The 144179-nt window shown below is 38.4% G+C and overlaps 1 protein-coding gene across 5 annotated transcripts; it reads left to right on the plus strand.

Annotated features, from left to right (window-relative positions):
• Positions 1–25509: 25509 nt before the first annotated feature.
• Positions 25510–112865, plus strand: CSNK1G3 (casein kinase 1 gamma 3). Of its 5 annotated transcripts, none has more exons than XM_049794859.1 (14): positions 25510–25596; positions 51884–52301; positions 56129–56169; positions 63740–63809; positions 79098–79246; positions 80545–80779; positions 91391–91476; positions 91604–91688; positions 96604–96752; positions 97790–97885; positions 98573–98668; positions 104789–104899; positions 106972–107078; positions 112736–112865. In XM_049794859.1, the coding sequence occupies exons 2-14, from the start codon at positions 52124–52126 to the stop codon at positions 112788–112790; spliced, it is 1458 nt and encodes a 485-aa protein (XP_049650816.1). In that variant the 5' UTR covers positions 25510–25596; positions 51884–52123; the 3' UTR covers positions 112791–112865. The 5 variants fall into 5 exon arrangements, with proteins under 5 accessions (XP_049650816.1, XP_049650817.1, XP_049650818.1 ...); XM_049794860.1 differs by lacking the exon at positions 104789–104899 and adding an exon at positions 107435–107458; XM_049794861.1 differs by lacking the exon at positions 104789–104899.
• Positions 112866–144179: the final 31314 nt, after the last annotated feature.

Genomic DNA, 144179 nt, shown 5'->3' on the forward strand with positions numbered 1-144179 from the left:
CTAAGCCATTCCCTTACGTTCTATCACCGGACACCACAGAAAAGAGATCAGCACCTCCCTCTCCACTCCCTTACCACCTGTACCAAAAAGTTGTCTTCAACCTGCTTCAGGAATTTCCTGGACCTCTTTGTGTCTGCTGTATGAGTGTCCCAGTTAACATCTGGGAAGTTGACGTCGCCCCTAAGGACAAGGGCAACTGCTTTAGAGGGGGGGTTAATTCCTTATTGACTAATGCATCAGTGCCATCATCCTGGCTGGGTGATCTGTAGCGGACTCCCACAACGATATCTGCTTTATTAGCTTTTCCCCCAATCCCTACCCAGAGGCTCTCAACCGTGTCACCCCCAACCGCAAGTACTGTAACACAGGCCAACCCCACCTTTACCCACAGCACTACCTCTCTGCCCTGCCTGCCTCTCCTGAAGAGCCTAGAACCATCCATCACAGCACGCCAGTCGCAGGACTCTTCCCACCAAGTCTCACTGACGCAAACATTGTCGTAGCTCTGGGACTGAGCCAAAGCTTCCCGGTTTGGAAGATTATTCCTCATACTGCGGGCATTTGCGTGCAAACGTTTGAAATGTGCTCCACTGTCTTTGGTACATTGTGGAGCAGAGCGAAAGCCCTCACCAGCACAACATCACTCAAACCTCACCACGCTGTCCCAGAGCTTATCACTAGTAACCCTGTCCTGCCTCGCACCTCTGCAGAGTCGCCTTCCTGAGCAATGGCCATGGCTTCTGCAGGAGGGGACAGCCAGCGCCTCTGGCACATGGAGGGCTGCTACTCCTCAGTGCAATGCTTCAAGCAACAGACTACAGCACGTGCCACTGCACTGAAGCTTCGTGCTGTGGACCCAACTGAGACCTTGGTCCTTGGAAAGAAAACCAGCCTGAGAAGGCAGGCCAGCCCCTTTGCCAACTGCCACCTTGTGTCGAGCTGTAAAGAGGGCACCAGGCTCACGTTGATGGGGGCTGCCCCTTGTCTCCATTGCACAAACACCAGCTTGAATGCTCCAATATGGAGAAGTTACAGGGAGGCCTCCTTCTTGTTTCCTTCTCTAGAATCATTTATTTAGTTCTTATTTAACTTGTCTTGCATCAGTTTTAACACTTGCAGATTGTTCATGCACAGAGTGTGGTAAATAGCTGTATCCCTTTGTAGCAGGGATTAAAATGGCATGCATGTATAATGTGTGTTCTAAAGGGGTAACTTGAACTACTCTTCTTGTGGTTGGTTGGTTACACTTTGGAAGCTGTCAAGCTGCGATTGGCACAGGAGGGGAGCATCTCAGGGCAGAGCAGGGAGTGTGGAGCAAAAAGGGGGATGAGTGCGTGACGCAGAGCAGGGCTTTGCCCCCGCTCCTGGTGCATTTTGCAAGTGACTAAGCAGACCTGGATGGGAAGCAACGTGGGTGTGTGGAGCACCAGGTGCTGGAGGCTGAGCTTGAGTGGCCAGGAAGCAGTGGCTGAACACGCCTTGCACTCTGGCTAGACTAGGTGTCCTGGTTTCAGCTGGGATAGAGTTAACTGTCTTCCTAGTAGCTGGTACAGTGCTGTGTTTTGAGTTCAGTATGCGAAGAATGTTGATAACGCTGATGTTTTCAGTTGTTGCTAAATAGTGTTCAGTGTAAAGTCAAGGATTTTTCAGCTTCTGATGCCCAGCCAGCGAGAAAGCTGGAGGGGCACAAGAAGTTGGCACAGGACACAGCCAGGGCAGCTGACCCAAACTGGCCAACGGGGTAGTCCATACCATGAGACATCACATCTAGTATAGGAACTGGGGGGTGGGGGCAGGTCATCACTGCTCAGGGACTAGCTGGGTGTCGGTCGGCGGGTGGTGAGCAATTGCCCTGCGCATCATTTGTACATTCCAATCCTTTTATTACTACTGTTGTCATTTTATTAGTGTTATCATTATCATTATTAGTTTCTTCTTTTCTGTTCTATTAAACCGTTGTTATATCAACCCACGAGTTTTACTTCTTTTCCTGATTTTCTCCCCCATCCCACTGGATGAGGGGGAGTGAGTGAGCGGCTGCATGGTGCTTAGTTGCTGGCTGGGGTTAAACCACGACACTTGGGCAACCAACCAACCCTCCCAGCTCTGCCAGGGTGCTGCCAGGCCCATGGTGTGAGCATACACACCATTGCTGATGGCACAGCTGCAGGACAAGGTTCCCTGCTGAGATCATCACACATATGACATGAACGCAGATTAAGGAGAAAACTGCACTTTTATTGCATTCAGGGGCAGCTGAAAAGTGGCAGGCAGCTCCTGAGAGATCCAGGGCATCCATGGTGTCTTCGTGCTGCAAGAACAGTGGGCAGGCACTTGGCCAAAATGGCCCAGAGAAGCCCTGGCAAGGGGCTGTGCTCAACATGGCCGAAAAAGACAAAAAACCCACAGGGAAAACAAGTCCTTCTAGACCCTAGATCCAGGCCACAAGTGGCATCTTCCTGCTGTAAGAGCATCAGGCAGTTAATTTGCCAAAATGGCCCAGAGAAGCCCTGGCAAGGGTCTGGGCTCAATGTGGCTGACTAAGGCAAAATCCCCCCGAAGACCAGGGCCAATCCTGACCCCACACCATGGCACCTTCATGCTGAAAAAGAAGCATCTAAGTGCTCCAAGAGCAGCAGGCAGGACCTTATCCAAAATGGCCCAGAGGAGCCCTGGCAAGGGGCTCTGCTCAATGCTGCAGAGGAAGGAATAAAACCTCTGGGGACCAGTGCCAACCTGACCCAGGGGGTGGAAGATCCCTCCTGACCACAGACCCAGGGCACCAGTGGTGTCTTGGTGCGGCAAGAGCAGCAGGCAGTCACTTACCCAAAACGGCCCAGAGGAGCCCTGGCAAGGGGCCCTGCTCAATGCTGCAGAGGAAGGCGAAACCCCCCTGGGGACCAGTGCCAATCCGCCCCGGGGTGGAAAAATTCCTTCCTGACCCCAGAGCTGGCGCTCGATCGGCTGTTCCCTGGGCGTGTGAGCAAGACCTGCCTCCCGGCCCCGCAGGGTGGTCACACCTACCAGGGACTCCACCACTGCCTGACCCCTTCCGTCCTGCGACCCTGATCCGCCTCAGGGGCTTCCAGGAGTGGCAAAAGCCCCTGGCCAGATCGACCTTGGGGCAGGAATCCTTCCCGTGCCTGGCAGGACACCACTGGGTGCTCCAAAGCACCGGGGAAGGTGCCGGCTCTCCTTGCGACATCTTTGCAGCCCGTTCCTCGGTGCCGCTGCCACTGGCTCCGCAGGGCATGAGGACAGCGAGCTCGGCAGCGCTCCTCAAGCACCGACAGGGCATTCCCATGGTCTTGGCAGGGCCCCCAGCCAACCTGCGCCACTGCTGGCCAGCTGAAAATGCCTGATGGCTGTGGGCACCTCCAGGTCTTTGTGGCACTTCTCGTCTCCCCAGGAGCTTGTCTCCATTCCCTGAAGGAAGGAGGGAGCTGGATTTCCAGCCAGCGGCCGCAGCTTTGAACGTGGCCCTGCCAGGAGCTGGGACTGTGGCAGAGAACCTCCAGCAGTCTCATCCAGCCCTGAGCCTTCCCCCTTCAGCCCCTCCAGTTAACCCCACCGGCCCCTCAGAGACGTCCTCTCCCACGCCGTGGGGCGGCCCCCGGCCAGCCGTCTCCCCACGGTGCAGCCTGGCAGGCTGGCGGTGGGGCGTGGGGGGATGCCCCCCTGGGGGGATGCCCCTTTTATCCTGTCCAGGCACGGTGGTGCTGTGCTGCTGGGTGGTGGCACTGTGAGTGGGGGTGGTGGCACTGTGAGTGGGGGTGGTGGGGCCCCCCATGGCACAGTGGAGGGCCGCACAGGAGGAAGGCCTTTGGGGTGGTGGCCCCGAGGAGGTCCCTGTGCCCAGGGCTGGGGGCTGACCCCGCCCTTGGTGGCCATGCACTGGGCCCAGCTGGGACAGCCTGCTGGGCTCCCTCCCTGTGGCCCTCTGCAGCCGGCTCCTGGTGTGACCACGGCAGGGCCAAGAGGCAGGTCACAGCCTGCCCGGCCGTGGCCAGGGCCTTCTCCTGCTGCACCACAAGCTGCCAGGCAGCTCGTTCGCTGAGGGCAACAGAGCCTGTGCTCTCAGCCTGGAGGAGTCCAGCAGAGCCCTTCCCCCCAGGACCCAGGAGACCCCCTTCAGCACAGGGCTCGGTGTCATGGAGGCTCACACAATCAAATTAAACAGGTGTTAAACTCGACAAAATTTAATCTTCAATCAAAATCATTTAGAACTCTGACAACGTTAGTAAACCCCAGGTTCAATGGTGTAAGGGGAAATTAATACTACACAATTGACTTAAGAGTTCTTAAGCTTTGGAAATGATAACTCAAAATGCGCATATCACTCACGTAAAAGATGAGGGCTCTCAACCTGCAGGAGGTACCTTGCACAGTGTCCCGACCCAAGGGGAGAGTCCCCGACGGCAGACCTGCTGTTCCGAGGAGGACTGACTCAATTTGCCCTCTGGCAGGACTCCGTTTATACCCTAGTCGAATCTGACCTGTGGTCAAATAAGGTCACCTTAATCCTCAGTGGCTGAGGGCCATTACTTCCTTAGGCCTGATCGAAGTGTGTACCTGGCAGTTGTAACCTGACCGCACCGTGCAGGTGAGGTGGCTTGACCCCCAGACAGTGGCTTCTAGGTTTTTTTTCTCTTTTCCATGGCCAAGAAGTTTTGCTGTCTATCATGGTGGGTGTACCTGCCACACTCAGGCACTCCTGCAAGCCATGCTCCCTCCCCAGGGCTTGTGTGAGCAGGGGACATCACCCAAAGTCTTGCTGTAACCATGAGTGCTTGCAGTCATCTCCTGCTCTGCTCATCCTGTTTAAAAAGCATAGTGCTTGGACGAGGGAGCATGGGAAAAACTCTGTCCTGCCTCACCAGTGCCCCTCTGCCCCGGGGGAAAAAATTCCTCCCTGACCCAGACCCAGGGCACCTGTGGGGTGTTGGTGCTGCAAAAGCAGCAAGCAGGCACTTAGCCACAGTGGTCCAGAGGTCTATCCCTGTTTCTATGTTACTCTTATATAGTCTATGGATTCAGTAGCCAGATTAGTGTTCACTATGTTAATTGATTTCTCTCTACCATGTTGGATAGTCTCCAAATTAGAACTGTGAAGAAGCATGCCACATGTATATTATCTAACAAGAAGGAAATATTTGTAGTTTGGTACTCAGGTTTATGGTATACGATGTATGAATCACTCAGGAAAGGATACACTCAAGAAAGATTATTTTCTCAACACTGGTATTTTAAAATGAAATATAAAGGTTATTGTGTAAAAAGTAGACAGCAAAGAGAAAATTGTCAATACAGATATCTTTAATTTACTACTTTAGGTATTAAAGAAATCTAAAAATAGTGTGAAATTTGGACTGGATTTGGCATCCTTAGCCAAAAGCTTTGTTAAGATCATTAAGATTATTAATTAAAAGGATATTTTACAGTCTATAACAGTAATTTCTCAGTCTATGATTTTGAAGAGCAAGATGAAGGTAATTAATGCATAGTTTGCTAATGATTGAGCAAACCATAAAACATGACTGCAGCCCCATGGATTCTGACAAGGTTGTGGTGAATTTGGGATCAGGAGTTTGAGATGAGTTCATGATAAGTCCTAAATGAGTAACAGATACTAAAGCTGAATTATTTTAAAGAGAATTTAAAATAAAAGAAAGTGTTCTCTTCACCTTAACGCACGGGTATGTGTGAGTTCCTAGTTTTGGTTGTATGAAATTATAAAATGCATATTTTGCCCTGAAGTGACCCAACTGGCTTAATAGTACTATTTTTTCATGCTGGAAACATTTTTTTCTGTTACGATCTTATGCAGTTTGTTATTAAACTCTTCCAGAGCCTCCTGGCATCACCAGAGCAGAGTAGAGGGGCAGAGTCACCTCCCTCATCCTGCTGGCCACCTCCTTTTGATGCAGCCCAGGATACGGTTGGCTTTCTGGGCTGTCAGCGCACATTGTTGGCTCATGTCCAGTTTTTCATCCACCAGTATCTCCTTCTCCGCAGGGCTGCTCTCAATCTCTTCATCCCCCAGTCTGTACTGATAGTGGGCCTTGCACTTGGCCTTGTTGAACCTCACGAGGTTCACACGGGGCCATTCCTCAAGCCTGTCAAGGTACCGGTGGATGGCATCTCTTCCCTCAAGTGAATCAACTGCACCACTCAGCTTTATGTCATCCACAATTTGCTGAGGGTGCACTCAATCCCACCGTCTATGTCATTAATAAAGATACCGAACAATGCTCATCCCAATATGGACCCCTGAGGAACACCACTTGTTACTGATCTCCATTTGGAGATGCCACCGTTGACTGCAACTCTTTAGATGTGTCCATCCAGACAAATTAGTGAGAAGGATGTTTTGTGGGACCATGTCAAAGGCCTTACAGAAGTCAAGGCATATGACATCAGTTGCTTTTCCCTTATCCACCAGTGCAGTCACTCCATCATAGAAGACCACTAGATTAGTCAGGCACGATTTGCTCTTGGTGAAGCTATGTTGGCTGTCTCTAGTCACCTCCCTGCCATCCATATGCCTCAATATAGCTTCCAGGAGGATTTGTTCTGTCTTCCCCAAGTCAAGTCTGTTTTGACCACGATGGCAATTGGTAAGTGGTCTCCCTGTCTTTATCTTGACACTTGAGCTTTTCTGCCTTACTTTTTCCCCCTGTCCTGGTGAGGAGGGGGAGTGACAGAGCAGCTGGGCAGGCATCTGGCAGCCAACCGAGTTTAACCCACCACAGAACCATGTTACAGAAGAATAAGGATTTTATTCATCACTTGAGAATTAAGTAATGGAGAAATGGCTGCTTATTTTTTGCAACTTTTTAGTATAATAAAAGCATAGAAAATTAGTGTACAAGAAATGTATATTGTGCCATAGTTTCACTTTGGTAATTCAGCATCTCTGAGATAAAATCACAGGAACCCAGTACTGATTTCAGTTAATGCCATCAGTACAGACTGTGGTGGTTTAAGCTAGAACTGTTTCCGTTTTAGCTCCAGCTTTAAGGCTGAACCTTGTGGAGCATAGCTTGCATCATAAATGGACACATCTTCAGAAATGGCATATTTAGTGCATCTTGCTTTCTGGATATCAAATTTGAAATATATTATTCATGATTTTTCAGTAGTATTGCAAACTCACAACTATCATTGATTTCAGTTGGAATTGTTCAACTATCCCCAAGCCAGAAACTTTTGAAAATGCATGCCTGAATAGCCTCACGTTTAAAAAGGAAACAAAATTAGGTAATTACCCAAATTGTACAGGCTATTGTGCATAAGTTGACTAGAATGTATTATAAATATTATTTTTTCACTGGTTTGGCATTGGAGTTTTTCCTAATGCCCTCTTGGATTTCTCATTTTCATATTTTGTATCAAGGTGTCTTATACTACATCTCTGGTATTGCTGGAAGGATCTATTCTCAGTAATCTTAAAAGAAGTTTTCTAAAATTCTGGTCCAACTTCAGTTAAGTTTGTAGGAATTGTTCCAGGCCAACTGTATTCTACTCAGAATGAGACTGTCCCATAATTATTTTATGCATGTTTAAAAGCCATTCTGCATTTTTAAAATATTCATGAAGTATGAATGCATTAAGTTTTTATAATACCTGTTATTAACTTTTCCTGGATGTTTAATGATAAAAGAACAGTTCAGGTTTAATGGAATCAATTATTTTGGAAAAACAACCATGATTTCAAGGGAAAACTGTTAAACCACTGTCAATCAGTTCTCAGGAAGTTCATTTTCTAAAGCAGTGGAACCATGACTTCTGTTGATATCCTTTTTTTTGTTGCAGATGCCATAAAGCAAGGCACAGGCTGTCTTCAGGTCTGTTTGCGACTGGAAATGAAGCCAGAACTACGCTTAAAAGTACACTATATGGCTTATGTGTATGATAGTCTTTTTCAATGGGCCTTAAATAAATTCTCGCATATATTACAATGCAAGACACAGTTTGCATTCAGGAACCTTCACCAAGTGCTGTCATACTACTAGAAGCATTGTGGAAATGAGAAGCTATTCAACAACATGCATGAACGTTACAAAATAATTTGGGATGTGAAATGAATACCTTCCTGATTAGCACTGCAGAGGGAATTTTAGTTAGCCATAAAGTTTGCAATGCAAATGATATAATAAGCCATGGAAATTATATAATTATAACTATTTTTTAATATTTATTGAATAAAAAATATTTTTCATAGGTGTTTGGAAAATAATTTTTGATTTTCAGCAAAATAGCATTTTGCTAGAAATTTCCTATTAGCTCTACAGATTTTATGAAAGGTTCCCAAATACTATTAGTGACTATTAATGGACTTCATTTAATTTTATATGTTATTCTAACAACATAGTATCCAAAAACTTTTATACTATCACCCACATTAGGTGTTGCATTATAGCACTAGTTATGACTGATTCAGAGGGGAGAGAATACCACATAATGAATAACCATGAATATATCATCTTGTATTTGCATTTTTCTGAGATGTTTAAAAAAATCTGGGAATATGATCCTGCCTGAGGCTGAAGAGAGTTCTATGTGGGCCACTGGTGGCCGTGCGCTACATGGGTACTCAACATTACAACTCAAACTTGAGGAGAAAAAAGTAATTTATCTGGCTTGCCTCACCCTTTCAGCTTTTTTTATATTTCTGCATGGAGTGCTCCAAAGATATAAATCCCTTATGTGCATATTAACTTCACCACGAAACCCAGAAGACTCCTCACTATATTGGTGATTAGAAGAGGAGTGGAAGTGCAACAAAATGAAACAACTGTCTTATTTTTAACAAGCTAAATCACTTTTGAAATTTTGTGCAGTGTATAAAATGAAATGCACAAAAGGCCAAATTATTTGCTCCATTGCACGATCAGCTTTTGTCAAGTATCAGTACAGTGGTCCAAAGCTGGCTGCAAATTGGCTTGTATGCTGGATGCAAGCATATGTTCCTTTTATACCACTGGAAAGTTCACCAGCATGACGGTGCCAGAGGTGCTACCCATATTTAAAGTGGTTATCAAAAAACTGCAGACAAGACACAATGTAGACAGAAATGTTTTTTTTTTTCCCCTAGTCTTGTTGAAAAAAAGATCCCCTTTGATTTTTCATAAGGGTGGAGCATTTTGGAAAAAATAATAGCTGTCCTTCATAAGCTAGCAGCTATAAATTCTGCTTAGGTAAATGTGCCATGTATAGCCTTCTGGCTTTGATTCTTCCTGGAGTTATGCTCAGTAGTGCTCTCTGTGAAAAGCTTTTCAGCTGTCCTGAGGATTTCTGACAATGGATTACAGTAGTGCTCAGAGGGATGCTAAGGAGCTTTGCTTTACTTTTTTACATTGTTTTTAATATTATTTCTGGTATTAGTTATTAGAATTTCATCACCCACTCAGTCTTCAAGGAATCTTACAGGAAACTGAAACAAAAGAATGTAAACACATAGCTCTTTATTTTCAGTGCTCTTCATGCAATTGTAAAATGTGCATCTACAGTACGTCTCTTAATGTATGTTGGATATGTTATTTCCCACATAATTAATATAAAACTGAAACAGATTTTTAGTGAAAGATTAGTTTTTTCAAATATGAATAATACCATCTTTTGGACTTGTCAACTACATCTGTAGTGTGTATATAGACAAGACATGGTCTATGTGGATGTTCAATTGATTTAATCCTATTGATGGTTTAGGACTTCATAAGGGATGTGGATATATCTGTTTTTACATTCAGGCTGGAGGGTGAGAGAGGGAATGTAAAGAAATATTGCAGCATAGTTTTAAAATAGAAATAGTAACAGTTGTGCCTCCTAAGTACCAGAAAAAACCAAGCAACTTTCATAACATACATTGTGGCCTGCACTTAGTTTGCACAATACTGTTAAAATTGTTATGGGGGTCAGTGCTTTCCTCCACTCATCAGAATACTAATTTTCTTCTCTAAATGCATATTTATAGGAAATGCAATACCATCAACAGTTGCTGAATCCAGTGGCCAATCTTCACATGATCTTACATTTCAGTAAACTGGATTTATTGTTCTCTAGACTACTGGTAGCACTCAATAGGGTGAAAAAAGGATATATTTTAGGAATAATTAGGTTTAAATTAACTAATTTAATCTTACTTCATTATACCAGGCCCATTTAAGGCAATATTATTAACTAAAAAAACTGTAATAAACGAATTCACACTACGTGAGCCATTCTGAGATTTTTTTTGGAACATACTCTCTAATGCATAAAGTGATGCTGAACCATACTGCAAATCACTTCTGCTAAACATATTTTTAATGAGAAAAATAAAATCTAGGTGGACTGCTTTGATGAAATGCCTAGTCTAAAAACAAGGAATGTGTCTGTAGGTATAATACAATTTACCCAAAGTTTGCATTCTCTGCCTGTGTACTTCTACAAACTACAGAGATGTTCGTTCAGTTACTTTTTTGTCTGAGACCTCCTTTCACTATTGCTAGAAAGAATTTATCATTATTATTGGAACGAGATGAATGGAAGTGTAAAATGTGGCCATCGTGATTATTATTCATGATAAAATGGCCATGAATATTAACAATTTAAATATTTACAGTGCTGAACAGCATCTAATATGACATAAAAATACAGACTCAGAGATACTGTAGAACTATTGTAAATCAACCATAGTTATTTTTTAATGGTATTAATTCCTAGATGCTCCAAGGAAGGATCAAGGCTCCTTTATACAAAATGTTGATGTATATTAGAGGAAAAAAATGCCTCTTACTCTCTTCTTCACTACCAAGGTAAATCAATTATCAACTGTCTGTCAGGCATAGCACTCTTCTGACAAGAATCCTCACTTAACTGTAAGCCTAGAATAAGTGTTAAACACTACTTAAAGCAAATGATGGTGTTTAATTTTATGTTATTATAGAATATTACACTACATATATCCTGCATGTTCCATATTTTTCCCACTCCAAAGAATTTATACTTGAAAACCTAAGAAATTTGTCTTGCTAGTGCATTCTGATGCTTTTAAAGTGATCTAGCCTGGATTCTTCCCTTCTAGTCTTGATTTCATCGCAGTATCAGAGAAACATTTTGAAGTCTTAAATCCTTTGCTTAAATTGGGCAGTGTCCAAAGACTAAACAAGGTATGATTTATTTTGGAACATTTTACTTTTTTTTTCCATGTCTTTAGTACACTACTGACATAGGGGATTTTAGTTTTGCCACTGCCTTCAATCTAAATGCTATTAGGTTTTAAAAGTTATGTGTAAAAATCAATAATATTTACTTACAGTTCCAGATAAGCAAAATTTAGCAGTGACTGTATTTTTTCTTTTGCATCCTCTAAATAACCATGAAAAAATTAGAATTAATCAATTGGGATTATACTGGAATGCAACCAGAATAACTAGATTTCAAAGGACACTGCTCCCAAGACATACATTTTTATTAATATATATAGTTGTAAGAAGATGACTTCCATATCATTCCACCTCCAGGGTGAATAAATAGTGTCTGAATTCACAAGTTAATACCTTCTGCTGTATGTTAATATTTCCAAGCCCCAAAAATCTCTCTGCAGAAAATCAGTAAGACCTCAGTGTCTGAAAAAACGTATTTATCTAAGAACTTAATATATTTATTTAAAATTTTAGAAGCTTCCAGTAGCTGCTAATTCAGAAAGTATTTCTAGGATGTGCTGATGCTTGTCCTTTTCTTGGATAAGATTTTAATGTTAAATGATACAGTAGTTGTGGTGGTTTAACCTCAGCCAGCAGCTAAGCACCATGCAGCCAGGCATTCACCTCCCTCACAGTGGGATAGGGGAGAGAATCAGAAGGGTAAAAAAAAAGTAAAACTCGTGGGTTGGGATAAAGAGAGTTTAATAGGACAGAAAGGCAGAAAATAATAATGATAATAATAACAATAATAAAATAATAATAATAATAATAATAATGGTAAAAGAATTGGAATATACAAAACAAGTGATGCACAGTGCAATTGCTCACCACTGGCTGACTGATGCCTAGTTAGTTCCCAAGCAGTGATTCCCTGCCCCTGCACCGCCAACTCTCCCCAGTTTATATACTAGAGATGACATCACATGGTATGGAATACCCCTTTGGCCAGTTTGGGTCAGCTGCCCTGGCTGTGTCCCCTCCCAACTTTTTGTGCCCCTCCAGCCTTCTTGCTGGCTGGCCATCAGAAGCTGAAAAATTCTTGACTTAATATAAACACTACTTAGCAACAACTGAAAATATCCATGTATTGTCAAAATTCTTCTCATACTGAACCCAAAACATAACACTATACCAGGTACTAGAAAGAAAATTAACTCTAACCCAGCTGAAACCAGAACAGCAGTGTAAATTAAAATAACATTTAAAAGCATGTTCTAAAGTGATTGAAAATTTCGCTTGCATTGCTAAAATGAGAGTGTTAAAGCATAGAAACAGATCTCTTTCCAGGGGTTCTCTTTTTTTTTTTAACCTGCAGTCTTAGATTTATAGCAATTCACTGAAAATACTGAAATGGTACTAGAAATATTTTTTGAAAAGCAGGAATTTTGCAGATTGATTTGTTTTTTTCCTGTTTTATTCATCCAAAGAATGTAATGAAAATTGTCTTACTGGTCCTGTGTATTATCAAGAAAAGCATGCAGCATTACAAAGTATCAGCACCATGTACTTTTGCTTTACCTGTTTTAAAACATGAATCACCCTCACAATAAGAGTGCATGTCTTGAATAGAATAATTTCCCTTTTACATGCCTGTAACCAGGACTCCAAATGGAAATTTCTCGGATTGAAGTCAAGGGCACAATTCTCATTGGCACTGATGAGTGGTGGACTCCACCCAAGGCATTATGCACGACCAGAGGAATATCTCAGAATCAAAGGCTCAAGGGTATGTTAGTGAGAAGCATGCTTTGACAACAAAAGATACGTTGGAGAATGTTGATTTATGAGATTATACTAAAACTGAAAAAGCAGTACTTTAAAAATGTTTCATTTTACTGGATACCTGCATATTTAAATCTGGTTTATTTGCAGTAGGTTTTCACTGTATTGTATTCTGGCAATAATTTGACATGTTTTTTTGATTTCTTAACTCTAAGAAATTTCTGCCTTGGTTTTATCTTCTTAAGTGATTTTTTTACATGATAAACATGATAATCCTCATCCTGCCAAGCCTGAAAAATGTAAGCAGTCCTAGTGAAGTCAAAAGGATAATTCATGTGGAAGAAAAGCTATTCATATGCTTGGGAGTGTTCAGGTCTTAAATTTTTTGCATGACTTCTTCTCAGTAGTGAGAATGCATATAACTTTACAATTGGCTTGCAGGCATTCTATATGGTAGAGAAATGTATGTCCTCCAGATCTCAAAAACTGATATATTGAGAGGAAATTATACCTGATGACTATTACACATTTTCATTCCATGACAAAACAAAATAATCACATACATTCCTGGAGAAAAATAATTTTACATGAATAAAAATAATTAATTTTCAAGTGAAAGGTGGACTAAATTGGAGAAGTGAGTGAATGTAATTATTTTTTTTGTAATTTCCCTGGAGGTTACCCCTATACACACCTTTTATTTTTTTAATGTAATACTGTGCAGAGGTAAAAAGAAGTTGATTGGCAGCACTTTGTCTTGTCTTTTCCTTTTGTTCCTGGATTGCTGAGTTTACACTTACCTGTGTTCTTCTACTCACTGTTTTGGAACATTTTTGACTATGTGTATTTGTAATTAGGCCTTTACAACCATATCTTTTGCGTACTTACATCTAAATATAAAATAACTCTTAATAAATTAATTAAAGCTCCATACGCCTCAATGTTTGTTAGCATGTCAACTTCCAACAGTTTTTCCACTGACTTTAAAAGGGTTTTAGATTAGGACATTAATTAATTACTTTCAGATCAAGCTACTTCCATATTAACTTACACAGTTCCATCCTCCTGGTTTTTACCATAGAGGTTCAGCTGCAACTATTGATTATATACTTCTTTTAAACTTCACTTAGAGGTCTATCCTTTTCTGATAGAGCTGGGAAGCAACATAATAATGTTAAGTATCATCCCCATAAAGAAAATAAAGCTTTTTCTTCATGGTCCCTAATTTTTCAGTAGTATAGAATTTATAGATTAACATAGTACTAAAGGCAAGAGTGACTTTTGGCCTACATTGCCAATAACCTGGCCATTGGAAATCTTTTAGGAAAAGATCAGACAAGCATCTGCTTGAATTAATGTACTTACAGTCTTGAAGCAGGGAGTTGGAAATTATGATCTCTAAGGGCCTTTTAGAGCATTATTTTTTAATTTAACTGTCTAATTGTCAGAAGTCTACAATACATGTATTGATAATTTAAAATCGATGCTTTCCAGATTTAATTAGTTTATGATTTCAAGAAATTACATGAGTATAGGTCACAAAAAAAGTTGGATAAAATGCTGATATATTTTTCTAAAAGGGCTACAAAGCTGAGGGAGGGAAATGATTCCTTTGAATAGTAGTACTGTTCAAATGGAGAATAAAAGAATGTTCACTTCTTTTATCCTTTGACTGAATGTTAAAAATACACTGGGTAAGCAGCACTATTTAATTTTGGCAATATTGTGTGTGCACACAAAAAATATTTACCCTTGCTATAATTTCTTAGCTGTTTTTCTTTTTTTGTTTGGTGGTGGTTGGGTTTTTTTTTGGGGGGGGGGGGGGATGTGTCACAATGGTCTAAATGACTGAGAAAGTAGTCTACTAAGAGTCGCTATAAAATTTTTTATGGTGGGCTGTCTGAGAATGGATAGCATATTAACTGAATAGGAAGAATAAGAAAAGACTTAATAATTTGCACAAATTCTTATGGTTCCACTTATGTTAGCTTTGCCAGATTAAAAATAAGAGGCACATAACTAGTGAAATAATTGAGAATTCGCTCTATGGAAATAGAATTTGTGTAGAGTATATGGAAGTTTATATAATTTGAATAATAATAGCAGAAGTAAAGCTCTCAGGATAAATGTAAAGTATACATTTATCAATATACAATGTAGCATATACCACAAGCAGTGCTACACCCTGTGGCTTGATAGGAACGTGTAACAAATTTTATATAGATTCCAAGTTATATCTCTACAAGGCTCCAGTCCATGAAATTACTCTAATAGAAATAGCAGTAGAGAAATTACAGTGGAAAGACAACTCAGCACATTTAAATTGGTATTGCTGAAAAATACAGCTTTATTGACAGATAATTATAAATGCTACTAAAACTAAAACTGGAAGGAAAATTGTGAAATTATTTCTGCAGGATTTATGTTAGGAATAAACAGCTGTAAAGTGGATCAGTTCCTAAAACTTGGAGGATGTCACACCGCATAAGAAAAACACACAAATGCGTACTGGAAAGATTATAAAATATCAGAATAGAAGGATGGTATCTCTGACACCTTTTCAAGGCTCGGGGTGCTCCTTTAAAGTCATTCCACTCTTTTTCCTTTGACATCTATTTTCAGCTATAGTTATGTCCTGATAGAATGCAAGCCTTATTCTTCACTACCTTTCTTCTGGAGTCTGGAGGGATTGTTCAGGCGTAAGGGTAGTTCATTATGTTTAATTCAGGAGCATATAGTATTCGGTCTAGCTTGTGTGGTTATTCATATAGTTCCTTGTTTAGATTTTGGGAATTTCAGTGATGCTCTGGTAAGTCAGATCCTTAGACTTACTTTTTTTTCTTTTTTTTCTCCCCTTCTGTCATTTCTGGTTCTGGGGAAAGAAGTTGAATGCATACATTTCATATTGCCAGAGCTTTTATTAACTACACTAAGAACAGATGAGCCATGCTTTTCTCACAACAGAATTATGTTGGCCCATATCCCTTAAAGCATTTTTTTCCTCACCTCTCTCTTCCCTACCAGCAGAAAATATTTCCCATATCTTCTTTGTCCTAACACTTATTTTCATTATTCCTCAAGTTCAACAACTTCAAAAACCTTAGAGAGCCAAGTCCTGCTAGATATCTAGCTTCTATGTTCTACCATCCATGAAGTGGACATTCATACTCTTGTTTGCAACTTAAGGTATGTAGTGGAACTGGGATTAAATGCCTTTACCCGGTGTGGATTCTAACTAAAACTACACTGTGGGGTATTCTTTTGCTACATAGAAAAACAAAGATAGGGACTTATGGTCAATTTGAATGGAAAAAAATAACTGAGATGCAGACTTTTGAAAAGAGTACATTTCTTACTCTTTGAAAAGTGTAAATTTTTTTGAGTCGGATGCACAGAGATAGATCTTCAGTGGTATGCTGGCTTCCTCTACCAAACTTAATATGAAGGAATTTCCAATTTTCTTAAGATAAATGTCTTGTCATTCACTTTTTCATCTTATAATGCCACTTTACTTTTTAAAAACAAAAGATAACTACAAACCCAAGCTTGATCTATGTTTTAAATGTATCCTAGAAATGTGTACCAATGTCATTTTTTAGATGATCTAATGATAAAACTTCCCAGACAACACTCCACCTTATATGACTGAATCACATAGCAGTTGAAATGGCAGATGAACTTCCAAGACAGACAAATGTAAAGTGATGGACATGGGGAAAAACAATCCTAGCTTCACATACAAAATGGTGTGCTGATCATAACAATGCAGGAGCAGGACCTTAGTTTATAAAACATCTGTGCAAAACTTCAGTTTAAGCTCTATAGAGGCCAAAAAAGAAAATCGGATATTAGGAATTATTTGAAAAGCAGCATGAAATAAACTAGGGGGATTGTTCTGATCCCCTTACCTCAGAAAAGATGTATGGGAACTAGAAAAGATTCAGAGAAGAGTAACAAGGATGACCAAAGCATGGAACAGCTTCTTTACAAGGAACAACTTTCCAAACTAGGATTTTTCAGTCTGGGGAAAAAAAAAAAGGCAGTTTATTAAGGGTTATGGCAGAGGTTGCAAAATCACTGGCAGCATAAATTCAGCAGGACTTCTAACAAAAGAGCTGAGGCCAGGAGGAGCCAAGACCAAAACAAGCAAAATTCTTCAGACAGCAGCCAAGTTTTCTGTGAATCTCCTCACTATGGGCTGTTGTCAATGCAAAAACTTGACATTAGTTCAAGTGGAGCCTGGGCTAGTATTGTAAAGGAAATCTGTTGAGGGTTACTAAACAGAAAAAGCAAAGGAATTCCCTGACCTGAAAGTAATCAGCGACTAGGAAAGTATGTGGGGGCAGTCTCATATGTCATTGCTATGTTCTCACTAATCCTTGGGCATTGATGGTTCATGTCCTTTGAACAAATAATGAGGTAGCTGTGGAACGCTGGTTGCGTTTGTTCTCATGTAAAGGCCAAAGGCCTGTTTCCAAAGATGCTGCAGGCTTCCAGGCTTGCTGGTCCCAGTGGAAATCCCTCAGTATGTCTTTAAGTCAGCCTGGCGTTATCTTTTTGTTAGTGTTTCTTCAGATGGGATTGCTATGAACACAAAGCAGTTGCAATGTATCTTATAAAAGTAATTTTCCTAGCAGAATGGGGAAGTTTTGTAAAAGTGACATTTTTTTTTCAGATGAAAATGTGAAGCATGTGATGATACCTCTGGGCAGTGATACATCTTTGTCTTCAGAAAGCAAAGGAGGGAAAATTAAGAACTATATGAGCTAGTCATTTCAGGGATCCACTAGCTGCTTCCAGCCAGTTACATTCCAATGCCTCATTTGCTCATATAGCAATATAAATCATGATATATTTTATGTCTGCAACCTTTAGAGACAGAATATAACTAAGCATAAAATGTGATCCATAGAACAAGAAATTTGCTTATGCAATTTTGGATTGACAAAAAATTCTCTCTTCAATTTAATTGATTACAGTAATACCTAAATGCCTGGGACACTCCTCCTCCCCTCCCCCCACTTTTTTTAACAGAATGCCTAATAATTTATGTATAGCAACCTATTTGTAAAAAAAAGCTCCCATTTTATTTCTCTATCATTCCCACACGATCCAATTTTTTAATACAGCAGCTGCCAGAATTTGCAGATTACAAATGCAAGGATTTTCCCAAAAAAGCAGTTCATAGAAATATCCTTGAACTTGTCATAGAAATTATCACCCCTGAACTTAGCATTTTACTGACTAGACTATTACTTTTCATGAATAAAGAAGACAAGTTCTGTGGAAATAGCCATGTTTTCAGCACATCATTAGTGAGTTTCAGCAGAAAATTATATAATAGCAGTACCACAGAGCACATAAAAAGCCCTTAAAACCAGACTTTTATTGAATTAATGAAAAGGCAATGATGTTAAGGAAGCCCAGCAATTAGTACCTCATGCCTTATGTTCCACCTGACAATATAAATGGTTTCTATTCCTGGATGAAGCAGGAAATCTTCGTTTGCCCTCCAAATCCATGTGAATCCAATTTCCAGAAATTTAATACTCATATTTTAAAAAGATACATAGGGCTTCTTTAGGGTTAATGCTCAAATAAAATAAAAGTTCGAAGCTTTCTAATTCATAACTAGTGGAATAAACTCTTAAGAAATCAATAGTGTAATAGAAACAGAAATAAAGCCAACAGAAACTCCTTTTGAATGTGAGTTAGCAGCAAAGTTGGGGTTTTTTTAGAGCAGGTTCTGCTTTGATTTCCTATCTGTGAAATATAGTTCATTGATCTCAACTTTCAGAGAAAACATAAAATATAGTGATCAATCCAGTGCAATATTTGTATCTGGAAAACTAAAGAAAAGCAATACAAATCTGCATTTTACTGCTGTAAAACTAGCTGTTTCCAACAGGAAGGCAAGATGGTGACGATGGATACGATTTGCTTCTCTTTCACTTATTAATGAGAAATATGTATTCTGATCCATTTTCATAAGAGCCAGTATAATGAGATACAAATCTTCAGTGACTTCTCTAACTTCTACTATACAAAAAACACTTGGTCTAGGTAGCACAGCCATAATTCTACTATGTAGCTCTGCATCCGATCAATTCCTTAATTTCAGGAAAAATTTTTAGTGTCAGTGGGCAGAATGCTATTGATTGGGTGGACAACTAAAAAGCCAAAAAGGGGAAAACAGAAAACCTGTGGAATCTGTTCTGCTTGTTTAGTAGAGTGACAGACTCAGGCACCTTCACTATTTTCCATTAATCAAACAACCAGTTTTATAGAAAGGGCAAAATGGAAATGTACTCACACTCAGTAGAACAGGGCTGGAAAATGACTCCTACAATGCAAATAAGGAACACAAGTGGCATAGCTTTTGATATGTAAGGGTAAAAGACAAAAGGAACCCTTGTGATTTTGGATAGTCAAAATTAAGGTACACACAGAATTAATGGCAGGTACAGACTCCAGAAGATGCCTAAGGAAAGGTGACACGCTGGAGGCTTTTATGTTGAAATGGAGGGAGCCCTTGATGTGTGCAAGAAATCTGTCTTACAGAGATTACAGAACATGTGATCTCCTAACAAGTAACAGGATATTCTTGATAATGTTATATGACATTGAAAGAAAATTAATTGGGAAAGAGCTGCAATGATTCAGCAAGCTAATTAATGGGTCCTCATCTGAGTACAGTTCTGCTTCCCCACATACTTTCCATTTAAATGATCTCCTGCTATATTTGGTGACCTTTGCCCACGCTCAATACAATAGCACACTCAATACAATAGCAGACAAATTAACTTGGTGCTATTATGAAACATTTTGTCTCATCTCTCAGACTGAGAGAGTTTAATGGGAAGCAGAGAGAATACAGACAGTGGTGGGATTTCCTTTGGAAAACACTGAAGGCCATCATCTGACATGTAGGAAACAGCAACAGCTCTAAGAGATGATGAGAGGGAGGCAGAAGCATCTACAGAAAAGAAAAGTTTATTCTGCATTTTTAGCAGCTGCTTCTAATAAGTCTTCCCTTTTTTTTGCTTTGTTGTTCACATAACATATTCTGGAAATGATTAGGGAGCACAGCGGTTAAGTCAGTTACTGAGGAACAGCAGTTAGAACAATGGTTGGAAAATGTAAATTTTGCATTGCAGAAGAGTCGCCTTGTTAGTACTCTTTGTATGCTAAGAATTAGTGCTTTGTGACTAATTCAATACTGATTTTCTAAGGTAGAATTCAAACAATTCATAAACTAGAGAACAGGATTTGAGGGCAGGGTATTGGGGGTAAGAAGGGTAAAAATCTAGGTTCAGGCAAAGGACTATTCATTGCTCCTCTTCAGGGGGGAAAGGATTAGGAAGAACTACAAATACTGGTGAAGCCAGATCATGAATCATTTAGCAGCTGGCATAAAAAACAAGTACAATCTATAGCATAGTTTGTGATATATTAGCAAATGCAGCGTTTTAAAAACCCTGGAACTTGACTAATTGCTGTTATGAAAGGAAGTGAAAATATTGCAGAATAGCTTGAAACACATAAATAGTTTATTTGTACTGCTTAGCTGTTACATTAAGAGAGGAAAATAAACACAAAGATGTAGTGCCTGAAAAATACTGAAAATGTTTACATCATAGCAATATTTCTTTTTTTTTTTTTTTTTTTTTTTTTCTTTAATTCAACTTGCAGAGTTATGGAGACATTTCTAAAACATACTGAAAACAGAAAATGTTTGAAGACAAAATATAAGGAAGTTTATACTACTGAAAAAAAAAGTTACTCTAAAAAACCCCTCTTTATATTAATAAAAGAAAGCTCCATTTTTAAAAGTCTGTATCAGCTTTAAATTAAATTAATTACTCTTGGAATCATAGAATGAAAATAAAGGAGTAACTTTATAATAAAACCAATACATTTATTTCTAAATAGTCTACCACAAGGATTTAGTTTTATTTTCAACACCTACTGGGAAGCTTAGATTTGAAAGTGCTTATGGGGCAGAAAACCTTTTCAAATACTTCTTAAAAATTTTTCAGAAATCTTTCTATCCATTTTTCTTTTCCCTAAAGTTCAAGCTTTGACTATCACTTTCACCTAAATGAAAAAATATGTAACTTCTGTTCAGCCTCTTGGATAAATGAGAAAGTGATTACCATTGGTTGAAGCAGGTCTGTGATTAAATGCTTAAAATAAACAAAATCCTCTCTGTAGATGAACCAACCTTAGATCAACAATCAGATCACTTATTGCTATCTTAAAATTGAGAATTCTAGTGTTTTGCCAAAGTGCCTGTGTTTCTGGACCTCATCACGTGGTTCTCATGCATGGGGCCTTTTCACTCCTTTCACTTGACATGACTCATAATGTTTTCATTATACCACTTAACGGGCTAATTCCCCAGTTGTACTGAAATAGATTTTGATGCAGTTGAGGCATGGCACCAGTGAAGATCTACATGTCTTTCTGCTTTTCTTGTGCAACTCTCACTTCCACCAGCTTTTAAAAGCTCATTGTTGTCGATTAGTATGGAAGGGATCAGCCTGAGTACAGCACTTTTTCACATCTCTCCCTCATGTAAAAGTACTCCCCCCAGGTTATAGGGAGTTCTGAAGAAAAATTGAGAACAGCAAACTGCTGATAAGTCAGCTCAACCAACACCTTCAGGATTACGGAGAGAAAGTAGCATAACATTTGTATGTGGGTCAGATGTCATAAACAGCTGAAGTCTGTTTTTGCTTTTTTAGTTAAAGGAATGACATTCTGTTAACTGCTTAATGTTGTATGATGTATGAGGATGATGTATTACAGGCATTCTCAAACTGGGCATGCTTTTTGCTACCATCATTAGCAATGACAGCACTACACCAGCAATCGCACAAGCTCCTGCTTCTTTGCTGGGCCCCAGTCATGCACAGAAGAAAGCAATCCCCACCTTTCTCTCACATGATGTTAACATGACTACGTTCCTTGCTGTGGTCTCCACATTCAGAAGAGGACTATAACAGGCTCCCTGTGGTCCTGAAATTTTGGAACCCAGAAGTGTACCTTCAACCCCAACCTGCAATGCATACTGCCAAGTCCAGCCAGGTGAGGCTTTCTCCTTCACAAACAGTGCATGCTGCTGAACTGCATGAACTTTAGAACAAATGAAAACTACCCAGTGTTGTTTGTTTTCTCTGTTTGTAGGCACACATTTACAGCAGCCAGGAGCAGATTCCCTCCACTATCTCTCCACATAGGGCTAAAAGTTGGCTACGTGCTGGCCCATGACTGTAGTTCGGTATGTTGCAGTAATTTTTGTCTCACACACTGGGAACTCTTAGTCTAGAACAAAAAAAGCTAAAGGTTAGTCAAACAGAATTTTGATGATCCATAAGAATTAATTTACTGCAGCAGCTTATATTACTGCCTGTTTAGCTCTATTTTTAGGTGTTGAGATCTTAGGTACGTGGATTAAGTTACAGGATCCATAATGGCAGAAATTTGAAAGGACTGTGATCGAGATACCACAGTGAGAGCAATCATGCTAAATAAGCTTGACTGGCTCAAGTCATATGACAGTGGAAAAAAGACCAATATGTAGAACTGAATATGAGTTTAAAACATTGGATGGAAGGAAGAATCATATGATTATTTCTTCCACATGTGTGAAAAGAACAAAGATCTTAACAAATTGGAACAGTTGTTGTTAAGGGAAATCTGAACTGTAATACTGTTTTACTTGTAATAAACTTTTCAAGCCATAAGTTATGCCTGTGGGGTTTTTAAGTTCAAGTGCTTAATTTACTAGTATCTAGTAATTAAATATTTTATCATGGCATGGAGGAATAAGTTCATCAGAAACACTGCATAAATGAAATTGTGTAGTCTTCTGGAAACAGCTGTTGAAATCTCAGTGCAAAATGATGAATATTAAAATGAAATTTTACAGGGAATGAAATATCTTGTCAACTTTATGATAAAGTACTTCTTAAAAATGAAAAGCTTTGGAAAGTTAAGAGGCATGTATCTGGCAAGCTCTGTTATTTTGCTGTGTGTGCAGGAATTTTCACAGGATTCCATGAGGGCAATAATGCTGAGTCTGGGACTAAACACTGGAAGTACTTTTTCCTTCACTTGGAACAGCATTCATGCATGTACATTGCAAGGTGCATCACATTATAAAGTTGAAGCCACAGCATTCCTTTTCTACGTTATGTAACCAACATAGGGCATGGCATGTCTGTGTTGTTCTTAATGATTAAGAGTAGGAACACATTTTACATGTAGCAATTATCCACTTTCTTCACCACTGCTGTCTAACTGACTGTAATTCTTACCACCCCAAACAGATGCACTTTTTAAAAAAAATTCTGAGATGCGGAAGACATCTTTCCCTTTTGCCTTATGTTCTTCACCTAAATCCTAGAATTACAGGTTATTAAGTAATCTGTTGAGTTGAACTGAAGGCAAATTAATTGCCTTTTTTTTTTTTTTTTTAAGTCAGAAATCATAACTTACCTGGAAAAATATCCTACAGCTTTTGCATAAAAAGGAAGTCTCCACTTGTTGTTAGGTTACGACAGTCTGTTTAGAAAAGGTTGGAAAAGGCAATATTAGTCTTAGTGCGAATGCGTCCATTTCTGATTAAAGTTGCTAGAAAATTTGAGGATGGTTCTACAAAACAAATACGGAATCAGAGTAATGCAAGATTTGTTTTTGTCTATGCTTAGTTGCTTTGTAAGAGTGGAACGCTTTAAGTGTCTGACAGGATCCTTGAAGGCTAATTGGAATTAAGTACATGCTCACTCCTCTTCAATGAAACGGTCTTTCGCAGAGGGGAAACTTTTAATGCAAAACAGCACAAACCCCTCTGCATTGTCCCAAGACTGCATACTGTATGCTGCTAGAGAAGACCAGGTGAATTGCTAGAAGAAAGATGTTCTGTAAGTGAATCTGCACTCCACGTGGTAAGCGAGGAGCTATACATTTCTGTGAATGAATGAAAATGACGTTGCTGAGGTGTGCCTTATATACCAGCACACCACCAAATACTTAGCGTGAATACAGGACAATTATCAATGGGCTTAACTTACTAGACCACTGTTAACTGTCAGCAAAATCTTTCTTGGGATCTCTTTCTGGGATCTCTCTTGGGAGCAACAGCACAGATTGCCTGTGGAGGTTTTTTGGCAAAAGTAATTAAATGTCTACTGAGACTAGGAAATGTGCAGTTCGGGAAAAGTCGACGGAGCAAAGGACTTCTTAAAGACTCTTGCAGCTGTATGTTCTTTAGTTCTTTGTTCTGCAAAGGTGGTTCTGGAAAGATGCAAACTTTCCCTAAAAAATTATTTGGGTAAGCGATACTCAAGATCTGTCAGAAGCTCCAACGCTTATCCTTTGCATCCTCTCTCCTCCACATTTATAACGACTGTAAATCAAGCTGTTAATAAACTTCCAAAGCCATTTTTAAGTTCTCAAATGAAAAAAAGAATTCCTTTTACTTAAAATCTTAGACCCTCTGTGGCCTACAGGCTGCTCGCCCCTGATGGGACAACACGAAAAGGGCCTACAGATCTTTTCTTTTGCGCAAGCGTTGTCACAGAGTTGACCGTATCGTACCTGTAAGCCCACCGTTTGGCATTTACAGGGCAGCTCCGGCAGCCGTCGAGGGCGAGCGGGGTCGTGATTTCCCGGCACCCTACGCAGGCTCGCGGGGAGCGCAGAGGCCCGAGCGAAGGCAGCAGCCGCTACCCTCGCCCACCTCTAACGACAGTGCCCAGCGCGCGGCGGCACCCCGTCCAGGTGCGGGGACTAGACGGCGGGCAATAGCATTTTTGAGAAAGTACCGAATGCGAGCAGTCTGACCTCGGAGGGCCTTGGCGGCATTTTGGCGACCGGTGCCCCGCAGGGCATCAACGAGAGCTCTAAATTCCCGGCGGGCCGCGGCTGCGGTCTGCAGCTGACCCAGCCGCGCCCGGGCACGGGGCAACCTCTCGAAGCCAGCCCTTCCCGCTTCGAGGGGGGGCACCTTTGCCCCTACCACGGAGAGCGGTAAAGCGCATCAGCTCACCGAGGCTGAAGGCGAGGGAGGCGAGCCGCTGAGGCGGAGGGGCTCACCGCCGCCGCCTCCTCTGAACCGGATCTCCAAGTTTTCAGGGGAAGCAGCGCGGCCGGGGACCGGCAGTCGGCCAGGCGCCCGCCGGTGCCCAGCGCGCACCCAAGCGCCGTCCCCCCCAGCCGGACCCCTTCAGGGCGCTGCCGCCCGCCCGGCGCGGGGGGACCGTTACCCGCCCCGCCAGCGCCGGGGAGGCAGCGGCCGGCAACAGGACCCGCCGCCCGCGCCGCCGCTCGGCCCCGCCCCCTGGCGCTGCCCCGCCCAGCGCCCCCCTCATTGGCTACCTCCTCTGCCCACCAGCGAGCCCTGCCCCCTCCCGAGGCCTGGCCCTCGCTTCTCGTCTCCCGAGTGGCCGGCGGGCCCTGTCAATCTCTCGCGCGAAGAGTTAGAGGCGCCGGTCGCCCTCGCCTTGGCCCAGCGCTTCCCCCCTTTCCCCTCTCCGGGAGGCCTCGCCCACGCGCGCGCCCCCCCGTCGCATCCGGCCGGAGGCGCGGCCGGGCCGCCGCGGCTGCTGCTGCTGCTGCTGCTGCTGCTGCTGCTGCTGCTGCTGCTCCCCGCAGCGGCTCCCGCCGCCCCGCGAAGCCGGTAGGTAGCTGTCCCCGTCCGCCTTTCGGAGGGGCGCGGGTCGCGGCGGCCGCAGCCCCCCCTTCGGCCGAGGCCTCTAACCGGCTGCCTCCCCCCCTTCCTCCGGTAGCCCCGGGAAGGCAGAGCCTCCCCGCTACGTGCGGGCGCAGGCGGCGGTCGGAGCGGAGCAGAGCGGGTCGCCTGGGGCGGGGCGGGGGGGGTCGGGGAGAGCGTCTGTCGTGGGGCCGTTGCGGGTCCGCGCTGCGCTCCTCTCCTCCGGCTGGGAGGCGGGCGGGAGCGCGGGCCGTGGCGGGGCGAGGGGAGGCGAGGCGGACCCGCGGCTGGCGGTGGAAGGGCCCTCGCTGTCCTGTGGCTTCTCTGCTGGGTGGCGAAGGCGGTCGCGGGGAGGGCACCGGCTGCCCCCTCTGCTGAAGGAGCGTGGCTCGCGGCTCGTTCGGCTGCCTGACCGGTCGCCGGTTACAGACCGAGCAGGAGCTGCTGTTGTAGGAACAAGTGAGGAAGTTCGCTTTCCTGTTCTGTAGAAGCAGCAGGGTGCTGGAGTGCGTTTGTGCTGGCTTGGTTAGCAGATCAGAGGCAAACTGAGCCGCCGGTGCTTTTCAGTTATTTTAAAGTTAGTTAGTTTACTTGGTTATTTTAAAGTTATTTACAAACACACTCTGAATAGAGTGGTTTTAAGTTTGGTTCTTTAAAATGCCCAAGACTGATGTTTCAGGGGATTTGCTCTGAAACGTCTTCCAGCGCTTATTTTCAGGCTTCTCTTGTCGACTATTGCTGGTGAACCCTTAATGGGTGTTAAAGTGATGTCCTGTGTGCAAAAGGAGTTGGAATATAATGGAATATTTTTTTTTCCTTAATGCATTTTGTATGTAAGATCTTTTGCAAGTACATAAGCAGTTCTAAATATATACTGTGTAAAATTATCCTTTATTTTGCGTGTTCCTTAGTGTGTTAAGTGAAGCGCACTTAAGTGTATTAAGTGTTGCTACTTGAGTTATGACTGCTTGTAGGGATAAACAACTTCTCTGCACTATAGACTCACACCTTTTCTGGATGCTGATAAATGCCTAGCAGATGCATGTTATCCTGAGCTGCGCTGGGATGTTAAAATCCACAGTGCAAGTAACGCAATTTTCTCTTTTTAGAGAGTAAAGATGAGGCAGAGGTTTCACTGCTAACTCTGTTTTAGGAGATGTCTTCTACTGACCTCAACAAACTTTTGTCTTCATGTTTCAACAAGTGAAACAGTGTTTGCAATGGAAATAAGTGGTATGTTATTGTGCTGGCCTGAAATAGAGAAATTACCTGGCAAATGGCACACTAGCTCATCAGCTGAGAATGGCTTTCAGCTAATGAAATGCATGTTTTTGTCTTGCTACTGTACTTTTGAATCAAATAGATGCATTTGCTTATAACATGTAAACGAATTTCAGAATCTAGAATACTGGTTCTGGTACCATGATACATTGCGTTTTCTGTAGGCTTTCTTCCTGCATGATCAAGGTAAAGTATTCAAGGTTAGTTAGGAGATTCAACCAGTTTGTTTGGAAGACTTGCAGGCCCTGTCTTAATAACCCTTCTGAAGTTGTTCTTCCCTAACAACAACAACAAAAAAGTCACTGAACCTGCAAAAGAGTTTTTTCTTATCCAGTTTGCTTACGGACAATTAGCAAGACTGAATTTACTTCCTGTGGTAATTTTTCACTTCTTACTAGTCTCATAACTAGGTTAAATACATTTTTAAAGCTGATGCAGTGTATCAAAACTTAGTGTCCCAACTACATCCACAAAGTCTGTCCTATGAAAATAGGATTGCTTATGCTTCAGTAGTGACTATGCTAAGTTGTTCTGTGATTAGAAGAATCAGTTACATGTATTTGTAACATCGTCACTTTTGTCTTAGAATTTTAGTTTAGTATTAGGAAGTCTGCTGGTGTTTAAGATGAGTTAGTTTAGTTATGACTTTCAGACAACAATAAGTCAAATGTGAGGAATAGGAAAGTGGCAGTAGTTACCCAGCATCCTGTAATTACAAAACCAACTTTCTAAAGAACAAAGTACTGATCAGCTGCATTAACTATCTCTATCTAACTTTTCTTAATAAGTCATACCACCTAAACAGTTTTTTTCACTCTGTTGTTGTATTGGGTTTGTGTGGCAAGGTTTTGGTAGCCAGGGGGAGACTACAGTGGTGGCTTCTGTGAGAAGCTGCCAGAAGCTTCCCCTGTGTCCCACAGAGCCAATGCCAGCTGGCTCCAAGTCAGACCTGCCACCAGCCAAGGCCGAGCCCATCAGTGATATTGGTAGCACCTCTGGGATAACATATTTAAGAAGGGGGAAAAGCTGCTGTGCAACAAAAACTGCAGCCCGAGACAGGAGTGAGAACATGTGAGCAAAACAACCCTGCAGACCCCCAGGTCAGTGAAGAAGGAGAGGGAGGAGATGCTCCAGGCACCAGAGCAGAGATTCCCCTGCAGCCCGTGGTGAAGACCCTGGTGAGGCAGGCTGTCCCCCTGCAGCCCAGGGAGGTCCACGGTGGAGCAGATATCCACCTGCAGCCCAGGGAGGACCCCATGCCAGAGCAGGCTCCTGGCAGGACCTGTGGCCCCGTGGAGAGAGGAGCCCATGCAGGAGCAGATTTTCTGGCAGGACTCGTGACCCCGTGGAAGGGACCCACGCTGGAGCAGTTTGTGAAGAACTGCAGCCCATGGGAAGGGCTCATGTTGGAGAAGTTCCTGGACAACTGTCTCCCATGGGAGGCACCCCATGCCAGAGCATGGGAAGAGTGAGGAGTCCTCCCCCTGAGGAGGAAGGAACAGCAGAGACAGTGTGATGAACTGACGCCAACCCCCATTCCCTGTCCCCCTGTGCTGCTGGTGGGGAGGAGGTAGAGAATTCTGGACTACAGTTAAGCCTGGGAAGGAGGGAGGGGTGAGGGGAAGGTGTTTTAAGATTTGGGTTTATTTCTCATTATCCTGCTCTGGTTGGTTGGTAATAAATTGAGTTAATTTTCCCCAAGTTGAGTCTGTTTTGCCTGTGATGGTAATTGGTTGAGTGATCTCTCCTGTCCTTATCTTGACCCACAAGCCCTTTGTTATATTTTCTCTCCCCTGTCCAGCTGACGGGGGGGATTGATAGAAGGGCTTTGGTGGGCACCTGGTGGGTCAACGGGTCACAGTTGTAAACAAAAGATACAGCTACTTCTTGTTCCTTAGGTTTTCTTTTTATTGTTAACTGATTGTTTTGGAATGACATACACAAAAGTAATAATGTGATTAAAGGCACACACAAACCACAGGAAGAACAAAGTTGTAAAGGATTTTGGGGTGCTGCTTCTTCACAGTTTAAGCTCAGTGATTCAACTGAAAACTAATTGCAAGAGTTTTCAGTCAATCCTATGTACCCCACCCACAGTTGTATGAGCAAAAGAGTTGATATAGTGCTTACGGGAAGAGTGGGACAATGCTTTTCAGCAGCAGAGTATGGTTAGATGATCTTAAACTGATCATGATACCTGGGGCTTATTTAGCAATGAAAACTGCATGGTATGTTACCAATGAGCAACTGATGTAACCTGACAGAGTAGGCAAAAGCCCAAGAATTGTAACATGTTGTTTACTTTGCTTCTGGGGCTTGAACATTCTTTCAAAAGTGTTTTGAGACTTCTATACAATTATTTTCCCTGATCTATTACAAGAGAAAAAAGTAACTTTTATCTAATTGTTATATACTTTCAGGCAATCCTTAATTTGAGGTTTGGTGGGTTTTTTTGCTATGCAGGCATTTTAATGCTTCCTCAATGCTGCTGCAGAACCAGTGCAGTGAAATCAAGCCTGCTGCTGAGCTTGTTTTTCTGAGCGTAGTTCTGAGTAGCCTCCTAGACATTGTCACTGGGGTTCTAGGGATTTGTAGGCCACAGCTGAAATAGTTCAGTGAAGAAAAATGTGTGGTTTTAAGCAAAATAATTGCATAAATAAAAGCAGTCTAGTAAGAAAGTAGTTAAAAGCTAGGCTGATGGTCACAGATAAAGACAGTGACTGGAACGTCTGTCCCTCACGGCTTACCCCTTAGGTAAGCCACTTACAATTTAATGGCTCCCTTCAGCATAGGGAGAATGTAGAAGAGGAGACATTAGACACAAGTCTATGCTGTAGAATTGGTTTGAATTTTGGTTACTTAGAGAGCTTTTTGAAAGCAGTACTTTCAAAGGAAGTTCTGAAACTCTTGGTAAGTAGTACAGTACTCAGCTATGTTCAAAAAACACAGATGAATTTATCTTGATCAGATTTGGCTCACCTGTTACATTTAGTTCTAGTGTTTGATAGATATGTTCATTACCTTAAACGAGAGAGTAGGAGGATGCTTTCTAAGAAAAGGTGCAGAGAATATTTGTAAATATTAAATATGCAGCACTTTTCAGAATGTTACAAATGTGTTTACCAGCGTGTTCTCTTAGGATCTTTATTGAACTGCATTGTCCTTCATCTGTTGCATAGAGCATTTTTGTTTGAACGTGCTTTACTGTTGTTACCCCTATCTACTTTTCTCTCTCTTGTTTATTCCTTTATCTGGTGTTTTTTAGTATAGCTACATGTAAAAGGTCAGCATACGTTTTAGGAAAGTTTTTTAATACAAGATAGGTAATATCCACTTCTGGCTGTTCATAGAGGTGACTTATACAAAATAAGTCTACCCTGTAGGTAAGGAAAGATGACAATTTTTTTGCTATTTTTGTCTAGTATCCTATTGTTGCCTTGTGCAGTGGTGTTAGGAATGGGAGGAGACATTGATCAATCAGAACTGTCTTTGTGGAAATGTTTACTCAGATAACTGTAGGTCACAGAAGTTCATGACAGACACAGGTAAGACTTGCATACTTCAAGTAGGTTTACTACTTAATCTGACTTTGTGTAGAACATTAGTAATGTAATTACAACAGTGTTTTCCTATGTTTTATTATCTTCCCTGTAAGCTTACTAGCCTGTGTAACTTTTAACATACCAAGACTTTTTTAATAACTGTTTTACTTAACTAAAATCTGTTAGTAATTTAATGTCATTTTCCTAGAAAGGATTTTTTTCCATATTACATGGATGTAATTGCATTTGTGGGAATTTATACTCTTCATCAACCACATGTTTAAATTATGTTATTTTCGATTAAGACAGGATGTGGACTATAACAATGGAGGATAACGTCCTCTTCAGTAGTACAAAAATACAGAGCTGTTTTATGACAAGCGGGGCCTAGATTCCAGTTTAAAGTATGTGCGTTGTCACAATTTCTTGTAGTCTCTGTGTTTATTCACCGAGTACCTCTTGAGGTGCCGTGCTCTTCATTCAGTAAGCCATGTACAATAACAGAAAGTAGGTGGAACAGTTTCAAACAGAAGCATAGTTAATGGTGATGTTTGGTGGCAGTTAGCCTGTGGAGGTCATTAAAGAGCAAGGGGGTTTAAGAGGTGCACTAAACCTACTGTGAAACAGCAGTCACTGAAATTATATCACGGGCTGTTGGGAAGGTCGTCCTCTCTACTGTCAGGTATTTCTTTCTCTTCCCTGTTCCTGGCTATGCACTTTGGTACCTCCACTCTTGCTCTGTGTCTGTCTCTTGTATCCTCCACTGAGTTGATTCAGCTTCTGTTCAGTAGCAAATTATTGCTGAGTATGTGAACTTTCTACTAGGTTAGTGAATCTAATGGCATTATAGAGGTGTTTGAGTGCTGAGGCTGGTCTAAAGTAAGCAACAGGAGCAGCAGGTACCTGTGGCCAGATGCAGTAGGAGAAAACAGTAATCATGCTGACCCATTATATTATCTAATTGCATTTTTCAAAACAAAATTTCAGACTTAGGTTGTATTGTAGCCTTAAAACTTATTTTTAGTTCAGTTTGTTGTTGGGCTTCAAGTGTTAATTACCTAGTAAATGTTTATCTGTTACGTTCAGAAGGCTGCATGGGCTGTATTTTTGTAGAAAAATAGTGTTGTGCTTCAGAAGTATGGGTTTCTTGGCAATAACCTTTGTGATGCTAGGACTTGTGGTTTAGTCCAGGGTAGAACATACCTTTGCACCCTAGAAGAAAGTACTACTAAAAAATTGCGTTGTTACATATAGAAAAATCTCTTGGGTACCTTTCTGTATTTAAGGCACTACACATTTTCCATTTTGGGAAGAAGCAGCTTGCATTTCTATATGTAAAGACATGAAAGACTTTTCATGTTTCAACAGCTTTTTAATGTAATGATATAAAGCAATCTTACAAAGGTTCAGTGTGCTTTAGAGGAGTTCCACTAGCTTAAAATGAAGTACATAATTAATTTCAGATATTATTGATACTGTTGATGTCAGTGTAAATGTAGATAATGTCCATATAAATACAGGTATCTTAAATTCTGTAGTAATCTTGGGAAGATGAAGTAATATTGTAGAGATTGCAGTCAGGGACATGATTGCTCTAAGGGTCGTGGGAGACATGTTTCACTCTAACCTCGACGTTGTGCCTTGCAAACAGTGGCTTCTAAGAAGGTCAGTATAAAACATTCTTCCTTTCTCTTTCTGTGAAGATTGTCTCAAACAGCTACTTGCTCATTTCTTACAGTATTCCAGGAGCAGGTTGCTCAATATATCAGGTTATGAAAGTTTTTACTTCTAACATTTGCTGACAGTAGGCTGAGACATCTCTAAATCTGGAGAGATAATAAATGATGAAACTTGCATTTACAGGTAACAGGAAACAGGCAGAGAAGAATTTTACCAACAGATAACAGGAAGACAGAATGGCTAAATTTACTCTTAAGCTTTTGCCAGACTGAGAGATGAATGTCTTTGCCTTCCAGAAATGCTCTTTTAAGGTTTGCTTTTAATTTTTTGACTTTGAGCTCTAAGTAAAAACAGTTGATTATACTTGCAGTTTTCTTCTGGGGGAAAAAAAAAGTCTATTTTTTAAGCAAATAAGGTATTTTTGATCTGCAGTTCTCTCATCTGCCAATACAATTGTGGAACTTATTGGCCAGTTTTAACCAAGCTTAGATTTTTATGCCCCTGAAGATATGTTCCTATAAGCTTCATAAAAACCAATTTAGAGTAGATATTTGTTAACTATTCACAGTGAAGGAAGGACGTTATCTGTGCTGTCGTAGTAGCTTGAGAGCTGTTCAGCTTGCAACTTATAGTACTGGGCAAGCAACAGTACATCTCTCTTCTTCACTGAGTGAGAAGTGAAGTTAAAGAGTTTTACTGTGGGAAGAAACTAGGGGTTTTGCAAAAAAGAGAGCTCAGGTGTAATAGGGGGAGGCCTGGGAACACATGGATGATACCCAACAAGCTGCAGTTACTGCAGTGAGGCTCTGTGGGTGTTGAACACTAATCTGTAGAGAGCTAAGCTTAGCTAACGTTGCTTTTGAGGAATACTTTGCTTAGTCTGAATCTGGCTTAATCTCCCTAAGTAGTAAATTAAGCATTTACCACACAGTGCCCACATCAAGATACTGATGTTTTCTTATTTTAGCACATGATAATTTTGTTTTAAATTAAAATTAGTGTAGTTAGTTACCATCGGACCTTGGCAAAACTGATGTCAGTAGCATACAGGTTATTTTGTTCTGAGAACTTTTCATTTACACCAGATGATTTCATATTCAGTACTGTTTGGTTTTGTATAAAACTATACAGTTTTGTATAAACAAGGAGACTTGTTTTTTCCACTGAGTTTCATAGGAAGTCATTGGTTTAAGTATGTTTTATATTAGATGACTAATAATGAATTTAAGATCTTAACTGTGGCTTTTTTCTATAAATGTGTCACTACATATCTTATGTGTTCAGTACGAAGGTGGTAAGTGTGATTCTAATTGGTGTGGTGTCTGAGGCTTTTTTATCTATAACATTTTATTCCACATTAAACTTATAAAGCAAGAAGAATACTTCACGGAAGCCTTTTTGAGAATATAATTCTGTAGTTTCATTTTAGTAAAGACACTGTAGGTAGACATTGCAGTGAAAGCCATATGTGTGAGGGGAGAGTTGCAAGTATATCTGATAGTGAAGTACTTGGAATTCATTGCTGTAGAAGGTACCTATCTAACTTATGGAGACTATTAAAACAGCAGAATCATTTGATTGCCATGTAGTTTGTTATTGTCAGAAAACCCTGATGGATTCATGGCTGCAAAACTTAGTTTGGAGACATTTTCCTGTAGTGTGGGTTATCCCTTTCCTTATGTACAGAATTGGCAGAAACATCTATGATTAACATCTGTTGTAAGATTGTGTAATTTCAGTGGCAAAAACATTGTCAAATTAAGCCTGAAGTCTTACTACTAGTTTCTGACTCAAACAGAAATAGGAATAGTTTGGATTAAACCTCTTGGCTGATTTGGAAAATAAGCATAGGGAAAGACCTACCAATATGGGGGGTGTTAAAAAAACCAAACACAAAACCAAAACTAACAAAACAAAACAATGCTGATAATTTCTGGTACTGTTAAGTTAAAGCTTGTACCAGAGTTTTGGTAGGGTGGTTTATCAATCTCTTAATTGTTACTTAGTCAAGTTTTGCTGAGGTCTAAGGCTTTTGGAACCACCATTTATAACAGTGCAACAGAGATGACAGTTTGGAAGGAATTCTACAAAATTAAGTCCTGACCGTCTTTAAGTCTGGGCTGCATGAATGGAACAAAACTCTTCTAGAACCTGCTCTGTTATGTTGATGGTAGATTGCTGTACTGCCAGGCAGTGAAACTTAACACAAAGTGACTTTCCAGCTTGTGATTTCTGCCTTTTCTTTGCTTCTGCCTGGGAAAAGGAGGAAACATGTGACTTCAGCAGTGAGTGGGTGACTAGGTCTGTGATTTGGGCTTTGAACTGAGGGACAAAGGAGTATTTCCCACCTCTCAGATCCCAGTGCATGTATCCATACTGGCCATGTATGGAAGAGCACACTTTGAGCTGCAGTTCAGTACGGTTGTAGTTGGACTAAAGTAGAAAGAGAACTCTAGGAGGAAAAACCCCCAAGTAATTCAGAACAGTTGAGAGGGCAAGTGAATTTTGGTAAGGTCAGATTGAGGAAAGGCAGTGGTACTAAAATGTATTCTCAGTAGTTCTGTGTTGTCAAAGACTGTGAAACTTAAGTATGTGCCTCTGGAGGTCTGCCCTCATTAAAAAGTAATAATGTTCAATACTACTGGTAATAGATGACTGTCTTATGGGATCAAATCATGATCTGTCAGGCATGAGCATGTGATGTTGTATTTTCTAGGCTTGTTTTTCAGGAGTGTAGCACAGTAGTTAATGTCTGATGTGGTGCAGTTGCAAGTTGAAAAATTGCAGAGTTAAAATAATTTAACTTGAATTTGCCTCCCCTCTAAGTTCTTACAGTAGAATATGACCATGTAATTAAAGATAAGGGTGAAGAGGAATTGGTCTCTTGAGTTAAATAGACTTTTCATTTTGAAAACTGCTCTTCACACTCACTGTGGAATACTAAGAACTTACTGTGTACTTTATCCTATCCAAATTCTAACCTGAAAACAGAATTGGTGACTTTCAGACTCTTAGAAAATGTTTTTTCCACATAGCTGTGGAGTGTTTCACTATCATGCTTAATTTTGTCTTCAGACATAGTTATGGTGTTAGCTGAAATGTAATGCTATCCTTGCTTTGTTTTCTAGCTTTTAGATGTGTTCAACTTTACAGTTTCTTTAGCTTTAAGGTAATCGATACCTTTCAGTTGTTCTGCTGTAACAATTGAGTGCTGATGGTGCGATGCTTGATGTAGAAAATTGAAGCATCCATTATATAGCATTAGCTAGCTCAGCAATAGCTTTCCATCAGCTGTGGACAATATAGCCCATTTAAGTGTGTGTGTGTGGGGTGGTGTTGGACAAGTGAAAAAACAAATTACTAGAATGCTGCTTAACCATCAGTTACCTTCTTTCTCTGTTCTTTAGTAAGTAAAGTTTAGTATTGTCATTATTAGATTTTTTAAATTATTCCTTGCATTATACCACTGCTTTCTGAAAAATGACTTTCAACTGTTGCTCTAAAATGATGATTATATGGTCCTGCAAGAAGGATGAATGCACAAAAATTTTAACCAAGTAAATGCATTCACTTGAATGCAATCCTAAAGTGAAGCTGGTGGGATTTTGTGATGAAAGCCTATAATGAAGTGTGGTTTGTGGCTTAGGGCCAAACTTTTCTTCTAGGTCAGTGAGGAAAATATAAATGTTTATGCACTGAACAGAAAATAGCAGTCTTAAGTTGATGTTCATTTTAAGTTTACAGAGGTGAAGAGATTGCTTGGGGATCTTAATTGTTATGTAGTTAGTCTAGTCTGTCATTTGGGGAAAAACTGTATTGAGTTAGGGTGACCTAACTGTACTGTACATGTCTTTCTGATTTGACAGTATTTTCACAACTTGGTAGTAGAGGAAGCTGCATTATTGTTGGCTATATAGTCTTTCGAGCGACAGAATTAAATGTACAGGTCAGATACTGAATTTTGGATATTGATAGCCCTCAGATTTCATGTGACTGCAAACCTTGGTACAAGAAACATTATGGTAGCTTAACTAGAATGGACCTTTTAAACAAGCTTCAATAAATATGAGGAGTATTTTTGGTTAGTTTTTGTACGGAGAAAGATTTAATTTAATGTGTTAATAAATCTGTTTTTCTGTTAGATATTGCATATTAAAGAGGGATTATACGTGGCCATATGTGGTTTGCTGATGAACTTTCCCTAGGGAAATAGCTATATACGTGCAAATTGAAAAGCTTATTCTAGAATCTTGAACTAATTATGTTCACTGAAAATAATGTGTGGTAGCTGATACTGTAAGAGGGAAATGGAATTTTGGATTTTTGTATGTGTGTGTATGTATATATACATACACGTATGTACAAACACACACCCCTTGACAGGAAAATCTGACTTTTTAGAAGGCTTGGCTTTGTAAATTTTTATTCATGAGAAAGCTACTTGGGCTTACCTTGATATTTTCAATTATGTTATGCTTATTTGAGTGAATCTTGTTCATATGTGTTTGTGGACTGAGACTGTGTATGTAGACTTGGGTTCAATTGCATAAAATTTGATGTATGGGGAGAATCTTACAAATCTATAGAAGTAAACAAATAGGTTTTTTAAAAATTCATTTTCAGGAATGCTGATAACCTAATTTGCATGCCAAAATTCATAATTTCTGTTCTTGTTTTGCTTTGTAAAACTGTTCTGTTAATCTAGAATGGCTTGTTATTACAGAACGAAGAAGCAGAAAAAGACTGGTTGCTGCCTGAACAGTACAGTTGTCTGAGGTAGTCATAGAAAATGAACAGAAGAACCTGTGGAAGACTAAGTAAAAAAAAGACAGAAGTGGTAATGTAGAAGGTTCTTGAGATACAAACATGGCATTGTTGGAAGTCCTGGGTAATGCAAACAGAATTTTAAGTGCACTTGTGATCTGTTAGTTGCCTTGGAGTGCTGAAGAGCACAAATCAAACTAGAAATGTTTTGAGGCTGTGTATACTGAGAAACAAACTGCACAGCTGAGCTCCTGCATCATCTAAGGAGATTTCATTTGCCTTTGAAATTAGGGTATTATGTTTGCTTTCTTAAGTAAACACGTGTATCTTCTGAAGTGTGAACAGTTTGATCTGCATGTGATCAAGAAGTAGCAGTTGCTTTGCTCATTTTCCTTCTTTGCTGTTGAAACTCTAGGAAGGATTTCTAACTCATTAATATATTGCATGCTTGGTAGAATAAATGTAGTAAATATAGGATCTGGCCTTCAGTATTCCGAAAGGCAAGCTGGCTGGGAAAGAGTGTGAACAGTGTTTTTTGATGGCTCGAACGTGAATGCTGCTGAAGATGTGATTTAGGTGCATCATCACCTCTTGTGTGTTCCATATGTTTCTCATCTCGTTGATATAGAGACACCAGTCCTCTTATGTGAAATGGAAAAAGTTCATCCTTGCTTCTTGGATTAGTTCACATCTGCTGCAAAATATTATTGGTTTTGGCGGGGGGGAGAAGGGTGTTGCTCCATAGGATTTATATGTTTCTTTTATGGTGCTTCCAAGGTAGTTTACCTGACTGAAGTCAGGAAGATAAATACATAAGAAATGGGAGAATAAAAGAGTCTTAGATGAATCAACTAACATATGGCAGTACGATGTACCTTGAGGTGTGCTAGAAGTGGTAGAAAGGAAAGAGCAGATAATGCCAAGCTGTATTTTGGATTTTTTATGTTAAAAGATCTAAAAAACTAGAAAATTAGGCTGTGTTAGACTTGCAAAGCTTAGACTGAAATTGCCTATGTATATCAAGTGGATTATATTGTGAACAAAATGAGTTACTGATGAATAAGTTTTCATTATGTTGAGGTTACATTTATTGAGAACACCCAAGAAATGTAAAAAGATACAGTAATGAGCAATTTCAATACAGCTTATTGATAGCTGGAGACAGAAACTTGTGAGGAGGAATTTGTTTGGAAATGGTTTTTTTTTGGTTTTCAAAGCTTGTGTCATGAGTATGTAGCATCTGTGGTAGTTCAATGTTCAGCACTCATTTTGTTTCTAGTTTTGACAGATGCTAATGACTTTGCTTTTTTTCTGCTTCTGAAATCTGGAAAATGATGAAATAATATTCTTAAGTCAAAATCAGGTAGGTTGTGTTTGAGGTATGCAATGAACCTTTTAACATCTGTTATTTTGGAGTTTATAGATGAAAATATTTTTCTTTTCAGGCTCAAATTAGCAATAAAAGGAAACAGCCATCAAAGTGGTGTGATACTAATATTATAAGCATCTATTTGTACAAAAAATAACGCTATAGGCAAATTAATTTATACTATGAATTGTTGGAATAGCAGCTCTACTTTTTGGGGTCACATGAAGGTCATGTGAAGGTTTGAATTTCTCTAATTGGACTACAATGAAAATAATTACATATTTAATTATTAAAGAGTGGTTTTATTTTTAAGTAAACAATGAATCTTACAAAATCATATATAAGTTTAGAGACATTTTCCAATTCAAATTCTATCCCAAGAGGTTTTTGAGGTTAGAAACTGCTGTCCTAAACTTTCAAGGGCTCTTCAGTTGTGAACCTTTTTGCTGTGGATTTGAAGTATCACAGGTGTCCTCTGTTGCTTGGGGACATGTAGATAAAAGTGAATGAAAATGATGCAGTCTAGAGCTAGGCTAGAAAGAGCAGCTTTATCTTTCCATAAGGCACACAAACAATACCAGAAATAGTTGATTAGGTATTTGAATTGTGTATTTACTACCTCACAATGAAGGTCTCATTCTGAGCTTGATTTCAGATTTGTAGTATGAATTGCAGTTTTTCTACTGTTACTTATAAAGTTTTGCTGAATAAAATTCTATGTTACTCTATCTGTGGTTGAAATGTATTTGTACCATTCAGATGAATATTAGAAATCGGATGTGACTGTTCTCTCTCTGAAATAAGGGCTACTTAGTAGGTGAATTATTTCATAAAAACTATGTGTAATGTTAGAGGAAGGCTCTTGGAAATCTGTGGCAGAGGCACTAGAAACTTTCTCTGCACTCTTCTAGAAGGTGTGAGGAAAAGCTTTGCTGCTAGATTAATGTCAGTGCCAAAAACATGAGACCTTGGGAGTAGAAGTATGTGAACAAAGAAACTTGAGGGGTGAGAAAATCCGAAGGTGTATGAAAATTGTAGGAGCCTGGGTGAATTTTTAAATGCTTTGTGCCTAAACCAGAGGTGTTTCTTCACCATCCTTCCTTCTATTTCATGGAATCTTTTCTTTTCCTCCCAGCACTTGTGCTACTGTATGCTTTTCCTAAAACCAGAGAAAAATGTTAGTATACTGATACTAGTAGCGATACAAATCTTGTAATTAAACTCTGAGAGGAAATGTGTATGATATGTAAGGCAACAGTTATGGTTGCATGTTTCATTTAACTTTGTCACTTCCGGACAATGGAATGTTTTATTTAGCAGCTTTCTTGTTCTTTTAATAGGTTTATTTAAGAGTAAATCTGGAACATGAAAAAGGAATGAAGTAGCTAGTAAGTTTTTATTTTAAAGTTAAAATGACTTGTGCATTTGAATGTGAACATTGTTATGACATGCACCTTGGAATATGTAAACTTGCATGTAATTACAGTGGTGCTGCTGCTGCAGGCTTAGCCATTTGAGAGTTGTATGAATAAAGAAGGTGCTTAAATGAGTTAGTCTTTTACCCTGCCTTATAGAAGGTCCTAGAAAGTCTTTATTGCTGCAGAGCAGGGTTCTTATTATGTGGCATATAGTCTTTGGTAGTGTTAATTGGGACCTTTTCAAATGACATTTAGAGAGGTGCGTAGATATGCATCCCTGTAATCTAAGGATGTCTAAAATGTTTTCTAGGTGTCACTTCTTACTGTGTGCTGATCCCTGTATTAGAAATTGAATTTTAGCAGCCTGCCGCTTTCAGGCAATAACTTGACCCTAAAGCAAACTTTGGATGGGATGTTCTTATGTAAGTGTGGCTGTGCAAGAAATTGAGTACTTGCGTGATAATAAAACTCAACAGTGCTTTAAAATGGCCAGCCCAACTGGGGCTTTGAGATTTTTTCCAGTAGATGTAAAAGAAATTGTGTTTGAGTGGGTATGTATGATCTTTGGTAGTGGTGCAACATAAAGAACTGGCAGTTGTTTCTAGGGCAATAAAGGAGAACTTTAATACAAATATGATTAGAATATTTGATCAAATTTTTGTGGCCTTGTGTAATTACACTTTTTTCTTATAGCTGGTGTTGCACTGCTCTATTAGGTTTTGAATACTGAATCAAGGAGGAAAAAATTAAAAGGATTTAAAGGAAAACTTCTCCAATGTAGGTTTAGGTAAAGATTGTTTTGCTTCACAGATTTTCTGTAGCAGCATATGTTTGCTTAATATATAATGTGTTCTTTTGGGTGATGTGTGAACTTGGAACTCCAATAGCAGCAAAGCTGTTGAATATACTGAGTGTATAATGGAGCAGAAGACAAAATAGTGCCTGACTATGTGTTGTGGTTTCAAGCCCAGCCAGCAGCTAAGCATGACACAGCCACTCACTCACTTCCCCACCCAGTGGGATGGGGGAGAGAATTGGGAGGGGAGAGAAGCAAAACTCATGGGTTGAGATAAGAACAGTTTAATAGAAAGGAAGAAAATTATAGTAACAACAATAATAAAATGACAATAATAATGATAAAAGAATTGGAATATACAAAACAAGTGATTCACAATGCAGTTGCTCACCACTCACTGACCCATACCCATTTAGCTCCTGAGCAGTGATTCTTCCCCACCCCCAGCTAACTCCCCCCAGTTGATATACTGGGCATGATGTCACATGGTATGGAATATACCTTTTGGCCAGTTTGGGTCAGCGGTCCTGGCTGTGTCCCCTCCCAGCTTATTGTGCCCCTCCAACCTTTGTGCTGGCTGGGCATGAGGAGCTGAAACATCTTTGACTTAGTCTAAACACTACTTAGCAACAACTGAAGACATCAGTGTGTTATCAACATTCTTCTCATACTAAATCCAGAACATAACACTATACCAGCTACTAGAAAGACCATTAACTCTATCCCAGGTGAAACCAGGACAATATGTTTTCCTAACTCGCCCATTTATTCACTGTGTATATACTACAGTGTTTTTCTTCAGTGCCTTTAAACGGTTTTTTTTAAGATGTTTAGGCAAATATTCTTTTAAGTATAAATTGTTCAGAGATCATAATCTATTTGTTAGAGGAAAAAAATACTGAAGTTTTCCCACAGTGAATTCATTTGGAAGTGAGATATTTGCTTAAGTTTAATTTCTGTATATCTAGTTCTGTATGTGTTCTTAGGGACTTTTCAGTGTTCTGAGTTCTTCAGGATTATACAACTGCACAATATGAATTTAAGTAAAAAATTTCAAGCATAGTGGTGAATTGAAGGATCATTTTTGTTTACACACCTGCATAGTTTCATTAAAACTCATTCAATGGCTCTCTGTGTAGAATTCTGTGCAACCGAGAGTGACAAACAAACTTTGCAAACAGGCTGGATTTTACTAGTTGGAATCTCCTTGTCTATTAAGTAAGCAAGCTTTGTGTGCAAATCACGAATGTGTAAAACATTCTGTAGACTAAAGATGTCCCTTCAAGGAAATAGTTGTCTGTCTGTCCTCTTCAAATATCACAAAATTGCTCATCTAACGTTTTAGACAGTAGAGGTCTTTAGGGAGTGGTCCCTTTAGTCCTTGCCTTGGCTTTGCTGAAGAAGTATTTAATCACCTATTTGGTTAATTTGACTCTTTACATTTTGTATTAAATCATGTGTTGACACAGACCAGTAGCCTGGCTGTCTTTTGCCATTGATTTTAATTTATGTTTCTAAAACTGAGCCCAAGATTCCTTTTACTTTTTTGCAGGTGTTAGGCGTATGACTGCTGTCAGTTAACTGACACATGTATCTGACTATTGTCTTCACTTTTCTTGCTTGTCTTCACTCCTCTCCTTGCTTTTCAGGCAGTCCTTCTACAGTGTTTGGGAATGTCTGTTAAATTCCATCAAATAGATAAAACCTCTTAGCTGATGTTAGTTTTGCATCTCAGTTACTCTGACTGCTTCCTTACAGGTTTTCCAGTCTTGCTTTACCTTTTATCCTCAATCTATATGGATTGTAGATGTAATTTCTAATTAAGATCTTGCTTTGTTAACTTGGCTTCGGTGGTATGTTTGCTATTATACTGATATTTAATCATGTATTTTTTGAGCAAGCAGCTTATTTAAATTCTAACAATATTCCCTGATGTCTGTCTGAAGCTTATGGGTCAAGTGTGCTCATTTATGTAGACAGAGATGAAAATCATCACTGACTATTAACCAAATAAACATAGCCACAAGACTATAGTAATACCATCTCAAAACAAAATCCCAGTTTGCAATGAAGAAATATCTGAGGACAACTGCATTTGTTGGGTCTATAAAGAATTAACTATTTCTGCTAGTACTGGCTTTAACACATTTGATTTCATTGATTTAAGAATTCAAAGGCAAAATTTCTTAGCTTGAATTCACCAACACATTGGTGTGGCTAAACTGCTAACTCTGGAACTACAGTAGCTATTCGCAGCTCAGGAGGATTTGGTCAGTTGTCTGCTCCATTAAATGAACATGCTATAATTCATCTACATGCATTATTACTTCCAAATTTCTGTGCACTTGAACTCATAACTTCAGTAATGTTCTTTCTGCATTACAATAGTGTATTGGGTCTGGCTGAGACTGTGAGTGGTATAGCCATTGTAAACACAGAGAAGGTCAAACAGCCATCTCCCCTGCCTGTCCTCTCGGAAGATCCCTTCATTGTGGGCTTGCTGCGAGTTGAAGAGCAGCAGGTGCCAATGGCTACCAGGATGGTGCACCAGTGGCAATATTGCACAAACCGAGACTCCCTGGCTCATGAGCTGGTTCATGAACTGGAGAGCCAAGGAGTCATCAGCAAGACTCATTCACCTTTTAATAGTCCTATATGGCCAGTGCAGAAGTCTGATGGAGGCTGGAGGTTAACAGTAGATTATCGCTGCCTGAATGAAGTGACACCACCACTGAATGCTGCTGTACCAGACATGTTAGAGCTCCAGTATGAACTGGCGTCAAAGGCAGCCACATGGTATGCAACAATTGATATTACCAATGAGTTTTTCTCCATTCCTTTGGCAGCAGAGTGCAGGCCATGGTTTGCTTTCATGTGGAAAAATTGTCCAATTTCAGAGATGAAAATTAAACAAAATCAAGCTGTGAAATGAGGATGAGGACAACACATTTGTCAGGCAGACTGCATGTGAGGAGAATATAGCCCATATAACTAGCGCGTAGCAAGAAAAGGATTGTGCAAATAATTTAGAATGCTTACACTGTATGTGTTGTTTTTTCACTTTAGATGGTGCACACTTTTGAATGGTGTCTGGCTTCTGAGCCCTATGAATTATGTCCAGTCTTTGAAAAAAATCTGCTGGATCTTCCTTAACAATCTAGGAAAACTAATGCAATTCACATAACTTGTAATTTACTTGCATTCTGTATCAGAAGTCTTTGCATGCCCGAGTAACTGCAAATACTGCATATATACATCTTTGCCATTTAGTTCTTTTCCTCTAGAATGTGAGGATTACAGTGAAGAAAAGATATTGCCATCAACAGTATAACTCTGTCATAGGTAAGTACAGTGTAAATAAAACCATGAATGCCTTTTGTATTTCTAAGGTAAATACTTCATAAAATGTTGTATAGGAACATCAATATGAAGAAAGTCTCAAGTGATCTCCTTATTTCAAATCGGCTGCAGATTATTTTATTAGGAAATGTTGTAAGAGAACACTTGCGTCCTGGAGAAACTGTGACAGGAATGCTTGTGTCTTCCTTCTGACATGCAGTGTGTGAAAAATGTATGGGGCTTCCAATGTTTGTTTAGCCAGAAACTGATAAAAGGTGCTAATTTCAGTTTATATAAAAATTATACCTGTAATGTAACTGGAATATCTTTTGGTTCAACAGCAGAAGAGGGAAGGGCCTAAGTTACCATATAATAGATTTGTCCATGCAATAGATGCATTTCTGGAAACTGAAATTTGTGTTGTTAATAATGTATTTGGCTGCATGCATTGTTGCCTTAAATTTCAGTAAAACACTCAGTAAAGCATTACTTAAACTTTATGAGAAAATATTTTTTAGGAAGGAGTTCAGTAATCAGTTTATTTACTATTTATTTTATTGGGTTTTATTAGTTTTTTTCATGCATTGTGATTTGCTCTCAAAATGCTAGTACCGTTTGCGAAACTAATCTACTTGATAAGCTTCAGTATTTATCTTTATCCCTTGAATCTGTTGTAACTTACCTTTTCTATTGCTGCATTCCCAGTTTTTAAAATGACATTTGGCAAACAGGTTGTGGTGGGTCTGTGTGCAGACACAAAAGTTTCAGAAGCAGTGGTTTCTTAAATTGAAAAGTGCGTGGTACGCTATTTCTCCTGGAAGCACTTGCTGCTTTAAAAAAGCAGTTACTCACATGTAGTGGTTGGAATTTCACAAATTTGTAAGACATGAGTGTTGCTCTTGTAAATGTACTACATGTCTGTGCCTGGGTGCTGCAGGGGCGTCTGTGAGGCTTGGCTTGGGCTGCCGTGTGCCAGACACCGTGGGGGACAGCTAAGCCGGGCAGTGAAGGTGGTGGTGCCTGTGGGAAAACATATTGAGAAAAGGTAAGAAAAGCTGTGCAACAGCTGTGAGAGAAACAGCCCTGCAGACACCAAGGTTGGTGAAGGAGAGGGAAGAGGTGCTTCAGGCACCAAAGCAGAGATTACCCTGAAGCCAATGGCGAAGACTCTGGTGGTGCAATTTGTCCCCCTGCAGCCAGTGAAGAACCACAGTGGAGCAGATATGTACTTGCAGCCCATGGAGGACCCCACACCGGAACAGGTGGACATGTCCTGAAGGAAGTTGCAGCTTGTGGAGAGCCCATGCCAGAGCCAGCTGCTGGCAGGAGCTGTGGCCCATGGAGAAGAGCCCACACTGGAGCAGGTTTGCTGGCAGAACTTGTGCCCCATGGGGGACCCATGCTGGAACAGTCTGTTCCTGAAGGACTGCACCCTGTGGTGAAGACCCACGCTGGAGCAGTTCTTGAAGGACTGTCTCCTGTGGATGGGACCCCACGCTGGAGCAGGGAAACAGTATGAGAAGGCAGGAGCAGCAGAGAGTAGCTGTAATGGACTGACCACAACCTCCATTCCTCATCCCCCTGTGCCACTCCGCAGAGGGGAGGAGGTAGAGGATTGGGAAGTGAAGGATTGAAGTTGAGCCTGGGAAGAAGGGAGGTGGGGGAAAGATGTTTTTTGCTTCGTCTTTGTTTCTCACCATCTTACTCTTAGTGGTGACAAATTAAATCAATCTTGCGCAAGTCAAGTCTCTTTTCCCATGACTCTAACTGGTAAGTGATCTCCCTGTCTTGGTGTTGACCCATGAGCTTTTTCATCCTATTTTCTTCCCACTGCCCTTTTGAGGAGGGGGAGTGAGAGAGTAGCTGGGTGGGCACCTCAGAGAAGATTAAAAAAAAAAGGCAAAGAGAGATTTCCCATATATGAGCTCAGTTTTTGAAGCTAATGAAAACTTCTGTAATTTGAGTTTGAGTGAAGGCTGGAATTAAAAAACATTGGCAATAGTTTCTTTGACAGGATTCTGTTTCAAATAGGCTGTTTCAGTTAATACATTAACTTATAAATGGTTTAAAAGAGCATCTGATTTGATATTTTTATAAATGTGCAGTATATAGTAAGACATTTTCAGTGTCTGAGGCTGTGTATTGAGTAATCAGGAAAATGTTCTCTTGATGAGCACTTGTTAAGGGAGAAGCTGCTGCCTGAGCATTCACACACCAATCAAGGAGTCGCGCACACACACCACCTGAGACTTTAACTGCTAGGACAGGGCTCCCTTCTCAGTGGGCAACTCCAGTGAGCTGACGGATGCTTCTCCTGACCCCGCCCCCCCCGCTTCTTCCCTCATGCTCAACCTTAGGTTCTCTGAATAAGAATCTCTGATCAAGACCTCCAAAATAGAATAAATTTTGCTTTTTATCTATGTTGCACAAATTTAGACAGTTCAAGCTGGGTGCTTCCAAAGAGGGACCCCAAACACTAAAATGCCTGGGCAATTACAGTCTTACATTCTAAATTCCTGCCCCTCACACCATAGTCTGGTCCAATAGTAATATTTGGGTGTGGGATTGTCTATTCTCTCACTGGGTCCTTTTTCTCACCTCTAGGTGTGTTCTTTCTCTTTCCTGGTTTTTAGGGTAGTGGTTGCTATGTCTCCTTTTCCTGGCTCAAACTGGCTGTGGAGTTTTCTGAATCTTCTTATTCCTCCAATAGGACAATAGGTCAATATTAAGCAAAAACATTAACTAAGTTATGAGTTCTGCTTTATCATGAATGACTACTTTTAAGTGGCTAAACAAAGTCCTTAAAGGCCTCCAAAATATATTAATAACCTCTGTAATTTATATACATTCCTGTGCTATTATAGCCTCACAATCTTATCCCATTATTGCCATGTGCTGTTTACATTTCATTAGAGTGTGGTCTGCATGCTCAGGTAGCTCAGCTTTGCCACCTTCCACAACAAGCTGTAGTATTAGTATAAACTGACTTGAGGAAGTCCAATGCCATTAGTGCCTAATAAACTGGTATCTAAAATTAATTAGAATTAAATTTTGGAAAAAGGTATTTGGGTGTGGAGATAGGATATTTTTAAAATCAAGATTCCAAGCATAGTGGAAGTCTTCATCTCTGGTAACTTAATACTTTTAAGGGGTGGGCTTAGTTATGATTTGGAAAATCCAAATTAAAGATACTCCTGTGATTAAAGATGAGTGTCATGGTTTAAGCCCAGCCAGCAACAAAGTACCACAAAGCTACTTACTCAGTCCTCCCCCCGGTGGGATGGGGAGGAGAAAAATGTAACAAAAGTGGGTCTAGACAATGACAGAGAGGGATCATGCACCAGTTATGGTCGTGGGCAAAAACCAGACTTGTCTTGGGGAGAAAACCATCATTTTAATTTGTTGTCAATCACATGAAAACAGGATAATGACAAGTAAAACCAAACCTTGGATCACCTTACCCCCACCTCTCCCTCCTTCCCAGCTTAGCTCCATTCCTGATTTCTCCACCTTCTACCCCCCAGCAGCACAGGGGAATGGGGGTTGGGGTCAGTTCATCACATGTCTCTGCTGTTCCTTCTTCCCCAGGGGGAGGACTCCTCACTCGGCCCCTGCTGCAGCGTGGGGTCCCTCCCATGGACTGCAGTACTTTATGAGCTGTTCCAGCATGGGTCCTGTGCACAGGCTGCAGTCCTTCAGGCACAGGCTGCTCCAGCATGGGCTTTCCCATGGAGTCATGGCCATCTTCGGGGGCATCCACCTTGCCCCAGTGTGGGCTCCTCCCCGGGCTGCAGGCAGGCATCTGCTCCCCCGCTCCCCTCCGTGGGCTGGGGGGGACAGCCTGCTGGCTCACCACAGGCTGCAGGGGCATCCCCTCCTCTGGTGCACCTCCTCCCCTCTTTCACTGACCTCCGTATCTGCACAGGGGTTTCTCTCACATTCCAATCTCCTCCCCCGCTGCAGGTTTTTTCCCCCCTTCTTAAACCTGTTCTCCCAGAGGCGCTACCACAATTGCTGATGGGCTCAGCCTTGGCCAGAGGTAGGTCTGACTTGGAGCCGGGGAAGCTTTGAGCAGCCTCTCACAGGAGCCATCCCTGCAACCCCTCCCCCAATACCAAAACCCCACCACACAAACCCAAAACAATAGGTTAAAAAAATGTATTGTGCAAAATAACTTTTTTAGTGGTAAAGCTTCAGTGTCTTGTTAACTACTAGGCTTCAACTGGACAAGCATGCATGCAGAGCAGCTACTGTGCTTTGCATAAATACTAATTAATCTGTCTTTGAGCTCCCAGCTTGGTTCCTCTGGTACGGTTTTATTGCTACATGAGCTGAAACAGTGTGATATTGGAAGCTTTTCTGGTGATGATGGACTTTGGCTCACAGCTGCTTTCTTAGAGATCACTGTTGCCTTACAGCTGCTACTAAATTTATGGTGCCCTTTGTTCTGATGTTGCCTGTTTGCTATTCCATGTTCCTGATGCATCACGACTTAATTCTCAGCATCCTCAGAACCCAGCCTGTTATAGCTAAGTTTTCTGCTCAGTTAGCAAGGCTTCATGGTGTGCTCAGGTCATAGTTAAATACAAAGACAAAATGGGGAAAACTGAAATAGATGACAAAACTAGAACTGTTTTATTCTTCTGAAATTATAGAATCATAGAATCATTAAGGTTGGAAAAAACCCTTAAGATTGAGTCCAACCATCAAATGTGCCCACTAAACCATATTCTGGAGTGCCTTGTCTATGCGCTTTTTGAATACCTCCAGGGATGGTGACTCAACCACTTCCCTGGGCGGGCTTTTCCAGTATCTGACAACCCTTCCAGTAAAGAAATTTTTCCTAATACCCAATCTAAACCTCCCCTGGTGCAACTTGAGGCCATTTCCTCTCATCCTATCTGCAGCCACCTGACAGAAGAGACCAGCACCCACCTCACTACAACCCCCTTTCAGGTAGTTGTAGAGAGCGATAAGGTCTCCCCTCAGCCTCCTCTTTTCTCCAGGCTAAACAATCCAAGTTCCCTCAGCTGCTCCTCACAGGACTTGTGCTCCAGGCCCTTCACCAGCTTCGTTGTCCTTCTCTGGACACGCTCCAGCACCTCAGTGTCTTTCCTGGAGTGAGGGGCCCAAAACTGAACACAGCACTCGAGATGCGGCCTCACCAGTGTCTAGTACAGGGGGGGCAATCACTGCCCTGCTCCTGCTGGCCACACTATTTCTGATGCAGGCCAGGATGCCATTGGCCTTCTTGGCCACCTGGGCACACTGCTGGCTCATATTCAGCCGGCTGTCAACCAGCACCCCAGGTCTTTCTCTGCCGGGCAGCTTTCCAGCCACTCTTCCCCAAGCCTGTAGCGCTGCATGGGGTTGTCGTGACCAAAGTGTAGGATCCAGCACTTGGCCTTGTTGAACCTCATATAGTTGGCCTTTGCCCATGGATCCAGCCTGTCCAGATGCCTCTGTAGAGCCTGCCTTCCCTCAAGCAGATCAACCCTCCCTCCAAACTTGGTGGTGGTGTCAAACTTGCTGAGGGTGCACTTGATCCCTCTGTCCACATCATTCATGAAGGTATTAAAGAAAACTGGCCACAGTACTGAGCCCTGGGGAACACCACTTGTGACTGGCCACCAGCTGGATGTAATTCCATTTTCTGCAACCCTCTGGGCTTGTCCATCCAGCCAGTTTTTTACCCAGTGAAGAGTACACTTGTCTAAGCCATGAGCCACCAGCTGCTCAAGGACTGTGCTGTGAGAGACAGTGTCAAAGGCCTTACTAAAGTCCAGATGGACATCATCCACAGCCTTTCCAGAGCCTTATGTTGTGATGCATTAGAAAAATACAATTTTAAACTTATTTGACATGTGATTAGATACTGTATATATATCAAGAGGTAAGCTATGGAAAACTTGTAAGCTAAGAACCCTGTTAACTCTGAAATCAGATTTTAATTTCTTCAGGTTTGTCTGCATACCCAGTCCATTTCATAGTTCTAGTGCTCTGTTGTGGAGCCCATTGGTATCATTGGTATGAACTGTTAGTGCCTTTCTGGCCTTTCACTGTTCCAAGGTAATGTCTTTCAGTGCTTGGTAGTATGAAGATTTTGGTATGTGCAAAATAGTGCCAGGAAGTTTGACTTCCGCTCTGCTGAGATTACCAAACCATTGACTTAATAACTGTCTATGCTTTTTTACTCTCTGGTGATGGCAGTAATATGCTCTTCTTAGGTGCATTGCTTCTATTTGCCATGAAGTCTCTGTATTAGCAGTAAAAATTCTAGGACTGTTTACCTTGTTATTTCTCACTGGAGAACCACTAAGACATGGAACATAAGTCTTTTTTCTTTGGTACTTAAAACATTTATGTATTGTGCTGCATCAAACGTACTGTCTTTCTAAGTACTAAATGGTACCCTTGAATTCCCACCTCAATGTTCTCCATTTCTAGTTTTCTTATTTCTTCTCTCACTTTTGTAGCAAAGTGGGTGAGGAAAAATTACCTATTCCTCTCAGACGTGTGGTTTGGAAAGTGACTTTAGGGTATCTAGTGGTGGCGCTTGAACCTGCAAGATTATGTTGTAGCGAGAGGCGCTTGTATTTTTCTCTGAAATGCTTCCCTCTATACCATACCACACCACTGCGTTCATTACTCACTGCTGAAGTTCTTTTCCCTTGCATTAAGCAAGTCTACTTGGACTGGAACCTGCATTTGTGTGTTTTGATCGTTCTCAGAAAAAGTCTTTCATTCCCCCCTTTCATAGTTAAGGTGATTGTGTTTCTTCGCCAGAAAGATTTCCACGTGCTTCATCGTTCAGGTGATAGGTTAGTCAGTTGTTGATCAGTGATTTTTAAATATCTAGTTATGACCATGCTATGAATATCTGTGATTCAGCAGATGCAGTTATTTGGGTGGTTATTCATATTCTTTGGTATCTTTTCTCTACTGGCTTTCTGATTTTTTAAATGTTGTAATAAGCAATTATGTGAGTAATAATTTTACTTTGTGAAATGAGTTTAAGAAATGAAAGTGTCTTCAGTTCAAAGTGTTTAATACAAGCTCCTGATAACTATCTTTAATATAGGCTGTACCACACAAAATATGTTGTTTTTTCAGAGGATGTTTTATTTCACTACAGTGTATTCCCAGCATTGAAGCAAATATAACAAAATAATTTTGAACAGGTATTTAACTCACCCTGAAATTTTGCCTAAGTAGTAGCCAACTGTCTTCTGAATTTTGCATTTTTAAACCACTGTTGTTAAATAGAGAAAAATATACACTATTCTTATGGGCAGGGTAAAAATGAAAGCTTTCTCGGGATTCTTTATTGCAGTAGTAAGCTAGCTTGCAAGTTTTGCTGAAATCCAGGTAGGAGTTGGTGTCTGGGCAATGATGCTAAATGGTGGATAAGGGGAGTGGGAAAGCACATTTATGACATAATTGAATGGAGCAGGAGAGAATAAGTAAATATATTTTATTTTCAGACTCTAGGAGTTACTGAAAGGACTGAAGTGTCCCTGCCATGAGTTTATAAACTGCATCTCGGAAATTATAATTCAGAAAAGATAATGGAATTGTTTTAAGTTTGAATATCTTTCTGTAACTTCAATAACTGTTTGGCTTGAGCATTTCCATAGATCAACAGATACTACTTGGGGGGGGGGGGGAAAACCAGAAATAAAATGCTTTTTTTTGCAGAGCTGGCATAAGTTGCAATGAGTTTCTAAATGTTGATTTTAAGTGTGTTTATCTACTCAGGAAGTAGTTTGATAGGGTTTGGTGGGTTTGGGGTGGTTTTTTTTGTTTGTTTGGGTGGTGGTTTTTTTTTTTTTGACAATACCTGTTGCATTAAGCCTTGAGATTTACAAGCTCACTTCAGTCACACCAGTAACTGTTGCTATTATGTGCTGGAATCAGAGACTTTAACCTTACAGTAGTGCTTTTCATAGAGGTTCTGTAAAGCAAATATAATTAGTTACAGCTTAATTGCTATGACTAGTTGAAGGGAGAGTTAATTTTGTAGAAGAATTTTACTGTATTGAATAATTTTTTTTTTCTTTAACAGAATTCCTGCAAATACTAGTAAATATTGGTGGTGTTGTGCATTCTGGAGATATAGTTTTACTACAGAATACTACCATGGCTTTGCGAATGGAATGAACAGGCTGCTGTTGACTGCTTACTGACAGTAACCAGCTGGGCACTTCACTGGTGATGTTTTCATTCTCACCTTGTGCAATTGGACTTTGCTTATACTGATTTTTAAAAAGAGGAAGAAATCAAAGTGGAGTACCAAAAACTTGACATGGATAACAGAAAGAAAGACAAGGACAAGCCGGATGAAAGAATTGCACGGCCTAGTGGGAGGTCAGGCCATAATCCACATGGAACTGGTTCTTCAAATTCTGGAGTGTTAATGGTTGGCCCTAACTTCAGAGTTGGCAAAAAAATTGGATGTGGTAATTTTGGAGAACTACGGTTAGGTAAGATCCTTCTGTCTTTATTTCAATTTACATTATTCAAGGCCATTGTATGCAGTCTAGGCATGAAAATGTCTACATAAACACACCACACAGCTCTTCAAACTAGTTTAAGCTTCAGGTAGGTTAAATTTGCCTTGTGCATCTTTTGTGGCTTGACCCTGGCCAATGCAAGCTCTATCACATATTAAGAATCTCCATAGCAGGAGACTTTCTGGGACTAAAAGTGTTTTGTAGCTGTATGCAGTGCTATCCTAAATTCAGTCAGTTGTGTCTTCCAAGACATGGGGAATTACTTCATGGTTATTGTGTTTTGCTACCTTTCCTGGCTTCCTGAAGCAGTTTATTTAGATGTATTTGGGGCTAAGTGTATGTGAAACACGTCCTCGTCCTGTAGGTCCAGCTTACAGTACTGTGGTCTTGGAGATCTCTTGGAGACACTACAGTGTTTTTTTAATAGCAGCAAGCTCTTGGGATTCCTTGGTTTCCTTTCCATGAGCAGCAGTGTAGTGAGGCTAAACAGTGAGCTGCTGTTACATGGGGGCAGTGAGAATCTATCTATGGAGAGAATCTGGGAGGTGGGTAATTCAGACACTTAGTTCCCTGCTGAACAGATGGATGAAAATCAAATTATGAAGAAGGGACAGACTGAGAAGGACCTGTGGAGTTTTGCAGAATTTGGGCATAAAAGCTGGAAATTTTACCAGTTAGTAAAATAGACACTAAATGATGGGTGTATGGTTTTGGAAGGGTACATATTTAGTTTTGGTGACTTAAATTTCCATGACAACAGCATGATTAGCCAGAGTTTTCGAGATTTAGGAATTCTGTATGTGTTGACAAATATAACTTGACACTTAATGACAAGAATTTATTCCAGTATTCCTGGAAGCCTTGAGTTAATGCACTGTTTCAAGGTTTAAAGAGAGATGGGTTTGAAAGTAGGGTATTTGAGAATAGGGCGGGCTATGTAGGTGTTGTGTTTCTGTTGATCTTCTGCCTCTGGTAGAAATACTACTTACTGTCCTTCAGACAATGTTTTCAATATAGTGCTTGCATAAAATATATAAACATGTTATAAGTATGTTTATAACATGCATAAAATATAACATGTTTTTAATATAGTGCTTTCTGGGGGCCTTATATCTAGTCTGAGTCAGAATGTAAACAAACTTAGCTTGTTAATACTGTAGAATGATGAAAGAGAATATCGCTGGAGCTCTGACAGAGGATACTGAATTTAACACAGACTGAACAAGAGGTGCTCTTGTTATTCCTACTGAAAGTTAAACAAGATTGATTATTTTGACCTTTACAGTGTTACATATGTGCTTCTACAGATCACAAGTCAAGCTGAAACTGTCTTTAACTTCTCCTAACCTATTCTAAACTGGCTTTGAATGATAATTTTTCTTTTAAACCTCTCCATGAACTAAATCAAGCCAGTATAATTAATGTCACATTTACTACTGAAGGCAACTGTAAACTAATACAGTTAATTTTTTTCCTGTCTGTTATCTTGGAGTGATCACAACGTACAGAATTGATTATCTGTTTCAGATCAGTATCAGTTTAGCTCATTTGCTTGCAGCAGATACAGAGTGAAATAATCTTTTCTGTTCTAAATACAGTTTTAGAGTAGTTAAGACTTAAAGTCTGATAGTACTGAAATAAAATAGGACAAATGAGTAAAAGAAGTAGGAAGAAGATAATAGTGTAGTGTACTGTCCTGCAACAGCAGCCAGGACAGGTGAAGGCTTACTCTTTTTAATGTCTGCTTTTTTTGCATATATAGTAGATAATTCAGAACCTTATTCATTGTTATTTGTGGGATAAGATGTTTTAAGTGTAATTTACTGAAAGCAGGATTTAATATTAGTATTACAGATTTCATGTAGATTTATTATTTTTGCATTTACATTACTACAGTAGCAAGTAATTTAAAGTGGGCATCTTTCCTATGAAGACGTATACAAGGTCTTAAATTGTTTTATGTACTTCTGCAAACTGGAATATATTTTGATCATGTGTCTTAGGGTCAAATCTTAAAGACTTGAAGGAGGAATAAAGTTGTTAAGGAGTGCTGAAGTTGTACTTCAGGAGATAAAAATTCAGTTACGAATTAGTAGCCATTGTAGTTCTTCCTAAGAAGAACAGAATGGCCAGACTTCTGTAGTGGCTTGTGGATCAAATGGTAAATAGGCCATCTGTAGCAAATGAGTGTCTGTGATGTGCAACCATTAACTTCCCAAGGACTAAATTGTTTTGAATATTGAGCTGTTAAGATTAAGGCTCTTCTGAGTTACAGTTAAGACAAACTGATGGGGTAGTGAAAGAAAGGTTCTTGCTGCTGCATGTGATGCATTATGCATTACCTGTTCTGTGTTTAGAGACAGATCAACAGTGGTGTCAAATCGTCTGTCTTCCATATTTTAAAGACAATTGTCTTGATTCACCACATGGAAAATTATAATGTCCCTTCTGATACTTCTTCAGAATAAGCCTGTCATTACTGCATTTGGCTACTGAACCCCCATATCCAGTTGCTTAACTGTAATTGGATTTGTTAGCTACTCCAGTAGCGGATTTATGTATCTAATAGACTGAATGAGCTCTGCAAGAGTTTCTTTTAATGTCTTCTAGATTGTAACAGTATGCAAAGACACAAAAGCAACTTCAGAGAAAGTACACTTTCTGTCAAAAACGTAGCTCAAATGATCATAAGATAAGAAATAACTATTTAAGATGCCTGGATTTCCACTGTAGTCCCTGGATAGGTCTTGGAATTATCCATTCTTTTCGCTGTCCAATCAGGGCATGCTGCCCATACTGTTTCTGTGTTTATTATTGTACAGCCTTCAGGTACCTTGCTTGTTGTAGATTGATCCTTTAACAGACACATGATTTTAATCCATCTTCTTTCAGCTTTGCAAGAGTACTCTATTTTTAAAAAGGATTAGAGCTGAGATCATAGTCTTTGACTATAAATGTAAGTGTCTTCGCAGGGAACCATTTTGTCTTGGTCCATGTCTTTTCCCTCTTTGATTTCATTAACAAAACTGACCTAAACATGGGAAATTCAGACCTGAGTAATACTGCAGAGAAAAAAGTAGGACTGTCATTAAAAATAATACACACTAAGCTCATTTGACTCTAGAGAAACTAAAAGTATCAGAAGTGACAACTAGTTTTTTCCTTTATCTGCTACTTTTTATTTTTACAACTGTAAAGCTTGTTTAATGTTGTACTCATTGTATACAGTGAGGTAATGCTTGTTGAAATACTCTTAACCAGTTACAGAATCACTTTTAAAGCAGCATATGCATTTTCCAAATGGTGTAAGCATTTAACTCAGTAATATTCTTGCCCTGTTTGTCCTGACTTTAAGCTTAGTAAATTATGGAATTGAGGAAAAAATAGCCCTAGTTAATTCTAACTGTAATTAGGGTCTGGTGTTCCAAAACCATTTGATAATTTAAAAATAAATTTTAAATAGTTATCAGCAATAAATATGAAAGTGTAGGATATCACATTCCACTTAGAGTAGTTTACCAATTTTCAAGCTTTTCTAGTGTATAAAAATTTTGCAAACTCAATGAAATAGCTGAAACTCTCTCTCAGAGAAACTGCCACTTCTTACACTATTCAAGAATGAAGTTCTCTTTGAAGTATGGTACCAGAATAATGAAGCCACGTTTTTTTAAGTCACTACCAGAATACCTACCATCTTAGATCAGAATTGTTTCAAAGACTTTCTTGAGGTTTAAATAGCATTATAATTGAACGGGAAAGCGAATGTCTCACACTCTTGTTTTTGTTCTTTTTTCAAGGAAAAAATTTATACACAAATGAGTATGTGGCAATTAAGCTGGTAAGTTAATTTTTTTTAAGGATTTTGGATAAACTAATCAGAATTTTCCTTTCATATATAATAGTTTGATTTTCTTAGTTGAAATCCTTAGTAGTCTTGTATGTGTTCAACTGACTAGATGAAAGCAGTTAGTCATAGATGTAATGATATACTTTGGCTATATTGAATGAAAGCAGTGTTAATTGTTGTCACTGTTTTGAAAGCTAAATCTATGTTTGTAAAGTTGATGATTGACTGCTTCTTCAAGGATACACTTAGCAGTCTTCTAGTAGATTCCTTTTTTGTGCAATAAGTAGAGGAACCAAATTTAATGTGAGTTTGCAGACTGCCTGTATTTTAACACCCTTATTCTTGACCCAAACTGTTTTTAATCTGTAATCACTGGTATTTGCACATCTGTTTTGGTAGACATGTTTTATTTGTAATGATGTGTAAAATGTTTCCTTCACTTATAAACACGGTAAATCTGGGTATTTTTTAATATGTCATTGTTCTGCTTTTTCTGAATCTTTTATCAGAACTACTCAGTTTACTTCATGTTTTGCTTCTGAATACTTTTAACTTCTTGGTAAATGACTGTTTATGTAACCACAGTATTTCAAGATGAAATTCATTTTTTTACTTGTCATTGAAGGAATTTTAGGATTCACATTAATTTCTTATTGTTGCAGTAGGAGAGAACATTTTTCATAGCATAGTATGGTGAATTTCTGGTTCCATAAAGTGAAAGGTAAACTGTGGAAACAGAAATACGTGGCCTTAGATGGGCAATCTAAAAAGCATTACAAATGTATATACTAAACTTCTGAAAAATATTTGTAACATTTACCTTGCTTAGAAAAGTATTTACTTCATGAGTAGTTACATATTTAAAAACATCCAGGTTATGGTTTGAAAGAGTAATATTGGATGCAGTTTTGAGGGTTATTGTGTGTGCGTTTTACCATATTTAAATTAATTTTCATTTAAAGTATCTTGAACTTTGTATGTCTGGTAAAACTTAAATGGTCTGACAATTCCTCTAGGTAAAGACTGTTTACTATAAAGTACATTCAGAAATAGTTTGCAAGACAGTGATTTTTTTTGTAAACACTGATTACTTGATGTGGAGCAAGAGAACTTTTTAATCTGATCAGTGGGTTTTGGTAAAACCATTTTTATTATATATGTAACTACTAAAACTCAGCTACTATTTCAACCTATTTCAACTTTCAAAGATACTATTCAGTGGCAACTTTTATTTTGTTTCCAAATTACTCAATCTTACAGCTGTTCATTTACAGCTGTGCAAAAAGATTGAAGTATCATTATTGAATAACTTACTTTGAAGTCACTAAAGAACCAATGTAGTAAAGTATGTCTGTAATTTACTACTAGTGCTTAAAGAATTCTGAATATGTAGTTAACTTTTCCAGTTGTCCTCTTACATTAGTGGTCTGAAAAGCTATAGTGTCTTTGCAATAAACAACAGATAGAAGGAATAATAGTGAAAACCAACACAAGAGCTTGCATCATCATTGTAAGGTAAAAATACATTTATTAGCCAGTATAACTATTGGGTTCTTTTAATGTCGTTCTCATTTTTTTATATCTTTCAGTTCTTCTGAATTTGTTTCCAAATTTGAAGGGATTTGGGTCACAAGGTTGAATTTGTTAAAAGCAGCTACATCAAGTTGTAGGATTTAGTTGAATTTTGTTTTTTTGCTGGTTTTCTTCTGCTATTTGAGACAGTGCCAGGACTTTATTCTAACAGTTAGGTAGGTTGTACTTGCTTGTGGGGTATACCATCCTTCCCCTTTTAAATGTAAGCATAACAGTTTTTCCCTGTCTCTAGCAATTACTCCCTTTGTGCTTTGAGAGCAGTCATTAGGCCTATGGTCAGTCTTTGTTTTGTTATCCTAAATGAGGCACTCTTAATTTCCTGTCTGTTTTGAGCCTGCTGTAGTTCAAGTTTAGCCCTCTTGAATAGCTGAATAGAGTTACTTGAATTATGTATGTATTCTAGTTTGAGCAGTTACCCTTGCCAGTTACGGTTGTGGTAATATATTTCCTGCAATATCTTAAAATTGTATTTGTATTCCTCATGCTGGCATTCCATTGTTGATGTACTGTTTTCTTGTGAGCAGCCAGACATCTATGCCAGATGTTTTGTGTATAACTGGTAACCACATACTCCAGTGCAGGAGAATTGTGTGGGTTTCTCTCAAGAGCATGAGTTATAATGGCTGCATTTATACAGCAGCTTGCAGGAGTGCTGATGTTTAAAGTAAATTGATTTTATAACTACTGTTTTGCCTTAAAATTTTCATTGTGTTTGAATTAATATTTCCCTCATGGACAATGTTATACAAGTATGTTTATGGTGCTTATGGCAACTTCAGGACTTGTGTAAGGAAACAACTTAAACAGTTTTTATATGTTAGGCCTGAGGGTCATACAAAATATGTGTTTTCATGTGTAAAGTTTATATGTAAATGCATATTTATTCTGGTAAAATGGCTACACTTCCAGGATTTTACTCTTAATCTGGCTTCTTTCATTATAGCCTGTTCTGGTTGGGCAGATACTCAAGTTTGAAAGGTTAGAACAGACTTTTTTAAGAACTGAAATGAGACTTTTAATAGGCTTTATCAGTTGTGCACTGTTTAGTGGTGTTTGTATGTTTCTGCTGGTCTATTAGTATACAAATTGGTATCTTGTGATCAGGTAGTTCAGCAATAGCCATTTGGTATACATGAACTGTACCTTTCCTGCTCACCTCTTAATTTAGTGTTAGATTTACTTCTTTTATTACATGACCCTCTACTTCACTTAAACCTCATATTCCCCATTCAGCTCTTCTCTCTCCTTTAGTGTTCCTCCCTTTCCCTTTGACAAATTTCTCCATTGCCCAAACTTATCTCCTCTGCAGGATGCCTAACCACCAACCAAATACCAACTAAAGGAATTTCTGCTTGAGCAGCTTCTGGAAATAAATCAGTTTTTCCTTCTGTCTTTGTGTGAAAGCAAGTTATGAGGTAGTCACTGCTGCTTTTAATCTGTAATCTTTTAATTTATTGTTCATTCAACTGTTAAGATTTTAATCCTTAAAACGGTAAGTGGGCTGTGTGTGGAAAGAAGATTGCAGTTGGTTCCAAGGCTGGAATATTTTTTCTTCCGTTTTTGTTTTTAAAGAATTATTGCAGTTGTGGTTTAAGCCCAGTCAGCAACAAAGCACCATGAAGCTGCTCACTCATGCTTCACCCCTGGTGGGGTAGGGAGGAGAAAATATAAATAAAAGCTTGTGGGTCAAGACAAGGACAGGGAGGGATCACACATGGATTATGGTCACAGGCAAAAATCCAGACTTGAACTGGGGGAAAAAATATCATTTTAAGTTGTTGCCAGTCACATCAAAACAGGATAATGGGAAATAAAACCAAATCTTAAAACACCTTCCCCCCACCCCTCTGTCCTTCCTGGCTCAACTCCACTCATGATTTTTCTCTACCTCCTCCCCCCTGCAACGGTGCAGGGGGATGGAAAATGGGGGTTGGGGTCAGTTCATCACACCTTGTCTCTGCAGCTCCTTCCTCCTCAGGGGGAGGACTCTTCACTTGTTCTCTGCTCCAGTGTGGGGTCCCTCCCAGAGGAGACAGTCTTCCATGAACTTTCCCAATCTGAGTCCTTCCCATGGGCTGCAGTACTTCATGAGCTGCTCCAACATGGGTCCCTTCCATGGGCTGCAGTCCTTCAGGCACAGGCTCCTTCCAGCATGGGATTTCCCATGGAGTCATGATCCGACATGGGGCCCTCCCCAGGCTGCAGGCAGGCATCTGCTCCCCTGCTCCCCTCCATGGGCTGGGGGGGGGGGGGGGGGGGGAGGAACGGACAGCCTGCCAGCTCACTGCGGGCTGCAGGGGCATCAACCTCCTCTGGCGCACCTCCTCCCCCGCCTTCTGCACTGACCTCGGTATCTGCACAGGGGTTTCTCACACATTTCAATCTCCCCCTACTCACTGCAGGTTCCCCTTCTTAAACCTGTTCTCCCAGAGGCGCTACCACGGTCGCTGATAGGCTCAGCCTGGGCCAGAGGCAGGTCCGACTTGGAGCTGGGGAAGCTTCTAGCAGCTTCTCACAGGAGCCACCCCTGCAGGCCCATACCAAACCCCCACCATACAAACCCAAACCAGCAGTCTAGAATACCATTTCAGAACCTCCCTAGCACGCTGTAGTAAATTCAAAGCAAGTGCTGTTCTGTTTAATAGACTGATCTTTTCCTCTGACAAGAGCCCTACCTCTTAAGAATCTTTTTCTGAAAATAGCTTTTGTTTGCTCTTGCTTAAGAAAATGAAGCAGAGACAGAAGATATACTGAGTAAGAGTTCTCACTGGGTTACGGAAAACATGAAAAGCAGGTAATAGCTGAATGTGTACGTTGTGCTTTGGGTTAACATCAGAGTTCTTGAAAATTTCTACCCTTATGATTAGATTAAGTAAACTGTCTGTTTTTTCAAAGCTCTTTAGAAGGCAAGTGTCATATCTTCAAAATTGTAGAGTAGTTTATTCCATGTTTTTGGCACAAAAACAATAGCAAAAATCCCCCCATTAGGAATTTGAAACAGTTTCACATTTCAGTTGTCTTTATTCTTTTGTTTGAATGTATAAGCATCCCACAAAATAAAAAAGGAGGGAAAAAACTTGGTTCAAAAGAACCTCTCTGATGAACTAAGGAACTGTTTCTGCTGCTTAGGGAACTGGTGCTTAGTAAACTTCACATTAGTTCTTTGGCAGCAAGACATAGAGATACCCATTAAGAAAGCAAAATGCTCTTTTGCAGGGAAAAGAAGCTATCTAGGTTTTAATATGGAAGTTCTGAAATAATTAGACTTGAATGGAAAAGCAAAGTAGTGAAGGTTGTTTAGAGAACATTGCAGAATTCCTGGAAGTGTTTTTTTCAGGACGGTTTAGTGAGGACCTGAGCTTATTCAAGTAAACAAAATACAGAGATGGCTTCAAAGTCCTCTGGAATTAACATGATGTTTGAACAGTTATGTGTTTCCAAGCTTATTTTTATATTCTGAAATGTACTGAAATGCTAATGAAAATAGGAAGAACAATGGTTTGCCATTTCTTTTTTTTTATTCTTGAATATGCTTTTTAGACTTATTCTTAAAAATGTAGTTACAGTGGTAAATTCTTCACTCGTATATTGCGGTGGAAGATTACATTTAACATACCTTTGTCTTGATTTATCCTTATCTATGTATCTCTTCTCATTTATCAGTAGTTTACTGCATACTGCTAAATGGGATGTGTAGGATCAAAACAGCTTTTATGTGAAGAGCTTATTGTGATTGCCCTCTCACAAGCTTTGTTGAAAATAAAGATTGTATTTCCTTTGTATGTTTGGAGTTACTGAACAGTTAGGAAGATATCTAAGCCTACTTACAAAAATAAGGCAATCCAGAAGACTGTCAGCCAATAAATGGACTACAAGTACATGCTACCACATTTTTTTCACCATCACTGGAGTAAAAGTATTTAATTGTCTCTCTGCTAGACAGGGTTTCACTTAAGTCGTTGCCTGATGTGCAGTTGTCAAGTAGACTTGTTTGACTGTTTGAGAACATTTGCCTTCTGGAGGTTTATCAGAACCGTTTCCTGCTGATGACCAGAACAAGAAGCATTCATTTGAGAAAGTGTAGATGTGTATGTCAAAAATTGAAAGCTGTATCTTTTCCTTAGGACAATTTTTTTGTGTCTATTTATGTAAATTTAATACATACAAGCTATTCTTCATCCTTATTATGAGAGCTTCTTATAACTTTGAGTGGTGATTAAATTGCTAATGTACTATCGGTTAAGGCAAAACTGTATAATTGAATAAAATCAAACTGCCTGTAAGCTTGTGTCTTTTCTTAGTATATTCAGTGGATATGCAAAATTTATGGAGTAAAGTATTTTTCTCTTAGCAGGCAGAATTACAAGCCTTAATTAGAGACTATGTATGGTGTGGTATATTTTGTTACCTACAGACTTGTGTAACAATACTGCAGCAGACTCATAGATAAATCTGTGTGCTTTTGCCCATGCTTACAGCAAAGTGTTTTGCTATGCGATATCTGTCTTCAATACTTGACAATAAATTTCATGTGTTCTCCTCATAAACTGTAAGTAGGGCCTTTTGGTGGCCCTCTTAGTCTTGCTTAGTAATTCAGTTTGTGAAGGATCAACACCTTTTTGTTTTAGAAAGCTCTTGTGTACTTTTTGGCAAAGAATTTCAGTGTTCAGCTAGAGTGAATACTCTGGAGCATAAAAAGCACGTATTAAATTCTATTTGTTTTTTTGTAGAAACTGTTAGATTGGCCCCTCTTTACTTTTGGGCCTCAGCCTTTGGCATCCTGGCAAAATCAAATGCATAAATGTACTCTGACAGAGACTTTGGCTGTACCAGTAGCAGCAGTTTGAAACATCCAGGTGTTGGAGGGAGATGGGTTGAGGAAGAGGACTAAGTTTCTCATGATTGCACATTACCTTATGGTTTCTGTGGCCTGCATGTGCCACTGGGAAACAACACAGGTCAATAAACAGCTTCTGGAGAAGATGGTGTGAGGAAAGAGATGAGCACCTTGCCCAAACTTTTCCTGGAAATTGACATCCAGCAGTATCAGTTATTGCTGATAAGTATATTAACAATCTTACTAATTCCGTGCTGCAATTCTAGTAGGAGCAGTCTGTGTGGGAATAATGGACAGTTAATGTCCATATTATCACTGATGCATTGGAAGATGTTACATATTGCAAGAAACAAGGCATATCTTCTAAAAGACGCTCTAGGAAATTATTTTAAGAATCTTAGGATGAAGTATGTTTACTTTGCAAAGGGATGCTCAGTAAGTTAGGGCTTTCATTTAGGCTGCTTGTGTGTTCCTGTGGTTGATCTCATGTCACTTTATTCTAGGAGATCTTGCCACATTAGTATGTAGAACACAGAACTAAGATTTCATTAACTTATGTAAATTATGTTGGGAAAAGAAAGATTTTAAACTACAAGCTTATTCTGGTGCCTTTTTATTTATTTTTTTGAATGGTGCTACTTAATTTTTTGCTAAGCTGTTACTATTTGGTGGAAGGATTTGGTATTTTTTTTGTCAAGATCCTAAGAGAAAACTTTTTTTTATAAAGATACTTCTATCATGTATAGTAGGTGTGTGGAGGGTCTTCTTGTTCTGTTAAGCTGCATATCAGTGCCACCTTTTGAGACCTGCAAGACACATCACCCACATATTTTGGAGAAACAGATTATTTTTTAGCTATTCCATTGTGGGTCTGTGATTGGGTTTGCATGTTGGACCCCAGTCCTGTGCAGCAATACAAGATGTAAATGTCCCTATGTGCTCTAAGTCTCATCTGACTGAGGTTTATGTTTCTTAGTTTCTTAATTACCAGTCATTTTGGAAGAAACACTCAAACTTTCCATGTGGCTTGGCAGCAGTAGGGTTAGTTTGGCTGGTAGTAGGTTAATGTATTAGTTTTTAGGCTTTGGCAGAGAGGCTTTGTTTTAAATGTTGTTTTTGTTTTTAAATCAGGAACCACTGAAGTCGAGAGCACCACAGCTACATTTGGAATACAGATTCTACAAGCAGCTAGGATCTGGAGGTAAAAAGCAGTGTCATGCATTTTACTGTGATGTAATCCAGAATCAATTTTTGATGCAAGTTTTCTGATTTAGGGGCATATATCTATTTAATAAAGTGTCCCTCGTTACTTAAAGCAGAAAAAAGCTCCATGAATCAGTGAATTAATGTATATGTTTTTCTAGTATTGTAAGACTTTTTTGATCTACTCTTTAAAGTGTGTCTATGAAATCCTAAGACTATTTAATGTCTTAAATATAATAGAATTTGTGAGCCTATGGGTATACCTTTAAGGAGTTTTAAACTATTCCCAGTGTTTTCTCTTTGAATAAACACTATAAATGACCAAACTGCTAATCTACTAATCACATATTTTCATTTAAAATTGCTATGATATTTAAATAGCTTCAGTCTTAGTTTTACTTCACTTCCACTGATACAGTATATATTGCTGCTTACTAGTTTTAAGCCTTTTAAATAATTTTATAAAAAGTTTAGCTTTAAATGCAGTTTAAGATTTGAATTTCTCATTTCGCACCCCTTGGAGCTTTTACACCTACAGCTACTCATATGATGATCCCTTCAATGATCCAGTTATCACCTTTTGGTTTTATAGGTATGCAATACCTAAAACTTCTCACATATTTTTGTGCTTTTGACAAAATTGCATATAGTCAATTAGAAAGACGTGAAGCTTCTTAAAGTAGGAAAGTGAGTACAAATCTTCCCTAAATCAGTTATACCCTAGAAAAAAAATCTTACAATACATTTTTCTTGAAAATGTTCCTTTAATCCATAGAATAGTTTTTTCATAGGTCATGTAGTTAGTTTTTCCATTTTCTACTAATCTAGAAGTTTATTGTATAAAATGGATTATTAATAGTGGTTTTCTACATGCACACTCGTGTTTGGTTTTTTTCTATCAAAGTCAACTTGAATTTTGTAACCGTGATTTTAAAGTTAGGCTTAAACTACAATAAAATGCTATTTAAGCTGAAAAGTCATCTCTGAAAGTCAGGGAATACAAAATGAACATGCCCATACTGCTTCATTTTGCTGCCTTGAATGTGAGTGTTATGATGAATTTCAACACTTTTAGAATACTACTTTCACTTCCAAAAATTCAGGATCATATGTTCATTGATGCACAGACTGGATAGTGTTTCTCTAGTTAGGTAGCTTTCAAAATTGTGTGCTCTTCTTTAAAGACCCTCTCTAGGGAAACATACTTTCTAATACTTTAAGTTAATACAGAACTTTTTTTGATGCTGTAGTATGAATGCTCTGCAAGCAGGAATCTTCAGAGATAACTCTTCAAGACATGACATTGTCTGTTCTTGTTCATAGGTGGAAAATTAAGTTGCAGAATGTCTAGGCAAAATGTTGAGTCGTATATGCTTGCTAAGTGGAGAAAGTCATCAGGATATAATGTCTGGTTTTTGTAAGTAGTTGAAAATTGTCAGCATACACTAGACTAGCATTATGAAATAGCTGATAAGTGCAAAGCAGAGATCTTAATTGCTTAACTAATGAGAGGCAACCCCCAAGTTAGGGACAGCACCCAGCTGTGAAAAACAAGGTGTAACAATCTAAAATTGCAAAGGAGCTGTGTAGTGGAAGTAAGAATAAAACTGTAATTACTAGATCAGACTGCAGAAAAAAGACAATGCTTCTCAGAGGTAGGAACCCTTGTAGGAATGTTTCTTGGGAAAAATGTCTTGGCAAATGGAATTTTGTTTACCTTTTTGTTTACTGAATAAGATTGGGGGACCATGTTTAATGTAAGAATGTAGGCAAGTCAAAGTTAATTTACTTCAGATATCATTCAGCCTTTGTAACCCAATTTGTTGGTTGCAACTTTATTGCTTTCTCTGTTGCCTTACTGAAGTACTGTAAAGGAGAATGATATCTCTGACTCTTTGCATGAAGGTGAGGAGACCTTTGGGATGAAAACAAGAAGATAAACCTGATGAGGTACTATCCACCTGCAGTATTTTTGAAGAAGCTTGTTATAGACCTCCTCTGTTCCTGAAGTAACCTACTTCTATTTGAGTGAAAGCCTTCCCTAGCAGGTGTAGAACCCTGCAAGTTCTTTTCTGAGTCTTGTCTGACTTTGTTAGGTACCCCACTTGAGATTCATTTTAATGGGTTTTGTGGTAAAGACTCATTATGAAGAAAGTAATATGCTGCCATTATCTTAGGAGTTAAAAAAAAAATGCTGGGTCCTCGAGCCCAGGAAGTTATGCAGCCTAAGATTCTTTTAGGAAGGAAGTTGAAGAATTATATAATTTCTGTCCTCATGTAATTGGAGGCAGTTTGTTTTACTTCACTAATATTTTTTCTGACATAGGTGTTTACTGTCAAGTGTAGATTTAAGAAATTTTGTCACATGAACAGTTGGAAAACACAGAGGTAGGAAGTTGATGGACCAAGTGATAAATTCAGAAGGTGGCTGATCCTTCCTACATAGAACAGGAAATACTAAAAATCTTAGGCCAGATCTATCCATATATAGTGTTGCTTTATGGGCAGTGGTTTTACTTCTGTCAGAGAGAAATTGAAGGAAATGTATCTTCATTGTGCAAGTGGCAAGAAGAGTCCATTGCAGGAGGTCTAAAAATAGCTGGTTTTGCTGGAAAAAAATTGAAGTCTAGTAATTGTGAGCAGATAGGAGGTTTCTCTGATAAGTAGTTGCTGTAGTAGTGTTGTGATTTAACCCCAGCCAGCAACTAAGCATGATGCAGCTGCTCACTCACTTCCCCCCCCACCCAGTGGGATGGGGGAGAGAATTGGGGGTGGGGAGTAAAATCCATGGGTTGAGATAAGAACAGGTTAGTAGAACAGAAAGAGAGAAAATGATAACAATAACAATAATAAAATAATAATAAAAGGATTAGAATATACTCAACAAGAGATGCACAATGCAATTGCTTACCACTTGCCAACTGATGCCCAGTTAGTTCCTGATCCCCCTAGGCCAGCTCCTTCCAGTTTATATACAAGGCATGAGGTCACATGGTATGGAATACCCCTTTGGCCAGTTTGGGTCAGTGGTCCTGGCTGTGTCCCCTCCCAACTTCTTGTGCCCCTCCAGCTTTCTTGCTGCCTGGCCATGAGAAGCTGAAAAATCTTTGATTTCGCAACAGCTGAAAACATTCTTCTGTTATCAACATTCTTTTCACTAAATCCAAAACATAACACTATACCAGGTACTAGAAAGAAAATTAACTCTATCCCAGGTGAAACTAGGACAACTAGCAGTTCCTATTGTCTAGAGCCTGCTGGTTTCTAAACTTCTAAAAATCCACATTTGCAGGCTTTCTTAATCATGATGAAGTAGTCTTTTCCATAGCTGTTTTTGTTTATTCATGCAAAACTTATTGTAATTTGGCTGATAGCTTTATATGTGAGTGTGGACTGCTTATTTTGCATTTAATTTTATTAAATAGTTTTTTCACTTGTTCTCATGCATACATCTGTATTAATAGCAAGTGATGACTAAAAAATGGTTTCAGAATCAACTGGTGAAAAAAGAATAGTAATCCCTTTCTTTCCCAATTTTGTAAGCAGAGCCATTATTTCCTATAAACAAAACTTCATTTTCCACAAGTAAGAACCATTAATTCCACAGGTTATGCTACAGACTCATGCTTAGTGTGAAATAACCTGAAGGTTAAGGGATAAAGTACCTGTAGTACTTGTGAAATCCCATTTTATTGGGGGGTGGCATGGGGAGGAGGGGGAGGCATTAACATATGCATGACTTGTTTTGGAAAAAAATGAGGTTGTTTTCCTGAAATAGCTTCCTGAAAGCAAGTAAAGAAAATGTTACTGTGTGACGGATTATCTTACCTTCTGACCCTTTTTAACAGAGCATCTTAGTGCTTCCTCTGATCTTGTAAGTGCCCTTGGTGGAAGGAGTAGCATTTTGAAATTGTATGTTTTCTTGGTATTACCTTATGTCCAGCCAGTATTTGTCTACTACAAGTCTACTTACAATATCCCTTTTCTTTCTTTTCTAATGACCTTGTGACTCAATATTTTTTATTATTATTATTAATTTCTCTGATAAGAGTCTTGCTATTCTGTGTCTTGAATGCCATGAAGATGGAAGACATGCTTGAGTGAAAAAAAAATGGGGGAGTCTTTTATTGCACTGCTCTGTGAAAGAACAAGGGAAAAATAGACATGAAATATGATAGATGTGCAGTTTTTATACACAGGACTTTTGAACTGAGAGTATTCATTCTTTGTATTTAATAAAAAGTGCTTTTGACTTGCATGAAAAAACTTTAACATTTCACAACTGTATTCCTTTGGAGAGAATCTGCTCATAAAAAAGGGTTATAATCTGTAACTTCATAATATGCTTTTTCTGAACATGCCTGTGAATGTGCAATAGCATGTAGATGTTTGCCAGGAAAAAATGTCAGGAATCTTTCTTAAACAGGAAACATTTTATGTACTTCTGGGCTTTTTTTAAACATTTTTAATTATTCAGGGGCATGGATCTAAAACTTATTAAAAATAGTTCTTAAATTAGTTTAAGTGGCTTACTATAGTCACATCATTGTTTAGCTTTCATTTAAGTTTTGTATACCAATAGAGGTTTTCATGAAAATTGCTTTCTCTTTTCTGCATAATCTTCATGTCATTCAGTAACTGTGAGCATCCTCTCCTCAAGAAGTTTGAGATCATTTAGTCAGTATGCAGAAATTTCTGGTCAACTGAGTGAGTAATCTGCAGATGGAATTTAAAATATCTTTAATCTTAATAAAATTTTAGTAAAAGTGTATTTTCTTAATATCCAAGTATGAATGATAAGAAAACCTGATACATCATCATAAGTTCAGTACTACAAATAAAACTGTAGCTGAATTCTTACCTGAAATTACACTAAGACTTGGAATGAATAGAAAAAGTTTTGGGTTTTTTAATTGATTTTTGTATTCATCTTTTGCACTATCAGTCTTTCTCCTCATGATAAGAAGACAAGCTGTAGATTCATTTCATGTGCTATGCCCATAATATAACTGCACCTGAATTCAGTGTTCTTTCCTACTAGGAGGGACTGGGGGGGGGGGGGGAATCAGTAACTGCTGGCTCAATTTGAGTATTGAGCAGTAAAGGTGAGAAGTTTTTTAATGTAGGATTTTTTTCTATTTAAAAGCCTTATTGGTGAAAACTTTTAAAATGCTTTATTTCTTTGACAGGTATTTACAGTATGGGTCAGTTCCCTTTTGCAATAAGGAATCTGTGTACATGTGAAAGAGGTTAAGTATTGTTATGTGTTGAAGAGCATGAAAACTTATATTGTCTGAGAGTCTTTACAAGTGAATGAGGACTTTTATATTTACCCATCTGACAGGTGGAACAAAGAATAGTGTGGGTCATGCTGCTCAACCTGCCTTAGCAGAGCTTGTGTCTGCAATGCTGCTGTTTTACCAAGAACAGATTGTTACTATAGTACCTGTCTACAGCTACAAGGGGTATCCATTGTTAAATTTTAGTTTTTCATTTGAGGTCATTTTTGAAAGAGACAAACATCTGTTCAGCTGTGGATTATCCTACTTCTGAAACTGCTGTATTAATGTTCCAGAGAAGGCAGATGCTTAGTATTGTTAATGGTGTTTTATTTTTCTTAACTTTTGTACTTCTATTCTTTGACCTGAAGGCTAGTTAACACTTCCACTCTTAAAACTGGCAGTTAAATATTTTCTTACAGGGTGGCCAGTGCATGTATAAGATACCTATTTGTATACTGTGGAAAAAGGCGTTTTATTTTAAAAGGTTATGGCCAGTGTGAAATGAATGCGAAGTATTGCATTCTGTACATGAGAATATTTTTCATGGTTTGGTACTAACAGTCATGTGGTAAATGCACTTTGCATTTCTACCTAAAAATATATTTTTCAATTTTGAGGTCATGAGAGCCTGCCTTAGACATAAGAGAATCATACTACTTGGGCAGTGGTAATGAAAAAGTTACCACTGGGTTAATGGTTGAAGAAGATTGCAGTGCTGGCACAATGTGATTTTGGAAGATACAGAAGTGTTACCAGATCACTTGTGTATGTATTGGATAGTAAACACTGTTAGTGTAAGAACAAGTCTGTATGTAATCTTGAGAAGTTGCAGCCAGGGAAGTACTAAGTATTTGTGCATGGTGGTCAGTTGCTGTTGTAGAGGAGTGGCATCTCCTCACCATTTTGGTAGTCAAGCTCAGCAGAATATTTAGTTTAGCGTTTTGAGCATATAGGGATTCTCCAGATTGATGACTGTGTGTTGGTTTGGGAATGTAGCAAAATCAGTTTGAAATACTCTGAATTTCTGATATTTTTGGTGCAGATTGCCTTAAGGCTTGAGATTGATCGCTTTATTACAAGGTACTTTATACACAGTTTAAGGTTGACTGGTAGGGTAGACATTGCTGTTAATAGTTTTTTCTTTGTTTTCTGTCTTGAAAAGGTGTTTGGTGGGCTGGAGGCCAAGAATGAAGTTCAGTACTTCAGTGTTCAGTGATTTTTTTTTTTTTTCCCTGTAGATAAAACCAAAAATATTTATGGTAATGAAAATGTGATTCTTCATCTAATTTCAGTTCAGACCAGCTTCAGTGTGTGTATCAGATTTGAATGTTGAATGACATCTTTTCTATTTTTTTATACAACTGTATTCAGGATATAGAATGCATGAGGCAGATATTGGCACTGAAAGGGAGGCTATCTTTTGTATTTAAGATAGTGATAGGCATTTTTTTTAATCTTTCACTGTGATCCACTAAAAATACTACTTTTACATTGGAGAAGACAATGGGATTTCTGATTGCTATTGAGATCATTTCTCTAGCTCATACCTTGGGCGATAGACACCCTGCCTTCCACCAGCCTGTGGAAGAAAATGCAGCACAGCATGGTTTCATGACAGTGTATCAGCATCTGTGCTCTCCTCTAACTCTTCCCAAGACAAAATTACCACTGCTTCGTTATGATCTCTTAATTCCTTTCTCAATTGGTAGATTGTAGCTTATTTACTAGGTTGATATTCTACCATATCATGAGGAAGTATCTAAGCAGTTCTTAGTTTTACATATGTAAACAATGTTTTATGAGTTGTGTGTGTGTCTTTTGAGTTGTCTCACTTCATAACCTGTCCATATATCTTGCTAACAGTCATTCAGTATAAATGCAAAGTGAATTGTTTTAGTAACTTCAGGTGAAAGTTTCTTTGAGCTACACTCTTAGGTAGGTAGCTGAGAATTTGGTCTTAAACTGAAAACTGATTTTTTTTTTAATTATTTTTTTAGTAATGCTGTACTACCTTATTACTTTTGTACTACTTTGACAGGGGTTATGTAGGAGAATAAACAATAAGCAGTTAGTTGAAGTGTTTTTCAATCTCTATTAAATAATAAAAATACAGGGCAGGTGAGCTTAGAAAATCATGCTCTGTGCTTAATGTAAAAATTTTTTTTAAAAGCACTTAAACCAAATCAAATAATGAATCTGTTGACTGAAAAGGTATCTGTTCATATGCACTGTTAATCTGTGTACTGATTACTGCTATGGTGTTGTGAGTTGTTTGGTGAGAAAGCTGACTCCGTTTTGAGTTCTGTTGCTGCCGATATACTTTAACAGAAAGGTTGAGCTGCTCAATTATTAATGTGAATATGCTAATATTTACATTTAAGTGAATGAATGATGATGATAATTACAAACTTATTATTTTAAGTATAGTCCAACAAAAACTGTAAGAAATGTTGCTGGCAGTTTTTCTTGTTTTATGCCAGTCTGTTCTAGCATTTGGCTTAAGTAAATGTACAGAATTCTCTCAATTTATATTTAAAGTGATTTTTTTCCCCCTAGAATAACTGCAAGAGATCAGGTAAGAATGGCAGCTGCATAAATTTAAATGTAACTTATAGGTCCACATGTTAATGTTTCTGAGAAACAATGATTACTGACTACAGGAAGCCTGGTGGTATACAAAAACTTGTACTGATTTTGGAATGTGACATCACACAGATTTCGGAGATTAATCAGTGGTTTTTGTGTAAAATGTAATAGATAGCTGTAATTGTGAAGGAGGCTTGATGGTATGGCTTGCAGAACATTGTGAATGTTAGATAAATGGTTATTTGATTTAATAATGCTTACAATAAAAATGCATGTCTGGTTCTGTTTTAGTAATGTAAATAACTAGTTATATTAGATCTATTTTAATGGAAAAATCTTACTATTTCTTATATTTTTAAACATATTATTGTATTTATAAATAAGAAATGTAGTCCAAGTGTTGTAGTGTGTGCCTCCAATGTGGCATTTTAGCAGTGCTGAAGTCATATTGCTTATATAGTATCTCATTCCATGTTTAGAGTTTTACAGTGCTTAGATGATCATGGTTTCAGTAGCCATAAAGAGCTACATTTCTGGAGATTGTATGGCTTTTTGTGTATGCATGGTTTTGTGTATGCATGGTTTGGTTTGAGTCAAAAACCATACATGGCGCTATTCTGGATTCTGTAATTGCTTACTGTCAGAGGATTCAGGCCACTTTCTGTAGTCTTAGTAGGGAATACTTGTGTTTGTGGCAGGCTGTTGAATTGCATCCTTGACAGAATACCGGTATGAAGCTGCCATGGAAGATGGCTGTTACTGCAAATCTTCCGTCTACTCAGTTTAGGGTATTTTGTTTGTGTCCAATGAAATGCCACATATGAAAATTAAAACTACAGATATAAGGCAGTAGGGTATAGCAAACTGAATACAGAAAATCTTGTATATTTTACTGGTGTTTATGGATCCACTTTAACAGATATTTTAAGCAATAAGATATAATGCAGATCACATCAGTAGGTGGGTTTCCTCACTGGCTTAGAGGAGACTCTTAAAGGAAACTAATATTACAAGAAACTGAAAAGCACTGAAAAGCATCTTGCTTGCTTAATAGCGTTACAAATTTAGGTTGTATTTCATAGAGATATTTTGCCAAGATACTACTCCAAATTAAGTCAGTGGTAGATTGGAAACACAAGGTTAAGTACAAATGGTATTGCAGTAGATGTTTGTGTTACATATTTCTTTGACAGTCAGTCTCTGCTGCTTGTTTATCAAGTTAATTTTTTTTTCTGAATGAGGACACACATGCAATAATTGAGGCTACTATGTAGTATCTGTGTTAAGTAGCTGGAATTTTTGCTTTAAGATATGGATCTGTGTTCATGCTAATCATTATGTATATTGCATTAGATAATTTCAGTGAACAGCATGTAGCTTCAGGCTTAAATCAGGTTTTATGCTGAAGTTCTTGAAAAAAGATAGCAGCCAAGGTCATAATGGTCATGAACTGGAAATAACTTCTGCATGATTTTTATTTATTTTAAAGATGTTTGACAGATACAGTTGTAATCTACTAATACTGTTTTCTTTATTCAAATGGTTTTATCTTGTCGTCACTACAGAGGAAGTCAGACCTGTCAGCTTTAAAAACTTTCTGGACACCATGTACCTAAACATGGTGAACCAAAGCATTTGAGTGATAAACCAGTCATGATGGCAGAGGTGGTTCTATTCAATAACTCATTACTCAGTGCCAAGAAACGGGGAATGGGAGAAAAGAAAACAACACTTGTTTTCCTTTTCTACTCTGAGTATAAAATGAAGTATAAGTCTGACTTAGTAACACGTTGGAGGGATTGCAATCTATACAGTTATGGAAAAAATGACTAACTGGAGGATATGTGGCCCTTATTTGATGTTTTGATGAGATTTTTGATTTTGGTATTTTGCACGATTTTTATCACAATATGATAACTTATACAAAATACTTAATGCAGTTTTCTTCATCTGATAATAATAAGGTGGTAGTCTTCTGTAGTTAGCTTTTCAAGAAATTCTTCTTGAAAAAAAGGTTGTAAAGGGAGTAGAAGTGTCAGCTCTGCTGTTTTCTTGTTTGCCTGTACTAGCATTAGTAGCATTATCTTCAGTGTGTGGTTTCTTTGTAGGAATTGCTTTAAGTGGCTTGTCCATTTTGTTGAGGGGTAGTTTAGTGAAAACTAAACAATATAATCCATAAACCCACTTGTCTAGGCACACTTAAACTGCAATAAGCCAAAAGTGAGCGAGCTCTGCTGTCATCTCTGTGTTCCCACTCTTCTGCCAGGATCTCTCCTGTGTGTACCGTATGTGACACAACCATCTGACCAAGTGAGGGCTCCAGTGTCAAGCTGTATGTTTAATATTAGCAAAGCTTCCTTTCTTATTTTTAGAAAAATAAATATAAGTTTGCATGTTTTTTTTAGCACTCCAGTGGATAGTCTTGCATACTTTTTGGGTGTCTGTACTCTATTTTGTAGACCACTGGTGTACAGCAGCAATGTTTTGGGTGGCTAATGAAAATTAACTTTTATAGAAAAAGAAACTGGAATCTAAGCAGTAGTCAAGTAGTGAATTTCCAAATCAAGACTTTCTTGTTCTTTGTCTTGAGTAAAATGGGATTGAAAGTCATATTGGTTTAAAATGGATTTGCAAGTTTATGACAGGGCAGTCACATCAAGCATTGTAGATGGCTTTAGTAAATTGATTCCATTCAAGTGAAAGTTTTTTACTTGTTAGCAAGTATAAACATCTAGTGATAAGCAAATGTGACTCATATCAGAAAATAAGGATACTGTATTCAAAGTTGTAAACATAGCAAGGAATTAGATGGTTTACTGTTAATTTAGTGGGAGTATGTGTTACTGTTTTGTTGGCCACAGGTAAGTTTCTTCATTGGCAGAAGAACAAGAAGTTACTTGTAGCTTTATAGTGATATTAGTGTGACAATCATTTAATTCTGAACATAATTTGGAAGGGGTGTGTGCTTCTTTTTTAAAAAGGATTTTTGAGAATGGGGCAGAAGATCTATAAAGCTCCAATAGAAAAGGTTGAATAGTAATCAAAGTAATTGTTGAGCAAGATATGAAGAACACTGACTTTAATTTCACAGAAAGAAGACTGGGATGTGTCTTAAGTTCCTAGTATTTCCTTCTTAAATTCTTACACCAAAGGGCTTCAGTGGTTGAAGCCAGACTAATTAAAAATGTAAACAAAATACACAGTCTTAATTGGTAGTAAGTATTGGAATATCCTGTCAACAAAAGGGTGAATTCTTCATTTTCTAGAAATGAAAGTGGTTTTTTTCTAACTTAACCATTTTTTCTTACAGATATTTATAAAAGAGCTTACATTATATGTCTATTGTGGGGGGAAAAAACCTCAGATACTCTCTTATTAGTAACATGTTACTTTCTGACTTTTCTTCTGGACATCCAGAGACATGAAGAAATAGTGCAAATAGCAGAATGATGTTAGGTTATTGTTTTTAAGCAAAACCAGCAAGACTATTTTGTTTAAAAAAAACCAAAACAACCCCCCCAAACTTCTAGTACTTTGAGCTGTTAATATGAAATGTTTCCATAAACAGGGGGAACTTTAGACGTAATACTCCATATCTGCCTTGCAGAATTTAATAACAGCATGTTAAACAGTTTTAGGGTATTCCAAAGTTTCATCCTGTCAGAAGATGAAGTGTTGTGGGTAGAATAAGTACTGGTCTTGCCATGTTAAATAAAATGAAATTGATCTCTGGTGAAACACTAACATCCTGCCCTGGATGTATACTTAACAGGAGTTGCTGTGGTGCTTTCATGGTATGATCTGGTAGATTAAAATGTTAAAGGGTGTTTTTGACATCTCCTATAAACACACTTCTGAAATCGGCAACTCTGCCTACAAATCTGACAATGTCACAAATTCGTTTCTACAGATGTTTCCTCTTTTACTAGCATGTAGTCATGCAAACAAGTCCTATAAATCTTGACGAAGCCCAAAAGTCTTCTGGCTTCTGTATTTTTGAAGTGCATTTAATGTTTTAAAATGTTACAAAGAAACACAGAGCAGATGCAGTGGTAATAGAGGAGACTGACTTCTCTTGAGAATATTTTGGAGTTAATGTTTTTAAACGTGCAATTAAAAGAACAGAGATTCTCAGAACGTGTCTTAGGCCATTACAAGTGGTGCTCTTTCTTCCAAATTGCCCGTGCTTTTCTTTCTCTTTGTGTGCTCAAGTGGTTTGGTTTTGGTTTTGGTTTTTTTGGGGGGGACTTATGCTTCTGTACATCTGTTGGATAACTTAATTTGCTGCTGCAGGTACATCCACATTTCCATGTATAATTCCACCATACCAGAAAGTGGAGTCAGAAAACTTGAATTGTAGAGTTATGATATCCGCTTAGGTATACAAGTACCTTTTCTGATCCATTTTCTGATAATTAGGGATGATCTTTTTGAAACTAAAACCACTATCTTGTACCATGTTCTCATGTATTGTGCAATGTGGTCTATGCTCCTTCATTAGTAGCAATAAGGTACTCTTGTGAAGTCTTTCTGAAATGGGTCTGATCATGCATGTTAAGTATATTAGTATAGATATGGGTATGATTATACATATTTAAAAATCAATGGAAACTCTAGTCTTCAGAAAATTGAACGGTTAAACTGGATTTTTAGGGGTTATATTGTCATTATTCTTGCTTGTAGGAAAAGAGATTAGTGAAAATGCTCTTTAAAATGCTGCATTCATTTGCTTTTAGTTTTGCTAAAACAGTAAGTTTTACCCAAAGCTGTAGCGGACAAAATGACAAATCTCTTGCCCTGAGTGTAAGTAGCACTGTAGTAAGGTATGAAAAACTTGAGACTTGATGTACCTCAAAAAAACACCCAGAGTTAGGGTTGTTTTCATTTTTAAACTTACATTTGATCTGCAGAGATGGCAGGCAAAATCCAGTGTTTCATTAGGGTATTCTGAAAATAGGTTTTCTAGTCCTGTATAGTACAGTATTGTAACAATGGACACCATAGAAAAAGCTCACATGAAAGCAGAAATGCTTTTTCAGAGTATTGAATATTTAGAGTAAATGAGGCACAGAGGACACATACTGAAGAGCAAAAAAAATCCAGAATAACTAGCTTCCTCAAGTGAACAAAATTCATTCTGCTGAATGAGGAAGAGGTTCTGTGCATATGAGGAAGTGCAAGATGAATAGAGGCAATGATAACAAGTTATTTTTAATTATGTAGTCACACAATGCCTATGTACAAAAAGGCGAAAGTAAAATTGGATCATAAGGCTTTAAATACTGCTATTTTCAAACTTCCGGGTTGCTTGGCTTCTTAAGGCAGGTGTTTATATGAAGCCATAAAGTCCAGAAGTGCAGGATATTTTCATATTGGTTTTTGGAATATATGTGGTGTTCATTGTGTTGGTAAAGAATATGAGTGTATATGAACATGAATATAGAACATGGCGTTGTTGCTAGCATAGTTGTAAATGCAGTGCTTGAGAACGTTAAAGAACATTTCCAATCTTTTGATGTCTGCATTTATTTTGTCAAATATTCTTTCAGGAAGCACTTTGTAACGAAGCAGATGATCTTATGTGCACTGCTAACTTAAACTGAAAGTTGGATATGTCTGTGCTAAAGGTTTAGATACCTTTAACTGATTTGTTAAACACATTTCACTGGTTTTCGTGCTGTGCCAGAAGAAGCCTTGTTATATGGACATGCTTATTGTGCTTCTGTTCAGGGAAAAGAATAGAAGTAATTTTTTCGGGTAACAGGTAGTTCCTCTGGTCTAAGGAGCTGCACATCAGGAGACCTTTGTTCAGTGATTCCAGTAACAGACTAGATAGTAAGGGAATCTTCTCAGTGCATCGCATGTGACTGTTAGCCCTAGTTTTCAAGACTTTAATGGCCTCACTATGACCAGCTGTCTGAGGAAACGTGTACTGTAAGTATGTGTTTCTGCCATGGTTTCTGGAATGCTGCCATAGAGAACTCACAAAAATCAATGTTTCAACACAGTAGTACAGTCTTTGTTTTTTATAGTTTTTATGAACCTCAAGTTAACATATTCTTCAAGTGTTTTGTATTGGAGAATATAACACTGATGTTTTGCATCAGGAAAAATCTTAGACTTAGAAATAATTTTAGCCTCCATGCAAGATTTGAAAACAAATGTAGCTTTAACACTAAATTTGTCTTTTGTCCTCCAAGGTAGATGTATTTTACACCTGTTTACAAAGTATTTAAGAGATACAGTGGGATATTTTTGTACCCATATATTGTGTTTGGAAATGATGTGTGTTTTGTTCTGAACTTTTATTTTAATAATTTTCTAAGTAAAAAAAATTATACAACTAAAACGTAAAAATTTTTGTGCGTTAGTATAAAAATTTAAATGTGAAATTGTGTTTTATTCAAAGATATTCTTTTAAATAATTGTAATGATTTGACAGTAAGAATAGCATTTAGTGCATTCTTTCTTGACATCAATTTTTGAAAGAATTTAAGTAGTTGAGTGGTGTCTGGTGTGATACGTTAGAAGTGAAATCAGGGTGAATCTTTGTCATAGGTTGCCCTTGAGACTTCTGAAAGTTCCCTTTGTCATCTGTTCTTATGATTACATTTAAAAAAACCCTAAACCCTCTCCTACACATAGTTTGAATTAATAAATCTCAGTCTACCACACATTCTACTAGAAATCTAGTTTAACCCCCCCCCCAAATTTCCACTGTGTGGTGTTTGGATTTTTAATGAGCTAACACACATTTAAGAAAAATATTTTCTTTTATGTACTATCTAAACAGAAACCAAAAATAATGGAGGAAGAGAAGACAGGAGAAGCCTTCCAGTGCAAATATAAGTAGAAAATGCTTGTATTTGGAAAAAAAGTAATACTAACAAGTGATGATGATAACAATTTGTCATGTATTTATTTTGATGATGCATCTAAAACTTAATGTCTCATTAAACTTGAGGATTTGTTAACCTCTTTTGGATTTTTAAATGATTTCTAGAGATAGTAAGGTGGTTTTATTCCTGAATATAGGTTTGTCGTAGCCTTAATTTACAAATTTTAATTTGTGTTTTTTTTAAAAGGACCTTATTAACACTGTTTTCATACCTTCTTAAAATCCTGTTTCAATTTACAGTTAAAACTGAACAGATAGGTTCTGATTTTTATTTTTTATAAAAAACTTCAGATCTTTCACAAGTCAAATGTAATATCTGTAAAATATTTAATGAAACTGGTACTACCTTCATTACTCCCATTGTATCTTTTACCTGTAGTTTTTACAAGGTTTTATTGTTGCTGTTGTGTGAGAAATGTATTTTTAACTTCAGATCAATTTGAAATCAGGTAGGAATTTTACTGGAATGTTCATTATTCTTATTAACCTCTTATAATTACTTTGTGTCTTCATTTTACAGATGGAATACCTCAGGTTTACTATTTTGGCCCATGTGGCAAATATAATGCCATGGTGCTAGAGCTACTTGGACCTAGTCTGGAAGATTTATTTGACTTGTGTGGTAGGACATTTTCTCTTAAAACCGTTCTTATGATAGCCATACAGTTGGTAAGTAGAATAGATGTTAATTTGAGTGTTCATTTGAATAACTAAGTCAGTCTTCAATGGATTAAATATTTATTTCACTTAAGAGATTAGTACTTCGCATGTTTTAAATTGGTGTTGGTGGTTTCTAAAGAGCCTGTGATACAGTTTTAGCAGAAGGACTGTTATATGTCACTTTAATTTACTTTGTTCTAGTTTTTCAAGAATCATTACATGAATGTAGCTTCGTTGTGTCTTCTGAGTTCTCATAATCACAACCTGAAATCATGAATTTTTAGTTTGACATACTGAATTAAAAAGAAAACCTTCATGAAACAAAAATAATTTCAATCCATGAAAGCAGCTGGATGATGGGACTACTATATAGCATAAATATTTTTCCTGGGCATTCTTCGAAAGAAAGCAAACAAACAAATAAACAAAGTCCCCCAAACGCTTTCAGAAATACTAAAATAGTACAAAATTGTTCAATGAAGAATTTTTCGCTTTTTTTGAAGATTTCCTGATTTGGTTCCCACCTGAGGGTGAGTAGAATTGGGAGGAGAAAGAGAAATAAGGCTTTGCATGTTTACCTTGATACAATGTGTTTTAAATAAGTCCATATGAAATATTAATAATACTGAATTTCCACTTCCCTAAATAGGTAGTGATATTTTTACCCAAGAAGGGTAAAAATAGCTGTTTAAAACATGACTGTAATTGTATAACAGGCCTGCAACTATAGACATAATAGACATAATCAGCTTATTTGCAGCCAAAATGACAAATTTATTTTTTTAAAAGGCTCAAGTCATCAGTGATCCAAAGGTCATATTTCTTTAATACTTGCTGTTCCTTTGTGAATATATAAATTTTGGTAGAAAGTGATCCAGCTAGGATGGAGGTTATATGCATAGTGGTGAACTTTCAGTGCTTCTCTCATTTACCTTTAATAAATCTGCATGGAACTTGCTGCTTGATGACATAATTTCTGATTATAGTTTTAATGTGCACAAAACATACTTGGTGCCAGCTGTTCTTGAAGAAGCTAACTTCTGTTATATACTGATTCACGTCTAATGTCCAGTGTGAAAGTTTCCAATATACCATTTGGTGTATCTGCTTAGGGGATGTGCTCAGATTTCATTAGGTTTAACTAGGAGGTACCTTGTTAAGAGCAATAGCCCTTTGGTTTTAAGGTGATAGGAGGGGTGATTCCCTCTAAATATGAAGTCAATGTAAGATATTTAGCTTCTACCACATTTAATGTAGCGACCTGAAGCTTAAACTAAACTTTCTGTTGTTTTTTTCTTTTACTGAAGATTTCTCGTATGGAATATGTGCATTCAAAGAACTTGATATACAGAGATGTAAAACCGGAGAACTTCTTGGTTGGACGACCTGGAAACAAAACCCAGCAAATTATTCATATTATAGATTTTGGTTTGTCAAAGGAGTATATAGATCCAGAAACCAAGAAGCACATACCATATCGAGAACGCAAGAGCCTTACAGGAACAGCTAGATACATGAGTATAAATACACATTTAGGAAAAGGTACGTGTGCTTTTTAAGTGGAGAAACAAGACTTCAACAGCTGTCATTTGTCTGAAATAATCTTGGTTTTAAGTTGTAATTTTTCTCAGTCTGTAGTCATTAAGAACTGCAAGTTTCGTGTACTGTGCTAAATTATAGTTTGCTCTTGTGGAAATACTCTTTATGGGAATAATCATCGTGGTCATGGCTCAGCAGATAATTATGTTATTTTTGTTAGATATCCATGAAAGAAAGATGAGGTGTATCTTTTTTGTATTATAACATCTTCACATTAGAAGTATACTATGGTGCAGTGGGGTGGGTGGGAAGTCGGCATGCTTATTAGAGATACTAAAGTGAATAGGTTGCAGCAACATAGGTTTTCAATGCTACCGTGCCAGTTTTTTGATCCATGCACTGGAATAAAAGCAGCTTATATTTAATGCTTATTTCCTGCTGTTTATTTATTTTTTAATGCTTATACTGTTAACGAGGCTTTGTCAGAGTAGTTAAAGGTTATGCTAGTGTAAATATGATGAGTTAAAGAAATGACCGGATATAGAGAGAGAAGTTACTGAATGAGTAAATATACCTGGAAAAAGGTGCGTGAACACTCAAAGTGGTCTTTGTTTATTCCAGTTATATAGAGGTTTTCTAGGGAAAACGGGTTTGATACCTTTGAATTTGTATAAACCACTTGCTCATCATTGCATGGTAGTCACTAATTCGGTTGCTCTTTGAATTGGTCATAAAAAATGTTGCACAATACTTACAGTTCAAAGGTACTTCATGTTACTATGGCAAATGAGAAACCATTCACATCTTCGAGATAGTACTAAGTTGCTTTATCAATAAAACCAGACCATAGTAGCTTGTGGTTAGCAGCCATACCTGATGAAATGATGTTAACACGTAGAATTATAGAATCATTTAGTTTGGAAAGGAACTTTAAGACCATTGAGTCCAACTGTTATACCTAACACTGCCAAGTCTACCACTAAACTATGTCCCTAAGCACCACATCTACACATCTTTCAAATACTTCCAGGGGTGGTCACTCAGCCACTTCTCTGGGCAGGCTGGTCCAGTGCTTGACAACCCTTTCGGTGAAAAATTTTTTCCTCGTATCCAATCTAAGCCTTCTCTGGCGCAACTTTGAGCCCATTTCCTTGTATCCTATTGCTTGTTACCTTGGAAAAGAGACCAACACCCACTTCTCTACAGGTGTAGAGAGCGATAAGATCTCCCCTCAGCCTCCTTTTCTCCAGGCTAAATAACCCCAGTTCCCTCAGCCACTCCTTGTAAGACTTGTGCTCTAGACCCCTCAGCAGCTTCATTGCTCTTCTTTGAACATACTGCAGCATCTCAAATGTAGTTCAATTTAATGTATTTTTTATAATAAAGTCATGATAGATTTCCTTTAAAGGATCATGATTAGGCATGTGCGTTCAGCCTTTATGCTTTTTTAAAGAAAGTATTGAACTACCTCTTCTGTAGGCAAAAATTTGTTTACTTAATTATTATGAGGTGTTTCTGCCTATTTCTGCTTTTGTCTTGGTGCCTGCCTTAGTTTCAAAATAAATTGGGATGCAGGACCTGTCTTAACTTTCTTGACTACTAAACTGACTTCAGATATGCCTTTTCTATGACAATGTAGAGAAAAAATACATATAGTTACTGTTTAGTGCATTCCATGGCAAATGTAGGTCTGTGTTTACAAAACATCATTCAACACCACTTCAGGACAGCAAACTTGGGAAATTTGCAGCATCTCCAGGCAAGTTAAAGAATGTGGAGCTTTTTCAAATTAAACAAAACCTGTAAATCTTCAAAACAGATAGGAGGAAAACTTAAGCAGGTACATTTAACTGATGATAAAAAGAAGATGTTTTTCTATGTTGATGTTTTAAAAGGGTATTGATTTCACACGGCCAAACATTACTTTATAATTTAAAATTAGTTTTGAATTGTATTTCACCTGACTACCATCTCTGCATCCTGCTACTTTGTTTCTTCACAAGCAAAGCTGAAGGATTTAATTTCATGATGCGCAAACCAGTTCTGCCATTCATTCTAGATTTTGGCATGAGTTGATCTCACTTTCTCCACACAGATTTCTGAAACAACCTTAGACTTCTCTGTTAAGTAGGGGAGAAAAGCAGTTGTAACTATGTCTATGTTATGCATCCATATGTAAGAGGAACAGTGCATATAAGGTCCCCAGATTATTAGAAGCATATGGTCCAGTATGAATTGGACAATTCCTGAAAGGTGATCCCAATCACTTGATAAGAGCTGTATTTGGGTACTGTAAGACAAAACTTAAAAAACTTTTGCATATTTTAAGGGAAATGGAAAAAATTCTGTTTAATGGGTAGCTGTCTTGCCTTTGTATCTGATACTTGATTTTGGAGGCAGCCTTCTGACTTGCTTTTAAGATCTCAATAGCAGTCCCACATCCTGGAAACATCTTCACACAGTGGCTACCTTTCTTAAATGCATGCTTTTAAGGGGAAGTTCTGAAAATAAGACAAAATAGTAGTTGCTTCCCTTTTTAGAGGTAGGAGGTTGGGCTCTTGTGCCCATCTTTTCAGTTTTTTGGAATGGCTTCTATAGAAAGTATAGAATTAATTAAAGTAAGTAACAGGTATTTGAGATACTCTCTGCCAAGTATATGAAGCGCTGGTGTAATTCTTTGTACTTATACATCATGAATGCACAAATTTCAACAATATTGGTTGTCAAAGAATTGCATTTAATACCTAGAATATAACTAAGTCTTGTGAAAAGTAAATGACACTCTGGGCTCTGTAAACATCCTGAAATACAGCTTGCTTGGCTAAGCTTATTCAGTGGATTTTTATGTAACAGAGCAGCTGTGAAACAGTTAACCAGTTTGCTTTTCTCTTTTTAACACTAAAACTTTCATGCATAAAGAAGCTAATTAACATAAAAAAGTTTAACTGTCATGTTGTAGTTGAACAGATGAAATGAAACAGGTGAGAAATGTCTTCCTCTTGCTGGCAAGGTGAGTCTTGGTAATTTGAAGGAATTTTTTTTTATTATTTTTCTTGCAGACTTCTATTTCTGATAATATAAACAAATTCTGGAAACATCCTTCCTTTAAATAAGCAATTTGTGAACAAGGTTGACATGGACAAAAGAGCTGAGGGGTAGAAGGGCCTAAGTTTTGAACTGCAACTTAAGTACTTAAATAGGCCTGGTTTCCATATTTAGATTCCAACACATTTTGTCCTTGTCCAGAACTTTTTCAATACATGAAGCATGTCAGTGTTTTCATGTCACTTTCTACTCAGTCTTTCACTGATGAGCAAGATTTTTTTAAAAAAACAAAAATAATATTTATAAAATAGTATGAGTAGTGATTCTTTTGTAAGATACACTAATGTGCACTTTTGCGTAGTTTGTGTCTGCAAAGCAACCTACAGAGTTAAAAATGCAAATTACTGTATTTGCAGTCTGTATCTTTAAAGATTGTTTATTAGTATTCATTCTAAATAGTTTATTCTAAGTAGAATACAGTGATAAAAATTTAAGAATTTCAAGGTGTTCAATAAATTGATGACAGTAAATTTTACAAGGAATTGTATAGCAGTTTACTGCAGGTTCCAGATTAAAACATACAGCTTGCAGTGTGGTAACAGATTAAAAGGTGGGCCACTGAACGTGGTGCTTACCTGTAGAAGGAAAGAGTGATGATTCATAGTAGTTGTCATGGAAAGGAAGACCAAACAGATAATGAAGAAAATGACAAACAACTACAGGTTTCAGCATTACGTATTAAAGCTAACAAACCTTTCAGTTTATTGAAATCTAAAAACTAATGCACTAAAAACCTGGCATGTTTCAGGAGTTGATTCACAAAGTGTTGAGTTATGCCTACCACAGGGCTGTAATTTCAGGGTGTAAGTGGAAGGGCAAAGTCAGTGTCAGCCATCTGATGTTCATCTTCTGCAGTCAGTGACTAATAGCCTCCAAAGGTTGATATTGACTACTTCAGAGTTGACAGTTGTCCTTGCTTTCAACTGTCTACCCACATGTTTTCATGTGGATGGGGGAATTGAGGGGAAGCAAGCTCTCCTTATTTCAACTGATACTTTAGACCATGAGGATATTACCCTTATTCTACTTTGTGCATCTTCAACTGCTGGTTTGAATCTCGGAAAACATCTCAAAATTAGAAGATACTGGTTATGTATTTCAGCAGTGGACAGTTTAAGTATCAGCATCCCCATTTGCCATAGCATCGTGGCCACTGTGCTTCCTTTCCTCATTACAGAAGTGGTTGGTGACCCTTGGCAAGTAAAGAAAGATTACAGTAGTGGACTGCTAATTGTAGAATGGTTGAGGTTGGCGGGGACCTCTGGAGGTTGTGTTGTTCAACCTCCTTGCTCAAGCAGGGCCACCTAAAGCTGTTGTCCAGGACTGTGTCCAGACAGCTTTCGAATATCTCCAAGGAGGGAGACTCCACAACTCCTGTGGGCAACCTGTGCCCATAATACATGTTCCTTTAGTACACACAGAGCAGAAAACTTTCACTACTTTCTTACCACATTAAGTTGTTACTGGTTTAGTAGTTACACTTGGAAGTTTGTCAGATGGATAAACGGTTTATTTATTAACTTTTAAAATATTTATTAGAGGTAATGGTTATGAGCTTAAACTGATATGTTATTGTTTTACAGTTGTATCAAAATAGGAATCCTTTTTCAGTTAAATTTATTTCCACAATGGTATTGAAATCATATCTTAGAACGTGCCTACTAGAACACATTTTGGCCTTTCCCCCACGTTTTAGAAATAAACACAGTTTCCAGCTGTATTTGAGCAGTTCCTTTAGTGTTTGAAAATGGAAGGACAATCCAGCAGTATCTACTAGTGCTATGATATTTTCTAGTTATGACCACAATAATGACAAATTTGTCATGACTCCAAGTCTTGTCATCATTGATGTCAGTGGGTTTTGAAATTCTTGATAAGAAGCAGTCTCTTAATTAAAACAGTATAATAGCATATTCCAGGTGATTTAAATACAATGAAAGACCTCCCACCCCACTTACCCGTACAAAAATGCATTGTATATGAAGTTGGCCTTAATTCTGTATGTATTCACATGGTAAAAGGATGTGTAAAAAGTAACTGAACTATTGTAATCTTGTCAAGTTTGCTAGGTTTATTATTCTTCACGAAGTAAAGACTGAATCTGCATTGTTGTTAAGCTATACTAGAGCTAAAGAGCTTTAAGATTAGATTAAATGATTTTTCATTTAAAGAATAATGGTATAAATACTACTATTTCCTGATGGTATCATGAATATTTAACACCGAGGACAATTTAAAAACTTGATAGCAGGGTTTGAACTTATATCTTTTAGAACACAAATTCCTTAAGCAAGGGAAGCATTTGCTTTATTTTTCAGGCATGGTATACCAAGTTGGTGTCAGCTTAAGGTGATACAACCAAATTTAAATCAAATAAGCTTTTTTAGTCCTTTTAAATAAGAGACAACCCCCAACCCCCAATATAATTTAAGAAAACAAACCAAAAGGTAAAACTGGTAATTACTTGAAACTTGAAGAACATAACTGAATTTTGAGGAGATTACATGTCTGATATTAACACAGGAACATAGTAAATGACACTTCCTTCTTCAAGGGAGACTTTTCCATTCCTTAGGTAGAATTTTGATCTCTGGTTGGACAGGTTATTTTTGTCTAATGGTAGCCTGTTTAATGTGTATGAAAGTTCTGCCAAATTCAGCTTGTGTATTGTGGGTAGTTCTGTACCCCTCAGCCTGATGCAAAGATATGAGGAAGAGTGGATAGGTATATACTGGCTCCTCTGGCCAAGGTAGCTGTGGCAAAGCTAATACTCTTTTCGGTAGCTTGTCTGACTTCACTGTAGTAGGTCTCCTCACAGGAGATTCTCAAATATATAGATAATTCTTAAATGTAGATGGAAAAGACTTAGAATGAATTTCTGAAATCTTACAGTGATGCTGCTAAACCATGCGAAGGAGCACAAACTCATGTAATAACTCCTGCTTCAGTTCAAACTCAGAGTAGTGGTTTTTCTTGACTTGATTATTTTGCAGGCATTTCTTGGGTGACAGAGAACTATTTGTCATGATCTCTTAGGTCTGACAAACACTGAACAGTATGAATGGGGCTCTTACTTTCATAGCCTCTTCTTTATGCAGCATTTGGTTTTTTTCAGTGTGTTCTGTGATTCCCCTTTAAAAATATAGTGTTTTATTTCATTTGTGCGGTGGGATATACAGAACACTAAAGCTCTTCAAGCTCTGTTGTCCCTTTGGTTGCAAAGACAGTGGCATATAAGATATATTCAGCACTGAAAATACTGGTAGTAAGAAAAGTTTAGGGCAATATTTTTAGTCTGTGGGTAATTTTACCAGCAACTTGAATGGTCTAATAGCAAAACTAATGCATGTATTACTGCTTCTTGACTATCCAAAGTTTCAGCTGACTCAACTGAAAACATATTTTTTAGAGAAGAGAGAGTCTGTCAGGTTTAATTCTCTTACAGGTTGATTTCAAGTATGCATTTGTTGAACTGTAACTGATTCTACGTTAGTATGTAAGAATAAGAAAGTATGTTGTCCTTTGATCAAAAGTATATTTTAGGATCCATAGTGTTTAAAACTGTCAAAACAAGTGCATAGTCAATAGAAAGACTTTAAATGTTTGCATATGTTTACTTGAAACTTGCACAAGATTTTCAAGGTCCGCTCTTTTGAGGTATGTATAGAAGGTGATGTATAGCTACTGAACATCATGTAGCCAGTTATTTCAAGAACTTTTTGTTCTAGAAACAGACATTTGGTCAAGGGTTTCTGGTAGTTTTGTGCCAAGCTGGGAGTTTGTATATGGAATAGAAGGTATTTTGTCTATGTGAAAAACAATGTGGCATTATTCAAATAGCTGTTTGAAGGAAATAGAAATATTCTGCAGCCCTTATCAGCATGTAGCTGGTGCCCTTGCTTCTATAAGGAAATTTCTTTGGGGGATAAAATTACTCCATGCTTCTTTTCCAGTCCCCTTCATTTTCAGGAAGGGAGAGAGAGGAATGTCAGAGAATGTAGATTCTGACTGGGAAATTCTGAGATTCTGTATTCAGGTGCTGTGCTTTGTGCTGATGGCTCTCCAGAAGTCCTAGCAACTTTTACTTGTCACTGAGGCAGCAGTGCAGGATGAAGTCCTTTTCCAGACCTAGGACTCCCATGGGAAGCTTACTAGTCTCCTTCTCATACCTACTAGATTATTACTGTACCTCAGGGGCAGGATTGTAGCTGCCTTAGATAAACACTTTTCTCTGTGTAAACTAACCTTACAAATCCATCATTACATGAAAAAAAGCTTCTAATACAAACTGAGCTAAATAAATCTTCGCTTCCTTAATTAAAGGTATAACTGAAAATAGTATTTTTTTCCATAAAGTCTACATTATTCTTAACACAATGTTATGGTATACAACGTGTGCTTATGCTAAAATTGGCATACAACTTCACTTTTCTGAACCAGAATCATTAATTTCAGGATTCGTGATTTTGTTCAGGAAGGGATGCTATTTTTTTGCCTCAAATTATATTATTGTACAGAATCATATTATTTTTAGTAAGACTACAAACTCTGGGTGATAACTTTCAAATTTTTTTGTTGCTAAACCTTATGGACTGACAGTTCAGGATATGTAGATTGTCACTTTGCATCTACTTTGTGATTACAGTAATGAATCTCTGTATCAAACTGTGAAATTGTCCTGGTAGCTAATACTGTGTTTTCTGATCTAAATGGGTAGTATGTTTGTACTGTTGCAGCATTCCTATAGCAAGCAGTAAAACTTTGGAGGGGAATGCAGTGTTTATAACGGATGCTTACTAAAGACTGAATGTCTGTTTTTCGACCTGTGTTATGGTTACTTTACCATATATGCTAAAAAAAGATAATTTCTGGAGATAGCCTTCTGAATGAGATTCTAGTTCTTATCAAAATCAATCTATTTGAATTGAGATGACTAATTTGTGTATATCTTGTGAACTAAATATCAAGTATTAGTTTCTTACTAATTTAGGTAGCTTCAGGTAACCTCCTTGAGAGAGAGGAAACTGTGTGCCCTAAAGCTTTGTTGTGTGTTTGTCATCTTAGGATCATATGACCTTTTAGGCAACGCATCCTCTCAATCTCATTAAATTGTGATGCATTAGGATCAGCATACATCAGCAGCCCTTCCTCCAGATGATGCTTGAAATCCTTTTGTGTTTCAGCTGGTCCGCTGCTATTTTTTTCCAGTTTTCAGAGGTCCTTCTTCCAACAATAGCAATATAATATTTGGGTTTCCTGTTTCTCAGGCTTATCTTGAAGAATTCCATCCATAGGAAAGGATATTTGACTACTATTTTTTAATTACTCCAAAGTGATCAGTGAAGACCTCAGATGGATTCTAAATAAAAATCTTCTCCCCCCAAAATGAAAATAAACAAAAAAAATCCTTTCCCATAGCAGATTCTATCCTACAGAAATATCTCCAAATGGTCCAAAGCTATTAAAAAAAATAATAAAAATCCTCTTAATTAGAAAGAATTTCAGGGTAAAGATTGAAAGTTTCTCCTTTCGTACCAAAGGACTCTCCGTGAAGGAGCAATTGCCTCAGTAAGGTTTTTTTAATTTTTTAAAAGGAGAAGAGGTTAATTGTTCATCAGCGTAAGCTATAGAAGTTAACGCGAAAGAGGAATTATTATCCCTTTAGCAAAGATCAAATAGAACTTTCCAGTACATTTTTGTGGGCTGTACCTTAGTGTTGCCCATAGATGGGCCATCTGTTGTGCACTTGTGACATGTGTATGTTTTGGCACTATCTTACCACTGATCTTTCTTACATAAACCACACACTGCAATGCACAAAATGTTTGTCATGAGCAGTGCTTCTGAAGTACTCACGATTTCTGTGTCAACCCTATCTCATAAGAGCACAGGATTTCTGCAGGCAACTGGAGTCAACATTTCTTTCATGTACTGAAACCTGTCAGGTACAGAACTCTACTGCTTATTCCTGCTTTCTTCTTAACCTGTGTGGTTGGCATCAGGATAGCATATGGTCAGTCAGTGAATGGGATGTTGCGGAGTTGGCAGAGTAATTCAGATAAGACCAGATTGTCTGGAGGGCACTCACTGAGAAAAGTGGCAGCAGTGGTCAATAAGAGTGGAGGAGTGGACACAAACAAGAAGAGCGTTGGCAAGGCAACTGGAAACATGGAAACCTGTGAAGGAGAAAGAACTGTGAAAGAGCCTCATATGGCTGGCAGATGTGTGGTCTGATGAAGTAAGGGGCTAGATGTAGCCCATGCTCTGAATTACCATACTTTTTTTTGTTTTTTTCTTGTTCATTTGCTAGTATGTGTTTACTCAGTGTTCAGATGAGAAGATAGGGGCAGAAAACAGAGTAATAAGTAAATTGCTCTTTTTATATGAAGATTAAGAATTGTTTTTCAGATGCAGTGTATTTGTGGCAATATTTTGTGTTGATCCGATCAAAGCCATGTTGGCTTTGTTAACTTTCTTGTGTTCAAAATCTAACAAAACATTTTTTCATTTACTTTTCTGCTCCATTTCTCTTGCTGTCAAGGCATAGTGATTTTGTCTTTGTGAAAATACTGAGTATTTTACAACCTTAGTATTTTGGTTTTCTGCCTTCTGTCAGGGAGGAAGTCAGAGGTAGATACTACCTGTTACTACAAGTCATAATACACTCTGTAACAGTTGTTTCAACAGCAGTACAGAATGAAGACAGGTGAAAATGTAAAAATCTGTTTTCTACTAGTCATTTAAAGACTTCTGTTCTCTCTTAAATTCAGCTTTCCTAAGAATAATAGATTTTATTTGAAAATAATATCAAATGTACTTTGAAAACTTTGAACTGTGAATGCACTGCATTTTCCTTGTTACTTTCCTTTTTCTTTAACCTTCTGTAAGCTTTTTTGAAGGACTGCCACTGCTCTACTACAGATGAAAGTTGTGGCAATGCCGGACATTGTCTCTCTAACTTAGCTTTTAAGTCAGCTGGACTTGAGAGCAGGCTGTATGTACATGCCTCTCCATGATGCTTTCTGATCAAATAATAAGACTTTTGAGCCTCTTTCAGTCTATCTTTGGCTTACTCAGAAATTCCATAAGGGGTTCCTGAGAAACATACCAACTTTTCCATGATTTATAGAGGAAAAATGAGTTAAATTAAAGCTTTCTTAAATTTTTTCAAGTTCACAACTAATGGATCAAAAAATATCAGAATTAAAATGCAGTTATATATGTAAAGGGTCAAAATACATTTTCAAATAAGAACAATTTCTTAGAGCAAGATAATTTGTTTAAAGTACTGTTGAGATGAATATACCTACAGTCTGCATCTGCTGTTTTTTGTTTTAGCTGTGTTCTTAATAAAGTCCATAGTACATAAGAAGCCCCTCACATGCTCACTTTGATTTCAAGTACTTTATACCTCAGAATCATTTTTCCATAATTTGGAAGCTAATCTTTTAAATATAATGTAAAACTATGCAGATTAAATGTTCTAATAATATTTGAATTTTGTTTCAGAGCAAAGTAGAAGAGATGATTTGGAAGCTTTAGGTCACATGTTTATGTATTTTCTAAGAGGAAGCCTTCCGTGGCAAGGTTTAAAGGTAGTGATTTTTTGTATCTTTATCCTATTTTCAGATCATCAGCTTTTCTTGCCATGATCTTTTTCTTTTTCAAAGTTTGTCTACAAACTGTGTAACTTAAGAAGCTTGTTTTGTTTTTGTGTCATAGGCTGATACATTAAAAGAACGTTACCAGAAAATTGGAGACACAAAACGAGCAACCCCCATAGAAGTGCTGTGTGAAAACTTCCCAGGTGATGTCTACTGTATGTTATGTATTGAGTTAGAAAATGAAACTGTCATAGATAGTTGTTTAATATCTGGTTTAAACAATAATAAAATAATGCTTCCAAATACATGTATTATGTACTATGGTAATAGATGCAAGAATTATCCTTTGAAAGAGCAGTGAGCTAATGCTGGTGTTCCTCAAAGATAGATTTTTCTAAAGGAAACATTAAAATATTGATGCGTATTCTTAGTTATCAACTAGTCTACACCTGTATCTTCACACAAAGTTTTGCGAGCCTTTTCAGCTCAAATCTGATATCCTATCACTTTTTAAAACAAGGTGCATTAGGAACAGCTTGAAATAATATTTAACATAACTTGCAATTAGTTTCAGGTGTGACGACTTCTCCTTAAGTGCACAGAGAATCAATGAGGTATTGGAAAATTGGAGAGAAGCAAATATGACACTTTTAAAAGTTGGACTAATCAGCTTGGGACAGGGGATGCACCACCATGATATGGACATGATTTTGCCAAAATAAAAATTAACACCTTGCAAAGTAATCACAGTACCAATAGATTCGCTGAGAATAGCTCATGACAAACTGATGTGATTTCCTCTTATGAAAGGAAGTCCTGTCCACAGCAGGCCTTGTGGACAGGAGGCAGATGTTTTATGTCATGAAATCTTACTTAGCTTTCGGCGTTCTTTTTAAATATCTTCACAAGTCATCTTGAAAGTATAATTAAGAGGAATCTTCTATGAGAAGAAGAGCGTAAAACAATTTGAAGTAGTTAAGTACATTGTTGCCACATTTGAAACATTTCAGGTATTCCACAGAGATCTCTGCTGGATCTGTTCAGTATTTTTGAGTGCCTTGTATAATTGAGAATGTATATTAAACTTGCAAATGATAAGATTGAAGTTAGTAAGCTGGACAGTGGGTTTAGAATGAAAGCATCCTGACACAAATACAGTCTTAAAAATATAAGGTACAGTTCAATAAAACATATTTAAGGCAGTCTATGAAGATAGGATCAAATCCAATTTAAGAATTATTGGGTATGGAAAAGTTCCTTAGGTAATGACTCAAAGTCAGTCAGTCACAAAGTAGATGCAAGTGAACAGTGTCATGGTGCTACATCTTTAAAAACAAACACACACACACACCCCCCCCATTTACTAAATTGGATTATATAAACAGGATAGCCTGAAAGACACATGATTTGCCATTTCCACTCTACTTGATTCTGTAAAGCCTCAGCTGAAGCAATATGATCAATTTTGAGGACTGTACTTCAAGAAAATGTATCCCATTATAAGGGTATCTTACAAAGAAGTGCGAGTGCTTGTGTACCGTATTTGCTAGACCGATCACCAAAGACTGAAGGAATGAAGGTTGGTTTAGTCAAGATTGTGAGGGAAGGAGGTTCTCATGTACCTTTTGGCTGCTACAAACATGAAAGGAATCAGTTTGCTATACCCACAGCAGCTAGGACAAAGTAATGGATGTACTCAAAAATGGTTAAGTTTAGACTTGAACTCCCGTGTTTCAAATATAGTGACGAGCATGAAGGGATCACCATTGCCAAGGAGACTATGGAGCTTCTTTCACTGGAGTTCTGTGACAACAAACCAGACAGGCTGCAAGTGATTTGGTGTGGGACAGGGTGGTATACTAGATGGCCTTTTGAAGTTCTTTCCAACCCTGTGGTAAAAATTACTCTAATTATCAATTTTTCATAAGTTTTTCATTTCACTTTTTTCTGTGTATTAAAAACATAGTAAAATCAAGTGAAATTCCCTTTTGTTACAGAACTTGGAGCAAGTGGCTGAACATATGTTCAGTAAATTGACAAAATTTTATATGCGGGGGAAAAAAATACTGTTCTGGAATATAAATCATCCTCATCCAGTAATGCATGCATGTCTTGCATGTTGATTTTTATGTGTAGTTCTAAAATCCTTTTAATATCTAATTTAAGATGTATATGGTGCAGTTCCTGGAAATAATTATGCATGAGTAGCTCCATATTTCTAGTGGACTGTTTGCACCAAATTTAATCAAGTACATGCTTGCTGACAGGATTGGATCTGAAAAATGGAATAGGGAAGAGATACTTGACCTTGGAGGGCACAAAAGATAAACTTCTTTGATAGTACATATGTACATTTTCATAGTAAATAGTCTTGTATGTCGAAGTTTTTGCATGTCAGATATCCAGGAATTTATACCTTTTCCTGTCCTTGTCACTTGAGAATGGAATGAGAAGTACATCCACCATCATTTTAATTCTTTTTAGTCAGCGTGCAGACTGAGCTAGCTGACTGATGTTCCATGAGGCAAGAACACTGTAGTATCAGTGAAAGATACTTCGGTCTTTGTCACACTTAACTTTTTCATCCCCTGTTCTGTGGAATTGTACTGTCTCTGAGTGTGCAACACTACTGCTGTTTCAAGCCTTTTATAAAATATGCACAAGGATTTAAACTCTGGAGTTTGTGCTTCAAATGCATGTTAAGGGTGGTATTTGATTTTTGGAGTCAGCCAGTTGTAACAGATTCAGCTGCATTAAATGGCTGAGTTCCAGCCTTCGTACCTCTCAAGACATGTCTTGCATGCTTTGGTTTCTGGTTTACATTGGGAAAATACTGTTAAAGAGGTCCCTTGCAATGTGTCGACACTTCTCTTCACCTTCTTCAAACACTGCTCTCCTCAGCTGGTATTGCTGATGACTTGCTCATCTGCTGAGCTGGACCTTAGGTGCCAAGGAATTCTTCCTATCCACTGTTCCATCTACTTGTGCCTAAAACATAGTGCTTGATACTCTATTTTTGCCTGAACTGAGTAATTTTGGATGTTTCAGCACCATTGTCCTGTTATGCATTTGTGACAGCACCACTATGATGCTACTTAATGACTTTTTATTATCAAGCTGGTCTCAAACCTTCACTTCTCACTCTTTCTACCCCAATACCTTTGAAAGAGTTTAACTTAGCATAGCTCAGTCTTAGCACTGCTTCTGCAGTTCTCAGCCATTCTCTGTCAGAAGATGGTCTTCTTGCAGGACCTTGTTTGTACCATAATACGTCAGCTTCTCCAGACTTAGTGGAATGAGATGTGTGGGTCAGGGTGAGTGTGCAGTGATACTGTTGTCCTGCTTATGACGTACATACCTCTTCAGAGGATCAGTGAGTGCTGGTGGCATCTACTTTCAACATTATTTGTCCCCTGACTTTCTGGTCATAGAGAGGTGCCTTCTCTTGTACTTTGGGACCATGTGAACAGCCTTTTTGGCTTGAGAGTGAGGAGTCATTGCTTTTCTCAGAATGGCTTTCCAGTGGGTGGTTTCCCACTCTTTCCTGAGCTACAAAGTTTCCTAAACAAGTTAGATTTCAAGAGCTCTGTTCACCTGGAAATAATGTCCCAGGACTCAGGTCAAGTGCTTCACCTGGTCCACATCAGATTGTAATAAGTTGTTGCAGTATTCTATTCCAAGCTACTGCAGTGTGATTTTTTTTTTTTTCTTCCTTTCTTTCTGTAACAGGAAGATTGTGGATGGATGCAGTCTGAAAGAACCAAAATTTCAGTATGGTTAGGTTGTTGCTCTCTTCAGTCTTCCAGTACTTCAGGTCTTTCTTATAATACCTGTTAGAATGGAAGGACTTGTAGGACTTTGTCTGTTGTGAAAGCTTGTTAACATTTATCTCATCTCACCATCAGCTGTTTTCTCAGACTGTTGTATTTCCACATGTACCTAATTTGACTTGATTCCTGATGGAGTTACTTCAAATGTAGTCACATGTCTGAGGAGTTTCTCAGTGGGATTTGGAGCTTGTGCTTCAGATGTTCATGGGTCCTCCCTTTCAGCCCTTGGGTTCTTGTAGTCTTCTGTCCATAAGGGTGCTTGTTCCTTACAGTTATTGTCTCAGAAGCTTTTCATGGCTTAAACTCGTTATCGGGAATGGGACTTTTGTATGCTCTACTCACTTGCCAAGAGATTTGTGCTGGAACTCTTGTGTTAACTAGAAGCTTCTGGCCGCTAGTGCTCAGTCTCTACTTCATACCCTTTAATGACTAGGAAAGCTCTTTCCTTTTATCTTTACAGGTCCAGGCCCTTTCAGAAATCTCCCTGGTTGTCTCCACTACTGGGAGAATCTTAATTTTCATGTAATGTCTTCCCAAATGAATCTCCATTGTTTGTTGACAGTGATCAGGTATTTAAACAGTGATATTAAACTGACACTGGTCAGAAGTTATTCTACAAGAGCCCAGGTAACCTTAGTACTTCTGTGCAGTGTTTCTGTTCAGGGTATGTACCAGTTCTGCTCCATATCTTTATGTAACTTGATGCCTGAAACGTTCAGTGCTGTTGCACTTCCATACTCCTACTACAGTTACAGCTCAACAGACCCTATACCAAGTATTTTTTGTCAGGAGAATTGGAGTTGCCTGCTTTAGAACATACATGTGGATCTTCTCTTAAAGGAAGGAAGGTTATGTTCCAGTAACAGGTGTTCTTTGAGACATATTCTGCCTTGTACATTCATAATACCCCCTATTTTACCTTTCCTTAGGCTTGTCTTTGTACAGTTAATTGAAAAAAACAAAAATAAAAATTGAGAAGTAGAGGCATTTATCTCCCCACTTTTTTGGCACACTGCATCAGGATTGGAAGGTTGGATGGAAGATGTTGATAGGTAATGTAAAGGGAAAATTAATGGAGGGTGACGTGGTAGGATATCTTTAGAATATAGCAGTATATCTTGAAGGATATTATTACTATTAAGTAACTTCCTGGTAATTTACAGATTCATTGTGAACAACTGCTCAGGTTTTATGGTGAAGAGGTAGAATGCTTTAATATGTAATAAGTACTGTTTTTTGAGTGCCAATAAAACAAGAAGGCAATTATGTATATTTCTTATTTATATAGAGGAAATGGCTACATACCTACATTATGTAAGAAGCCTAGATTTTTTTGAAAAGCCGGACTATGACTACTTAAGAAAGCTTTTCACAGGCTTACTTGATCGGACAGGCTGTATGTTTGATTATGAATATGACTGGATTGGCAAACAGTTGGTGAGTACAATTAAGTTATTAGTAATATCCTGGATTTTTTTGTGTGATCAGTTTTGAGCCACTGTTAGTTTCAGAATACATGTGCATCTTATGGCTGCTATTTGTTGTGAACAGCTGCTATTACAAACCAATTTTCAGATGCATTTTCAAACATTACCTTTTGGCTTGAGATATTTCATACTGAGTCTCTTTCCAAACATGTACTTTTAATATTAAAGTAAATCTCTGTTCAATCCAAAACGAGGTTGTAAGAATACAAACTGGGTTTTGAGTTCAAGAAGGCGTTTAAAACTTTGCAGGTGATTGTCATTATTGCATGTATTTTCTTGCTTTGGGGACTTTCTTACTCCCAGTATTTTTAAAATGTAGAGCAATCACTTCCCTGCATCTGAGTTATACTCCAGATATTTAAGTTTGTTATGAAGAAACTGTCTATATGCTTTATTCTAATGAAATATGATGCAGAATATCAATTTCCATCACAGTGCATCTAAAGTTACAGAAAATACTGTATTTATGTTCTTTAAAGAAAGGGTAGAAGGTGAATTTTTCAGCACCTCAAATGTTTCATTGCTTCTTTTTAATAAGTAGGGAAGGGATAGTGTGTGTTGGACAATTTCAGATTATACATTTTACCCTCAAGTTCTATATGTCACTCTCTGAAAGAATCATAGTATTTTATTGCTAAATCTTTTTTCAGTGTTTAGCATTAAAAATTATTTTAAGCCTTTCTTCAGGCTTTCATCAGAATGTCCTAACTGCTAACTGCAGAAAGTATCAGCCTGAAGTCTTTCAGAAAATTAGTGTCTCATAATACTTAGAATTGCTACTTCATTAAATTGTGTAAGTCTTGGTTTGCCTTTTTTACTCTTTGATATGAATAAATATCTAGTGAAGCTTTTGCTTTAATTTGGTGGTTTTGGGTTATGGGAAACTGTCAGATTTAAAGATTAATTTCTACTACAGACCAATAACTCCTGGCAAGACTTAGAAATTTATTTTTTTTACTAGTTGCTACATATTATTTGTATTTGTAGCCTACTCCAGTGGGTTCAATACATTCAGATCCTGCACTGTCTTCAAACAGAGAAGCATATCAGCACAGAGATAAAATGCAACAATCAAAAAATGAGGTAAACTGCTCATATGAGATTATCAGCATTACTTTGTCTTTTGTCTAATGATCTGTGCTATGTTGTTGCTTTTATTAGAACTCCAAAATAAAATACACTCCAGGTTTTCTTTGGTTTTTTTTGGTTTAAGTATATCCTTGTTAATGCATTCCTACATCTGTAGACCTTAAAATGTCCTAAAAGGTTGCTTGTTTTACGCTATGATATAACATAGCTTACATCAGTAGTGAATTTTCTCTCTGCTGATACTTATTCAAATTTTTTTTAGTTCTCTTTTTTAACCACTGTCTCTTCCCCATATGCTATATCATCTATTTGGGTTCTAACATCTATGTATAGCATTTTCACTTTTGTTTTTTTAAACCAGGATAATTACCAAGGTGGTAAAAACTTCAGGAATTTAGACCTGTGTCCATTTACCTAAGCTAAGTTACAGGGTTGTGTTGGTGGACTTTGTTTCTTACTAGGAATTTTGAGTTTTGGCTACTTTAGTTCTCTATGAAAATGTACGTGTAGGCAAATGTAAGTATGCAGATAATGTTGATATACAACCTATAGAGGAAGTGAGTATATAGTGCTTCTGTGCTTGTTAAAAAATAATATGTAGTAATTAAAGAATGAATTGTTCATTTTTGGAATTTTTATTTCTTTTTTTGCATATATTCCTAATGCATTCACAAATGATAGTCAACAGACCATAGGGCAGCTTGGGACTCACAGCAAGCCAATCCACATCATTTGAGGGCTCACCTAGCAGCTGACAGACATGGTGGCTCAGTACAGGTATATTCTGCTTTGCGTGATCAGTCACTTTGCATTACATAATACTAGTTTCGTGTAGTGCCTCACATGATTCCTGTTTTCACATTAAGTTCACTTTCCAGTAATGTTCAGAATGTTCCTATTAATCCCTACTTCACAGTTGCCAAACTGAAATTAAAACAGTTTCAGAAAACTATGGATCTTCTTGTATGTGGAATTTCTGCTACATGTTTCTTAGTGAAAGCCTAAAACAATGAAACTCTCTCTCTTTTTGAGGGAATATACACTTAACATCAGTGCAAACAACTGAAGTTTAGACTTTCGATGTGTTATTTAGTTGTATTAGCAACTAAAGCAATATTGACTGAACTCAGTGTTGTTCAAGTCATGGTTTATGTTCCTTAAGCAAACTTCAAATGAAAGTTTTAAGTAGTGATTTTTGTTTAACTTTACTACTTTTTTTCAAACAATAGTTGACTAAAGGAATGTTTCCCAGGGCAGTACTTCACACTTACCAGTAGAAAAATGAGTAGAACCCAACAATCTTTCCTTTCTTATTAGTTTATTTCATCTTCAAGGAGCTTTTTTCCTGGTTTGCTCTTAATTTTACTTTTCAGTGTTCACTTTTCGGTGAATATATTTAGTGGCAAGTTCATTGGGAAAAAAAACATAAAAAAATCTAAATTTAATACAGAAGGATTCAAAATGCCAGCTGCAAAGTCTATATGAGGTTTCAAGTTTTCAGTCTAACATGAAAATAATTTAGCTTTGTAAAGTGTTATCTGGGGGGAAAAAAATATTTTTTTGTCTGCTGCATTTTTGATTCTGACAATCTAAGTTACATATATATCTTCTGAAGTTTTGTTTTGGAAAAAAATTGTCAATGCCTGAAGAAAGAATGAGAAGTCCAGGGTAGAGAAAACAGTGCTGTAGTATCACCAGTGTGATAATTCTGTATCTTCTTTAAATGCTTTGCAACTCAATTCAAATTTAACATTCTCTAAGTTTTGCTGCTTTAGAAACTACTGTCGTTTCATGTAAGAAAAACTAGTAGATGATAATTATCACTGTGTTTCAGGAGAAGTTTAAAAATTGTTCTATGCTTCTCAATAACAAATATTTTTAAAACTGTACCTGTATACTTAACTTGAATTGCAAAAATTCTCTCAATAACATTAGTTTTAAAAGTAGTCATTTACCTTTTAAGAACAGTATGGTAATGTGGAATCAAAATTGGATTTGAAATTGTATCTCCTCAAATCATTATATTTCTTATTTTTTGAATTTTATTTTTTAGGTTAGAAAAATACATATTTAACTTGTTAAATTCCAGTTAGTAGAACTTTCAACTTGTATATAGTATCACTCTCTTAGCTATCGCAGCACTTAAGAAACTTTTTATTCTTTCTCAGGTAAAAATGTAACAACTGGAAGAGGTTTCATTCCATTGTAATATGCATTACATACCCTTTGGTGGCAGGGAGAACATGTTCTAGGAGATACCAGTAGAACTCCTTTCTGTTAATATAATGTTCTTCCCTTTTTTTTTTTTTCCAAAGGATATAGGCATTCTGAGTTCAGATCACTTAGATCAGTTGGAACTAAACAGTTGCCTTGTAAAAAGGGCTGTGTGGAAAACTGCAGCCATTTGGTCTGTCTTTGAAGATCAAGTGTTGTACAGAAGGGTATTTTCAAGCCAGCTTAATTGGGTTGCTTTTTAATGTGGAGTGGTCATGCTTTCTCATTAAAAGCACTTGTAAAACTACATAACATCTTCAGTTTTGTTTTGAAGTTTGAGCCCTTGACTGTTGTCAAATACCCCTTTGTTGTAGTGATACTAACTGAATCATGCTATTAAGTTGGATGATTAGCTAGATAGGTTAGCTGGATTCCTAATTGCTCCCAAGGAGACAAGTTCTAAAAGTGCTACAGGTAATTGCTCAAGGGAGAGTCGAGTCTGAGGTATGAAACATAACATTTATTTTTTCTGTGACATTAGCAAGTCATTGCTCATCTTTGAGATGTTTTATGCTGAATTATCTGTTTTTCCGCAAGATATGAAAATCTGGCAGATAATTTTATTTTAAAGTGACAGTGGAATGTTTTTTACGTCACTGCTATTGGTCATCTGTAATACTACTGCTGATGTCATCTCTCAGATCCTTTTGTAGAAGACTTAAAATGTGTTAGTGATTCTTCACTGTGACATATTAAATTCAAGTGAGCTGAATGTTGGTATGTGTGTATTTTTATGTTAGTATGTATTTTTATGCTCTTAATAATGATGTTCAAGTGGGAAACATTCAGGTCCTACATGGTCTTTTCACTAATAGTAATCATTCTGGGTTTTGTATTAAGTTATCCCAGACTCTCTATGCCCATGTTAGAGATATACCAAAGTGCTTAATCATGTCTAATTTTACTTTGTAGCATCAGTTCATGTTTAAAGTTCTAATACTATTAGTAAATTGAGTTGTAAAGGGAAGATGTCTAGAAACAGTTCACATCCCTTCTGCCACTTATCTCCATTTTTAATAAGATAAAAAGCTGTAGTGTGGCAGTCCACCTTTCTAGTTTTTGTAGCCTTATTAATGAGTGTAACTTGTACTTCCAGCAATTCATTCAGCAACTTCCTGTGTCTTTATTTTTATGTTTGCCTCAGTTCCAGAAATGTCAGTTGTACAACACTGAATTGTTTCCTTCTCTGCATGAACTGCAAACTGGTTATGAACTCATAAAGACTGTACTAATCTGTTCATTAGGTTTTTATCACTTGCTAGCTGGTCTTCTTCCTCTTATCCATTCTTTTTCTGTTTTCCCATTTGGAAATTCTTTAAAAGCAGGTTACATTAAAAGATCAGGTTTAAAGAGTTCCCAGTGAAGTGCCATAGGTCTTGAAAGGTGCTTAGGAACTGCTTGAAAGGTTAGATATTTGATGTAAGTAGTTTTGAGTTGCAAGACAACTCTCCATCAAGAAGTCAAGATAGCAATGTGTTAGATGAAACAAATCAATATCCCTAAGCTTTTGTGAATTAAAAAAAATAGTGTGAATTTTTTCTATTCTTTTAAGTGGAAGCTTTTTGAAAGTAAAATACAGCATTCTGTAATATCACTAAAAAATTTCTTAGGCACGAAGGCTGGCTTTATATTTTGAAGATTGGAGAAGTCAGTTACTTGAGATTGGTTATGAAATGAAGGATTATTTTCTATGTCTCTTTCAAATTTCTGCAATTCCTTGTTGTGATTATAAGCAGGAAAATGAGAAAAATTTGTTTTATGAGAGACTTTCTGACTGATTTTTGAACATGGCAAGTAAAGGATTAGGTTACATACCAATCCAAAGCAAAGCATGGGGATAGCCTTAAGATTTATTGTTACCATTTGGAATATTGGTATTCAGGCTTAACTTTGTCTTATTATAACTGGCCTTTATCAAGCTTCTAGAGGACCATATATCTAAAACTAATCTGATCCACAATTAATATATCTCATTATTAGGTAGTGGGTCTAGTACTTTAAGTTTGTTTGCCTTATGGCTTTGAGGGAGCAAGAAATAGCCAATGTGATACATATGCTTCTTTATATATATGCTCTTCAAATTAAACTTTTAAAGAACTGATTAAATTTGAAGGAACTAAATTTAAAACAAGGTGAGATCTGTTATCAAAATGCTTGAAGTTGTTTTAGATTTTCAGTTTAGTGGTTAATCCCCAATGTGTATATAGGTAAGTAGCTTAGGTTAATCTTCAACATTGAAACACTTCTAATTTGAAATTTATTTTAAAATATTAGTTTTCAGAAACCTAATTCTGTGACTATTCATGGAAAAATGTTCATGTACTTCTTGTTAACAGAATTTTTAGGTGCAAAAATGTAACTTGAATATCCACATTTTTTCACTACATTTGTATACAAATCTAAGAAATGAATTGTGCCTCCCATCTTTCATCAGGCTACTGAGGAAATCCAGTTCAACTGCAGTCATAAGTAGAGAAATGAAATTAAAAGTTTCTCTTTAAGCACTATTAGTTTTGTGTATTGGTTCTTCTCTCTCCTTTCATAAAATTTTAGCTTTTTATGTGGATCCACTATGATGAATCTTCTTTGTGCCGTATTTGTGGTACATCCTCGCTACAGCATTTGGTGTACCCCAACTTCAGTGCATATGCTGTCTTCCAGGTGACTGATTCTTGTTCAATTTTGTTATATTCCCATATCTTTCTGTGTAAGTTGTGCTGATTTTTTGAGACGATTGGCATGTAGTCTGAGACAGAGAAGTCTAATGGTTGGTCTACCTTAAGCCCATATGCTTCAGGATCAGGATTGTACAAGTGTTAACACTGCTTCATTTACTCTGCATTTTCGGTCTTCTATGAAATGCAGTTTTGATCAGATTGCAGAATACTTTATTGATGTCACAGGGAATTAACTTCTGGTGCTGTAGGTTATTTCATCAAGGTATGGAACTTATGATTGTAAGATCATACAGTTATAGCCTTGCTGATACTGGAACTGAAGCACTCCTGCTTATCTTTTGTGCTCCTTTAAATGATTCTTTGTTATTTATTTTGGTTTTTTTAAGGTATATATTTTGCTCTGTTGCAGGTGTATTAATTGTTGGTTCTTCATCTTAGACCATTCCTAGAGCTGTTTTCAGCAGTAGTAGACTAGAGTGAAACTCAGGGCATTTGTGATTCTGGAGAAGCATGACTGATGCTGTTTTTCAGAGTACCAATACCCTTTGGTTCACTTATGCTTTCAGAGGTCACAACTCTTCCCAGAAAGGTGAAGTTCATTCTCCTACCATCTAAACTAAGCCATGCAACAGGCAGTTATACTCGGTTGTATTTGGTTGTGTATTTGGTGGATGTGTCTGCTGTATGTATATGGGAAGGACTGAGGTCTCTTTCTCCTTGATCTCTATCTCTTTGGTAGAGATCAACCACAGTGAGGCAGGACAGTCTTCTGCTATCTGCTGTGAAGGTTTCTACAAAGTTTGTGTCTAAGTTTCTTACAGAAACTTTCTTAAATTAATAAAAAAGCACCCTAGAACAAATGCTGTCTTCAAAATAAAGACTTCTCCTACTGAAGGAAACCACTGTCAAAAAATATTATTCAGTTTTGAAGTCAGTTTGAAGAATTTCAACAGAAGAATCCCTGAACAGGTTGTTACAGCTTCTCTGCTTCCTTTTTAATAGGCATATAAATGTATTAGGAAACTGTGAAATAAGCTTTGTTCTTTGTTACCATATGGCAGTGCATTGACCCAAGCAGAAGATTGTTATTGCTACTTTAAAAGTAAAGTCAGCTTAGATTAGTATGACTGAACTGTGATTTAAAACAAAACAAAACAAACCTGTCATAAACTAGGAGGTTTTTTGTTTTAATGAGTTGCTCAAATCTTGCAGGTGTTCTTTTAACTAATGCCAGAAGAGGCTCCAAAGAAACCAGAAGAGAGTTGTTGACAAAGGCTGACAGGAACCCTGAGTCTCGAACCAGAGTAGCAAACCTTTTTTTGCTGATCTGCCTGCCTCTCCAAAATACACTTCCTCTAGCGGTGTTAAAAATGTGCTTAGATACAGTTTTGTTCCTATCAAAATGTTTTCACTTTCTCCTGACTTTGTTATACATCAGAAGGGAAAGATGGATTTTTTCAACCTATTGTTGAAAAATTATATTCATAACTAGATTATTAATATAAGAAGGATTTTCAGGTATCTACTTCCATGAGGGTGGTGAGGCACTGGAACAGGTTGCGAGGGAAGTTGTGGATGCCCCATCCCTGGAAGTGTTCAAGGCCAGGTTGGATGGAGCTTTGAGCAACCTGGTCTAGTAGAAGGTGTCCCTGTCCATAGTCAGGGGGATTGGAACTAGCTGGTCTTTAAGGTCTCTTCCAACCCAAACCATTTTATGATTCTATGTTTTCCAGTTCAAATGAAGCATGTGTACATGCTTGAGTTTGATCCCCCCCTTTTTTTTTTGAACCTGCGGTCCAAGAAGATAGAGGTGAATCATTGAACAGGCACTTCTGGGAAAGAAGCATGAAGGAGAATGCCATGTGAAAGCTCCATAGATGCTAGAACTGGACAATGTGTTGATATTTGAGTAAAAGTCATAAATATTTTCATTTGCTTTTTGTAGGAAAAGAGAAGAAAACAGGAGTTCTTGCAAATACCTGTGCAAAGTGTCACCTGTTCTTTACAACAGTCAGGAATGCTAAGGTGTATGAGCTTGCTTCCAATCCAGAAAGGGGTATATACCTGTCTTGTTTCTTGATGTACCCTACCCTGAAGGCAAAGGCTTCTGTTTTTGATCAACCTATGTCACTAAACCTTGAGTACAGGTTTGAGGATGTCTTCAGTGAAGTTCATTTTAAGTTTAGAACGTGGAGCAGAAATCCTGAATGATTAAGACTGCAGGCGAGCTTGACTATGATCTTAATTGGGTGGCTTTGCTTTATATGGGTTAGTGCAGGCTGTAGCTGTGATTAGTTATGTAGTTATGGTTTGGATCCTTTGGATCCAAAGCTCATTTGGTGGACAAGTTGAGCAAATTTTTTTACCCTTGCATTTTCATGAATGATCCTGTCTTATTTAGCAAGTACTTCCCATGCAAACACAACCTGTTTCTGCTCTGTTTATCACTGTTACAACTGAATATTTCACAGGAAGCAATGAAATTATCTGCACAGTAAGATACCTGGTGAGATGGTTGGGATCATACCATTTCCCCTTACCAGTAAATATGGACAGTGATGACCACAAATATTAAGATACTTGTAAAAAAAAAAAAATTTAATCCAGGATGTTCAGTTTAAGAAGCCTGACTCACTGACGTATGATTTGTTAAAAAGTATGGTTCCTACCTATTTCTGTCATTGAATGTTTTGTGCTTCTGCTATCCCCAATGATATGAAACAAAGCTTAAGCCACCTGGTTGAAATGCCACTGACTTACCTGTCATCACAGAAATAAATTCCTTCAGTTATATTGACCAAAATTTAACTAATTAGATTCTTGCAATTTCAGACATCTTTCCTTTTGTTTTATTATTCGGCTGCTGGGTGTTTTTGGCAGTGGTTCCTATTTTAGTAAAACTCTTAAAAGAAGAAAACTCAGCCTGATGTAGGCACATGGCATGGAAAATGGCTTAAGTTCAGCAAACTTCTGAAGCTCTGTACTTAGTTACAATAGGAACCACAAAGCAAACCTCAATAGGCAAGGCTATTAGCTTTGGTTATAAACAGATGAGATGCAAGTGCTACATTAAGAGGAGAGCTTGGGAGGGTGAGGGGAATAGTACCATTATGATGATGACTTTCCTTCCCTCTGCTTTTTTCTACCTTAATCTCTGACCTTCAGGCAACAGCTGGTAAGAATCTTGAACTATGAACTACTATTGATCCAATTCCCTGTAGCTGATTATGTTTTACAGATGTTTTCTGCAGACTCTTAGATATTTTTGTGCAATGTTGCTTGGCCAAGCATTTGCTGCTACTTTGGAGCTAGCAGACCTCTTGATACCTTAATGGGTCAGTTAGCACTGTCAGCTGCACTGACCAGATACACCCTTGTCTGTAGCCAGTTAACCATCTTCAGGGCATCTGGAATAGCGCCATTTGTCATGCAGGGAAGCTGACAGGAACCAAGAGAGAATATTGGGTTCCCTTTGGATTAAAGTCAGAACAAACATTCCCAGAGAACCAGAACTGTCCTGGTGGCTCAAGAATTTACAAAGGGAGTTTGAGAGTAAATTAATGGGAGGGAAGATTACTGATTTTTTTGTTTGTTTGTTTTTTGTTTAATGGCAGTAAGTGCTCTCGTGCTCTAAGAGTGAAAACCAAACACCACCTACACTTTTAGGTCTAAAAAATGTCTTAGTTTTCCCCTCTTCTGGTGAATACTTCTTGAGATACAACTAGATCAGGCCACATGAAGAAGGAAGCCAAGGAGCTTAAATACGCTAAAGAAGCAGAGAATAGGGTAAGACTGACTGAATTGGTATCAGTAAATGGGTTAGTGCTTTCCCTTAAGGCTCTGAAGAAACACGAGGGAGATAAGCAAACCTGATCAGCAGAATTGCTTTGCTTACAGTCTGCTCACTTTGAGTCTGTCATGTAGATGTCAGTTCCACTAGTAGATAAGAAAAGAAAAAGGCAGGAGCGCAGGGATGCAGGGATAAAACCTGGAAGATACTATTGTTAGAATAAAAAGAATTATGGAATTAACAAAAATTACTGATTTTTGAAGATGTATTGTAACTTTAGGAATTGACGAATGTATGTCTGACACTAGCATAATTTCAGGTATTTCTGGTGATTTCAGGTAGTAAGTTCAACAAATGGAGAACTGAACGCAGATGACGCAACTGCAGGCTGTTCGAATGCACCCATCACAGCTCCTGCAGAAGCAGAAGTAACAGATGAATCTAAGTATGTCTGTCTTTTTATATTCTTTGGATCTTGTGTGCTCAGCTACTTCAAAATTTTTCTTGTGTAGTTACTCAAAAAATATTGTCTAAACTGAATAGCCACTGGTGATGGGCAAAACTATAGTGCTATACTTAATTTTGGCTTTAAGACTTTCTATAGCTTGTGCTTTTTAGGCTAAGCCCTCAATAACACATCTCTATACTAGGGAAGTGCATGCATTTTTTATATTTCAACTAATTCCGTAATATTTATTTTAAGATAGTGTTCTGACTACCAAAAGTTATGTATGAAAGATGTAAAATGCTTTCTCTGTGTGGTATTCTGATTCTCTTTTTTTCCCCTTACTCTCTGTATAGCTGCCAGAAAGTGTTGAACATGTGGTGAGTTCTACAGCACAGGCAGGCAAATAGCCCTAGGGGCTTCGTTCTTGGTTTTTGGTTTAAAACTAATTTCAGAGAACTTTAAAACAACAAGTCCATTTGGAAATCACAAAACATGTTTTAATATTGTGAAACAAGTAACTGTTTTTACAAACAGCCACCATCAGGAGCTATTTTGCCTGCTTCAAATCTTGCTTGCTTCTAAGTTGTGTAGTCTGTGGTGTACTTTATATAATCCTTTTCAGTGGGTAGTAGAATTTTTTTTTCTTACTTGCTATCCTGTTTTAGAGAGGAAAACATTCTTTTCGGATTATGTAGCATTCAGCTAGTATTTTAACATCTAGAAAATAACTTACTTACATGAACAAGTAATAAATGCTAGCAAATACTTGAACTTTGCCCGTTATGACTGTAAACATAGTATTTACCAGAGTCTTAGTCTTTGACAACCTGCTAACTAATTACTAAAACATAACTTCAGAGTTCCGTAAAGTTACAGTGTAATGAAAGGGGAAAATATTATGTTCTGTTTATGTGGGATCGACAACTAATGTATCTATATTTGAGTAGTAAAGGCAGATTTGCAAAATAGTACAGAAAAATATTCTTGATAGCCGAAGGCGTTAACTTCCAACATGTTTTCTTTTATAATCATGGTTGGAATAGGATTTTATAAGGGTATGGATCCAGTTTATCATAAAATAGAGGCAGTGAAGTATGAAGGATACATTAGTAGCAGAAAAATCCAGTAAAAATTCTTTAATACTAGTAATTCTTGTAGGACCCACTTTTTAAGTTTTAGATAAGGGGAAATTTCTCAAAGTACAATTTTTTTTCTTGAAGTGATTATTCTACAGGTTCTGGTTTTGGTATGAGATTTATGTGCCTGTGTAGTTAAAAATTGTGAATGGAAGTGTCTATTGTGCCACACTTGTGCACTAGCACTGAGATGGTTCTTTATCTGCCATCTGTGCAGAGTACTGTATTATTATTATTCTGGCAAGAGTTCAGTGATACAGACATTTTTGTTTTTAAGGAGACATTGTTTTATCAAAGACTGTCACTTTGTGCCTCTTTCATAATCTTTTCTCCATCTGAAAATATCAACAGAGTTAACCTCACTTGCTGATATCTTCTGTTTTAATATTTCCTCGTACTCTGAGACAAGCTTGAATAATTTTTAGAAACACTTCACTCTGTTCTAGATGTTTTCAAGTTTTGGACGCTTAGCATGACCATATCTTTTTTTTAAAGATTGAAGAAAGGGTGCCTTATGTCTGATTTTAACTATGAACAAAAATATTGTTTAGCTGAATATTAGATCTCCTGTTAAAATTTCAGTGGGATTCTGTAAATCAGACAGGATAAGGATTTTTTTCAGTAAGCATTTTATTGTTTTGGGACATTCATCCAACATGTCCATAGTGAGTACATAAATATATATCAAACATGCAGTATATATTCTAAATCTTATGCCTTGTCATCTTCAGGCTCCTCAGGTATTGCTGTGCAGCAAGCATGTGCAGCAAGCATGACTTAGCAGTGGGTGTTAGGTTTTGGGTTTTTTGGTGTTTTGGTTTTGGTTTGGTTTGGTTGGGGGGTGGTGTTTTGTGGTTTTTTGTTTGTTTAGAAAAGTAGCTTTCAGCCCTATTTCAGTTGTTACTTATTGGAATTGTAAAGCAGGGAGAAAACTAATCTGATCACTGTTCTGTCCTGGCACTTGTAGATCTTATCTGCTACAGGTGGGTCTTTCAGGTATTACTGAGCAATTAGCCATTCTTTCCTTAACTCTTTGCTAGCCATCAGAACAATTACTTCTATGAAGCATGTGTAATTTAGATAACCAAGGGGTTCTGCCATGGGAGGATAGAGAAGGGCAAACAGAAGATGATGTGATCTATCCTTTTTGCATCTTGCATATTTTTTTTTGCCACTTTAAACATCTCAAAAATCCTGCTGTTTATGCAATGAGTGCTGCCACATGCTTGATGACAAATACAAACCATAGCTATCTAAACACAAATGACAACTAAAGTTGCTTTAGCATGTTGTGCCGAGGGACTGCTCAAGTGGTAGAGGGTGTTTAACAAAAAAAAGTATGATAATGTTTTAAGTAGGACAAAAATGTTTGTTACCAACTGAGATTGCTACCTTAAATAATATCTGAAAGGTCACTTAGATTGTACAGGAAAAGTAAGTTGTTTCTTGAGTTTCATAAATCGGTATTATACTGCTATGGAAAAGTTTTATACTCTACAGAGAAAGGTTAGCAGTCATTAAATGCTTTCTTTAAAAAGAAAGTTAGTTCCTTTCCTAAAATCAGAAATTTTCAAAGCGTATCTATTCTTATGCATTTTGCATGCATATTGGATAATATGGTAAATTTGTGGTTTAATACTCATTAATATTGCCCATATCTGCAGCTTTAAATATGGCTTCAAGCAGTATAATATATATATATAAGTGATAATGACACCCTCTAGTGACAGTGTTCTTAGGAACATGTCTGCGTATCTGTTATAAATTATACTCTTCAAGACATTATGCACTATGGATCTCTAATCTCAGGGTTATGTTTCTTTCATAAAATTTATTATCAGACAGTGTTGTCTGACCTGTCTCACTCCCATGTAAATGTGCATATATTTCAAAATGACATCTGTTTGGCCTTGGAAGATTTGACATGTCTAGCACTTCGAGGCTGATGGAAACTTACTGAAATGTATATTTAAGTCAGTCCTGTGGTTTACAATCCTCTATGGAATTTGCATTCCTTTAACACTTTTTAGATATGTATTAATAAGGGATTTATTTTCCCACAAATAACAGTCTTCAGCATTTTGTGAAATTCCCTGAACTAGAATACAGTTGAGTAGTTCCTATAATTTAAACAAACAAACAACAAACCTGTTAATAGAAACTGTACTCTTTGTAATAGTATTATGCAAACTCCAGAAGACCAGGAGATTAAAAAAGCAATGCTTTATGTTGGCTGAAGATAGAACTCTTGAACTCCCAATTGCATGATGCCCTTCTCTGGTTGACAGAGAAGTAGCAAACTAAATAGGCTATGAAGAAGGAATAAAGAACAGTATGAGATTTGTAGCAAGTATGGGTTAAAATTTTCTGGAAAAGAAAGCAAGAAAACCTAAAGTGTCCTTGAATTACACAGATGCTCCAAGCAGTTCTAAACATTTAAGAAGTGTGATCTGCTGTTACTTGAGACATGCTCCATATAAGCAAAATATAGTTAAACAGTGAAGAGTTAAAGTTCTAGATTGTTTTTCTAGAATATAAATTAACCGTCTGCCACAATTCCATCTTCCTACAGTTACTTATGTAACCTGTGTTCTGTATATACTAAAACTACGAGTCGAGACAAAATTTTTCTGTAAGCTAACTCTGATGCCTCCTAATCTGAAACAGGTACAAAAGTGATTTACCATCACAGTCTAGGTTAGGATTTCCTGATTTATAGGATCATAGGATAATTCACACTGAAAGGAAAGGAACACTCCAAAATGCTTTGTTTTGATATGATGTTTGTTGTGTATACATATATAAAATACTTGCAGAAAGGTTGGGGGGAAAGAAGGATTAAACTAAGTTGGACTCCATGCATCTGCATATAAATTCAAAGCTTAAGTGCTAATGGATGTTAGTGGTTGATGCTAAGAAAAAGGGTTACTAGTTATGGGGGAAATTTCAGTTGCAGTTGGTGGCTACTAGCCTTCAAAAACAATTATGTCTCTTTTAGAAGTACTTTAAAGTTAATAAATACAGTACGATATTTCTGTTAGCTGTAAAAATATTTATATATGTACTTTTCCCTGTTGAATTTTAATTTTGGGCTTCCTCTCCGTCAATAACCAATATTTTTTTCCTACTGAAACTTATGTAACTCTCAGAGCAGCTCTGGTCTGTCTCTGCCCACTGCTACTTTTTCAATGACTGAGCGACAGGGTGCCCTTGGATATTTTGAGAAGGTAACTTCTGTCTCCCCTTACTTTGGATGTTGTTCTCACACCCTGTAGAACCTTACTTTTAAACCCTTATTCTCCCTGGTTTTCAAATGCTTTCCTCAATTCCTATAGTCCAAACTATATCAGCAGGATTCCTTTTGAATTTTAGTGACATAAAATGCTTAGTGAGCTTAAAGACTTACTGATAGGCTATTGATGCAGTACGTTTATATTTTCACTTCTGCTGTACTTCACAGTTTAAGAAAAACTCTTTAGTATATAGCACTGCAAGAGATAATTCAATAACCAAACTGCAGAACTCCATGAGGCACGTTCTGTTAATGTAGACAGGTTGCATGTTCACTTCTGGTTGCAAATTATGAATACTTTACTAAGTGGATGCTTTTTTACTTTTTTAAAGGTGGTGATAGGATCTGGGAGTTGCTTAAAATAGGCTAACTTTACATGCAAATGAAAAAGGTTTCTGTGTGTATTTGTTGCTTTCCTCTTTAATTTATTTTCAAAAATACTTCCTGTACTTCTGGAGTCCTCCTCTGTATTACCTATCTCTAACTTCCTCCAATTCTTTTTCCTTTTGTAGTGTTTTTTTCAGTTACTTTCAGATTGTCTTTATTTGCTAAGTGAAATTCGCAGTATTTGTCAATTTTAGTTTACTTCATGCACTAAAGTAGAAGGAAGAATGTCAGTATACTTCAATATGCTTAAAGCTATGATCTTTCACTAGTAGTATCATCACAGCACTGAATCAAAACATTATTTATATTGTTTGTGAATATTTTCTTCTAAAATATTTTGGGGAATAGCCTTGGGGAATTTTCCAAGTTCTGGGTGACAAAGGAAGCTCAAACTGTTTTCTTGTATTAGCAACAGTAGTATCTTGAGTGCACAGTTCAAGTGATGTGATCTTAAGCTCAAACTTCTATTTGACATATTGCCAGTTAATGTGAAAGAGTACTCGGGTAATGGAACATTCCTTATTCTTACAAATACATTTTTGAGCCAGCCTATAATGCCCATGTTTTTGATACCCTTACACAATACTCTAAACTTAATAGTTATTTTTATTATAGCTTTTTTCATTTGATACTTTTTCCCAGAAGAAGGTGAAATGTGTCAAAAATATCTCTATTTCAGTTTCTTTCACTAATAAATCAATCCCCTGCAGTAGAGCTTAATGTGTTCCTTGAGGTACTGGCTATACCTGAACTACATACTTCAAGTGAAACAAATATGGTAAACAGTTTAGGTTTGTGATTTCTTTTTATATCATATGTAATTCATGTCACACCTGCAGGTGCTGCTGTTTTTTCAAGCGGAAGAAAAGGAAAACCATTCAATGCCACAAATGACTGGAACCAAGCAGAACATGGGAAATGCTCATTTGTTCAACTACTGTCTTGTGATCTTAAAAAAAAAAACCAACCCCAAATCCAAAACAAAAATAGAACCAAACAACCTCCCCACCCCTCTGTAATGACCACATGTTTTCCAAGGACTTCATTAGAAACAATGTCATGCCTGTGTGCTTTGATTTGGTTCTCCTGCAGCCATCTTTTCATTCATCTATTCTGAAAGCTTCAAGGTTCTGTCAAACATGAGTGCTGCTTTGACCATCCACAAATGGACCAGTGAAATGGTACAAATGAACAGTATCTTCAGCAAAACTAAATTTGAAAAGTATTTCTCCTGTCCTAGGAAGTACTAGCTAGTGTTTTAGCTGAAGACAGGTGTCATAAATCTGTTGTTTGAGTTCATAGCAGCATATCAAAAGCAGTTTCCTTCAAAATGCAGAAGAGATGCGCAACAGATTTCTTTTGTGACACCTACATTGATTTTTTTTTTCCTTTTGTCCCAGTATTACTGGTGATACTGTAGTCAAACTTTATCAGCATTAAACCCTGCCTATAGTATCATGGTACAGTCGCTGTCTAGAGATACTGAGGAGGAGTATTTAACTGTTGACAGTTGTTTAAATGCTGGTGATACTAATGAACAGAAGGTATTTCCAGTAGCCTCAGGGTTTGAAAACCTGCTTTTGTTATGCCTACAATGGCATTGCAGTACAGTAGAAATTACAAGAGTGTTTGTACAAAGAATACAGAAGTTTGTATGATTTAAGTTGTGCTTCCAGTAATGTTAGTAAGATTGAAATATCTTCAAAAGAGATCTACAGAGGAATTACAAAAGAAGAAATAAATGTGAATCTGGTTAAAGTGGAATCAGTGTTAAAGGCTGTATGTTCACTAAGGTAATTGATGATTGACAACATCTTTAACTTGAAAATATGGATGTGCCATGTAATGTTAGAGAACTGTTTCTAAATTATTTTACTCTTTAATTTAGAGAACATGCAATGTTTTGCAGTGCAACGGAAGTGAATGAGACTTCTCCCTTCTTTCCGTACTAGCCCATAGCACCCAAAATTTCCTGAGATTTTTTTTCCTTGAAATTTCTTGTCTTTCAGTGTAATGTCACTACTATAGTAGGATGGCAAGGATGTGTCAGGTACTTCCCCACAGTCCAATGAAGTGCCTGCAATATAAACAAACCAGCAGATCTGTAGGCAAGGCAGCCCATTTTATATTTTCTTCTTCAGAAAATATATGCTTCTTTTAAAGCCATAATGACAGAGGTGTGCTTTTGTTATGTTTAGCTGTCAGTTACTGAAGAAGGGGTGTGAAAGATGGAAGTGGCTGGACATATTTGTTGACCAAAATTCAGATTATGTCCTTTATTTTTAATTCTTCTAGAGCTATTTAGCATTTTTTTTCTAGCCATACATCCCTTTTCGTATACTTATTTATTTTTAATCTGTTTTGTGGTGGCATTTAAAATATATATTAAAAAAAATGCACACCTTTGAATTCATTATTGCATTGCAAGGGCTTTAATTGTATTTTGTAATTTATTTTTCCTTAACAGCCAAAAGTGTGTTTTGTTGTTTGGATTATGTGCTCATATGTATACTTTGATCTTTGTTATTATTACTGTTCATGATCTTAAGTTTTTGTTTTAAAAAAGTGAACTTGGCCTACAAATACATACTGTATAATAGGTCATAAGTTTCTACTCCACCAGTTTGTTATTGATTATATCAGACTCATGGAAGTTATTTCTTTGTTTTTATTTGAGCTGGAAGGTAGGTTACTTGACAATTCTCGTATGAAAACGCATCCTTCTTTGTGGAACTTGACCAACTTTGTTGCTTTGTAAGATTTGTAAGTACATGTGGTTAAGTATATTTCTCACATACCTGATTAGTTTTGTTCTCAGAGGTTTTTGACCTGTACATTGTTTGTATGGCCTGAAGTGAAGTCCATACACATAACAAGAAAGTATGTATATTATGGACTTAAAATATTTGAATATATGAAAGCTGTTTATTTGCTGAAATGACCAGCACTTGCTTTTCAGCAATTTTTTTTAAGTGCTTGATTTAAATGCTGAAGAAGGTTTTCTTCTAGCAAAGCAAAGTGGTCAGTACTGATGCGGGTATGTTCAGGTTATGCCAATATGATCTGCATTTATATTCTTTTTTTTTCTTGTCTAAACTAATGAAGTAAACATTGGCTGGATGTCTAAAAATTAAATACATACCTGTTTAAATGTAAGGCAAAAAAATAAAGATAGTTTTTTAAAACTTGCCTTTTTCCCCCCTTTCCTACAGTCTTGAATGAAATAGTGGAAGCTGTTTAAGAATTGCTGAAGTTTTAACCTGTTTGGACAGCAAGGAATATGAAAGTATATTACTTGAAATGCTACCTCAACATTACAGTTATAGTCATGTTTGCTTAGTTAACAGGTATTATTGTTATATGCTTTAATACACCTAGTTTTAACAATAGAGGGAAAAGATTTCAATGCATGTGTTTGTAACTAGGAAATCTACTCAGGGTCTCCATGGATTAAAGTCTATGCAGTCTGTGCCACCTAGAATAAAAGCCATTACAGATACTGTGACATATGCAATAAATGTGTCTTGAATTTTGCTAGGTAGGTATCTAGAAAAGGAAGACTTATAGTTAGTTCTTCAGTCACAACCTTGAGATGATTATTCTTATCTGTAAAGCATTTGATATGATATAAAAAGAGCGTATTTTCTTGAGAACAATGTTAGTAGGCAAAATCAGTTGCTAGACTTCTAGTTAAAATCCCTTGGATTTTGCTTCATAAACAGATGTTTTCAGTTGCTTGTGTTCTTACGGAGCTACAGAACTATTGCAAGTGAAAATTTTTTTCAATTTCATGTTTCTTTTTATTCAAACTAAAGTTTTCCTCAGACTTTCTTTTTGAGACTAGGAATTTTAACACTGGAGTGCTTAAGAAATTTTGTTTTTCATGTATTTTTCAGTAGCTTTTTAGGAGCCTTTAGTAGCTTTTTTAAAGGATATTTCAAACATGAAGATTGCAGAATTGGTTGTGTCAGGATTAAGCCACTGTACAGCTTCACTGATTGTCTTGTCAAACTAAACAGTATATTTTCCAAGGATACCTTCCTCTCTAAGTTTTCAGGATGAGTGATTGTAACTAAGCTAGTATAGTTTTAAGGATGTATTCAGTTCTCAGATGCTCAATTTTTATTTTTCTTGTAAGATAGGCTGTTCCATATCTTATTACCACATCTGTTTGAACCTTAGTCAAAATACAGCTTTACTGAATATTTGTGGGACTTCCTGTGGTGACACATACTAAGATATGGGGTATTTAAGATATTTTTGTCTTCACATAACTTACCTCTGAAATATTATCCTGTTGTCATTAAAGGCTACTGAGTCAAACAGTACTGCTTAAAAAAAACCAACAACCCAAAACCAACCCACCAACTCTTCATTAACTAGTTTGAGTTGCATTTTATTTTTTAGACTACACTTGTGTTTTCTTGTGTACTGAAGAGCACTTCAGTGTTTAGCTAGCCCTGAGCATTTAGCTAATGCTTAGGTTTTGAAATGGACAACCAAAAATACGGAACACCAAGAAACTGTTTTGTAAATGTTAGAGTGGTTAGGCTACTTTCATGTTTGTGGCAGAGATTGTATTTAATTTTTCGATAGGTGTTTTGTAAACTACAGACCTCTGCCTCAGTGTCCTGAGCTTTTCTATTGCCTGGAACAAGTAAGTCATTGATACACGGCCTTGGTGATAATCAAGTACTCACAATTTCATGAAAACTTAAAGCAGTTGATGGACAGAGCAAATGATAAGGAAGCAAGGATCCAGTGAGTTGTGATCATTGTACCTGACCATTTTTTATGTTGATCCCTAAACTGCCTTTTGCTTCCTTCTGAAAAAGCTTGAGAACTTAAATGTTTATTGAAGATTTGTAAATCCTAGACTGTGCTCTAACTACTTTATATTCCAGGCTTTGGAAAATGACCATGACATTGAATTGAAAATGCAGTGCTGAAAATACAGATTTATGCCTTTTCATTAGTGAATAGAGGGACGAGCCTCTAGATCATTCAAGATTGTTTGAGAACATTGAATATTAGTGCTGCAATGGATGGCTATAAACTCTTCAGGAGTGATAAGCAAGGAGGGAGAGGTGGTGGATTAGCTCTTTTTGTTAGGAAGAGTTTTGATTGTCTAGAGGTTGACGATGGTGATGAAGGGGACTAGTGTTTATGGGCAAGAGTCAGAGGAAAGGCCAACAAGGCAGATACCATGGTGGGAGTCTGTTATAGACCACCCAACCAGATGAAGAGGCACATAAAATATGCTATAAGCAGCTGGGAGAAGTCTCACAATCGCTAGCCCTTGTTCACATGGGGGACGTCAACTTGCGAGTTGTCCGCTAGAAATACAATACAGCAGGGAGGAAACAGGCTAGGAGGTTCCTGGAGTGTGTGGAAGATAACTTCCTGACACAGCTGGTGAGTGAGCCAACTAGGGAAGGCACCCTGCTGGACGTGTTGTTTCTGTACAGAGAAGGGCTTGTGAGTGATGTGGTGGTTAGAGGCTGTCTCAAGCTGGTGTTTGTGCAATGGAGACAAGGGGCAGCCCCCATCAACGTGAGCCTGGTGCCCTCTTTACAGCTCGACACAAGGTGGCAGTTGGCAAAGGGGCTGGCCTGCCTTCTCAGGCTGGTTTTCTTTCCAAGGACCAAGGTCTCAGTTGGGTCCACAGCACGAAGCTTCAGTGCAGTGGCACGTGCTGTAGTCTGTTGCTTGAAGCATTGCACTGAGGAGTAGCAGCCCTCCATGTGCCAGAGGCGCTGGCTGTCCCCTCCTGCAGAAGCCATGGCCATTGCTCAGGAAGGCGACTCTGCAGAGGTGCAAGGCAGGACAGGGTTACTAGTGATAAGCTCTGGGACAGCGTGGTGAGGTTTGAGTGATGTTGTGCTGGTGAGGGCTTTCGCTCTGCTCCACAATGTACCAAAGACAGTGGAGCACATTTCAAACGTTTGCACGCAAATGCCCGCAGTATGAGGAATAATCTTCCAAACCGGGAAGCTTTGGCTCAGTCCCAGAGCTACGACAATGTTTGCGTCAGTGAGACTTGGTGGGAAGAGTCCTGCGACTGGCGTGCTGTGATGGATGGTTCTAGGCTCTTCAGGAGAGGCAGGCAGGGCAGAGAGGTAGTGCTGTGGGTAAAGGTGGGGTTGGCCTGTGTTACAGTACTTGCGGTTGGGGGTGACACGGTTGAGAGCCTCTGGGTAGGGATTGGGGGAAAAGCTAATAAAGCAGATATCGTTGTGGGAGTCCGCTACAGATCACCCAGCCAGGATGATGGCACTGATGCATTAGTCAATAAGGAATTAACCCCCCCTCTAAAGCAGTTGCCCTTGTCCTTAGGGGCGACGTCAACTTCCCAGATGTTAACTGGGACACTCATACAGCAGACACAAAGAGGTCCAGGGAGTTCATATTATCACAGAATGTTTTGGCTTGGAAGGGACCTTTAAAGACCATCGAGTCCACCCCTCCCTGACATGGGCGTTGAATTCTTTGACTAGATCAGGTTGCTCAAATCCCCCTGCAACCTGACTTTGAGCAATTCCAGGGATGGGACATCCACAGCTTCTCTGGGCAACCTGTTCCAGGGTCTTACCACCCCCAAGTAAAAAAAAAGTCTTCCTTACTTCCAATCTAAATCTACCCTCTTTCAGTTTAAAACTGTTGTCCCTTGTTCTGTCGCTGCAGGCCTTGGTAAAATGTCTCTCTCCATCTTTCTTACAAGCCCCCTTTAAGAACTGACAAGCTGCAATAAGGCCTTCCCAGAGCCTTTTCTTCTCCAGGCTGAACAACCCCACCTGCCTCAGCCTTTCTTCATAGCAGAGGTGTTCCAGCCCTCTGATCATTTTTGTGGACCTCCTCTGGACCCGCTCCAGCAGGCCCAAATGTTTCTTGTACTGGGGGCCCTGAGCATGGTGCAGTACTCCAGGAGGGGTCTCACCAGAGCAGAGTAGAGGCAGAGAATCACCTCCCTTGACCTGCTGGCCACGCTTGTTTTTATGCAGCCCAGGATACCATCAGCTTTCTGGGCTGCAAGCATACGTTGCTGGCTTATGTCCAATTTTTCATCCACCAGCACCCCCAAGTCTTTCTCTCCTCTCAATCCCTTCATCCCCCAGTCTGTACTGATACTGGGGATTGCTGTGATGCAGGTGCAGGCTGTTGAATTTGTCCTTGTTGAACTTCTTGAGGTTTGCATGGGCCCACTCCAAAAGCCTGTGAAGGTCTTGGAGCATGTTGAAGATTACTTTTTGATACAGGTGCTAAGGGAGCTGGGTAGGAGGGTGCCCTCCTAGGTCAGTTGTTTGTAAATAGAGATGGTCTTGTGGGTGAAGTGGTGATTGGTGGCTTGTCTTGGCAACAGGGATCATGAAACTGTTGAGTTTAAAATCTTTGGCAATATAAGAAAAACTGTGAGCAGAGATGCTACCCTGGGTTTTGGAAGAGCAGGCTTTAAGCTGCTCAAGGAACTGGTTAGTAATGTCCCCTGAGAATCTGTGTTTGGGTCAGGCGCCCTAGTGGACCTGTTGTTTGTTTACAGAGAGGGACTTGTGGGTGATGTGATTGCTGGAGGCCATCTTGGGCATAGGAATCATGAAATGATAGAATTTTCAGTTCTTGGAGGGCTAGGGAGAATCTCCATCTGGTTTTGGATGTAGGGGGAAACACAGTGATAAAGGATGAGGAAAAGGTTGAGGTACTTAATGCCTTCTTTGCCTCATTCTTTAATAGTAAGACCAATTGTTCTCAGGGTACCCAGCCACCTGAGCTGGAAGACGGCAGGGAAACAAATGAAGCTCCCATAATCCAAGGGGAAATGGATAGTGACCTGCTACACCACTTAGACACACAAGTCTATGGCCATATGGGATCCAGCCAAGGGTACTGAGGGACCTGGTGGAAGTGCTCACAGAGCCCCTTTCAATCATTTGTCAGCAGTCCTGGCTAACGGGGGAGGTCCCAGTTGAGTGGCAGTTAGCGAATGTGATGCCCATCTACAAGAAGGGCAGGAAGGAGGATCTGGGGAAGGACAAGCCTGTCAGTCCAACCTTGGTGCCAGGGAAGGTTGTGGAGCAGATCAACTTCAGTGCCATCACATGGCACATACAGGACAACCAGGTGATCAGGCCTGGTCAGCGTGGGTTTATGAAAGGCAGGTCCTGCTTGACTAACCTCCTTCCCTTCTACGACAAGGTGACCAGCTTAGCGGATGATGGAAAGACTGGATTTTCTTTACCTGGACTTTAGTAAAGCCTTTGACACCATTTCCTGCCGCATTCTCCTGGAGAAACTGGCTGCCCATGGCTTGGACAGGTGTACTCTTTGCTGGGTAAAAAACTGGCTGGATGGCTGGGCCCAAAGAATTCTGGTGAATGGAGTTAAATGCAGTTGGTGGCCAGTCACGAGTGGCATTCCTCAGGGCTCAGTACTGGAGCCAGGGCTGTTTCATATCTGTATCAATGATTGGGGTGAGGGGATTGAGTAAGTTTGTGGATGACACCAAAGTGGGAGGGAGTGTTGATCTGCTTGAGGGAAGGAAGGCAGGCTCTACAGAGGCATCTGGACAGGCTGGATCCATGGGCGGAGGCCAATTGTATGAGGTTCAACAAGGCCAAGTGCCGGGTCCTGCACTTGGGTCACGGCAACCCCATGCAGCGCTACAGGCTTGGGGAAGAGTGGCTGGAAAGCTGCCCGGCAGAGAAAGACTTGGGCGTACTGGTTGACAGCCGGCTGAATATGAGCCAGCAGTGTGCCCAGGTGGCCAAGGAGGCCAACGGCATCCTGGCCTGCATCAGAAATAGTGTGGCCAGCAGGAGCAGGGAGGTGATTGTTCCCCTGTACTCGGCCCTGGTGAGGCCGCACCTTGAGTGCTGTGTTCAGTTTTGGGCCGCTCGCTACAAGAAAGACACTGAGGTGCTGGAGCATGTCCAGAGAAGGACAACGAAGCTGGTGAGGGGCCTGGAGCACAAGTCTTATGAGGAGCAGCTGAGGGAACTGGGGTTGTTTAGCCTGGAGAAAAGGAGGCTGAGGGGACACCTTATCGCTCTCTACAACCTCCTGAAAGGGGGTTGTAGTGAGGTGGGTGCTGGTCTCTTGTCTCAAGTAACAAGTGATAAGAGGAAACAGCCTCAAGTTGTGCAAAGGGAGGTTTAGGGTGGATATTAGGAAAAATTTTTTCACTGAAAGGGTTGTCAAGCATTGGAACAAGCTGCCCAGGGAAGTAGTTGAGTCTCTGTGCCTGGAGGTATTTAATAGATGTGTAAATGTGGTGCTTAGGGACATGGTTTAGTCGTGGACTTGGCAGCGTTATATTAACTTGATGGACTTGATGTTGTCTAATTTGAGGTTGGACTTGTTGTCTTTTTAAACCTAAATGAGTCTGATTCTATTCTAATATAAGCCATTGTTGCAATATTTGAAGGAAGTAATGAAGATTCAATGGAATGAACTACGTACTACATACACCTCTTTGTAGTGATAAACTATAAGGCTATGTAAGATATACTGTCATGGAATCTCTTAGTCATATTTGAGATTATTTACAAATAGACAGATTGATCATCCAACATGAGCTCAGATGCTAAGAACGTGCTATTATACTATTTTCCAAATGTCTGAAGTGCTAGCATTTAGTGGTCATTGCTTGGACATGAAGAGTCTTAGATGAATAGCCACCTTCCTGGGGCTGAGTTTGAGACACAGCATAACTGCAAAATATTAATTCTATTTTTGATGTTGTCATCTTTGGCTGGCAGTATAGACCTACACTTGGTTTGGCCAATTGACAGTTTGGGCACAAGTTTCTAAATGGGTCTTAACTTTCTCACATATTAACTGAGTAGTTTCTTTATTATTAATTTCTTGCATTGACTAGAGAGATTGTTCTGGTGAACCTAGACAAAGTAGCATGAATTCTTCAATGCTTCAGATATCTAAATTCTTACAAAATATTGCCATGCATCTTGGCTTCAGTAGGTTTGATGAACATCTTGATCCTAGTTTCTATACTTTATGCTGACTTGCATGGTATATTGGACAAAATTTCAGATCGTGGCTCTTTTCTCAAACAACTTTTTTTTTGTGCCTTAAAGAAACATCTACAATTCTAAAAACAAAGGTGTGCTCAACCAATTATCTATGAGAGAGAACTTTCATACTTTGGCCAAAGAATATGGGAAGAGTCTAGATCCATAACAAACGACTACTTGCATTTGGTGTAAGGTGTGCTTTTCTTCCATTAGCTTTCCATGGCAACAACCTGTGTCTACAAAAAGAATGAATCATCTTCCTGGGTGTAGGAGGTAAGACTGAAGTAGAGAGGAAACCCAGGAGATGCTAAATGTAGTTTAAATCTTTTACTGGAATGGTGTTCCGAGTGCTACAGTGGAATGTGGTCTTAGAATCTTTACAGAGCTTCCTTAACTGGGAAAAGCCTTTAAATATTGTATATTCTGGTTTCTACAATTAGGGAGGCATGAGTTCTGCAGGTGAGTGTTTTCACCATTATGTAACTTTCTGTCTTTGGAGGAGATGCATGAAATAGAGATTGGTAGGTAGCTATGTAATTAAGTAGCTATTATAATATGCCTGTGTTCTGGCATGCTGCAGCAGCAAGAGAAGAAGCTGCTAAATAGCAGTTGTTACCTGTCATTTCCAGAGCTGCAGGTGTTTGGACTCAAGAGTCGAGGAGTAAATCCAGCTGTCTTGAAGTGTTGTAAGCAAAGCCAGGGCAGTGCTGTGTCCTGTTGGCTGCAAGAGCTGGTGGCCAGGTGGAAAGAGGGACGGGTGCAGTATTAGGGATCAAAGTACCCCATTGTGGAGGTTACCCAGATGGGCACCTCTCCCACATGCAGAAATGTCCTTGCCCTCTTTGCTGCAGTGGTGGCTTTGGAGCTCCTGCTTCAGAACCTGCTTGAGCAAGAGTTGTGATGGGCAGAGTTGGGGATGCAGCAGTGCCCAGCCTGTGGGGTGGGTTGTGGGGTGGCTCCTTCTCTGGACATTGCTTGGCCTTGGCCATGTGGTGCCCTGAATAGCTGCCTTCTGGCCTCCTGTATTTCCCTCTGGGCTCCCCAGCTGTGTGTAGAAATGCATTTTCCAAGCAGTGCGGGTCAAGGGAGATCAAAATCTCTGCCCAGTTCCTCCCCATTTTTTCTGTAGCTTAACAACGGCTCTGCGATTTCAGTGGCGCTCCTGTTCTGGTCAGTCCCTGTACCCAGGTGATGCCCCCACATTTCAGCAGTCTCTCTGTGGCTGCTCTGCAGAAGCAATTGGAAGTAAAAGGCTAAGTACCTTTTGCAAATGATACGAGCGGGAGATACGGAAAAAAAAACATTTCTTTGAATCGATTCCTATGCTTTTATTTTATTTTTAAAATGGAGGGAGCAAATGAACCAAGTGTCCTGGTTTCAGCTGGGATAGAGCTAACTGTCTTCCTAGTAGCTGGTACAGTGCTGTGTTTTGAGTTCAGCATGCGAAGAATGTTGATAACACTGATGTTTTCAGTTGTTGCTCAGTAGTGTTTAGACTAAAGTCAAGGATTTTTCAGCTTCTCATGCCCAGCCAGGGCACAAGAAGTTGGCACAGGACACAGCCAGGGCACCTGACCCAAAGTGGCCAACGGTGTATTCCACACCATGGGACGTCCCACCTAGTTTAGGAACTGGGAAGGGGGGGGTGAGGGGTGGGGCAGGGAATGGCTGCTCGGGGACTGGCAGGGTGTCGGTCAGCGGGTGGTGAGCAATTGCCCTGAGCATCATTTGTACATTCCAATCTTTTTATTACTACTGTTGTCGTTTTATTAGTGTTACCATTATCATTATAGTTTCTTCTTTTCTGTTCTATTAAACCGTTCTTATCTCAACCCACGAGTTTTACTTTTTTTTCCCAATTTCCTCCCCCATCCCACTGGATGGGGGAAGTGAGTGAGCGGCTGCGTGGTGCTTAGTTGCTGGCTGGGGTTAAACCATGACACCAAGACATTAATTTTCTGTCAGCCTTCTGAGTCAACACCCTCTCCACTGGATCAAGTTTGTTGTTTTTTTTTCCTGCAAAGGACAGATTTGATGTAGAACCAGTGGGAATCAGCGCTTCCCTTCAGCATTTGGATCAGTCCCTGGGAGGTTTACAGAATGCTGACCTAAATATTTAGACAATAAAGATGAGGACAACTTAGCCTTTGGACCCCCTGGGCAGACCTAACCAATGAGAGTTTAGGCAGGGCAAGGTAGGTTTCCTTGAAGTGCCAGAGCATCCTGGGAGGCCTGGCCCAGGAAGATACAAGTTGCAAGTCAGGTGGCATTTGCTGTTACCCTGCAGAGCAGTTCAACTCAATAGCCTGGGAAAGAAGGACTCTGTGTGTGGGCTGAGAAGATGTGGGTGGTCAAGCCAAGAGGACAGAGCTAGGAACAAGCTTGTACCACCTATTGCAACAGTAAGTAGCAGAAGATCTGTATAAAAATAATAGTTGCTGCTGAGCAGTAGTACAGGTAAGATGTATTGGCTTAACTGAAGTTCTTCATGCAGATAACTGGCTAGGAGTATTGAGGAACAAGGCTTTGGGCATGGTCTGGGGCAACATGTCTTGTCTTTCCTGCAAGCTTGGAAATCCTTTTCATCCTTTATTGATGCTAAGCAGAAGAATCTGCTCTTTTGTTGCATCCTGGAAGGATAGGATAAATTGAGTCTGCTGCCTTGATGAGCTCATCTGGAGCAGAAGCAGATGATGATCCTGGTCTTGTCACCAGCAGACTTAAGGTGCAGCTCTGCTGGTCACTCAAAGTAAGTGGTGTCTGTGCAAGCCTACCAAGAAGTTTGAGATCAGAAGTTTGAACACAGGAATGGATGGCTGTGTGGCTTCTATAATGTATTGATTCCAATGTGTAAGTAATTGTGGGAGGAGATCAGGACAGCTGAGTAAGGATGTGTTGGTCAAACTAAAGTGTAATAAGGAAATGGAGAGGCAGTGGAACCAGATGTGTATCCTGGGAATAGTATAGGGATTGTGCTTGGATGTGAAGGGAAGGTGATGAAGATGGGGAAGAGGGAGAAGATGAAGATGGGGAAGAGATAGTAATTCACTAAATCTGTACGCATAACAGAAACAGTTATTGGTGTCTCAGAAGAAATTATATGTTCTGGTGAAGACAGTTTCATTCAGGCTTTTAGCTGCAAAGATTTTCCTCATGGTATGCCTATCATAGATGAATTTGTTTGGTGTGCCAAAAATTCATTCAAGTACAATACATGCAACTGTAAGAGTTGATGTGGAAATTGTTCTATGAGTTGTACACAACTGCTGTATTTTTAATACAGAAAGTGTATCAGAGGTACTACACAATCATACTTGATTTCATGTTAGAATTGCTATCTAGCAGGTCACCCATGCAAGTGATAGTACATAGAACCCAGTGGTCTGGATTCTTTCACAGTCAAATCAATCTAGATGGGCATATTCTAGAGAAGAGCTATTACACCAATGCCTGTGTTGAATTTGGTCCATGAGGCAGAATTTAACCTTGCCAAGAAGCATGTTAGCAGCAGCCAAGCTGTTTTGTCGTGTGGCTGTTTGTCTTGTCCTGTCTAGTAGCATACTGTAACTGTTCTATAATACTGCTTCTCAATATTGAAGTCTACAAATAACATATAAAAGAGTGAATATCCAAGTCTTGAATGTATGATATTCAATATTAGCATTGGGTTCCACAGTTAGTATGCGAACAGGTTTTTAGATGCAGCTTTTGAGGAACTTAGTAATAGAGCTGATGGCTCAAAACTTGATTATGGGCTGGAATTACTATGCATTCAGCAGTCATGACCCCAGTGCCATCTCCATATAATATCTTTTTTTTTTGGTCAGTGTGCTACAGTGTATTAAATTGACATTGCTGGATTTCATTGGATACAGCTGACATGTTTTGGTGGGATTGCTGTTAGTGTTGAGTTTTCTATCAAGCTGCATATTTTTACAAGTATTTGCCTTAGCTGATCTCTATCCTTGTACAAGTGTAAAACCTTGACAGTAAGCGTTTGTATAACCACCCTCACCAGCCACTCGTGTTTCTCTTTTTCCCAGGCTAACTGCATAGCAGTTAGATGTCCAGTCTCTTGACAGAGTTAATTGCATGTGCGAAGGGAGGAGTACAGAGGTAAAGGATTGTTGTGAGACAGGAGCTGTGCTGTCCAGGATCACTGGCATGGAACTACTGAGGGAGAGAAGGAGCCCTGGACCAAAACATTTTGTACCACTTTTAGAGACACAAAACTAATAATGCTGCTGAATTAATTTTTCCATGGCATTGTTTCTTTTTTTTTTTTCCCTGATATGGGTGCTAAAATACTTTATTTTAGCTGTGCTGCAATGCTGCCACATGGAGTGGACATTTGAAAGTTCTTATTATATGCACTTTGTAACTGAAATAATTAGTTATTTCCAAATAAAATGTGCTTTATTGGGAACTGTAACCAGGAATGGAATAACTGCTTCAGAAAATGCTCCATAGCTAAAATGCGTTGCTTAAAAAAAACCCCAATCCAGCTACTGATCTTGTGTTCAGTATGTTAAAACTGCCCTAAATGTTGACACCCTATGAATGTTCAATAGGTGTCTTGTAAGTCATCTACAAAAAAAAGACTGTGAATTTTGTTTTTAAGAACTATCTTATAACTATTTTTGTTTGTTGTGGTTTAAGCCCAGCCAGCAACAAAGCACCATGAAGCCGCTTGCTCACTCCTCCCCCATGAGTCCCAATGTGATGAGGAGAAAATAAAAAGAAAATCTCATGGGTCACGACAAGGACAGGGAGCGATCACTCACCAATTATGGTCATGGGCAAAAGACAACTTGGGGGAAAAAACAAAATACATTTAACTTGCTACCAATCAAAACAAGGATAATGGGAAATAAACCCAAATCTTAAAACACCTTTCCCCCACCCCTCTCTCCTTCCTGGCTCAACTCCACTCCTGGTTTTGTCTACCTCCCCCCACCCCCCCCACCCCCCCCAGCAGCGCTGGGGGACGGGGAATGGGGGTTGGTGTCAGCTCACCACATGTTGTCTCTGTAGCAACTTCCTCCTCAGGCGGAGGACTCTTCACTTGTCCCCTGCTCCAGTGTGGGGTCCCTCCCACAGGAGACAGTCCTTCATGAACTCCTCTAACTCGAGTCCTTTCTAGGGGCTGCAGTCCTTCAGGCACAGGCTGCTCCAGCATGGGCTTTCCCATGGAGTCACAGCCATCTTTGGGGGCACCTACCTGGTTTGGTGTGGGGTCCTCCCCGGGCTGCAGGTGGGCATCTGCTCCCCCACTCCCCTCCATGGGCTGGGGGGGCAGCCTGCCGGCTCACCATGGGCTGCAGGGGCATCCCCTCCTCCGGCGCACCTCCTCCCCTGCCTTCTGCACTGACCTCGGTATCTGGAGAGGGGCTCCTCTCACGTCCCACTCCCCCTACTGACTGCAGGTTCCCCTTCTCAAATCTGTTCTCCCAGAGGTGCTACCGCCATCGCTGATGGGCTCAGCCTTGGCCAGAGGCAGGTCCGACTTGGAGCCGGGGAAGCTTTGAGCAGCTTCGCACAGGAGCCACCCCTGCAGCCCCTCCCCCACTACCAAAACCCTGCCACACAAACCCAAAACAGTGTTTTACAACTTGTTGAAATTATATTGTTTGAAATAGTACAGTAGAGCATTTTCTGTGAGCATGGAAGAATACTTACAGAACACAAATGATATCTGCATATTTCTAAATACATTTATCTGCTATAAGAAAAACCATAATAGAAAAACTAGAAAATTTTAACTAGAAAAATGCACTCAAAATTTCAGTAACTATCTTTTCATGATGGCAATATCTATTGTTCTGAACCTTCTAGTAACTTTGGAAGTCTAATGTACAAATGTGTAATGCAGAAATTAGCACAGTAACTATAGTTACTGTATACTGATGACCAGCTAGGAACTGAGGTGCTAATGTGCAGATAAAACTGAGTTAGAAATTGACCACATATTTCATTATGGAACTATATTTGTGCACTTACTCTTATTGATCTGGCTTAGTAAGAACATGATTCTTAACAGCTTGTAGATCTCTTTGGGATCCTTTCTTTGAATGCATACTCCAGAAAGCTGAAATTATTTTGCCAATGGGATAAGAATGCTTGAATAAATCTTGGGCACAGACAGGCTTGAGCCTGGGTGTTTTGGTCTGGGTTTTCTTTCAGCTGTATTGCTCAGTAAGTTTTGAATCTGTGTATTTTGTATTTTTATCCTGTAGGCAGGGCAGTGCTAATGATAAACTATATGCCTGACTTAAAAGAGAGAAAAGGGAGTTGGGGAAAAAAGCAACGTTGGCAAACACTCTATTATAGGTGATTATAATAAGGAATTTAAAATGTATGCCACAATTGAAAAACATGAAAAATTACATTTCCTTTTATGTGAAGCTGGTATGACCTTCATTGTCTCAAATAGCAGGAAATATGATTTCTACAGTAACTATACTACACTTTCAGCCTGACGGTTGTTAAGCAGAAAGCTTAGCATGAATAAATATAGATAGAAATTGTCAGGTCACATTTCAGTGAGAGTTCATGTTAAGCAGTAATATAAATGTAAGAGCTTACAATGAAATGAAATTCATGATGTAAAGATCAAACCTGCCTATAAGAGTCTTTTAAGGAAAGCTGTTGGACTGAAAAGATTCCAATTTTGTTTTAATAGATGTTAACATAGTACAACAAAACTAGGGCATTTCTGCTGGATAAAATATGATATAAATTAGGGCCTGATTCAGCAGAAAAACTGCATCTGCTTCCATGTGGATGATCTTACCATGCAACAAAAACTATCTTTCTTTTTAAACATCAATGCTGCTCTTAGATCAAAACAAAATAAAACAAAAGCGTAGATAAATAGCTAGCTGTTATAATTTTTAACTTTAAAATACTCATGAACTGAACTTCATGGTTGCTGAAGTGTTTTAGTGATTTAAATTCAAACATTCCCTATTAGCATAAGTAAAATATTAGTTTATGGTCATCACTGATGCTGTGCTTGTTTGAATCTTACCTTCAGCAAGCATGCTAATGTAAAAGCAGTGTAGCAGGGAGCCATCATAACCTGTGAAAGAAGGTGCAGAGCTAAAAGCATAAAATACGTTTGCATGGAAACTCAGCAGATTACATTTAGTTCGTGTTTCATGTGAAGATACAAGGTTGTCTGACTCAAAAGCTGTGAAGCTTTTAATGAAGTATGTTTAAACTAAGATGGCTTGTCAGAAACCACAAGCAGTCTCAGCATAGACAGGTGATTACAAGGACATTTCTAATGAATTTTTGTGACTTTTTTTCAAATGCAGTTTTACCAAATATGCTTAGTTCAAATTAAGAGTGAAAACAGATAAGATTTTTAAGGTCACACTAAAAGAACAACCATGTTGCAGCAGACTGAATGTATATTTAGCAGAGTAGTTTGTCACCATCAGTGATAGCTATCAGATACCCAAGAAAGAACATGAGAAAGTGAAAGCTTATAGTAATACTTTCCCCAGTAGTCACCTCTTTCAGCATTCCACAGTTCAGGAACTTTCTTGGTCACAAGCAGTATTTATCAGTTTAATAACCTCAGTGAATTTTATTTTTTCTTCCATTAAGTTGCCTGATTACTTTCTGAACTTGAATTTCTGTGTGTATCTACAGCATCTTTGACCCCAATTTCACGTCCTACACTGGCTTATCTGTCCATATACCTCTTTAGACCCTAGATGCTTGGAAAATCTTGGTGTTAACCTTCCTAGATTAGTTCAGCAGAGTTTATCCAAAACCTAGTCCTTTTTTTTTAAAAAAAAAAAACAACTTCTGAAAATGTGCATTAGCCTTACTATACGAAAGAACTGGTAATTCTGTGCAATAATTGTAGAACTTCAGAGGCTGATACTCAGAATGCAAGATCATAAAATGCTACCACTTGACTGGGAGTGTTTTGTTGCCTGTAGAACATCCAACTCTGCTTATCACAGGTTCAGCTCCTGCATAATAACAATGAAAGCTCTAAGGTAAGTGTGCTGATGCTACTAGGATTTTAGAAATTTGTCTTAGGCTGGCACTAACAACTTTAGCAATGACTGGTTACAGTGCTAGAGACTAATTTCACGGATCTCCCCCCTGTTGCTGTGGCATGGCAGTGGTAAGGAAATTGAGAAATGGCTGCAACATTAGTTGGATTGGCAGGCTCTGACTGTAGTCTCGGTTGCACTGACATATTAACTAGCCCTAATATACAGTGCTGCATGCTTTTTATGTTTATTTTTCTTCTAGTTTGTTTTATTTTTATTGTTAATACATTGCAGTATTTCACAATGTCAAGGAAAACAATCTGGAATGGACAATTGCTATCCTTTTTCTATTTGGGATGCCTGTTTTGACATCCTGCATATCTTATCTGTATTTAGTTTCTCCTTTTTTCACATCTGCTTACACTGTGCAAACCAGTTAGATTTGTCATCAACTGGTCATGTTTTGGAACTTTAAATAAATAGCGAAGGTCTCGATTTCTGAGCAACTAATAAATGAGAAGGTGTAGTTTGTTTAGTTGTCTTCTAATTGTATATTTCTCTGTTTAAAAGTACTTGAGGTAAAAATGTCAGTGTGACAGCAGCTGTGATCTTGGAACACATGAAAGGAGCAATACTAATGCTGCAGCGTATGCAACACATTTGAGGTGAGTTTGGTTTTGTTTGTAACACTCATTCCCTATTTAGCCACAGGCCTCCTAAACTGAACTTTTATTCTGGACTCTCTCTTTTTTTTTTTAATGTGAATTTTTGGCTTAAGTCTTGAGAAAGCTTTTTAAACGTGGGGGTTTTTTTTCTGACCATCTGACAAGTATATCCCCTAGTTCCTTTTACACAACTGTGCACATTTATGCTGTAGTTATAGAAAATGCTATTAACTACCATTGTGCATATGTGTCTGCAATGATTCTAACTTTATTTTGTTCATTTTGTCTGTCTTCATAATGCTGTTTTCCCTTAGGCTTCCACTTCTATTTCAGTACTCATTTTAGCCTGTGTATTCATAGACACAGACTTTGTGTCACCGTCTTTATTTGCGATGTGAAGTACATTGCAATGCTACAGCATTAATATTTGCAGAAGATATATTGTCTTCTGACACTATACGTACAAACACTCAGTAGTAATGGACAGAATACGAGTTTCTTGCCCACTGCCTTAACATCATCGCTTATGGTTTATGAACTGTTTACTGCAACATTAGGCACATGAAAGCAAAATTCTGGAATCATAATAGCTGGCTTCAATAAACCCAGTCTTTTATCAGCAATTGGCTACTTTAAGTAAAGTAAAACTCTGGAGAGCAACCAGTAATACTGTAACTTCATAAAGGTTGTATTGGCTGCTTGCTTATTATATACATGCCATTCACTATGTATGATCCTTCCATGGATAATGCTTGTAATAGTCTGGCTGGTAGTGGGTAAAAGTTGCAGGTGTATGCAAAATAATTGGGTTAGATTGGTTTAGATTAGTTTCTTCAAGAGGAAGATAGACTTAACTGCAAGCTGTCCATGCAGAAATGATGCATGGAGGAAAGAGTCACTGAGCTCACTTAGATAATCTGACTGTTTCACAGGCTAAACCAAGTAAACAAAACAGCTCTTTCCCCAAATAAAATTTCTGGTAGAAAAACAGCTGCTTTCTTTCCTGTATCTCTATTTCTCATTAGGCAAAAGCTGTAAAAATGTTTTTAAACATGCTTCAGCCCAAAATTGTTTGAGTTTGTCTGTGGAGACCCTTATCACCTGTTTCAGACAAATTAAGTTTTTTTTGGGGGAAGGTAAACCGGACTTATGTGCTTTGGATATCCCGTTCTACTTAGCTCAGAGGAACACTGCTAACAGCCTCGCCTGTAAATTTTTTGGAGGTGGTCACATGATGAGCATTGAGGGTCCTTGTCTCTCTCTGACACCTGGCACTTGTGGAATATATATAACACCTTAAATTATGTGCCCTATGCAGCTGCAAAGTGTTTGCCTCTTTTTTTCTGGGTTGTGTTTGTGAGGAAGCTTATTTCAGAAAGTGACAAGAGACTCTGTCGGACCGGAGAGGGAAATGAACTTGCAGGTGTTTTGAGTGACTTGGAATGTATGGACGTAGACTGTGGTCCAAGACACACCGAAGGAATCAATAACTTTTTCTGGTCTGTCTAGTCCTTGAGGTGAGGCTTGTCTGGTTCAAACCCTCACGGGCTGTTCGCTGCGCCCCTGGCTGGGGTCGATGGTACCGGGTTGGGTTTCAGGTGACCAGCAGAGCTTGAGGGAGCTTGGGCAGGAGTACCTGGCACTGAGTATGCTGGCACTGCTGCTCGGCGGTTGGAACCCACAGGACGCGTATGGAGCTGAGCAAAAGAATCCTGCACCCCTGCCACCTCTTCCTGCTGCTCCTCCCCTTGCGTGGGTGCTGAGTGGCAGGGAAGTGCGTGCGAGGGGGTCCGAGCTGGACACGGGCGAGTCCTGCAGCGGCTCGTGGTGCCACTTGATGGCAGCATTGACTGCGCGTCTGAGCCGAGTGTCACCGTTCCACGGCGAGACTGAGCTCCTGTTCAGCCTCGTTAAACATCAGTCGTGTAAAAGATTGATAGCAATGCAAATGTATTTATAACCACTAGAGATAGTCACCTTCCACCCCAATTAGCCTTTGAATTGATTTAGTGAGAAAAACATCTATTATGGAATAAAAGTCTTAGAGATTAGTGTTGCATTATTTCACTACGTTTGAAATAGCTGTAGGTAAAAGGGCCTTACAGGCATCAATAAGCTTTAATATAATGAAGTGCTTTTAGGCTGCATCAGAGGCAAAATACAAGTCGAAGGTTTGTTTGCCGAGTAAAATACAACTACAGCTACGTTGGGTTATGCTGGGCCTCTCTGGCATTTACAAAATCTAGCTTATAAAATTTTTCTTCTCATTCAGCTATTTTTAAAAGGGATTAGTTCATAAGAAGTTGCTTACAATAAAATCATTGATTACAAAAAAGTGCTTGTTTTTGCAAGCTAACAGAAATCAATTATGTTTTGAAGTTGTCTGATTTTTTCCTATTTTCCCTTCTTCTCGAACGCAGTTTGCTGAAAAGAGCCTGGAGTGAGAGGGGTGGTAATGGTTCTCACTGTGGAGCACAAGTCCTGAGTACATCCCAGTGACTGACTAGTACCGCTAGCAAAGGATCCAAGAAAGAAGAGAGTAATATACTTGACATGGAGCAAAAGGAAATTACTATAAAGGGCTGGTATGGTTTAATGGTTCTAATTTAAAGACCCGATTTAGGTCATGCCGAGTTTCCATTACAGGTGAGAAATGCTATTTCTTTGAAAGTCAAAATGTCCTTAATATTTTATAATGTTGCACTGGTTTTGCTGCTTTGCAGCTATGATGTAAATTAGCTTTCTTGCTACGGATACAATGTGAACGAACAGCTTTTGAAAACAGAACTGGAGCTGTAGCTGGATGCTTTCCGATTAAGATCCCCCCCCCCCCCCCCCCCCCCGCCCCCGACCCTTTTTCTAGTGTAAAATCTGTGCATTTCTTTGCTTTCTACTTATGTATTCATTTGTGTTTATATAAAGGATAAAGCTTAATGAAGTCTATGCAGTCACACCAGCATAAACCACTGTGAGATCAGATGTGGCCCTGTGCTGTGTGTGAGAGCAAAACCTTTGAGCTGTGAGTGTTCTTATTCTCTTCATTGTTCTTCAGTCCATCTTTATTTAGTACATAGCTCATATAGTTTTCACCATTTAAACATAAAAGGTAATTTCAAAATACACTTCTATCAGTTTTAGGGAAAAAAATGTAAGTTATTATGATATTTATGACAATAGAAAAATATTTTACGCAATTCAGCATGCTGGTTTTGAGGGCTGAAACCACAAAGATCACCTTCCACTCCCCACAGCAGCTATTGTGACTATTTCAAAGCCTAGTCTGAAATCTACCTGAATTCATAAAGCATACCTGTTTCCAGATGGCAAAATATTTTTATTGATGCCAAACAAAAACACCCTCCTTGGTATGAACTTGTAACTTTAGCTATTTGTATTTGTAGTTTGCTTTCCAACATTTAATCAATGATTATAGGGACAAAGAAAAATGATAAGAAAGAAACGAATTAGGAACGTTTCCCAAGTATTTCTCTGAAAGCACAACAGGGCTGAAAGGTTTGCTGAATCTAGATTGCCTTATAAAAATTGGAAAAAAAAAGAAAAAAGCCAAGTGAATAACTCTACTTTTAGTTTCCTTTGTAGCCCTGTTTTGGATATCTATGGTGCACTGCAGCATTGATAGCAGGTAATACAATGATATCCCACTTAGTCATTGTAAAGCATACTTGACAATCAATCAAAAATCAGCTGGAAGCAAAATCTCCTGAAGCTAACCTCGATCGGATGGGATTTGTCTTTGTGTGTGTACATAAGTGTGACATATGTAAGCTTAAAACATAAATGGCATGCATGCAAACTACACTGGGATTTAAAACATATATTGTACATTCTGCAAAATGTTTGCTTCTGCGTATTTCCAATTCTAAAGGAATAACCAGTTTGATAGAAGTAGTATCCAGGGAGCTACAATTGGCATTGATTTTTAATTTACACAGAAGTTATTACAAATACATATCAGTGTCAATTAAAGCAGTTTCATTGCTTACAACATATAGGAAATCAAATTCCATAATTATATTGGCCATGCGGGTGGTAGCACTACTTCCAAGGTTCAAAGGTCACTGACAATTAGCATAAGGTTTAAAATTAAATTACACTAAATATTGTTCATTTTCATTGCTTGAAAATTTGACAGGAGAATATGAATGTTAAATGTAAATAATATATTCTGGCAGAAAACCCTAGTTGTCTTTTTCCCTAAGGTTTGCAATTTTAGGTGTTTAATTGGGTCATAGAAGATGGTTTGTGTTGTGCTTAGGTAACCAGATAGAGCTTATTTACCATATAGACAAGGCTTTATGCAATGTTTGTAGTAGCCTGTGAACGTAACAGTGCAGATAAGATTAATAAAAAGGCAAACGTAATAATCTGGCATTGGTTAAACCTTCCACAGGATGGCAACAAAAAAAGTCCATTCAATCTATAAGTGTAGGGTTGTATTTGTATTTGTTAGGTTTTGTTTATCTGATTTATTGTATTATATTTTTAGTGATTAAAATACGTTCGTGTTCTAAGTCTTAGTAGATGTTTTTCCAAGGAAGGAAACATTAAACGTGGATGGCCTTTCTGCAAGAACATAATTTTAAAGCGGGTATTCTGATAGTAGACAGTAGATTCAAAGAAGAGACACTATTTCAATTTTCGCTGTAGATATATTTTGAATGGTTATAGAATGGTTTCCACAGCAATTTAATGATATCAACGCAGCAACATGTCAATGCGGAACCCACCGCATTGGTTTTGTCTTGTGTCCTGATCGGCAGTCTTAGACGTGCTAAGAAGATCTGCACAGCCAGCTGAATATGGGATCTATGCCCTTTACATAGCTGTGGAAAAGAAGTGGAATAGACTTGGGCCTATTGTTGGAAGGCATTGCGAATGCTTCTTTAAATGAGGGCAAGCTGTCAGCTGTTCTCAGAGATGTAATGGCTCAGTCTCTCATTGTCTGTGAAACTGTTGCTTGATGCTAATGTTCTCTGTAATTGTTGTCTGGTTTCTGAGGGATTGGAAGATGTTACAGTCTATGGTGTTTCCCATGTGTTGGTGAAAGTTATTTATGCCTAGTGAGAACAGGGATAATGGCTGGAAGTTAGCTGGCTTAAAATCAGCCTGACTAAAAATGCAGATTTTAGAATATGGAAATCTACAGCAGTCAGTCCTCTTGAGTGGACATGTTTTCAGACTGTACATGAGACCACAAAAAGTATCGCCCGTGTCCAAACCTTTGAGAAAGGGAGAAGTGTCACAAAACATGAAAACCATGAATTCCTCAAAAAGTTTTGCCATTCTTAACAGATGAGAATGTTATGACTGATATGTAAGATGTTACATCTTGGTTTAAGATTGAAAATGCATAGGAATTTTCCATACAGAATGTAATCAAACAAGCCTTGAACTAAGGAAACAAGGCAACATACCGTTGTCTGGGTTAATGTACTACAGATTTCTAGGTGTATGCATAAGGAATAGTGTTAGTGAACTCTGTAAGAAAGAATCTACACTTTGCAAACAGGGTTAGTGTGCAAGGGTCTGTGTGAATACTTGTGACATGAAAAGAACACAGATCAAAAAATATCATGCTTTTAATCCAAGTTACTATATTAGTAAGAAATCAAACTATTTTGCGACTTCTGGTTAAAGATAAAATGCGCACTATTTAGGGACTAAGGTGTTTTTTCTATTTCCTATACAGTAAAGAAGAATTATTTGTAGAAAATGTTCAAGGGTCAGCAGTGAACTAATGATTAGAGTATCCTAAATGGAAACTTTATTGTTTAACTCCTGTGCATCAGAGTACATCTTGTAATTGGCTATTTGAAATCACTGTGATAAAATTTGTGGTAAAATGAACAAGTGTTAATCTTAGTGGAGACATAATTTCTACTGGGAAAGTAAATTAGTTTGAAGCAAAGGTGAAGGAAACTCACAAGGAACACTGTAAAGTTGCAGACTGATGATGATATTTATGAAGATCAGTTTGAGGTAACTTCAGGACTGTAGTCCAAATATAGCAAAGATTTGTTTGCTAGAAAATCAAAGGCTACATTGACTCTAGATGATTATTCTAAAATGACAAAAATAGCATTGTAAACTTGTATGTATACCGATTGCTAAACAGTACATCAATTGTCATGGCAGATATAATGGGGTGCAATACGGATGTCTTGAAATGAATTACTAAAGCATATGATTTTTAATGTTGGGTCAAGTGTGTGTGCACCCTGTTGCTGTGTGAAAAAAACAATTTCAAAAAGCAGTAATGCTTTCGAAGTTGTATGATAGTCACTTTATAAAAGCAAAGTTCATTGAAGATGTTCTTATTTCTTTTCTGCCTGACAGAAGATGTAGGAAAAAATGGTGTTGAGTCTTCAGCCCCAGAGGGAGAACAGTTCCAGGTGATCAAACCATAAAAGGAGAGTGAACTTGAGAAGAACAATACAGAGGTGCTTTAATGATTTATAAAACAAAAAAGATTCAATCAGAGACTGATTTCTTTAATGATTATTACTGTATGCTTTCTTAGCAGAGAAAGAAGTAGTTATTTTACTCCTTAAAGCTTTGTCTGACATGTAACACCTGTAGAATATTCTGGTTTAGAAGGTATTAGTTAAACAGTGTCCTCAGTGCCATATGCCTTGAGAAACATGCAATTCTCTCTTGCTGTATCTCTCCTGGTTCCTTTAGTATCTACTACTTTTTTTTCATTTATTATGCTAAACCGCTTTTACTTACAAGCTCTGTCACTGACTTTTCTTCAATGACCAGAGACAGTAGCTAGTCTGAAACTGGGGTAATGTCTTAAAGCCACATAAACACCTATTGTTTCTCATCTGAAAATGTTGAAACATACTTCTAAGTAAGAGCACTGAATGTTTATCCTGTGCAGACAGTGTTAGGAAATTTGATGAAATTTGTAATTATAGTTGGTCTTTACAAAGCCAAAAATGGCATATAGCATTTTTGCAAATTTGCATTTTTATAGCAAAAATAGCATATGCCTTCTTGGTTTTCACCAGTAGAAAGTTTTTTTAGGACAAAAGAAGAATAAAAATGTATTTAACAATAGGTTTGATTTTACTAACTGCCACTTATATGAGTGGTTTGAATTTCTAGAAATAGTTTCACTGTTTGCACTGAAACAGCACGGAGGAATAATACTGAGGGTTTAAGACCTTCCATTGTAGCCATATTTATTTTTGAGGAGAACTGGAAAAAGTTAGTCTGCCGCTAATGCACAATTTAAAGTAAAAAATAAAATCAATTCCTGTAATATTTATTAAATTTTAAGGAAATATATGGATTCTTTAGATATTTGCTGTCTTTTTTTGTTGCTTGATTGTTTTACAATTGAGGGTGAAGAAAATACTTGTTTTATAAGAAACTTTCTAAACTATGAAAATTAAAGAATAATTAAAATAGAAGCAGGAATGAGATGGCTTTTTTTTTTTATATATGTTTTCTGATGCAGTCAGGATGGGGCTGTAATGCATTCCAAAGATCTGTTGACTCCTCATCAACTCCTGATTTTAAACTTTTTCAGTTTATGTGACTCTTTACTGTACAGGTTCAAAACCCCTGATGAATAACTTGCCATGTTTCAAAGATGTCTTAGAAAAACCTACTGAAAAAAATGTGAAAAACCTTAATACAGCTGTTGAACATTGTGTTTTCAAATCTGGTTTAGGTTAAGAATGGTTACTATCTGATGCACGTCAGTGTCATTAGTGCTCTGAAACTGGTTTATAATTGACAGGGATTCACGTGACATAAGCCATTATCAGGACTGTCACATTCGTTGGCATTCTCAGAAGACACAATGTTTAAGATCAATATAGTGATTAAACAAGGTTAAAATGAATGATGAGGATTTAGATAAATCAGATGACAAACTGAACGGGAGGATGATGCCCCCCAACCTTAGATATTTGGGGAATAATATCACCCAGAAACAGGAGACTTTGCAAGCAAATTTCCTTATCAGAACCATTTCTGATTATTTTTGTCATATGGATATGAAAAGGTGTAACAAGAATTCCAGTCCTAATTCATCCAATAGTAGAATTTGACTAAGGTCAAACAAGGATAGCTGATCCCCAGTTCGTGGATGTTCTTGGCTTCTAGCCCTTGTGTTTTGATTTTTCATCTGCTTTTAGGTCATGTATAATCTGAAATGTATCAGACCTTGTTATAAAATACATATCAGGAGATGCATCTGTTCACCTCCATAGAAACAAGAGACCACCTTGGGAGTTGCAGCTTCTTTGTATTGCTCAAGATCACAGATAAACATCATGGAATACAAAAAGAGCACAATATGGCAAATGTATGATGTTGCATGATTAGGTAGCCATGCAGATAAACATTAAGCAGTACCTTTCACAAGTATTGTCTGTTATTACAAGTATTGCCATCCCCATTTTATAGATAGGAAACCAAAACTGTGAGAGATTAACTATCTCTGTAATTCTGTGATGTAGGCAACACTTTGAGTATAAGCTGCTTGAATCTAAAGCTTCAGCCAGCAGTACTGCCTCCACTTAGGTTACAGGATAATTTGTGGTTTAGTGGCACTCTTATCACACATTAACAGTTAAAATGGCATGTTGTAAATGCACTGTAAAAATGCTTCTTTGGAAGAAACAGTGTGGGGTAGGTTTTTTTCTTTAATTCTTTTTTTTTAAGAACCATGCCACTTTGGATCCCTGATTAATTTATTAATTAATGAGAGTGTAACTCTCATTATTCCTGACTGCTTACAAGCTGGTTAGCCATTGCCATCTTTATACCTTGAACAGGGCATAGTTAGCAATGAGTTAATTTTTCTTCAGTTTTGTTTTGTTTTTAACTGGCTCTTCCAATTTGTGGAAATGTAGAATTTGTTTCCATGGCAACTTTTAGACTTCAAGGCTTGTGGGAAAAAGACTGGTAAGTGTACGATTTAGATTATAGTTGCTGAGTTTTATTGTGTTTAAAATGTGGTTAAGTTGGAGCAATTCAGAGTAGTGAGATTTGGAAGGTCTGACTGAAATATTTTGCTAACATCTTTGTTATTATGAGGTACAAATAATTCCAATGAAAATTTAACTCAGACCAGGTATTTCTTTTTTTATGAAGTAAGCTTATTATGCAGTAGTTGCATTTTTGGACTGAAATGGTATTTGCATACTGCTATTTCAGCAGAAACACCTCATTTGGGGAAAACTGAACTTTTTATGGGTAAATATTGAACTTGAACGCCTAATTAAATTCCTTGTATTTGTTGTTGGTACTTTTATGTATAAGGTGTTTATTTCTTTATTACTAAATCAATTGCCAAAATTACCAGAAAAATCCAAATATTCTTACACCATTTCACCTCAAGTTGAAAGTAGTCAAAAGGAAGCTCTTGAAATCTGAAAATAGTTCTGCAGCTTCGACCTACAGCCTTCTGATTTCAGTATTATCAAATCCAAATGTGAATGTTTTTCATTCAGCTTCAAACCGTGTCTGTATCTAATGTGAGTATGGTTACTATCTTCTTAAACTTGATTTTCTTTTATTGTAGGCATTGTTAATACAAAAAACACCAGTGGTCTTCAAGGTTGCGTACGTACAGCTGGTCTTCAAGGCAGGCTTCAGTTCATGCTAGGAAACATCTTACATCCCTAATATTTTCATGTGTCAAAAAAAAGAGTAATTTTGAGAGCTGACATGGTTCAGGATCCAAAAAGTTAAGGAATCCATAGTCTATGCTGAGTATTGGTTATTTTTAATATCCTTCAATGTAAGAGATTGCCTGACCATGCACCTTGATTGGATGCAAACACAGCATTTGAACTGTCATAGTAAAAGAAACATTTGTTTTTCTTTAGCTTACTTTTCTTTGGTTGGGCTAATTTTTAACACTTTTCTTTATCTTTTATAATAAAATCCTTGCATTTAAATGTATTTGTTCACGGTATGGAAAACATTTATTGTTCTTAAAACTGAAGGCCTTATGAAGAGTAAGAAAGCATAACACAGTAAGATCTTGGAAGAAAAATAATTCTGATAAAGAGGATTTGGCACTGCCTGAAGTTCATAAGTCAGTATTATTCAATTTTACTTCTCAATTTATTTGGATACTTTCCATAGAATCTCTTTGCTTTCCCAGTTTTTGTGGACATGAATATGCCTTTGAATCTACAGAATGGATACCAAATCAGTCCACTTGCTTCTGAAATGTACAAGATTAGGATGACTGCTTAGGTGGGATTAAGTATGCTGAATTATATGTTACAGTGGGTTGACCCTTGCTGGATGCCAGGTGCCCACCAAGCCGCTCTATCTCCTCAGCTGGACAATGGAGAGAAACTATAACGTAATGATGGTGAGTGAGATAAGGACAGGGAGAGATCAATCACCAATTACCATCACAGGTAAAACAGATTCAATGTGGGGAAATTAATTTAATTTATTGCTAATCAAAATCAGAGTAGGATAATAAGAAATAAAACCAAATCTTAAAATGCCTTCCCCCTACCTCTCCCTCCTTCGTAGGCTCAACTTCACTCCTGATTTCTCTACTTCCTCCCCTGCAGTGGTGCAGGGGGCTGGGGAATGGGGGTTGTGGTCCGTTCATCACACGTTGTCTCTGCTGCTACTTCCTCCTCAGGGGGAGGACTCCTCACTCTTCCCCTGCTCCAGCGTGGGGTCCCTCTCATGGGAGACAGTCCTCCACGAACTTCTCCAACGTGAGCTCTTCCCACAGGCTGCAGTTCTTCACGAACTGCTCCAATGTGAGTCCTGTCCACAGGCTGCAGTCTGAGGAACAGGCTGCTCCCACATGGGTCCTCCGTGGGGTCACAAGTCCTGCCAGAAAACCTGCTCCTGCATGGGGTCCTCTCTCCACAGATCCACAGGTCCTACCAGGTGCCTGCTCCAGCGCGGGTTTCCCATGGGGTTACAGCCTCCTTTGGGCATCCACCTGCTCTGGCATGGGGTCCTTCGCGGGTTGCAGGTGGATATCTGCTCCACCTTGGACCACCATGGGCTGGGGGAGGACGGCCTGCCTCACCATGGTCCTCCCCACGGGCTGCAGGGGAATCTCTGTTCTGGTGCCTGGAGCATCTCCTCCCTTCCTTCTTCACTGACCTGGGGGTCTGCAGGGTTGTTTCACTTGCATATTCTTATTCCTCTCTCTCAGCTGCTGTTGCACAGCAACTTTTTCTTTCCCCTTCTTAAATACATTATCTCAGGGGTGCTATCACCATCGCTGCCTTGGCCAGCGGCGGATCCATCTTGGAGCTGGCTGGCATTGGATCTGTCAGACAAAGGGGAAGCTTCTGGCATCTTCTCACAGAAACCACACCTGTAGCCCCCCACTACCAAAACCTTGTCATGCAAACCCAATACATACATCCTCGAAAATGTGATGCTTTTTTTCTCAGCTTTGCCAGTTTAGAGAGAGATTAAATTGAGAAACATTTGTCATATCTTTCTTTTGATCATTTCTTGTTGGTGGTGTCCTGCTTTCTTGCCAGCTTAAATACATGATCTATGTCTGTTAACAGTTCTTCAGATAGTGCTACTCTTGAGACTTTATTCTCTAAAATGTTTTGTTTCAATATATCAAATATGTCAAGAACCCCTGAACACATACTACTATGTACGTATTTTGAATCGTAAAACTATAAACTGAACACTATTATGCAAACTAGTGGATTTTTTGTTGTTTTTAGTGCACATAGTGCAGTTGTACTGTGTTCCTTGTCTATCTGTATGCAGTTATGGTGCTACTGCTGCTCATAAATAAATCCTTGAAATAGAATGTCTGATTTTGAACAAGAAGTCAGGACAAACTACATTAATAACTTTACCCCTTCAAGTAATGTTAGCAGAAGTTGTCACATAGAGTAGGTGCCAGCCTAGGTACTTTCAGCACTCTAACAAACTGGGAAACACAGAACAGATGAGCGAAAAGGCTAAGACCCATAGTTCTCCATCATTTCATTATGTATATGAGTGACTGTTAAAAGACCTAGAAGTTAGAAGGAAGCCATCTGTTTGTCAGTTCTGTTCATTCCCTCCAAAAATTGGTCAGTTTCAAACAAATTTGAAGGAAGGTTAAATTTCTCAAAGATAATTACATTCTTTCAAGATTCACAAAAATCAATGGAAAGAGAGTAGTGGCAGGAACAGCAGGCAGAGCTCAAGCTTTAGCCATTTGCATGTGCTCAGCGAGCACATGCTCCTCACTACTGGAGGTAAAACAGAAGGACTGGAAGGAAGACCAGGACTGTTGTTAAAGAAAGATCAGAGAAAACTGTAGGAAACAAAGTCTCTAGAGTTTTGGTGTTTTCAGGGCTACTTGTTTTTCAGCTTAAGGCTAACCAATGGGCAATGGGCATTTGGAATGATCTTCTTGCACACAAAAAAATGGTCATATGCAAGCAGTATATCCATCTTTACCCTCCTTAACATGTCCCCTCTAATTGATACAGGATTTGGAGTTTTAAAGTTGTAGAGTTACCAAGAAAACTTCCTTTATAGTTTATAATTTTCATCTACATCTAAGGTATTTATATCTGTATCTTCAGTGAGGAGACATCTCTTGTTCTTGTTTGCATTTCAAAAAGAATGTGGTCTAATCTGAAGGGTCTATGCTCTATTATGTTTTAAGCTCTTCTGACATCCTACCTGATATAGCCAGACGCATATCTACAAAAAAAATCTCTGCAGATGATTCTCGCATTGTTAGAGACAGGAATTTGAATAAAGACTGTGTCCTGGTTGGACAGAATGAACAGTAGAGTCAGTGTTTAAGAATTCACAGGCAGATATATCCCTGTCTAGAAGAGAAACCAAACTATATCCATATACCTAACTGGCTTACATCACAGTCATGATTTTAACCTGGTTTTGAATGTTTAGGTGATGGGAAGTTCTTGAATCTTTTATAGTATGATCACAGGTAGTGAAGAGAAATTAAGGAAGAGATTAGGTAGGTAAGTGAAATTTTACATGTTGTAATATGAAGTGAAGTGTAGTAAATATTTAATTAGTTGGGTTTTTCTGTACAAATCAGAAACATCAATGATGTTCTTTGGTTAAACCATGACACAAGTTCTGTTCAAATAATTTAGATTTGAGAAACAATTATCATTGTAAATATGTTCTTTGCTGTCCTCTTTGCGTTTTGACTAGCTTTTCATGGTTTCTTGCTCTTACGTATCATAAACATAGATGTTAATCATAAAGGAAAGGGAATAGAGGTAACGCATCATACTAGTGTAGATAGGAATGTGTCAACATCTGCAGGTCTCTGAATGTTCAGGTCTCTCCTGACCCAGCGCTATTTCTTTTCTACCCCTCTCTTTTTTCTCACCTCAGTATAACATTAACTTTCAAGGCACTACTTTTCATTTTACAGTTCAAGGAGATGGAAAAAGCAGCTAAAAGAAATAAATGCTTAACTATTGTAACAATAATGTAACTGTCAAACTCGGTTTCTTTGTGTCATTTGCTTAATCCAGGAGCAAAAATACACATGCAATTAGGAAAAGGAGGCTGTGACAGAGATAGCTATCACAGCTATGGGTA

Source organism: Accipiter gentilis, chromosome Z (assembly GCF_929443795.1).
Source record: "Accipiter gentilis chromosome Z, bAccGen1.1, whole genome shotgun sequence".
Taxonomy (NCBI): Eukaryota; Metazoa; Chordata; class Aves; order Accipitriformes; family Accipitridae; genus Astur; species Astur gentilis.

What these genes read in the sequence shown, in the direction of transcription:
- CSNK1G3 (XM_049794859.1), top strand. Translation starts at nt 52,124, where the DNA reads ATGGATAACAGAAAGAAAGACAAGGACAAGCCGGATGAAAGAATTGCA. An exon ending in TTCCGTGGCAAGGTTTAAAG is followed by an intron (nt 91,477 to 91,603) that starts GTAGTGATTTTT and finishes TTTGTGTCATAG; the next exon opens with GCTGATACATTAAAAGAACG. An exon ending in ACTGGATTGGCAAACAGTTG is followed by an intron (nt 96,753 to 97,789) that starts GTGAGTACAATT and finishes TTGTATTTGTAG; the next exon opens with CCTACTCCAGTGGGTTCAAT.